The sequence below is a fragment of the Thermobia domestica genome, chromosome 17 (genome assembly GCF_964235325.1).
Source record: "Thermobia domestica chromosome 17, izTheDome1.hap1.1, whole genome shotgun sequence".
In the NCBI taxonomy this organism is placed as follows: Eukaryota; Metazoa; Arthropoda; class Insecta; order Zygentoma; family Lepismatidae; genus Thermobia; species Thermobia domestica.
This window is the reverse complement of record NC_137470.1, coordinates 112997443-113141621: the sequence shown is the minus strand read 5'-3', so window position 1 is coordinate 113141621 and position 144179 is coordinate 112997443. Positions and strand designations below refer to the sequence as shown.

At 35.8% G+C, this 144179-nt stretch overlaps 2 protein-coding genes and 1 pseudogene across 2 annotated transcripts in view; 2 read left to right on the top strand and 1 right to left on the bottom strand.

Annotated features, from left to right (window-relative positions):
- Positions 1 to 23993: 23993 nt before the first annotated feature.
- alpha-Man-Ib (alpha-Mannosidase class I b) lies at positions 23994 to 95731 on the top strand. The gene is made up of 11 exons (XM_081744149.1): positions 23994 to 24383; positions 35169 to 35333; positions 43051 to 43198; positions 47159 to 47344; positions 50210 to 50358; positions 52838 to 53026; positions 61534 to 61721; positions 63280 to 63406; positions 72447 to 72611; positions 81105 to 81245; positions 83573 to 95731. The coding sequence occupies exons 1-11, from the start codon at positions 24300 to 24302 to the stop codon at positions 83792 to 83794; spliced, it is 1764 nt and encodes a 587-aa protein (XP_081600275.1). The 5' UTR covers positions 23994 to 24299; the 3' UTR covers positions 83795 to 95731.
- A 10827-nt stretch (positions 95732 to 106558) lies between these two features.
- LOC145674130 (ras-related protein Rab-24 pseudogene) lies at positions 106559 to 107170 on the top strand (annotated as a pseudogene).
- Positions 107171 to 135836: 28666 nt separating this feature from the next.
- Positions 135837 to 144179, bottom strand: part of LOC145674649 (uncharacterized) — a 22618-nt gene continuing 14275 nt past the window's right edge. Inside the window, exons 3-4 of the mRNA XM_081744869.1 lie at positions 141226 to 141330; positions 135837 to 136202 (exon numbers count right to left, since the gene is read on the bottom strand). Of these exons, the coding sequence (XP_081600995.1) occupies positions 136005 to 136202; positions 141226 to 141330 (303 nt within the window). The 3' untranslated portion in view covers positions 135837 to 136004. The remainder of the gene's footprint in view (positions 136203 to 141225; positions 141331 to 144179) is intronic.

The window sequence follows — 144179 nt, the reverse complement described above, 5'->3', positions numbered from 1 at the left end:
TGGAGGTTCTTCTACAACAAACGTAGGGTCCTTCGAAGTACTTGATTCAGGAGCTTCAACTTCTTGATCATCATCAGAAAAAAGATCGTATTCTTTAGGCGGGTCAGGAACAGGTAGTCCTTCTCCATGTGGAACAGGGCGCATTGCAGAAGGAATGTTAGGATAGATCAAGGCCTGCTTCTTCTTCGTGGAAATTCCCTTCTTGACGGAAGGAACCATACAAAAATAGTCTCTGATGTGGTCGCTTGGCTCCCTCAAAATCATGGGCACTGCAAATGGCATTGAGCGCCCCTTCCCATTAATCCAATTTCTTAGATTGCTGGCACAAGTGTTACACGCAATGTGGGGTGCCCAAGATTTATCTTGGTCTCCAATTTTACAACCAAAGTAATATTTATAGGCTTTTCTTATTAGTGGTGTTATAGTCTGCTTTTGTGAGGAAAATGTCACTTCCCCACACACGTAGCAGAAGGTATCCGCACTGTTTACACAATTTCGCGGCATTTTTGTTTATTGAAATCCTCAAAATGTCACTTGAAATAGTTCCGACAACTATTAAAAAATATACATTCGAAATACCAGTATTTTTGCGTACTTGTAGTTATATTTTTATGCCCTGCACTACGCAAACGTCACACCCAAAACGCTGATAACTGCACTAAACCTGTCTTTTCTAACAATAGCAGAGCACTACTGAGATAAGGAACACAATGAAACCAAGCGTTCATATAGTGTCTCCAGTGTTGCCGGATCAGTGTAACATTTTACCCCAAACGAAGCGAATGTATTTTTTAAAGCATTATTATTAGACATGCCTGTAAAACGAAAAGTAGAGCTAATATTCGAAAATAACTTTCAAATTCGTGATCACCACCACAAAATCAATACGAATTAGCTGATTTTGTTCAATTTACATTTTCGTTGTTGAACAGTGTAATAGAAGAATTGGTGAAATGAAATGTGAGAGGAAGCGAGAGTACTCTGACAAACACACGGATACGATCTTGTGAAACACAAAATTAATTAGTCCAAAAGAGGAAACTCCTTACCATTGAGCCACCGCGCCCAATGATTATAGCAAGTCAATGATAATAGAGGAATTGGTGGAATGAAAAGTGGGAAGAAGCGGGAGTACCCTCAGAATAACCACGGTTACGATCTTGTCCAGTTCAAATTTACTTGGGTGGGGATCGAAAGAATAAGGACCCCATGCACCAGAGGAAGCGCTCTACCACTGAGCCACCGCGCCCAATGATTAAAGTAAGGCAGTGATAATAGAAAAATGAAATATTTAAGTTTTACGTCCCACGGTTATGCCGGTTAGGTTAAAGGAGACGGTGATATTGAATAATGAATGAAAATGGTGGAATGAAGAAAATGGGACTAAACGGGAGAACCCCGAGGAAACCCACGCACACGGTGTTTGTCCACAACAAAGTTCACTTGGTGGGGGCTGGGATCGAACCCAGAACCCCAAACACCAGAGGTGAACGCTCTACCACTGAGCCACGGCGGCCCCTCAGTGATAATAGAGGAATTGATGGAATGAAAAGCGGGAGTACCCTGAGAAAAACCACGGAAACGATCCTGTGCACCACACAACTTACTTGGCTGAGGTTCGAAAAAATAAGGACCCACGCACGAGAGGAAGCGCTCTACCAGAGAGCCTCCACGCCCAATGATTAAAGCAAGTCAATAATAATAGAAGAATTGATGCAGTGAAAAGTGGAAAGAAACGGGAGTACTTTGAGAGAACCTACGGATACGATCTTGTCCACCGCAAACTTACTTGCCGGAGATCGAAACAATATGCACCCCACACTCAAGCGGTCTGCCATTGATCCACCGCACCCCACAAGAACAAGAAAATAGAAAATTACTAGGAAACATTTTAAGAAGCAATATCTTTCCATGGTAAAGACTAGTGCCCGATGATCGTCTTTTAATAACTCCATGAGCATAAAAGACTGATACGTCCCTCTCTTATTATGCCTTTTTAAAACAATATGCGTAATCTGGTTATTATCCTTTATCCGTCATCTGGATGTAATCAGTTATGCGAATGTTCCATTATCCAGATATTATCCGTTATCTTAATTTTATAAATTATCCGGATAAATCCATTATCTGGATATTATCCAACATCCGGATATCATCCGTTATCCGGATCTTATCCGTCATCCATTATCCGGATATTACCCGTCAGTCGGATATTATCCGTTTTCTGTCGTTCGTTTTTTTATCCGTCAACCGGATATTGCAAATCCGGATAAGTTTCTATCCGATATCAGAATAAAAAATTATCCAGATGCGGCCATCCCCAATTAGCATTGTCAGAAGCATACACGAACTAAATGTCTTCAAAGTCTGCTACACAAGAGCAGAGGCGGATCCAAGGGGCGATCATGGCGATTGCCCCTATGGTGATTGCCCACCATTTCAGAGTTTGGAGCTCTAGGTAGGAGTAGCTCTAAGTAGGAGTATTATCAACCACCGAGCCCCCAGAAGTCCATCGTAGATCCGCCTCTGGACAAGAGAATGGGATACACTGATTATTCACATTCAGTTTGCACATCTCAACAAATAAACAATATTTTCATTCACTTCCATCTACTACTGCATAATCCACTGAACTCTAACGACTTTTTATGTTTAAAAATAATTATTCATTTTTCAATAATTGTAAATGCTTATAAGTTCGGTAATTTACCATGAATAGAGTCAACTAGAAGTGTTTTTGTAACGAAGAAATAACAACATGAACTGTGAAATATCTTCTCACAAAGTGTCGAGAGTTTGAGTCGACAAACTTTATGTTTTCGTTTACCGATTACCTCGAAACCGCGGTAGTCAGAATTAGCCCAGAATAGGGGACTTATATTAAGAAAATGAAAACCTCAGGAAAACGCAGAAGTGTTTTAGTCTGAGAAAAAAAGGAATGAAATCTCTAATTTCTAGTTCTGTTAGTCTTGTAACTCTTAGTCCGTACCAAAGTACTGATAGAAATATGGCTAATGAATTTTGACTATTTTGTAGAACATTCCACTTTAATATCACAGGAAATTCATCTTCCGGCTTGCTTGGTTGTGAAAAATTATAGAGTGTATTGGTATACTATGTAAATTATGTGTACTGTCGCTGATTTGTGATAACAATCAGAAACAGAAGTAAAAGGTAAATTACAGTAGTAGTTTTCTGTTAATTTTTGTATTCAAGGGGAGACGGAAAACCTACTTTTATCTTAACATTTGTTTTTCTTAAAATTTCTATTCGGGTTCACACCCTTCCCCCTCAACATTGAATACGGAAATGGAGAACTTATTTAGAATTTGATTGTTGATTCCAGTATATTTCAAACATCACTTCTTGGACTTGGGCCTGTGATATGTCGATACATCGCTATCGTAGATATCTATATTATCATATATGAACATTCGATATCGCGAATATATGAACATGAATATATCATTCTAAATTTTCGATATCGATATTCGGGGGGCAGCGAGGTATAAAGGACACCTAAGACTTGCGATGGATCAAGAAAGTAAACTTAATTTTTACAATATTATTTTTTAATCATAATATCTTTATTACCACAAATTGCAATGTACATACATCCACTTGCAAATTTGCAATATTATATGGTGTAATTTCTTAGGCACCAGAACTTTTCTGTTCCCTGAAAAAAGAAACAAAAAATCAGGTGCAAAATCAAGTGCTTCGAACTTTGAACTAGAATTTACCATAAGAAAGTTTTTTTTTATTTCTCTCTCTTGGAGATTTCCACCCCTTTTAGCCTTTGGGACCGCTCGTTGATAAAACGTACATACATGATCGCTATATGCATTCATGCTCTTAGGCAGAGTCAGAGATTTTGAAAAGAAAACGAATTTTAATAATAATAATAATAATAATAATAATAATTATTATTATTATTATTATTATTATTATTGTTATTATTATTATAACAATGGGGTTTACAACTAGGGTCCCATTTCTTTATCTTGTATGGGAGGGCCGCAAGCCTGCTACGCCACTGGTGTCCCCTATTCTGTGTTTGTCTCTTTTTCGTTTCGTTTAGCTATTTGTTTTTTGTGCTGTTAGGCTTTTGTATGAAACCTTTATATTATATAACTCCCTTTTTATGAGTTTCTTTTTTTGGGTGGGGAGGGGGAAAGAGAGAAATGCTTTCTTGTTATATCTGTTTCTTACCATTCATCTTGTTTGAACTGCTTAAGTAAGTCATTTTGTAACTTTTGATGTCATCCAACTCCGTCACAATAATAAAATTGTCATTCTTAACAATTTGTTTTATTCTCTTATTTGCAGTTTGCCCCACTGATATATTTGTGACAAAATTGAGGTTTAGTCCAACGCCTTTCGAATTTGCAACCAACCCAACAGCCGGGCTTTTTGGGTTGCCTGCTATTTCAGGAAAAGGAGAATTGCAGGTGGTAATGCACTTTTGGAGTCGTGTATACATGCGGTTGTGGCCAGGGAGTGTCTTTAGCTATTCACTTTGACGGTAGACCTTAGGGGAGGGAGAGTTATAAAAATAAAAAACTTAATAACTCTTCACCAAAGACCAATCTCGATACATTTTCGACATAGAAGAGGTTCGGGACTAGGATGTCTTTTGTCATTTCACTTTGACGCACCAACGAAGGGGAGAGGGAAGAGGAAAGTCATACAAAAATCTATAAAAATTGAAGTGATTATGTGCGTTAATAACTCATGAATCGCCCGACCGATCTCGATCAAATTTTCAACATAGATGAGGTTTGAAGCTCGGAAGTTTTTATCATTTTAGTTTGATTGTAGAACTTAAGGGGAGAAAGATATATATATATATATATATATATATATATATATATATATATATATATATATATATATATATATATACAGGGTGGTAGGTAACTCCACCGACAAACTTTGGGAGGCGATTCCTTATACGAAATAAAGGAAAAAAGTTCTAATAAACATGGGCCGAAAAATACCTCCTTTCAGAGTTGTGATCCATTGAAAATTCGAAAAATCATTTTTCAAAACTCCCTAACTTAAGAACTATAGGACCTATCCCAAGCGGTTTAAGGAATTACACAGGAACTAGTATGTTTTCTCTCTAAATATCCATGTTTTGCCATCTTCCGTTATCGGTGAAGGGAAGTGTGAAAAGGAAGTTGAAGTATAGGGATACTCCTTTAAGTAATAGTGGCGCGTTCGTTTCGCTGGTACCGGTGAATACTAAAACATGGATATTTAGATAGATAACATACTAGTTAGTGTGTAATTCCTTAAACCGCTTGGAATAGGTCCTATAGTTTCTATGTTAGGGAGTTTTGAAAAGTAATTTTTCGAATTTTCAATGGATCATAACTCTGAAAGGAGGCATATTTCGGCCCATGTTTATTAGAACTTTTTTCTTTCATTTCGTATAAGAAATCGCCTAGCAAAGTTTGTCGGTGGAGTTACCTACCACCCTGTATATATATATATATATATATATATATATATATATATATATATATATATGTGTGTGTGTGTGTGTGTGTGTGTGTGTGTGTGTGTGCGTGTGTGTGTGTGTGTGTGATGTGTTTTGAATCTGTACAAAGATACACTATTCTAGTTTGTGGTGTTTGATTCATCAACTCTCCAAGTTCGGCTTCCCTGCAGTTGACAGGTCTGCTTAACCTTGAGACGGCACCAGTACTGTTATTTCCCTATTTCCTCAGTTCAGTCGAGGCAAGAGTGCAGTGCAGAGCAACTCAGCAACAAGGTGTACTCCGCAACAGAAAGCGCAGTGTGTTATTTGGCTTGTGAAAACTGAATCAGTTATGACAGTGCAACATAATTTTATACGTCAGTATGGTAGTGAAACACCTACAGCAAAAAATAACGGTGGTTGGAACAGTTACACCTGAAATGTTGATGAATACGTGGGGAGAAGTGGAATATCGTCTCGACGTGTGCAGAGCCACAAATGGATCCCACGTTGAAGTCTACTAGCATTAAACAAAACTTGAAGGAATTCCCTTTCATGATATAATTGACTGTCTTTGTGACTTCCTTATAGTTAAACCATCCAAAGAATTTCCATCAAATTTTCAAGATAAGTTTCCTACCTGCCATGTTTTTTATCATATCACTTTGACGCTACAACTTAGGGGAGGGGTGGAGAGATATTTAAAAATGTTCCAAAACGATAGATATTATTGTCGAATATATAGTTTTTCCCGGTCGTTGAGAACAAACAGTGTTAGTTTCGATATCGCTTAAATCCAAATTCAAACCCGCAACTTTAGGGATATATATATTTACGGTGCGTTCCATGAATAACACTAAGGCCCATCTCCTGAAAGACCAAGGCAGATAAAAACATGAAACCTTTTGCAACCTTCAAAGGACAAAAAGACAACATTATGCTGATAAGGAGAACTCCATGAGGTGGGCCCAAGGGGGTTACGAGGGGTAAGTACAGAATTTTAAATAGCAAACCCCATTGTGTTGTACCTCGCTTGAGAGGTAATCACTTGCAGAGACCAGTTCTGGAAACTTCATGTTGCTAGCGTGTCCCTTTCCAACATGGCGGCCATTCGTAAAGTACGGTCGAAGTACGTTCCACGCATAAGACTAAGGCCCTCTGCAGAAGAAAGCAAGGCAGATAGAAACGTGGAACCTTTTGCAACCCTCAAGGGACAAAAATACAACATTATGCTGATAAGGAGAATCCCCCAGGAAGTGGCCTAATGGGGTTAGAGGGTAATTATAAAATTTTAAATAGCAACAACCATGGTGTGGTACCTCGTTTGAAAAGTAATCACATATAGAGACCAGACCGTGTTCACATCCAACTCTAAAGTCTAACGTGGGCCTAGTTCGAAACGATCGCACAATGCACGTACCACACGTTTAGGACTGTAACAGTTTTGCAAATACAAAACATGCAAATTGAACTGAAACAGATAGGAAAGAGAGTACCATAATATTAACAAAAAGATCAATCCTCCGATTCTCGAACTCCGGACCGCATGTATAGTAAACGCACGTTTACCACTGCACTACTCTTGACCTGCTACCTTTGGGGGCGAGGATATGTAGTTCATGAGGACTAGTTGCCCGTGGTGGTGCTTTAGTGTTGGGTACACGTACTTGAGCAAAGTCACTCTGCTTACTCGTACAGCACTATCAGATGTGGTTTTCCCACAAACAGTGCGCTACATTACAACCCGAGCAGTAGGCATGAAGGCTATACACGTGTGTCTATACTGGTGCGTTTGACCTTCCTACATTGCAAACATAATGTGGTCTGTTGAACAGACAATTGAAATTATGTTACTCTAAGATACGAATCGTTCTTACAACGCAGGTGTACCGTTGTGCAATTAACAAAACGTGCGCAACCCGATTACTGTTTCTTCTGTACGCCATTTATTACTCAAATTCTCTACGACAGGCAGTTTGACCCATACCCGAAAGCCTCGAAACCCTAGCGTTGCTACTGGGGAGATATAGATACAAGTGTTTGCGGAACTGTGTGTGTGTGTGTGTGTGCATCCTCAATAGTCGATAACAACGTTGGCTCACACGTGTGGTGTGTCACGCACAAGACACAGAATTTTGAAAAAAACAGAACAGTACAATACAAAAATCACTACGAGGACACCATTCCGACCCCTCACTGACTATAACGCTCCTATAACTTCTAGCACACCCGTCACTAGCCAATATTATTTACCGCAGTATTTTACTTAAAATATACAGCATCGCTATTTGTATTAAATACGAGAAGGACATGACAAACCTCACTACCCAATACTTTTACCGCAGTACTTTACTTCCACTGACATTGCCCAATACGCCACAGATATCTCTAATGCAAAAATAAATTGCTCCAACATCTTTTTATTTAGTATGCCACTGCCTCGCTAATGTCCTTTTATTAAATACACCACTATGTATAAATTTGTAGCAGTTTTCTCTAATGCATTACAGGTTCCCTATATATAGCTTTTTTGGTATAACCATAAAAAGTTACTTCCTAAATAGTATGTATTATATGTTTACATGATTACAAGTTCGAATACAAATAGCGGAATCTCCTGCTTATCTCGTTCTCTATGGGAAACAATGATTTCTTAAACTCACTCCATTGGTCATAATTTAAAGAAAATAAGCAGCAATTCATCTCAGACATGATTTCAGTATGGTGCTGAACGCTTTTGATGATTATGTTAAATGTGTTGGTAATAATAAATTTCTCCTGGGGTTTCACGCTAACAACTCACTTCTTTCTAGCAAAACTTGGAAATTTCATTTTTGTCTATAATAGTCTCGAAGTTCTTCTTACCAATCATAACAGCAAATCGTTTTATCTGGAACATCACTTTCAAAATTAACAGTCAATTTCAAATTAGATCTATCACTTACAGTTACTGATTCCTGTTTGCTTGTAATAATTACAAACATTAGTCTATTTTCTAGAAACTCTTTTGGATAGTAATACATCTCAGTGTTTCCAATTGTAACTCTCTTATATACTGTATACTTTTCGTAAGCTTTTATATATTTGTTTTTCGAAATCCAAGTTCAAAGACTATAAAAAATTCATTTCTAGTATTACGAAAATGGATATTCCGGACATTATCATGATCAGAAAGCTTGAATCTCTTTCTTGATTATCATTCGTATCAGTTTGGAAAAAGGAAATTACAAAATTAGGCATATCAAATTCAGTTGTGTTAAATTGTGTGGTTAAATCGAATTTTAAATATTTGAATCTGCTTTGTTTAAACATTGATATATGTTGAACTAAATAGGAATCGTACCCTCTTTTAACATGTTAGATTTTGCAAGGTAGCATAGTTAGGTTCATAATTAAAATAGGCATTCTCAACTCCATATTTGTAATGTTATCTTCAGCTGGATGTGGTTGATCATTCTCACATGTTCCATCTTCTTCCTTTGTTTTCAAAATAGCAAAGGCATTATCATCAGAACCATTTCTTTTAAATGTATATTTTAATCCTGCTTTCCATATAATATCTTTATAATCAGAACAAAATCATGGCAAAAGTCTTAGCGAAAACACTATTTCTTCATCTGTTCTTCTCCAAGTAATTCCTTCCCATCCAGGTTTATCATAATAGTTTGCTTCTGGTTTTGAAATCGTACATGTATTTACAGCTGTCGAAGCTAAACTAGGATAATCTATAATATCCTATATGTGCCCATGTTCAATAACTTATATTTGAGACAATAAATGTGGAATGAAATTATTAATAACTCTAATATTTTGACCTGAAATGTACTCTCCCTAACCGTCTCTCCCCTTATTTCAAATGTTAATACATATCAGCATAATAAGGATGTATAAAACCACCACCTACATCAATATCAAACTCAATAAACCAGTTTGTTTTATTTAAATTTTCGATTGTCTTTTAATTAGTCTTAAACGATTGTAATTCTATGATAGTTTTATCCATATTTATTATAAAGAAAAAATATTTTATGAATTAAACTACAACTTAAATATACTTCCTTCAACCATCTTTGTTTCTATTTAGTTCGCTAATAATTTCTGGAAAGCTATATACATCTGTAAACATTTTAACATTGTAATACATAATTGTCCACAGATTACCTCGTTAAAGTGTTGTATACGATTACAACTGTACTCTATATTAATATGATCAAGATATTTTATGAGCGTTTTTGGTGGATTACCTCCGAATGAATCAAACACACACTTTCTATTTCCTTCTTTCCAATAACAAATCCAACGTGTTCCTACATTTTCAGATATATAAAAATTAACAATACCACACTCATTCTTCTTTGGCTCTTTAGGTAATCCATCACTCATAAATACACCTCTAAAGTTTCTTATCTTAAGTTGCTTAACAAGATGTATTAGATACAAGTTACTGAAAGGTTTAATTTCTTCTTTTTCTTTACTACTCTTTTGGGCTTTACGTTTTTTGGAAGCTTACCACCTTGTTTTTCTTCCGTTGCTTAGTTATGTCTCTTTTGTTTTTCTAATTCCTTTTTATTCTTTTTCACATCATCTACCGTTTTGGCTGCAGCAGTAACTCCAGTAGCAGCAGAACCTAGAGCACCTATTAAAGCTAAAATAACAAATGTAAAACATCCGTAATATTCATTTGTCTTTATTTCTTTGTTTAGTTTCTTAACTTGCGGTATAGAAAGAAATAAAGACATACTTTGCCCTTTACTTAGTTTCGCTTCTTTCTGTTTGATTTGCTTCTTGGTTAAAATATAATCAATATTTAATTGTTTAAGTTCCTCCTGAGGAATTATCAATGTTAAACCTTTCAATTTCATACTTATGTTCATTATAAAATTAAAAAATCCATAAAAGTTAAACACAATACATATTTGAAAACCCAAAATACTCTTAAACCTAAACCAAACCTTAATTTTGTATTCATAGCCAAAGCAGTTCTTAAAGCTGGTAAACGTTCTGTTATCAAGTTTGCATCCTTAGCAAGAGCTCTTTCCCATGTTTTACTTTCTAATTCTTTGTCCACAATATGTCTAGAAGCTGTATCATTATTATCTCTGTAGTAGATATGATGTTCCTTACAAGCTTCGTCTAAATTTATTTAAACCCTTATCCCTGCTTTCTAATCTTTCTTGTAGCTTCGTTCCTGGAATGCAGGAATTATATCCTGGAATATGCATCTCAAATGGAAGTTTTTTATTCCAATCATTTAGTAATCCTTTTCCAAATTTCTCATTATTCTAAAATTTTGGTATCACCGTGTTCAATATCTTTATCAAATAACCTATACCCTTTGAATCATTATGAATAAATTGTGAGAGTTTAGAATTGATCAAATCCATAATACCTACTTTCTTATTATAAAAGCTATTATTTCCAGCTTCTTTCTCCGTCGATAACAATCAATCGATCAATTATTTTTCTCACATTATACATCCATATATATTCTTTTGGTAATTCGTTATATATCCTGATTCTCTCTCCTGTTTTCTTTCTTGTTGGTGTTGGAGGAAAAGTTGGTTTTATATTTTTATTTTAAATAGGTTTGGTATTTTCTTTATGTTATCCGCTTTTACTAGATCGCGGTTTTCTTGTATCTAGATCATTGTTATGAAATGCAACATTAGAATCAATTACTATTTGTGTATATTTTTAAGTCATCATCATTATAGTTTGTTCGATTATGTTTTGTCCTCAATTTCCTTAAACCTTCTGTCCCTGTGTAATGCCTATTATTAATGTCTAAATCATCACCATGAATTTTAACTTCCGTATGCCCTACCATATGTATGATTTTCCCATCTTTATCATATGGTTGTATTCGAAAACTTTTATTATCTCTAGTTGTTAATATCCTGAGGAAATCTTACTAAAATGAGTAGTTTGTAAAAACTATTCAATCTACTTTATACTTAATTTGTTTTCTCATATTTTCTATTTCTTCTGTTATAGGTCTATTACTTTCACTTATTGAACTATCATACATAGGAGGTGTCACTAATAAGCTTGAATCTACTCTCCCAGTTTTACGTACAACTGGAACTAACTCCTCACTTAGATTCTTATTTTCTTCTGCTAATTTTGATATATCTTGTCCTAAATCTTTAATTGCATCAATAACAGGCTGACCTTCTTTTTTATATTTCTCATATTTACTTCGATAAGCCTGTTTAATTTCCTTAAATCTCTTAACATGTTCTTCTCTTAACTTTATAAATTTCTGAGCTCTATTAATAGCCATTTATTATATAAAGAAAAATAAAAACACAATGTAACACAACATCCACGCTCATTACGTTCTCCTACGTTAATCCACGTTCTTCCACGCTAACGTACATTAATTTACCTTCGCCTACGTTTATCCACGTTCATCTAAATTTAACTTACAGTTTTAGAAATCCTTTAATTTTATTTCTATATTTACCATTATTCACTTTCCTAGTCACTTCTATTGTTAAGAAACCATACTCTTCACTCCAACACTTATTGCATAAATATTCTAATTTTTCGAACGACATATCTGATCCAACAAATTCATCATATATGTGTTTTAAAATTAACATTGTCCTGCCTAAAGATACAAAAGTAAGTTTAAATTATCTCTGATTAATTGTTTTGGTACTTTATAATATATTTGTCCGACATACAAACAGCTTAAACTTTTATGACGACCTCGAGTAAAATATTCTCCTAGGTTGTGTTTTCTTCTATAATGAAATCATAAAACACTACCACAGAATCATTCTCACATTCATCTAGTAGAATAATCTCTTTCTTGTTTCCTTTTACTATTGCTATTTTGTCTTTAATATCACGTTCTATATCTCGAAAAATTTGCATTAGTTGTTGGTATTTAAGTTGATTTTAGAATAGATGTAAAAATTTTCATATTTTAAACAGTCAGGTGCCAACAAGAAATTATCAATCATTAACGCCGTTTTTCCGCACCCATGGGTCCCACTATTAAACATCTTATATCATCAGGAAGTGATACATCATTCTTCTTTCCCTTTGTTCTGTTAACCTTACTTTAATATCCCAATTATCCATTTCATTTTATTATATAATAAATGAAAGTATTCAAATGGTTGTTCGTCTGTACTAAGCATGTCTCTACCCTATCCATTTGGAAACAACTTAGAAATAGCTTTTGCAGGATTTTATACAACGTACTTGATACCAAATGTTACAGAAAAAGTAATAAATTAACAGTTAGTATACTGTACGGAGATACTATTAGTAGCGAAGTGGTACCTTTTTCACAGCACATCGCAGTCCCACCTTGTCAATATAATTTAAGAAAATTAGAAGAATATGTTAGATCAATTAATATGCGTTTCATTAATATTTTAGGAGATTAAATTTACCGAAGACAGAAATAAAAATAGAGTTAAAGTATTCAGTAAAAGTTGTGACATAACCTTAGATACCATTAATACTGTATTAGGTTTTAGTGAGAAGACTTTACCTCAGAAAACAGAACATGTTAGAGATAAGCCTCCAAAGTTTCATCCATTAGATAATATAAATATTCACTGTGATTTAACAGAAGGTATGATTTTAACACACAATGACATAACACACAACGATACAGATTTAATCGCAACACTTAGAACAAATGCAGGGTTTAAAGAACCAAACGTATATTAGCCCAAAGAAAAGATATTTCTCCTAATACATCGATATAGATTTAACAGTGTCAAAGTTTCAATTCGAAATAAGAATTCTGATTTGATTCATTTTTGGTGCAGCTCGTATCACTGCTCTTCTTGCTGTTAAATAATTAGATTTTTTATGTATAATAAATATGGATATATTTGGTAATATTAAAAGTATGGCTCCCATTAGTGAAGAGCAATTAGAACTATTAAAAATTTTAGTACGAAAGAAGAGCTTAGAAATCTTAGTGTTTCAGATAGTTTTACATCAAACAATACGACTTCGGTTGATTTTAAAAACAAAAGACTAGTTAATCTAGCTAATGTGATTGATCAAGAAGATGTAGTAACTTTGTAACAACTTGAGCCAATAAATGATCAATTAGAAAGTGATAGAAAGAAGTTTGAAGGTGTATTAAAACGTTACAAGACACATACTTAAAGAAAGATGAATTAGATGTAGGATCAGAATTATCAAAAAAGAAAAAAATAAATAAAATATTTTGTTAGAAGATGCATTTCTACACATAGCAAGTAGACGATTCGTTCTTTTGCGTGATCCAATTGCAGATTCTGATACTGTAGCATTACGTCAACTTAACTCAGAGTAGGATAAATTCGTTACAAAAGATTTCGAACCATCAAACTAAGAAGAAAATATGTTTATTATGAAGAAGAAAACTATACATTTATTATGTAGATTGAGAACGAAAGGTGTTAAGTATTCAATCTTTAGAATATTTAATTTATCGAGTGGTTATAAGTTTCTCTATAATGGAAAAGTAATGCATATGGAATGAAGTCTCGATAGATACGTTCTACATATATTTTTGAACGATACTCTAGTTGAAACTTTTCATTTAGATATTAAAAATGATGATATAATAATATTTCAAGCAGATAAAAATTCAGCTTTCGAAGAAGGACAATTGTTATTTGTTATTATGTACATAGAAAGAGAATTTTCATTATTTTTCTTCATAATAAAAAGTATTTATCATGATGTATTGTTTTAAGTGTAAGAGGTCAACAGATACAAAGAAATATACCATTAGAATAGAGCGAACAAAGAATAAAAGATATATCAAGAAAGGTGTTTGTTCTGTATATGGTGTTACTAAATCTCAATTCGTTAAAAAGAAAGATTGACTAGAAGAAGGTAAAGGTGCTAGAGAAAACATTATAGAAGAAATTCACAAAACTGCATGAAAAAACTGTCCTTGGCTAGGTGTTAATGCAAAAGGTATTGATAATCTTTGTCAGGTTGATCTTGTAGAAATGGATAGTGGATTATTAAAATGTGTTTCCGAATTAAACAAAAGCTATAAGTATTTACTAACTATAAGTTATGTGTTCTCGAAATATGCATTTTTTGTTACTGTTAAAGATAAGGGCGGTAAGAATGTAATAGAAGTGTTTGTATGAATAATAAAAATTAGGAAACCTAGTAACTTATAAAGTGATCAAGGTAAAGAATTTTATAAATATCTAGATATATATAAATATTATAGAGCCGATAGCCGATAGTTGATCAATTAAAGAGCGAAAGCGAAGAATAATAAAATTTTTTAAAAATTCTTCCACTATCAACTCTCCTAAATGGTTAAACAATTTTCCATTCGAAAGTTTGGATACCTATCGACTATACCTATAGTTCCGTAAAGTCGGAAATATAATAATAGGAAAGTTTTCCATATTATTTTGGGTAATTTATTTTTATACTTTGATTACAGAAAACAAGCGATCACACATGAGGTAGTCTATATTATTAGTAGACTTCGGATTTTTGCATATTTGCATGTTTTTTTCCTGATGAGATATTGATATGCTCTTTAAACAGAAATTCGTTTCAGCTGCTTTGGGGTAAAATAGTAGAGTTTTATAGTGCATATATTTGCATATTTCGGAGATTAGTGCATGTTTATGTCGTTATTGCATATAAATGCATATTTAAAGAAACGACCAAATTGATATTTTTTAATGTACAATAACTTTCGTCATAAATTGAACTCAAAATTTATAATGTAAATAGACTCAAGACCTTGAAATGGTTCATTGTTGTCGGTTTCGAATATCTTCCAAGGTCATAGAAAAAGAAAGGGGTGAGTGATTCATCCTCCCGGCAACGATGCATGATTGACATATTTTTTAAGAAAATAGAAGATATAAATAACGGTGTCAAATCACCTACAATAACATTTCTACGTCACCCATCTCGGAAGTTAAAGTTGCTACCGTTGTGTGTGTGTGTGGATTTGAAATTGTGTGGTCCTGTGGCAGGTCAAAAATACCGAAAGAAAAATCTTCTAGAAATTATCTCCTGAAACAGGGTCCATTTAGTTGTAGTGCGACATCATCAAATCTGAAATTTAACTATGTCAGAATTTTGTTCATTTTTGTCCACTCAAGATTTTCCTTTGTAAAATTAGAGTAAACGAGGGACGGCCATCTAAAAATTTGGCCATTTTGATGACCTGTAATGCGAGATCTTCAAATTCGAAATTTAACTAGCTCACAATTTTGTCCAATTTTCGTTCATTTTTGTCCACTCAAACAAATTTGGAAATTCAAATAAACGAGGAGGGCCATTTTTAAATTCGGCCACTTTGATGACCTGTAGTGCGACATCTTCAAATCTTAAATTTAACTACCACAGAATTTTGTCCAATTTTTGTCCACCTAAGATAAAAATTTGTAAAATTCAAGTAAAAGAGGGAGGACCATTTCAAAATTAGGCCACTTCGATCACCTGTAGTGAGAGTTCTTTAAATTTGAAATTTAACTAGCTCACAATTTTGTCCAATTCTCGTCTAGTTTTGTTCACCCCCCAAAATTTTGTAAAATTCAAGTAAAAGAGGGAGGCCCACTTCAAGATTTGGCCACCTCAATCACCTGTAGTGCGAGATGTTCAAAATCTGAATTTTAAATAGTTCATAACTTTGTCAGTTTTTAGTACATTTTTGTACCACCAAGAAAAATTATGTAAAATTGAAATAAACGAGAAAGGGCTATGCGAAATTTTAGCCACATCGATCAGTGTGACATGCTCAAATACGCATTTTAACAAGGTTAGAATTTTGTCCAATCCTTGTACCACAAACAAAATATTTCGTACCAACCAAGTAAACGAGGAAGGTCATTTCAAAATTTGGCTACTTCCATCACCTGTAGTGTGACATTTTCAAATTCGAATTTTAATTAGCTCAGAATTTTGTCAATTTTTGTATATTTTTGTACCACCAAGAAAAATTTTGAACGCTCAAATTAACAAAGGAATTGAGAATTGTTCCATCTTATTTTATTTAACAACAGCTTTCATACAATATGCTACTTGACCCCCGGTTCCATTTGCAAATTTTGAGTTGGACCCCGCCTGGGACCCTGCGATTGCCCCGGGAACACAAATTTTTCATTCAAAAGATTCTGGACTCCCCACACTAATTTGATATGTATTCGCTGAGTTTCCTTACCCTACCGTTTTCGAAAAATCTGACCCAGAATCTGACTTTGTAATGTATAGTATGGAGCTCAATTTCTAACTTTTCACGCTTATATCTTCGCAACGGTTGCGATTGAGGATGTATCCCTTTTCGTGTTATGTTCTTTTGGGACAAGGTATCTAACGGCCATAGTCTCGACTCGAAGTCAGAGTTACACTTGGATAGGTTCCCTCGTAAGTCTTCTGTTATGTTTTCGATAACTTTACCTTCTTCCCATTCATGCTCCATGTCTCGCTCAAATCAGTTTATTCCATTTAAAGTATCAATATTTTACATTGTAAATTCGTACTGTTTTAAACGGACAATGTTACGCTAGAAGAAAATATTCTAGGATTAATACATAATTGGATACAAAAAGTAATTTGAAGTGGATTTATTTTCTTTTAAACAAGAACATATGGTTTTGAATGGAGGCTTGTAATTCAGTAAAAAGGCCCCTTAATAAACGGAAATATTTCACGGTCCCATGAATTTAAAGGTATAAAAAGTGTTAAATTTTCTTGATTAGTCGGAACCTGTGTTGCGAACAACGGATGTTAAAATATACTTTTTAATGGAAATTTTCAAGTCCCGGAATGCAACGTTTAGAAAAATTTTAGACATTCTGTAAGAGGTTAGGTATATGAACTACGTTGTCTGTAAAGGTCGTTGTTTACTTGTTACCCTACACGTTTAACCTATTGTCTAGCGCCATAGAAGGCTCTAGATACCGTGCAACTTTTTGAACGAAGTGCAATTTATATAGTAATTTCCAAACCAATAACTATTTCTCTAGCTGGTCTAGAGACATGGAACAAGGAGCATAATATACACAATAGATCAAAGGGAGCCAAAAGTAGAGGGAGGAGCGCTGAAAAGGACATAGCATCTACTTTTTGTCTTGGCCTTGGAAAATGTATGTAGGTTTCTCCACTGTAAATTTTGTGTGTATGAATTTGTAGCATAACTAAATACTGTAATTTAATAGGGTATGTATAACATTTTATTTTATTTTATCCATTATTTATTTTTTTGCATAGATCTATCTCCGTTAACTTTAAAACCTTTAAGGGAAATTTTTACGAGTCCTGTAGGGATGCATTCGAGTCGAGTCGAGTCGAGATTTAAGCCTGTCTCGACTCGTCTCGAGAAAATGTTGTCTCGACTCGTGTCTCGACTCGAAAATATGTTTCTGTCTCGACTCGTGTCTCGACTCGACAGTCTCTGTCTCGACTCGACTCGAATTCGAGTCGAGACGTCTCGAAATTCGAGTCGAGACAAAATGTACGAGTTAAAATATACGCACACATCAGCCAGACCATCATGACTAGGGCCTACCTACCTAATTGTCAGTATGTCGACTTTTGGCATGGATAAAAACGGCGACACGTCTTGGCATACACGCAATGATCCTTGATAGGTCGCTGGAGAGAGCTGGCACCACATGTGCTCACTCAGGTCACCTAATTCCCGTAAATTCCGGGAAGGAGGGCGATGTGTTCTGACGTCACGTTCAATCACATCCCACAAGGGACATCACTCAAATGTCCGGCTCCAATTTCAATGAAACTTTTTTTGCTGATAGAAGGCATGCATGCATCATTACTTGTGATGACAAATTTTTGCCATGGTGCATGTTTTCTATTTTTTTTAAATAACTTTTAAGAGTTGTGATGTGGTTATTAGAGATTACTACAGAAGTTCCTTACTACCCTTTGTAAACGGAGCGTTAATGAAGAAAAGTGAAGAAAAACCATGTGGATACATATAAGTCCTGGGGGGAAGTCGTATGGTAGATATGACCTTGATGGCAGCCATCTTGAAATCCGCCATTTTGAATTAAGGTCAAGTTTTCAAAATGGGAATAGGGTAATATGATACATAATTTCGGGCTAGAATTTAATTAGAAAAATAATGGCGAGGTTAATTTTAAGATACACCCATTTGGGGGAAAGTTACAGGCATATTAATTGTTTTTACTTACTGTGTGCGTAAGTCCCTTCTTACTTTCGTCTCAAGACCTGTAAATCGATCGCAACGGCAGAGCCCGGTTTCGCACTAGTGTTTAGAAATCTTTAAACTCACTTGAGGCAATATTTGTGGATTAATGCCTCACACACACACACACACAGAATCAGAGTCCTCACACACCAAGGGTGAGAGCTGTGCCACTGAGTCACAGCGGCCACGGGGCTAGGTCGAGTCCACTTTACGTTCATAGTTTCTTAGTACATAAATGTTAAGATTATGAAATAGATTTTCCTTAATGAGCTGCATAAAAACAAAAGCTTTCGAAATGCATTAAACAATTAGCTCGATTTGAGTGTGAACTTAAAGTTATATCATAGTGTAAATACGGATACGCACCAAAGCTCGAAAACTTAATACACTATTTCTCCTATATAGTCAGCATGTATCAAGCAATCGTTTAACTTTCATTTGAGAGGATGGAAATCGAAGGCCCCTGAACAACTATGTTACTAATGTGCGGAATGTATTTGGTCTAGGAATTAATTCGTGCGGGTGGACAAGAGATGGCGCAACGAACGGAGCGTCCCACAGTTCCGTGTATCCACACATGTGTTGCAAACCCCTGTCATCGCGTATCGTTCGTAGTATAGGGCAGTGGATTAAAGCGTCAACAACACCAGTTTGTAGTTAAGTGAACATGGTGCAATTTGTGCCTGATAAAGTGTTTTTGCGGGGTGTCCTGCTGCATTACTTTAACATGCAGAAAAGTGCGACTGAAAGTCATCGTATTTTGGTGGAAGTGTATGGTGACCATGCTCTAGCTGAGCGAACGTGTCAGAAGTGGTTTGCACGGTTTAGAAGTGGTGATTTCGGCTTGGCAGACCAAGAGCGAGCTGGACAGCCAAAAAAATTTCAAGACGAAGAATTGACAGCATTGCTCGAGCAGGATTCGTGTCAAACGCAGGAACAACTTGCAGCAGCATTAGGAGTTGATCAAACAACAGTCTCCAAACGCTTGAAAGCCATGGGAATGATTCAAAAGATGTCACATTGGGTTCCACATGAATTGAAAGACAGAGACGTAGAAAGACGAAAAACCATTTGCGAATTGCTGCTTCAACGACAGAGCAGAAAGGGGTTTCTGCATCGAATTATTACGGGTGATGAGAAGTGGATCCATTACGAGAACCCTAAACGAAAAAAGGCCTGGGTGAAACCAGGTGAACCAGGTCCATCACAACCAAAACGAGATATTCACTGTGCAAAGGTTATGCTGTGCATATGGTGGGATATGAAAGGTGTGGTGTACTATGAGCTGCTGCAACCGGGTGAAACTATGAATGGAGAACGTTATCGACGACAATTAATGCGTTTGAAGCAAGCTCTGGCCAGAACACGACCAGAATGGGAGAACAGACATGATAAACTTATTGTTCAACATGATAACGCTCACCCACATGTCGCAAAACCGGTCAAAACCTATTTAGAAAATGTCGGATGGGAAGTTTTACCCCACCCGCCGTATTCACCAGACGTTGCTCCTTCGGACTACTACTTGTTCGATTGCATGAACAACGATTTGATTGGACAGCGGTTTACTTCTTCAGAAGATATCGAAACATGGGTCTCTGACTGGATCGCTTCCAAGGATGAGGACTTCTTTCGCCACGGAATCCGTACATTGCCTGACAGATGGGCGAAAGTGGTGGATAGCGATGGACAATATTTTTCTTAAGGTATTTATGTATTTTGTGTTTGTACTACAGCTTCAATGTGTGCGTACCAACCGCACGAATTAATTCCTAGACCAAATATTTATCTTACAGTGAACTGCTTTGATGCCAAGTGGCCTAACTCCAAAATTGAAATTTTCCAGGAGTGAAAGTTGAAGTTCAATATCTCATGAACAATACATATTTCTTTTATGTTGGGAACCAAAACCATAACTACTGTATGTAGTTCATTGTTTTATAACTTAGTGTTTACAAAAATCCTTTTAAAAAATACCTATTCATGGAAGTGAATGGTACTTATCTGTACTAGTTAGTCCATTTATTGTAATACTAGCTTAATATACCCATTCTTCGCAGGCTGTATTTGGAAGTCAACACCTGTGGAAGTATCAGCATTCATTTCAGTGACCGCGAAAACTATGGATTTGACACTAGTATCAATCAATATGGGCTATTTATACATGTCTCGGTATTCCTCACCCGCTGACACCCGGCCCGCATACAGTAGTAGCTGAATTTGCAAGTCATCGCTGATGGAAGTGTCACCATTGATCTCAGCGACCGTGAAAACTATGGATTTGACACTAATGTCGATCAATTTGGATTACTTTTACTACATGTCTCGCTAAACGCCCCCCTGAGATCCCCTGGTTCCAATTTTGACAAAAACGCTTCGCCTTAGACTGGGACCTGGACCAAGGTATCCGTGACCAAAATTTGGTAACTCTCGGTCAACTTGTCTGGTCCCCAGGTCGGTCCCAGTAAACGTCCCCCCCGAGACCACCCTGGTTCAAAATTTAAAAAAAAAACGCTTCGTCTTGATCTGGGGCCTGGACTAAGGTACCCGTGACCAAATTTTGGGAACTCTCGGTCCACTCGTCTGGTCCCCAGGTCGCACACAGACAGACAGACAAACACACAAACAAACTCTTTATTTTATTTATATTAGATAAGACATACTATGTAAAATAGTCTCGTATCATAATATGTGATGTACAACAAATGTTACATTATATATTATCCGTAGCTCGTGATATGCTGCAACATATTAAAGCCTCATAATAGTTGGGCAAGCGAGTAATCCAGAAGTTACGTAACCCTATTGCGTTCATGGGAACGAAAACACAATAATTATAACTATGCTAAATTACTATAGACTACCAACTGCTCATTCAGAGAATTTATGAAGTTCACTTTATCGCAATAGTTTTATACAAACTAGATTTAGACTACGGATAATAGTTTTATACAAACTAGATAATCAATTATTATTATCATTATCATTATATTTGCAGTACAACCAAATACAACGACATTAACTATTAGTTCTAATTAACTGAATTGAGCTGAAAATTAAATCTTGATCTTTAAAGATTAACTATTAATTTTATGCGTTCTGTACCTTTCTGAAGGAATAAAAGCTGGAATTGGTTTCAATGCTGTTTCTGAGTGAATACTTTCTTCAAAATAATATTAAAAATTATAGAAAGATTTTCGAGACATTCGAGTCGAGTCGAGATTTTTAAAAGCCGTCTCGACTCGACTCGTGTCTCGACTCGAATTTTCGTTTGTCTACGTTTGTCTCGACTCGTCTCGAATTTTACAAAGTGTGTCTCGACTCGAATATCGACTCGAATTCGAGTCGAGTCGAGTCGAGATTCGAGACATGTCTCGACTCGAGCGCATCCCTAGAGTCCTGTTCAATTTTGCTAGTCGGGTTTTACTACATGCCTATGCCAGAAATGTTTATTTACTTCTCTGAGTATTTTATTCTTTATTTACAAATACTTGGCGCATTCTATTTTTTATTTGTAAATATATATATATATATATATATATATATATATATATATATATATATATATATATATATATATATATATGAGATAGATGTATTTAAATTTTACATACTGAGCTGTTTGAACCCGAAGAAACCAAATGTACTCAAGAAGCCGAGGATAATGAAAACATTAAAAGCGAACTTGCGTTTATCAATACACATTTCAGTTCAATTTCAAAGATCATAAGGAGATGAGAAGAGCGATGATTAGGACTTTGTAGTGCATTTGAGCTGTTTGATTCAATAACGAAACAGGCTCCGCCAAGACCAATCGGACAAACATTTTTTCGAAAAGCACAGTCAATAAACGCAAAAAAACCTAGCATAAAATTATTGTCTAATGCAAATAAAGTGTTCCTGGGAACAACGACGCAGGAATTACAGATTTACCGTCAAGTAACATTGCTTCTTTAAAATACTGTCCTTTAACGACCCGTGACACGGAAGAAACATTTTCGATGTACAGTAATGTTTTGACTGACAATTGTAGGCTTTTGCCAAAAAATACCGAAAACGATATAGTTGTCTATTGTAGCATGAATACACCATAGTTGTACACCAAGTATATGTAGTTCAAGTAATACAACTTTTTTTCCTCTAAAGATGATAGAATTTCTCGCTAAATTTAGCTTTTCATTGGTGCATATTTATTCTTTTTAGTGCATATTTGCATATTTTCAATGCATATTTTGGTGATTTTTAGGGCATATTTGCATGCATATTTTGCCGTTTTTTAGTGCATATCGATCCGAAGTCTAATTATTAGTAACTTTTTCTACCTGATATTAAATACAATGAAAACTGTAATACACGGGAAATGCACAAAGAGTAGTTTATCTTTATAATTACAAATGGAAGGGGTTGATTGGTACAGAGCAGTGGGGGCACATTGGTCCCTACCAATCCATTCGGTTGTGGTAATAATCTGCCCCAACCGAACTTCAGGATCATTAATTCTTATAACTGGAAAATTACTCCACGTAGGGCAATTGAATATAAATCAAATTATTTGTAAAGAATTACACTTCCATGCAACATACATAAGTTTTCAAAAATCCAGTGCTTATTACAAATATAAGCTTACAAAGACATTAGTGAAACCTTACTTTTGGTCTAAGAAATCATTTTTTTTTTCTGCACAAAGAAATGAACGCTCCGTCTATCCATCAACTGTGCCTCACCGATGTTCGTTTGTCACCAATGTTGCCAACACCAAACTGTTGTCCATTTACCTCTTCACAGTGGAAAAATTTCTACCTTGTACCTATGTGCCCCGTGTACCAATGTCCCCCCCTCTCCCCTACTAAGAATAAAGTAGATGATAACCCTCATTCTGCATTGGTCTTCGCAAAGTTTGCGGATTTTACGGACCCGTTAATTAGAAATACCTATATGCAGCAACTAATTGAAAACATTACATTGCGTTTGGAATGAGGTCAGGGTACCGTTTGGAAGCAGTTTCCATCAACGCAAAGCAAACTTTACCCTTTAGTTTACGATAAGCACCGTAGCAGCTTGAATTATTTGCCTTGCGAGGCGATCCACGTATTTTCCAAAGACCGTTAAGGAATGAGACCTTAACAACATTGTTTTGGAATGTTGTATATTTTATCTAGATTCAGTTTGCAAAGGATAGAAGTCAATTGAGAGCTTTTGTGAACGCGGCATTGAACCTCCAGGTTCCATAAGCCATAGGGTTAGTTCTATCTTTAAGGAGAAACTTTACCATAGATTTACTTTACAGAAGGAATTGGCAATCCTGATCTTTAGTTGGACACACTGATTGCAACGCAGCAAGTGGTACGACGAAGAGAGGAACGAAGTAGTTTAATGTTTAGGAAATATTTTGAAAAAAATTCGTACTATGAAAAATATACATTGCTTTTGTGTTTGGTTGATATTATGAAATTTACGAAATAGTCTGTTGAAGTTGAAAAGTGATGTGTATGTGAGTGTTAGTGCCTTTGAAAGATAATTGTAACACGTTTATCATACATGTTGGAACAATCTCATAACGTTAAAGCTCTTCTAAAACAATAAAACGAATTAGAATATATAGTTCTAAATTCTGTGGATAATAGGGAATAGAAGATGGACACCTTCTCGAAGAGAGATCATCTTCCTTTGTACCTGACGCGTTCGATTCCCGGAAGACAACGGAAGAGTTTGTGGAGGGTAAGACGGTTGATCATAAAGAATATATTTTGCTGTTAACGAAGCCGGTTGAAAACATCAGAAATATTTAGGATTTTGAAAAATTAAAATTACTATCACAAATTCACAATGCAGCCTGCTCTAGTTTTATATAGTTTTGGGTCGACCTAGTTTTGATTTCACTAAAATCTGAAAATACATAAAATAGTGCAAGGGTATGAAACGCATCGTTCCAAGTGTGTCAACAGGAGATTCGGAAGAAGGAGGGGGGGGGGGGGGCGAATTGACCAAGTAAAAATAATATTGATTCTAACCGCTTGTTGATCTTTACCATCAAGGATGCAGTTCGTTACAATCGTATGTATTTCAAGGACATTGATGAAACAGGTAATTTTTCTGGTTCGTGCTTCAATATGTGCCTGTCAAAATTAATTGTCTGGTAGCAGAAATATCCAAATAAATTATAAATAATGATAAAGAAATTTGAAATTTAAGAATACTGTGGGTAGATACTTTCTAGTATTAGGATAGTTTGTTCGTTGAAGTCTGTAATACTTCATAGCGCTGGAAAATTTATGATCTTTTTTTTTTTAACATATCATTACTGTATTATTTGATTTCTAATTCCACTTTTTAAAAGCTAAAAGAAATCCATTCTGTTCCAAACTGCACCCAAATCAGTTACCAATATCTTCCCATCTTCGATTATAGTATCTGTGGTGAGCAACATATCGAGTGTCCCATCTTTATGTTATGCTTCATGAATATTCTTACAAATGTCTGGAAAATGTTTTGTAATATTTGGTCATTCGTTAATGAAAACATGCAGCAGTAGATTATTTTTTTCAACGCATTATCTAATAATGGAAAAACTTAGAAAATTAAATAGAAGTATAAGTAATAATGATAAGTATAATAAATTGCCAGCGGTGAACGAGTTTTCTCACCTTCACACAACGACAGAAATTGTAAGTTTATGTTCTCTCACATGATCAGTATTTGTTTTGCATTGATTCCGTTTGCCTTTGTTAGATTGTAAAAGGCTGCTGGTTATACCTGAATCTTTTGGCGTTAACTCCAAAACTATCCTTATCTAATTCCGTCCAGGTTAAATTTGAAGACACCGCTTGAAATAATTGTTGAAAGATAACAATTTCACTTATCTCTATATACATTTGCAAGACATATGCAATGGGCGATATAACAATACTCCGTTCGGCAAAGATGAAGTTGAGTGTGGTCACCAGAAGTAATTCTTTAAAAGATTAAATTATTTTATGAATTATTTTTTTATAGTCTTTTAGGAAATAGGGTAACTGCCGCAGGCGACGGTCCTGAAATACGAAATTTACGGAGAAATGAACAGAATCAGACGAAATATCAGCGTGAAAATAACAAAAAAGGCAATAGAACTCATCAGTGTAGCGCGATCAATTAGGAGGGAAACCAAGTTAAGTTCTGCGTTATATGATCTTCCGTATTGATGCTATATTAGGTAACCAGGCAATAGAACATAATATGGCACTCTTTCAGAGCAACTGCGGTGCTAACTTATCTAGGACGCGTATGTTGCAGTAATGGAGAGAAATAGAGAAATGTAGAGCAAAACCTAATAAGAGGGGAGTTGCAAGTGAAATAGAGCAAAATTTTGGGTGCTATCCCATTTGACAAGGTCATAAATTTGTAAAAGCCACAAAAGAAATATGTTACGTGATTTCACAATATAATTCTACAACTAATCAAAATATATCGGGTCTTAACTCTTACATGTATACAAAGGTAGAAATATGAAATGGAAAGTGTGCTCTTACCACGTAATACTCGATAAGACAAGATGATGAAGTGTTGTGAAGCCAGTGTACAAATTGATTATAGAAGTGTCACCTAACTCTGACACAGACAAGTCATGTGTTTTATGCCATATAAGCTGTTTTTTCACTTCTCGTTTATTGTATGCCCACCGTTGCTGACGCGCCTGCTCCCCGCTTAACTCCTGCTTTTACTCGACTAGGTATTATTCGTGCTTTTTAGTGGCCACCTTGCACGAATGGTTTTGTGTTTTATGCACTGCAGTTTTCATGCCATACGTGCACACACTTAATTATACTAGGACTCCCAAAGTCAATGTGCTCCCATTATGCAACTATTCCCCTAAGATACGCTTTCTAAGGCAGTAAGAGTGAATTTCTTGCTAAGAAAGGTTCAGATTTCGTGAATATTTCTATATGCATAACCTTGTGTGGCTACCTAGTACACGAAAGAAGTATTCGTTTCATAATTTTTGATATCCCAGGGACGTATTTGAGGGGTGCTTCACCTCTCAAGCACCTTCTAAAGGTTTATTCGCATAATTTTAGTGGGATGTTCTTTTATATTGCTGGTTAGAAACATGCGAAGGTTTTGTTCATTTTTGTCGTTATTTCTGAATAGTGCGTAGTTTGCAATACTTAACAGTTGGGAGATACAGATAAATGTTATCTAGTGAAGAGAAAAAAAAGTGAAAATAAGAAATGTTTGTGATTAACAGTTACGAGTGAACAATGGAAGTGGAATAGTATTAATTCTAGGTAAGCTATATTAAACTAATAACCAGAAACTTTAGACGTTTTTTCAAGTGAATATACTTTCAGATGATCTATAAATAAGCTATTTTTGTAATGTCGTTGTTGTGTTGGACCATCTTGACCTCAAATTGTTATTGAATTGTTATGTTATCAAATTGTTAAAATGTGTCAGTGCAAAATGGCCTCGTGCTGTATCTGAAACCTGTTATAAATAAATAACAAATAAGCAATAACACAACGTTGAAAACTAGTTCATATGGATCTAATACGGGGCCATCATCTGCGGAAGATTAGCCTGGAAGATGGGCGGCATGACGATACTACACTTAGCTCATGTAAAGTTCATGGGGACGACTAGATATAATTGGTGAAAAGTTTTTTTTTCACGAATTATCTTCTTATACTTCTAGAAGTTATTTGCAGTGAGGACAAATTCATTCCTCCGTATGTACAGGTGAAATTGAGGGTAGACAGCGATTGTAAATATATGTCTAGAAAGAGGCAAGTGAGGAATTCACGCAGCAGTCTATGCTAGGTGGTCACTACAAACTAATTTGTATCTGTTCTGGTTGAGTGCATTGCGAAGCTGGACGGCCTGCGCGCAGATATATCTGTAGAAGCAGGCGCCTTAGCGCCGGTATATATTGGCACAAAGGAAGACTAATGCGAAAAACACAACGTCAGTACAATCTAACTTTCCCTTTGCAAAGTGCTAATGAACTACTTATGGATGGGCTACATATTCTCTGGCTACATAAGAAGTTTATACATTACTCTTCCTTTATGAATTAATAAATTTTATCTGTCAATATTCCAAATAACTAACTCTGCATTCTTAATCTGTACAAAACCTATATATATATATATTTAGCTTATGCGAAACTTGCTACATTTACCGTCCAAAGCATTACAATTAATATGTCAAGCATGGCGCATTCCGCCAGGACTTCGGCATCACTTGTTTCCATTGGGTTTCAAAGAAACGAACTGTGTGGACCTGACAACCTGTTTTGGGTTGATTTATAAATGTAATGAAAGAGCAAACGGGTCACAAACATGGAAGATAAGGAAACGTATATGCAAAAGTTTATTTCTGGCAAATATGTCTTTTCATGCAGCAGTGTTAAATTTTGCAAAATTGAAATTCTTTACACAACCAGACACTCTAATTTACGTAATTCTGTCCTTAAATGAGACTAAAGTCATATCGTAGAGAGTTCGTACAGAATATCTGCTGCAAAAGCAAGTAGTAACTGTCTGAAAGTTTAGACACAATAAACACCTGAACTATTTGTGGCGAGCAAATAAATTGAACTTTAAGGTAGTGAAAGCTGTGACTGGATTTCAGTAAGGAAAATGTAGTAGACGAATCAGTTTTTCTGAAACAACTTAACCTGACTTAATGAAAATCACAGAATAATTTAAAACATTGTGGTAAATGGCGTTATTGTTTACCAAACACTTATTCACAAATGACTGAACTAACTATTTTTGATTTTTAACTTAAAATTATGAAGATGTACACTTGGTTTATAAGAAAAATATTTCTTGAATCACGTGATATAGAATAGATATCGTTCTCATGTGTGATATTTTTATCCCTCGCCTCAAGCCGTCTTCAGGTTGAATTATTTCTTTTTTACTATTTTAGTATAGTTTGAAGTTTTGTACAAGTGTTATATTTAAACCCTAGACTTTGAGTAAGATCGAACTTTGCGAAATTCAGTCCTCTAGGGATAAATGTTTTTTCTCAGTTGACCAGATCTTTGAAACTTAACTATTGGCATGTGAAATTTTGCACAAATGTTCTTCTTGTACCGCAAACTGTTGGACAGGATTGTATTTTGTAAAATGTAACCCGTGGCGAGGACAAAGTAGATTTATCCCCGCTTTTTACCACCTTTTCGAAACCGTTGAGTGGAGTTTAAAGTTTGGACAAATGTTATTGAAGTTTATCCTACAAATGAAACAAGGCTTAACGAAGTGTAAGGTCTTTCAACTTTTCCCCGTCGTACTTTAGGTTTACGAAACCTTTCTGGTTGGAACCTGGATTTTTTTTTATAAATGTTTTTCATGAACTCTACGCTCTGTCGATAATACGAGGATTTACAAAAAGCGATACCTGAAGAGGTAAGGGACTTGACCATATTTTCCCTGTTCACCAGATCCCCAAAGCTGGACGCTGAAACTCGAAATATTGTACAAATGTTTTCTTTTAACGTTGGACGTAGAGAAGACGAGATTTTGCCAAATGTATCCTCTAAGAAGAAAGGGTTTTGAAATTAGTGCATATATGCCTCTTAAGCCTTAGGTTATTGATAATGTGTTCCGCCAGCCTAGGACATTACTTACATGGTTGCTTCTAAAAAAATCAAATTTGGAAGAAGTCATCTATATGTGGAAAAGCTATTTTAAGTCAACAACTCTTCAATGTTACGAGAAAGTTCGTCAGCTCCTAAAATCAGTTAAAAAAATCCACCCCAACACGTGATGCTAAAATTGTGCAATTTCAAAAGTTTGCAAGAGAATCCTTGTTTGTTTGGTGTAAATTTGCTGATCCAAAGACGAATGCCAAAGTTAGAAGTGTCATTTCTTCTTAATCAAAGAACAAAAAGGGAAATGATCATAGGAGGAATAGACAAAAGTGAATCAAAACGACTTATAAAGCGGTATAAAAGAACCAAAATACGTGGAAATGAACATTTAAAACAAGTTGAACAAACTTTAAACGAGGACAAAGGAAATCTACACCAGGCAAGAGGGGTAACAAGTGCTAATGGAATTTTGCGCTTTTACATCGGAACGGAAAATCCGTCAATAGAGTTCAAGATTATGGTTTCCTATATAATGGATATTTATGCTTCTGTATGGTTCTATATTAAAAGTGAACCATCGTGCACATAAGGAGCTGAACATTTATGGAAACTTGTGTCATTTTCTAGATTTATGAATTCAAATACTAAATCAATCATAGATCCAGGGATAATACGAAATGCATGGTTTAGTCATCCAGAGAATTTACTTCTGGCAATGATATCGGACACAGATGCGAACATAAGAAGGCTCGGTTGGAGAAGAATTTTGAAAGTAAGAACATTATCCTTACCTGTCAATGTGAGAGAATTTAAAGTTCCTGAGATCAAATTAGACGCGAAAACCTACATTGATATGATGAACTTGTCTGAGTGTGTCTTGACGGAGCCACTACTAACACAACACCTAAGCAAAGATGAGCTCCAACATAACATAAAAATTGCCACAGTTGCAAGTGAATAGCTAACAAATATTTCTTGCTACTCAATCAGTAGAGCACATGATAAAATTAGTGACAGAAAAGGTTAGCTCTGTGTGGGGTACAGACGCTCACCATAGAATTATTTTGGCAACTTCAAAATCTCGGAAGCGGATACCACAGTTCACAAAGAAATCAGAATGCAAATTAAGAATGAGTAGCTGAACGTAAATATTAGACAACATTTGAGAACCAGTAATCAGCAACTACAAAATTAAAGATAAGCCCAGGAGCGGGAGGGAGGGAGGAACTCGAACTGCATCGTGATGAGTTCTAGGTTATTTTTAATGTAATAAATTTACTTGGAAGTGAGCTAAGTGCTGCAGGAACTACAATGTTGTATCTCAGCGAGTTTTCTGCAAGTTTAAAAAAATGTACATTTGCCAAATGTATGAAAACTTGAATACATTTCATTTTATTGATTTTTGACTCCATTGTCTCTGATACTTGACAGAAAAATAACTAACATGTGTAATGTTTTTTTTTTAAAAAAAAAATTACAAATATACATTAATACACAAGGTCATTGACTTTTCCCCCCACAGTTCAGAGGGATGGTGGCAACTCAAAAAATTAAAATAGAGTCTTGAGATCTTTTTACATTATATTGGGACTATCTGGAGAACAATTATTACTACGAAAGTGGAACATAGTGTATAGTAATATTTCATTTAGTATCTTTAAAAAAAGTGATTTCATCATTTTTTAAAAAAGTTTTAAACCGATGGCGGCACCTCAAAAAATTGAGGTAGCGATTTGAAATTTTTTCTGTTTTATTAATCACATTTGGCCAAAATCGGCAACTAAGCGTAACAAGATTTCAGGGCTCATAGCGAGTCACTTTTTTAACAAGTTGGTCACTAAAAGTTACTTTTTTGGGAGGTAAAGTTACTTTTTCGCGTAACTTATGCTTTGCATTGGCAGTTTTCTAAAAAAAAAATATATATATATATATATATATATATAAAAATAAATGGAAAAAGGCAGAAACTTGTTACTCATTACTGTTCTGAAAGCTTCAGTACTTGCTGCCACATGTGAAACAGTCAGTTTTATTCTCACTTCAGCTTTTATTCTTTCTAAAGCACAGTGGATGGTTGGTAGATGGTTAAGCTCACAAGGTGGGGTTGAGAACCCTTCTGTCATAATCGTCTTTTAGTTTCTCTCGTAATAGTTAACGTTCCGCTCAATGTTGTGTGTGTGTGTGTTTGTGTGGTTCATCATGTTCGTCTTGTGTTATGCTTCTTGTATATTCTTGAGAGTAGGTGATGAATTTGAATATTTCATGGCTTTGAGAACTCTCAATGCAAGTTAAATATAATGTCTGGCATGAAGAAATTCGGAAATAGGCCAGAACTGGTTCCACTTACTCAGAAGCTTCTTACATATGCTAAGTCTGATTACCGTATCTACAAAGCATACTTAGAAAACATAAGAAAGGAGGAGCTCAAAAAGAAGAAGTAAAGAAGAAAAGATGGAACAAAACAACAAACAAAGAGAGAGATGATGGAGAAATTGACAAAGGAAAAAAGGGGCATGATGAGATTTTGGTCACTTTTCAACTATTTACAAGAGACCAGACCACTATGAACCCTGAGATTTCGAAAATAACGTTTTTTCGATAGTCCCTATTATACATGTTACTCTGGTATTTGTAGTTAATTCGTCTTGTTGGCCTTGAACTTAACAGTGTTCCTGTACCAAGTCTAATTCAGATATAATATACAAGGTGTCTCAGAAGTCCCCTGACATAGGGTAACTGTCATTATCCGAGTTACAACAAAATGTACGAGGGAAGACCGTCTCCAAATATGACGTTTTCAATCTATAGTGAAGGAATTTTTTAAATCGGATGAGCCGTTCGGGCGGCCAATGCTATATAAAAATGCAACGTTGCCATTTACCTGGATCCACAACATAAGTGAATGAAGTTACTGTCTGTTATGCTAATGTGTCGATGGCAGCCCCCATTTCAAACATGCCCCTGTTCATACTCTTACAAAATTTGTCCACCTCCTGTCCCATCTTTTCATCCTCCCCAACGGTACTAACGGTGGCTGAACATGGATTTGAACGGCATCGGAAGTATCGCTATCAGGGTTTGAAAAAAAGACTTCCCAACTTTCCAAAAGACTTCCCAACACAGCAGATCCCATATGGGTTTTTTCGGGCTTTTTTTTTCTCGAAATATTTCAATGTCTTTGGGGTAAAAGTGTTAAAATGTGACTTATACTTCAAGATTGTGATTGTCACAACTTCATCAATTTTGTACTCATTGCTGTTTTGAAAAAGTGGCCGCCGTTTTAAACTTTTACATTCGATAACCGAGAAAATCTATACGCATATTTAGAATTTCTAGTGCTTCTACCCTCAAAATTTCAACTTAAAAGTATGAGCTCCCTCGTGGCTAAGCGGTTAGCGTACGCGCCTTTGGCGTGGGAGACCCGGGTTCGATTCCCGGCGGGAGCTCATGTGGTTCGGATTCCACGTTAATCAGTAGGTCCACGTCTCATATAGCCTCGCTGCTGAAAGGGACGCTAAACTAAAATCAACTCAACTCAACTTAAGTCCGAAAACTACACCTTGTAGCGTTGATAGACTCAATATTGAAAAAGGAAAAAAAAAGGAATAGAAAAAGAAAGAGCCGCGGTGGCTTAGTGGTAGAGCGTTCACCCCCCGTTGCATGGGGTCCCTGTTTCGATCTCAGCTCGCGCCAAATAATCTTTGTGGTGGACAAACACCGTGTGCGTGGGTTTTTTCGGGATTCTTCCACTTTCTTCATTCCACCATTTCTTTCATTCATCATCATCACCGTCTCCTTTAGCTTAACCGGCATAATCGTTGGACGTAAAACTTGAAGATTTCATTTTCTATTTTGAAAAATGTTTGCCATTTTGAAATTTTAAGTTGGATCACCGCCAAAATATATACAGCTAATTTAGTGTCTTGTTCTTCTACTCTGAAAATTTAAACTTGAAAGACCTAAAGTTGTACTCTGTAGTTTGTGTGGTACAAGCAGACAAGCAAACAAATGTAGATCGGATCATACCAGGAGCCTCTGTTACGTTTGCCAAATACGAATACAAAATATATTGATTTGAAACAAAGATATAGTTCATGTTTTATAACATAAATGTTTCAAAATGTCTTATGTGAGTCATCGAGCTCTAAAACGGCTCTTGTCAACTTACAGAAAATCCCAGAAAACCGAGAAAAACTGTAGGATCGATGCATTTTGTAGAACTAGAAATATTTGAGAATGTTCAGGTTTATCACATGAACACATAGAAGTATTCCCAGTTCTATAAAATATGAAATATCCTACGTTTTTTTTTTTTTTTTATCTCACTTAAAGGAGTTCGCGATCTTCGTTTGCTTTGATTTCATTGTTTCTACACGGTCAACAAAATCTTCAATTTCATTTATTGCGTAAAAATATGTCATTAATAATATTTGGTTGATATTAAGTATATCGTCTTGGATTTCCAGCTATTTCGGAAGCTTAAGATGAGTTTGGCCAGAAGTTGCATTAACCAATATTTTGATATCACAAAAAGTTCATAACTGTCAAATACTTATTCATAGATTTTATTCCCGTGATACCTGTTAATATGATGCAAATTGGGATCGTTGGTATTGGTTGAGCAGATTGCTTTTGGGCATTCAACCTTTACGGTTACAGTATGGATAAGTGTACGGTACATGGAAGTTGGGGACCGTACACTTCATTGGGTACAACTGTAAGAAATTCTAATGGAATAGTGCCCGATGTTTTTATGTTATTTTCATGTACTTACATATTTTCTTTTTATAGGTGATGCTTTTTGGTGAGGCATTTACTTGTTATGGTATACATTCATAGATAAATCAGAATCTAGAATTTTGTCGCAGGCGCGGGGCTCAGTGGTAGAGCGTTCACCTCCAGTGCTTGGGGTCTCTGGGTCGATCCCAGCTCGCGCCGTGTGGATTGTGTGGTGGACAAACACCATGCTCGTTGGTTTTCTCGGGGTTCTCCCATTTCCTCCCACTTTCTTCATTCCACCATTTCATTCATTTATCATTATCACCGTCTCCTTTAGCCTAACCAGCATAATCGTGGGACGTTAAACTTAAGGATTTCATTTCATTTTTTTTTTCTAGAATTTTGTCTAATTGTTATGCTGTCGATGCCAGTATGACTGGATATTAGAAAGACTAGTTCTTGTTTCCAAGCCTTCGTTCCTCTGTACACTATAGATGAAAATCATCCTTAATTAAAATCTGGGCCTCCCACGCCAAAGACGCGTACGCAAACCGCTTAGACACAAAGGAGCTCTCCATCAAATTCAAAAGGCTATTTTTCCACGTAATGAATTAATCAGAAAGCAGCAGATATTCCTGCAACACGAACTACCTGGGAATTGAATTACAGAAGCATTCAATAACTTGAATATATCAAAGAGGCCGCAGTGGCTCAGTGGCAGTGCACCTCTGGTGCATGGGGTCCTTGGTTTGATCCCAGCTCGCTCCAAGTGAACTTTGTGGTGGACAAACACCGTGCGCGTAGGTTTTCTCGGGGTTCTCCTATTTTCTCGCGTTTCCTCCTATTTTCTTCATTCATCGTTTCATTCATTTTTCATCATCACCGTCTTCTTTAGCCTAGCCGGCACGTAAAACTTAAATACATCATTTCATTTTCGAATATATGAACAGGTAGAAAATTGGGAAACCTGTTTAATACCATTCATACCTTGTATTCACAATTTCGGATGAGGCGAGTTTTGTATTTGCCGAACGCTCTTCAGGTAAATTATTTCAAGAGTGTATATTCTTCCTTTGTTCTAAGCCAATGTATTGAATACATATATGCCGAAGTATGGAATACATTTTTTATTTTTATATATACACACTGTACATTCTTGTTAACAAGTAGAAGGATTTTAACTTCATATAATCTGTATTTCGTTTCAGTGGTGGTTACAGCTCTCTCGATTCCAGCGGACGTTAATTTACGTGGGTACCTTGTTGATGTTTCTAACAGCTGCGTACTTTCTGCCTGGTTACAGAATAAATGTTGCTCCCCGTGCACAGAATAAGGTAGATGAAGTGCCGTTTGTTCAACCAACGTCATCTGAGGTAAGTGCAACAGCAATTTTTGAATTATTAAACTTTCTTACACATAAGGCTTTTTTTTTTTTTTTGCGGTATTTAGTACCGCAGCTTTTTTTCTGAAGCCTTAAAAAATTGCATTTTGTGGCTGTTTCTTTTTATTTGTATTTATGAAATGTATTTATCAATTTAAATCGGTTTGGAGATGAATAAGAGTACCGTACATTACATGGATTTAAAAAAGTAATAGATGTATTATATATCTGGCAATAAAACCTTCCATTTGTTTATATTGTGACACTTGTCTGAATAACAAACGAGAATTTGTAGAGGACTGGCGCATTTATGGTGAATACGGGTACCTATTTCTCTAATAGCTCAGTGATAGAGTGCTCACCTCTTGTGCGAGGAATCCATGGTTTGATCCCTGTCCACTCGAGTTTGTGGTGGACATCATGTCCTTGGGTTTTCTCGAGGCTCTGTCGTTTCCTCCCACATTCACTTTCCAGAAAAATAGTGCTGCTTACACTTGTTTTTAAGCCTTTTTTGCTAAATTTATGATATAGCTTAAATGCTTGGTACAAAATGTTGATTATGTCTCCTTGAGCTGACCATGGGACTTTAAACTGAAAAATTATTATTAATATTATTATCATTATTATTATTTAGCAAAATGGATCAGAGGAAGTACCGTTTAACTTTTTATTTAAAATGACTGTGAAGGTATACCATGTGCATTAGACGACATTGATTCTTTTGGTATGTTTCCGGTGATTTCTGAGGGAACATGATTATCGGTAGAGTTAGGAATTTTAGGTGAAAATTTTGGTTAAAGAGATGCAAAATTTTGGAAAAATGGTGTAAATTTCAAATATTAATATTCATACAAACAGTACCAAAACAAATTACGTTATATGTAAGAACTCAAAATTCACTGATATGTTAAAACTATCTCTAAAACAAGTCCCAGAATATAATGTTGTTTAAGTCACAAGTGCAGAAAACTATTAAAACAGATAACATTTAACATTTCAATGTTTATTACTGTAAGACTGCATTTCCAGTCACTAAGTAAGGCTCGGGGCTATATAGTTTGCGTATGTGCCTCCGGCATGGGAGACCTATGTTCGATTTTCGGTTGGAGTTCATGTGGTTTGGATCACAAAAACGTGATTATATACAGAGTGTTTTAAAACAACACGGACAACATTTAGGAGATGGTTACTGACACCAAGAGAAGAAGTAGAGACCAACCTGGGTGCAGAAATCCGTCATTTCAGAATTATAGGCTGCCGGAAACATGATAAAGTTTGCAACACTGTTGAAAATAGCGTATTTGTGGAAAAAAGTTAAAATGATTGTAGTTTTCCTTCTCTTTTATAGCATTAAGCAAGGTGTCTATCGATCGTGAAAGTCAAGAAATTTAGCTTTTGGATCTTTTTTAATATCTGTACAAATATAAATATAGACTGGGAAATGTTGTTCTATAAAACGTCAGAATTCACCACAAGAAATGTCTATGGTCGGTTTTAGGTGCTACCAAATTGCACGCGAAGCACGCTCCTATCGAATGCATGAAAATTCGGCCCAATCCACACCCAAATTCGCTCTTGAGCATGTTACTAAATGTTATGGTTTGGGAAAGAAAAGATCACGAAATTTCATTTTGGAATTTTGGTAGACAGCCTGCTAAAGCAATAGCTGTTAGTAGCTGTAATTACAAGAAGTTCTCGCAATTTCATGATTTAAGCAGTGTTGCAAACTTCGACAGTGTTTATCATATCTCCGGAATGGTTTCAGATATCGAAATGCTGTAAGTGGTAAAATAATTTACACATACATTACAAACCATACAGGTAACTAGATGTAATACTTATCTAAGCATTTGTTCGAAATAAAGCCTTTCAAAACATAAATAAAACTAGCTGAACCTGCGCTCTTTACACAGCGCATCATTCTTATATGAACATGAATCTCCTTGGTATTCCTCACATCGGTACATGTCCCTTTGCAGACACAAATGAAAGAAGTCTTGGTAAAAGTCGGCACGAGATACTGTAAAGCGGAGATTTTTTTCGATTACTTTTTCAATATCTCGTACTGTTTGCAAGATTTGAGCCTACTTCCGGTTGCAGTTTTTAATTTATGTATTATCTGTGTTTTCTTTCTTCTTGCATATAGTATGTAATAAGCAAATACATAAACTAAGTAACTCTATGGCGTATGGAACCGGGAGGTTCAATGCCGCGTTCACAATAGATCTCCACTGACTTCTATCCTTAACCAATTGGATCCAGTTTCTACTTTGTATTCCTATCTCTGCGAGACCCATCTTAATATTGTCCTCCCATCTGCGCCTACATCTTCCTAATGGTCGTTTTCCGGCTGGTCTTCCAGTTAAGATTTTGAAAGCGTTCGTTCTTTCTTCCATCCTGGCTACATGACCTGCCCACCTGAGCCTCCTAGATTTGATGACCCTAACAATGTTGGATAAACCGTTAAAGATTATGTAGTTCCTCGTTATGAAGATCCCGCCATTCCCTATTCCGGTTTCTCTTGGGTCCGAATATTCGTCTCAGGATCTTGTTCTCAAATACTTTCAATCTATGTTCTTCGTTCCGATTAAGAGACCATATTTCGCAACCATACAGAACAACAGGCATGATTATCGTTTTATACATTTTAAAATAAGCTAATACATTACACATACAATCAATTATAATGTCAGTGATATATGGTGGTCATTGAGCAAAACACTCCAAACAATAAAGATTCAACTTAGACTGGAGAAATGGTTATCTTTCCTTTTTCATTATAATTTGGCCATGAAACAAACATCTGAGAGATATGCAGCCCCTATATACAATTATATGGTGTTGGAATGTGTAATAGGTAGGATATGATGCTTCAGTTTTTTATAATTTCAACGCTTCCAGTGTACCCGTAAAAATGTAATAAATAAGTGATGGCCATGTTCTTTTAAATATTGAGTTAGAACTGGACAATCTACACAGAACTTGCAATCGATCAGTGAAAACGTCATCTTTCTAGAGCCTGTAGTTTCCGAGATCTCACTGTCGAAAGGATTGGCCACAAACATATAAACGTCCACAAACGTATAGTTTAAAAGAACTCCAAAGATGGCAGCACAGTTCAGTTGCATTTATTTCGGAGAAGGCTTATTAAAATGCAAAGGTTTTGAATAATAATTTAAAAGGATAAACTTTGTGAAAAAGATCTCTTTAAGTAATTTATTTAAATACCCTTTTTAAAAATATTTGTCTTTGTTATAAACATGAAATCACAAATAACCGTAATTCAAAGGTTTGAAAGTTAAAGTTATAGGTTAGAGCTCAGTCGCTGTTAATTGCTATTGTAGCATTTTAATAGATAGATTTTCAAGCCCTTGTAACTTCGTTCGTATTCATTCGAAATAAGTCATACCATGACCATATCCAGCGCTAAGGTACTTTAGATGTACATTATCTCGTCCATTTTGGATTTTCTTGATACTGCAACATCCTTAGTTTGCAGCAGTGAATAATAAAAGTGGTATTTTAAGTTTTCGTTTGACATGTTCATTTGAAATATATATAGTAATCTGACGTAGTGTCCTTAAAAATATATAAGTTTATATTGGGTTGGCAACACTGCATGTTGTGTGTTTCTGTTCAATATATGCGAAGATGCCCCCTCGTTGTGATTGCTTCATGCAAAGTTTCGCTTTTCTTTCTCCGTTATAGCGGATGATAAAGATAAATTGTATTGTGCACGGTTAACAATGCTTGGGAGGTGAATCTACTAATAGAAACAAGAAAAAAATGACAGTACACATTTCCTCGAAATCTCTTGAGAATTATAGGCTGCCGAAAGCGTGGGAGAATTAACTTTAGAGGTGAATATGTCCAAAACTAATAGCCATTGAGCTGAAGCGGCATGTTATTGTTTTAGACTTGTGGTGTTCTCTATCCAAAAATACATGGTTCAGAAACTTTTAGCGGCAATGCAAAGGATTCTTCCACAGAAAATGAGGGATTCCCGGATATTTCGTTAGGATAAGTGGGTCCTATTCATGACGTATGGAACGGCGTCCCAGCAAATAACAAAAATTCGTTGATAGAACATCGATATCGTGATCAGAATCAAGATGATGAAGGTTTTTGGTGTGTTGTGCGTGGTTGCATAATGACAGAAGGGAATGATTGTAGTTGATAAAATTAAATTAAACGAAATCTTCAGATGAATGTCTCACGATCATACCCTGTGGGCTAAAGCAGAAAGTTATTTACGATATTTAATGATTCTGAAAGAATTAGCGCAATGACGATGTGCGAGAAAATGGGAGTACTCTCTCCCCCCCCAAAAAATAAAATACGGACACGGTATTCTCCTATCATAATCCTGCTTGAGCTGGGTTTGAAAGTGGGACCTCTTGCACACTTCTACCACTTTCTCACCATACACTCCTTCCCCTTCTTCTCCGTAGCGGACAAAAGATTGTTGACAACGCATGGGAAGTGATGATTGTTATTATTCTGACTGTTGGCAGGTCCCTGGACTATTTTTTTCTTTCATTCTTTTTTTAAGGTTCGGGCTTGAAATGTTTCTTCCACGTTTCTCAGTCTTGAGCTATACTCTTTTAACTCCCAATATCATCTTCTATTTTTCAAATCTTCAATGAGTTGTGTTCTTCTGTGTTAGGTGATGACACGTGAAAACTGAACTGATTGTGTAACAAAAAGTTGAAGAGGGTGTGTGAAGGAAGTAGAGTTCTCGAAAAGCGTGGGCAAATGAACTTTCCAGATAGATAATGGCAGAGATGACAATACAGCAAAATAGCAGTAACAGGCGGCCCACAAAGGAACTAACGTGGCGATAGATTAAGCTCAGAACCCCTGGGATTTACTCTTGGTACGTCCCTGACTTGTATTTTCAAGTTACGTATCTCCTTGAGTTTTTAAAATTAACATCTTTAGGCTAAAGGAGCGGATGATTGAAGAATGGTTGAAAGAGTTAATGGAACGAGAGTTTGGTAGGAAATAGGAGAACTCCGAGAAAACCCACAAATAAGAGTTTACCAATACCCGCCTATAGAAATATCCAGTGGTTAGCACTACGTAGTATATGGATACGGGCAAATCAAATGTACAGGACGATGAGAGCACTGGTGTTACGAATTTACTAGCGTTAACCAATGAGGAGGTTGATCTGGATAAAACAATAAGAAATAGGGAAAGGATTGACGATTGCGTTTATTTTTACCATTGTACAGAAGGCACATAGACCATTCACTAGTGACACTTTTCAGTGTAGGTCGAGGATGGTTCACCAACGATTCCTCTACTGAGTAAAATGGTAAAAGATGCACCCTACCTGTCTCATGGCAGTGCAGACAATGAAAGAAGATTCTCTGCATCAAAAAATGCTCTTCCAGAGGAAAAGACACAGATGTCTTGTAGAACCTTAAACAGTATTCTGATATTCTCCATTGTACAAGCTTTGCATTCAGCAGACTTGAATCTGATTTAAACTACTCGCTGAGCAAAACAGTACTTTTATTGTAAGTATATACGTATTAACATGAAACAGTGTCGGCAACAGTTTAGATAGATCTAGATAAATAGATGGATTTTAGGTAGTGTCTGATGAGGCCAGGATGAATACTTGGCGAAACTGCTACATATTAATATTTTTTTACACTAAACTTTATGTTTTGCTCAGCGAGAAGTTTGAATCAAATTTAAGTATTCTGATGGTGAAAGATGCTTTGAAATTTTATAACAACATGCCCAATCTCTTCCAGTTTCCAAGAAAATGATGACCTTGGGTCAGAATACTCATAAGCATTACAAACGTTTCTGGAGAAACAGCGACTAACTCAGAAAAGAAGTTTCACACTTAGAGAAGAGAAAATGAAGTTTAAAAATGCAACAGAAAAAAGGTTGGAAAACGCTAGAGGTGCTAAGAACATAGAAGAAATTGAAAGCGAGCTTAACGAAAGAATGGAAAAGTACAGTGACACACAAGAACCTACCAATTCCCTGCTTATTGAAGCCACAGGTCAACTTCGGAAGGCTCTTAAAAAAGAGGGACTTGAATGAGACACAAATTGCTTTAGAGATGTTGGAAGGTGTCATGTCTTTGAAAGAAAAGGAATGCAAAGAGCACAAGGACATTCAGGCTCTTCCGAAAAGTGTTGAAAGAAAGATAAATTCTCTCATAACATCGTTCTTGAGTATACAGTTTTTTTAAAAAAAAAGAAGTAGTAAAATATCGCTAAGTGAAAATATTTTGTCTGTTTTTTGTTTCTGAGATGTATGTCCAATTACAGATGATGTAAATATATATTTGAGAAAACCAATCCCATCCAGTTCAGTAATCAACTGTACAGCGGAGTTGTCATTCAGCTTTTACAGATGTGTTGAAAAATCAAAAACACCTGTAAACGTTTGTCAAAATTGTAAGATTTGCGGGCTCCTTTATGAACTCGGGAAAACCGTAAGGGGCCGCCGCATGAGTTGACCCCATCTCAGGCCTAGAGAGAAGTGAATAATGTGCTGACAACTGCTACAAAATCCACGTAATGTGTTTCCTGAAACAGATTGTTACATGCGACGGAAAGTGGGTGTCTTTTCGAAATCTAAATGTGCAAAAACTGGTTGAGCAGCCTCCAGCTTCCAGCACCGGACGTTACACAGGGTTATTCAAGTAGAAGGTCACGCTTTTTGCGTGGTAGAACTATGAGGAAGTAATTCGCTTGAAATTCGTTCCTAACGATCGTATCATCAATGCCGACCTTTATTCCGAACAGTTGGAAGGAATGTATACTATCTATGTCAAAAATATCCTATATTTGTGAAGCGAAGGCGCGCTATGCTCCAACAGGACAACGCAAAACCACACTCGAAAAACGCAACTAAACATTCAAAAACTTGATGCCTTCGACCTGATGTCACACCTGGCATATAGTCCTGACCTTGCTCCGTTGGATTATTACCTGTTTCGGTTCGTGACGCACTTCCTGAAATCCATGACGCTTCACCAACGAGTGGGAGGTGAAAACATCAGTGACTTGACTTCTTTGCCTCTAGGGACATGACATGGGGTTGACATGGAGTTGAACTGAGAGGAAGGTGGTCCAACACGAGGGGCTATACTTGAAATGTTAACCTGTTTTCATTGTACTGTAATAAATATAGGTATATTGTCAGGGTGTTTATCGGTCACGAAATCAGAAAACTGTCATGAAAGTCAAGAAAAAGTCACGAAATGTAGCTTTTGGGTCACGATTTTATTTATTTGTACAAATAGAAGTACAGACTGGAAGATTTTGTTGTATAAAACGTCAAAATTCACCACCAAAATGTCTGTGGTCGGCTTTAGACGCTACCTGATAGCAAGCAAAATACACGCTTCTATCGCATAAATGAAAATTCGGCCTATTTCGTACCCAAATTCGCTCTTGAGAATGTTAAGAAATTTTATGGTTTGGTATTTAAAAAAAAAAAAAAAGTCACGAAATTATGTCCCTGATTGTGTACCAGAATATTGCAAGACTTACGACTAACCCTTGTAGATAAACACGGAATGGAGTTCATTCTTATTTCTTTAGAATAAAATATTTCCAACACTACGTATGGCTTGCTTTTTCTCTTAATGTTTATTAAATAGTATTCTGAAAAAATATATTAAAACTGTGATTAGTGGTATTACCTGCTTGACGAAGTAATATCTTGATTTTCAGGTTATAGCTATGCGAAGGGATGGCAGCAAGAAAGAATATCAAAAGAATGAAATTGAAGATACTATCAACGAACCACCTGATGTTCCCGAGATTCCGGCGAAGCAAGTCAATCTGCCTCCCAAGAAGGAGCTGTCTTTCAATTTTACAGGTAAGATGTTTTTTGTCACTTGCAAGAATATAATTTGTAAAGATAGTTGGAAAATCTGATCAAAGTAATTTATTAGAATATCATCCTTCTTAAGGTAAGATAAAACCATCCTAATGTCAGATTTGAGTTCGTCATAGGGTGCCTGACCTATCGAAAGAAGATATTAGGTACTACAAAGTCTATCATTTTTTTTTTATTGTTTACAATGCTAAAGATCAACAAAGAAGTGTGTTCAGCATCAGCTTTTATTTTTTCGTTATTTTTGTATTTTTGAAAAAGTAAACTAATATTTCGAGAGAGTAAATATTAAGGGAAGTTGCGTCATTGATGACTTCAAGCAATGTAAATAGATTAGGAGAGTGCATATCATTATGGGAAGTAAGGAAATTGAGTAACACTAAGCTTATTTATTTTGTCGTAGTGTATTAAGGTTCAGATTGAGAATACAACCTCAACTAGATTGGTAATAGAGGCATTCTGACTAATAAGGGTAAACTCAAGAATAGCTTGTTTCCTGAAAATGCGTCAGAACGGTCAAAATAATTCTCCATTTCTTTTGAAACTCTTTTCTATCGGAAAGGATAACGATTTCCACAAATTGGACGAGTCACGAGAACTGTCTGCCACAGAGCAGTTTGATATTGCTACTCGTGAAAACCTCAAATGTAATCTAGAAGCATTTAGATGGTACGTAACTTTGAGTTCATCAATTGTACCCGAATGCCTCATATATACCTTGTATTTTTTCACTTAACCGACTTAAAAGTCGTATTTTGTAGACGAAATCGTATTCCTTCGTGTAAGGTTAACTTCAGGAGGCATAAATATTATAGCATAAATATAGCGTTTTCGTGGGAAACTTGGGCAGGCCGCTTAAGAACTGTTACTTTTTTATTTTATTTTATTTATTTATTTATTTATTTTACTAAGATGTCACGCCTAATACAGATTTATAATATGCAGGTTTACCTAGTACAGATTTATAATATTCACCAATATGATTGTGTGCCTGAAAAACGAGTACTAATCTGTGCTAGGGTGGTCATTAGGCTGCAAGTATTCTGATTCAGTTTAGGACGAAGCTGCTAAAACTTCGCGGGAGTACGTCCATACGAATCAGGCACATTAGTGACGATGGATATGCTCGTAAGGGAAGACACAGGTGCAGAAGATATGCATCAAATTCGGCTAGGTGGTTACTACAAATCTAACATTGTGTCTATACCAATTCATGACTGAGCGAAGCTGGTGGGCCAGTGCTGAGTACATCGGCAGAGAGCAGGCACGTTAACCATGATGGATGTGGAAGAAGAAGAAAAGTGTGCAGAAACGTGCATCGTCTTCTTCTAGGTTGCTACTAAAAGTTATCTTTAGAGTAGAATTGTACCTTTTAACGCTATTTGTGTTTACGAATGACTTACGTATTTGTTGCGTACATAAATAACTTCCTTGAACATTATTATTAACACAATATTCTTTGGAAACTTAAATATGAAAACACTTGTGAAGAGTAATAAATAAAGTGGGGGATTATGTAGGCTTTCCTTATGTAGGATTTTACGTATACATTGTTTTTTTCTTCTTTTTTTACTTTACTTTAGTATTACTAACTCTACATGTATGTTGTCTGTATAAATTAACTTATGAAATATGCTTCCGTTGTCATATTACACATTTTAGTTGTAAATTGTGTAGGTGAAAAATTTCTAAGTCATCTGCAAACATACAAATAGCGTTAAACAGTACAATTTTGCTCTAAAGCTAGCTCACCTAACTCAAGTTGATGTATCTGTTTATAACTTGTCTCTGCCTTCACACATACCTACTATCGTTAACGCACTTGTGCCTGCCTCCGCTCTGACGTGCAGTCAACAGCATTGCCTTGCCATAAACCGGAAGATATACCTATAATATACTGTATATATATATATATATATATATATATATATATATATATATATATACAGGGTGTTAATGAACTATACCGACAAACTGTAAGAAGTGATTCCTTACATCAAAATAAGAGAAAAAGTTCATGTGGACTTATTGTCAAAAGTGCATAGTTTCAGAGCTGGGGCTGTCCAAAATCGCGAAAATGCCAAATTTCAGTAGGCCCTATTTCGAATTCCAGAAACTGTGGATAGTGGTCCTTATCAGTGTAAAGGAAGTCACGCATGCGCAATCCAAAAGTACATATTTTATTAATTTTCAGTGGGTGTGCAGACTATTCCATACAGGTTGAAATTCCCAGACATTCCATCACCCGAATTTTGAGATATGCTCTGACTTCATGATTGATCCAAAGTAGGCAAACGATAAGCCTTGATAACAGTGAACACAGAATCCTCTTGTGCGATGTCGGAAGTGTTAAGGATCGTCAGCAGCACAGTTTCTCGTACTCGGGAAAACGCATGCTGCAATATTTTCTTTCACGCTTATAAGTGAAGAAAACGTGAAATATACCGTGACGAAATACATCACATCACACATTATTCCGAACACCAAAAACATGGAGCTGCCCGTTCCTAACACTCCCGACTTACCTCCGAAGCATTAGATGTCAATTGTCAAGGCTTACCTTCTGCCTACTTTGGACCCTCCTTGAAATCAGGGTATATCTGAAAACTCTATTGAGAGCATATCTGAGAATTACATCCTGTAGGAAATACCCTGTATACCTATTGAAAATTGACGAAATATACACTTTTGGATTGTGTATGCGTAGCTTCCGTTACGCTGATAAGGACCACCATCTACAGTCTTTAGAATTCGAAATAGGGCCTACTGAAATTTGACTTTTTCGCGATTTTGGACAGCCCTAGCTCTAATAGTATGCGCTTTTCGCACTTTTCTCTTATTTTTATGTGATGAATCACCTCTTACAGTTTCTCGGTACAGTTCATTAACACCCTGTGTGTATATATATGTATGTATGTATGTATGTATGTATGTACCACTTAGCATAGGCTTGCGGTGCGACTGTTTGCACTTGTTTGCGTGCGTTCTTTCCGTCGCCAACGCGTTTGCTTCCTACAGTCACATTCCAGCTGCGCTCTTGAACCAAAATAGATGCAATGCTAGCTTGTAGTGACTACCTAGCATGAGGACAGGTTTCGTGCGTGGTTTGGGCATAAGTAATCGTTTTTGGAGCATCTCATTTTGTACACATTTTATAAATCTGTACGTACTTTATTATTACAAAACGTTTGTCTAGCATCGCATCATACATTGTACCGTACGAAATGTTGAACATGTACTACAGTGTTCGAAGATGGATTTGCTGGGTATTAAAAAATGCTCCTTCAACGACCGTGACATATTCGCTTGAATCTGTTACTTTGCGTCCAACACGTGGCAAATTTACAATGTTCACACGGCCCCTTTATAAAGTTAGCATCACCTGAAGATGTTGCTACGGCCCATACAGTCTTCCTCGTACACCGCAACATTTCCCTATGAATTTCACGTGGGTTTTCTCATTTGCCTACAAAAAACAACTACACCTCTCTGCTCTTCACAAGTAGACAATATAACACACCTGTTTGAATAACTGTCGACTGCAGTGTGAACTTTTTAAATTGTCTCCCTTTCAATTTTCACTTTCTAGAGCAGTATAATGTCGCGTAAAAAAAAAAAAATGTCCATTATATAGTAATCCAGCTTCTAAATTAAGTATAAGTGTACTTTTTTCATTCCTTTATCATTGTTCTTTGATCCTAGAAAAATTTTGGATGTATAATTTCTGGCATTTCTTGATAGTGAGTTTTGATTGATGTTAAATTGTTCAACATAATTTTAGAAATTTAAAATTCCAACTGCAGTAGAATTGAACAATACAGCTTTACGTCAAATCAGAAATATCATGTCATGAGACAATTAGATTTCTTGTATTTTTCTTTATTATTCGTATATTAATTAATTTGTTTGTACTTACTTATTTTCCTTTGTTTTGTCATTTAGGACCAACAAATACGAGGCAAGCAGCTGTAGTGGAAGCATTCAAACATGCGTGGAAAGGATACCAACAATTTGCGTGGGGTCATGACCATCTAAAGCCTATAAGCAAGACGTACCATGATTGGTTTGGTTTAGGATTAACTTTAGTGGATTCCCTTGACACGATGTACATCATGGGATTAAATAAAGGTAAACTTGATGTCATTTCATTGAACAGTTTTAGTTTGAATTTGTTGCTTTCTTAACGTAAGTTTTAGTTCAGTGTTAATTTATGCAAACATATAGTACTTTGGAATCCATATCATTTCGTCCCTGCAAGTTCCCAGTTTATAATTATGAAATCATTTTCTTCGAAGAAGATATTAACGTGTAAATTTCTAACCATGTTTGGTGAGATATGTCAAATTTGAGTGAGAACTTCATTGGTCAAACTCACTTCGTAAGGTAGGAAACAAACATTCGGGATTTTTTGGTATTTGCTTCGTGCAATTAGAACGACAGCATGAATTATTCTTTACCTGCACCATTTAGATATTTTAACCAAAGGTGTTATAAACTAGCCAACTATTTAATTATTTTATATAGGTTAGAAGAAGAAGTTATATACTTTTAAAAAATATAATTATATAAAAATGTTTTGTATCTTAGAATGTTGATTCTGTAACGATAGCAACGAGAGAATACATTGTGGTATGATAGCTGTAAACAGCCTAGATTTAACTATACAATAAATACATTCGAATAAGCAACATTTGCAGTTTTTGTGTTAATTTAATACGTGTGCAACTCACTTATTTGAACTAGGGCTCAACGATTACGTTGTACAATTAATAATAATTGAGAGAGAGCGGTTGTCCTTGGAGATTGAAACTAGAACTTTCATTTTATAGGCCTTTTGTTGGTAGATTGGTTTGTAAATATAACGTGAACGAACGGAGACTTGCAAAGAAGAGACAGAAAAAATACCCATTTTTTTGGAACACTTGCTTTTGATCTGATTCATTTGTGGACTTACTCAATGTTTATGGTTAAAGCTTAAAGAGTAGCCTGTTGCGGAAAGTCCGGAATTACACTTCAAAGTAAATGCATTAGTGGAGCTTAAGTGACTGATGATAGACATATACGTATGTTAGATACTCGGGGTGAGATTTAGTATCTCTTCCAAATCCATCGACGGATTCGGAGCAGGTACTATGTCTTATAGTGAGCCGTTGTAAATTACCTCGTTTATGCATATACCCACCGTCGCTGACGCGTCTGGTCCCTATGGACGCACACCTTCGCTAGTGCTCGGGACTCCCTGCTGCACTCCTGCTCTAATTCGGTTAGATAGCATTCGTGGGTTTTAGTGGCCGCTTAGCACAGGTTGATTCGTGTTTTATGCACCGTAGTTTTTATGCCGTACTTTCACACTGTATTTGTGTTCATGATTACATCACAGTTACAAATGAACTGTAATCACTTCCAAGAGAGCCATAGTCACTACCAAATGATTGGGGAAGAAGCTAAATAATACTCTATACTCGTAATGCTAATATGCTAATAAATTTCAGAACATTTAAGAGTTGCGGTTGCATGAACATAGGCAAACACATTTAGTTATTTTTAATCCTTATTATAAACGCAATCCCATTCATCCTTAAATATACATTCCGCGTAATCCTCTTTGTTGTCTTTAGCAGATTTTATTGGACTTCTTTCTGTAGTATCATGTTAACCCCTTGAATCCCAGCCGTAGCGGAGAACATTAGGCAACAAATAGTGCTAACAAATCATGAATCACATTGGTTGCTAATATCATAATTGTTTTAAAATTATTGCAATTAACATTTGGATCTCCCGTAATCTAATGGTCAGAGCGTTGTACTCATTGGATCTTAATCTGATGAACCATAACCTCCTCTTCCTCCATATTCTAGTTCTTTTGTTATACAAAGTACACAGGAGAAAAACACACGTCTCATAAATAGCAGGGGTTCGTACTCTCAGCAACAGATGGCATAATGATCGTGGTTTGCTCATTGCTTGCAAAGGTCACGTGCTCTAATGTCGTCACAGTAATACGTAGACTTCTTCCCAACCAGAATCATTCATACCTTTTCGTGGCCATTACCATGCAAGAATATTTCCACTTCAGCCGTTGGAACCAGCTGCGTATGGGCCGTACATAGTGGTAGTAATGCGGTTAAAAACATGTTTGCAGTAAAATGTTTCGAAATATGAATTTTATCAAAGCAAGAATCAAAGTAACATTTGATACCAGTTCTTCGGACGTTGTTCCTTGAACTGATTGTCCTCACGACGTGTATTATCTCGTCAATGTACGTTAGAGAAATCTATGAAGGTACGACTGCTGTCCCGAATGTCTTTCAGTTTAATATAATTTGTTTCTGTTCCTATGCGTCTGTTTCTCTCTACTATAGAGACTGTTTGACTTGCTAAATCTAATTAAAATAAATACCGTGTAACTTATATATTCACAATGGCTTCACCAAAATTCACCATTCGTTTTTGGAAACCCTGAAGTAATTGTAAATTCACAAGAAGAGAGAAAATCGATACAGGACAAAAACAGAAGTTATGTGAAATTCGATTTTTCTTTCAATCATATTATGTGGTACCCATAATGAATCTTCAATAATACATACAATATAACTTGCAATATCTAAACTTCAGTCATCCGAATCCATATCGTTACTTTTTTTAAAAAAGAAAAGCACAATAAACAACTTAACTGAAGTACAAACTGCTTGTATACGTCCGTAAAAATATAATTTTCTTGAAGTTCCTATTGAAATGAACGTTGATTTTATATTTGACTTTTTAAATGTTTTTAGTAAAAATGGTCTTATATTCAACATGCATTAGACCTTTTTTTCTTTTTAATCTCACAGCATAAACTTTTGACGATTTCCTCAATTATGGGGATTTCGTCTACAAGTTTAGTCCGGATAATTGGAGTTCCACTGTATGTCCAGTTAACATTTATTTGTATTAATATTCAAATCAGCCTTCCTTAAGTGAAATTATTGAATTATAATTTGGCTTTTACAGAGTACGAAGAAGCCAGGCAGTGGGTGGCAGAAAATCTTAATTTTAACATCAATCAAGATGTCAATTTCTTCGAAGTGACAATTCGTGTTCTGGGTGGCATTTTAAGTATATATCATCTTTCTGGAGATAAAATGTATTTGGATAAAGCGGTAAGCGATATTCAATAGCTTCATATAAATTTAGTCTTCTTCTTCTTCTTCTTCTTCTTATTATTATTATTATTATTATTATTATTATTATTATTATTATTATTATTATTATTATTATTATTATTATTAATTTATTTATTGTTTTTGAGCAAGTCTGATTATAAATGGCATGAAGTTTTGAAATATATACGTAAAAATTTTAAAGATTGGTATAAACATGTTCATTAACCGCATTTATATTGAAGGCAATGTCAGATTTATCATAACGCCTATTTAATTCATTTCCTAGGATTTTTTTTCCCTCTTTAAATGTGAGTTTTCACTAAATAAGGTTTTGTTAAAAAAGAAGTGCACATCATTAACGAAAGAGTTTCTCTAAGATGCATAATATGAGATTTTTTTTTGTATTTTAATACATTGTATATTTTCAAAACACTAAATTTAAAGATTTTGTACGACACAGAGAGTGAAGAACTGAATGACTGAACCTGGACTCGAACCCGGAATCTCCGACATACCGTGCCGATGCGTTAACCAAGAGGCCACCCAGTCCGCTTCCCAGAATTTCCTCGAGTTTTACCAGTTTAATAGTAACAAGAGCGCATCCATGGCATCCAGTAAAGTAGCATACCTCTTTATATATAAAAATATATATATATCAAGTCTTTCAGATAAAATGTCCAGTGCTTTTAAATTATAAACGGTTGATAAATCGATGGAACAAAAGTGAGATAGGAAAGTAGTCGAATCGAATGGAGTGCTTTCTTTGATCCATGGGGCCCCGGGGGTTATCCGAAAGTTTTAACTGGTAAGATATGTAGTTCTTGTGGGGCACACTTTCGAAATGGCTGCAATTTCATTTTGAATTCATGCAGTTTCAGATAATACAGTGAAATGGTGCGAGAATGAACTTTTTTTCCCCTTTCTTTCGTATATCGAGAATGTGAATTTTGTAATATCTGTATCTTATGCACTGGCAAAATGTGTTTCTGAAGATATAAAACTTTCGTAAGGTAGTACATATGTCAGAAAATACTTGGAAAACACTAGTAGTATTTCGTTTTCGATCTCGTGTAGAAATTTTCACTTTGACCTAAGCCCTTTATATATATTAGTGCAGCCATTTTCAAACGATGTGCTGCCGGAAAAAAATTAACGCTTTATAGATTTCTACAATACAATATGAGCCAAAGGTACCTTCTGATTTTAGAACAGCTAGAGGAAGTGACACCATATCTTGGATAGAGCTAATGAAGGTAGAACAGCATCTATTACTATATACCATCATGGCAGTCACCATGAACTCCTCTGTTTTGGATTCAGGTCCAAAATGTTTAATAGGAAGGGGTCTCGTGACATGTTTTGGGATACTTTTCACTACAAACACGCGCCTGATATTGCCTGCTTCTTTCTGAGCATTTAATAATTATTATATTCATAGTATCTGTTTATTAACTTAAAATTGTCTTTCCAAACGTACATGTAGCTTTAACTTAAATTGTATATGTAAATGTATTCAAACCTTAATGTCCGTTTGGGTATCATTTAATATTGTTCAGTGGAGATAATTCTCCTCATGGGTTACTTTGATCTGATATGAAGTCGTTTTAGAGGCGAGAGTATATATAAAATACTCAGAAGTCGAAAAATAAGGACCACCCTAATATATATCTTTCAAAAGTGCAGCGTTCGTTGTTTTTCGTCATTTGATAGTCAAGCAATTGTATCTCCGTAGGTACTGTTTCTCTATGATGAAAAATACGAAGTAAGTTTGCATTGGCTTTGGAAAGGAAGTTAAATTTCTATATGTGTGACGTAGTCAAGCAATTGTATCTCCGTAGGTACTGTTTCTTTATGATGAAAAATACGAAGTAAGTTTGCATTAGCTTTGGAAAGGAAGTTAAATTTCTATATGTGTGACGTAGTCAAGCAATTGTATCTCCGTAGGTACTGTTTCTTTATGATGAAAAATACGAAGTAAGTTTGCATTGGCTTTGGAAAGGAAGTTAAATTTCTATATGTGTGCCGTAGGATTCTTAATTACCGTACCCAGTTTGCCAAAATCTGAGAGAGTTTGAAAAATGCTGTATTAATTTTAAGAACTTCCCTTCGGTAAACACCTTTTTGATTGTTTAGTTAGAAAGTTAATGTAACAACGAACAACACATGTTCAAGATTAAAGATCGTGTTTCCATGAACCCTCTTACACCAAGAGGTGGTCATTTTCGAACCATGTATGTTTCTTGCAAGAAATTAGTTTTCTTTTCCAGAATAGGCGCCACTTACATCGAATGACTTACCAAACATATTGTATGTGTGTTGTGCAATCTAAAATATTGCAAGTGGTATAGTTGTTGCGTCTCCTGGAAAAGAATCTCATTTGTTTACGAGAAATAAACATGGTTAAAAAATGATCAGAACTCGGCGTTCCGAATGTAAAGTATGCATACTAATTAGTCTTATTTTCTCTTTTCTCCAGCTTGATTTGGGCAATCGCTTGATGCCTTGCTTCCAGTCACCTTCTGGTGTGCCATATTCGGATATCAATTTACTGACCCAGAAGGCACACTCGCCTAAATGGAGCCCCGACAGTAGCACTTCGGAGGTTACCACAGTTCAATTAGAGTTTCGAGATTTATCTATCGCCACTGGAGATCCAAAATTTGAGGTAATAATTTTTTACATCTTATTTAAGTTGGAAATTCAAAATAAAAACTATTTAAATGCTATATATAGTGCGTTAGAAATACTGTACAGAACATCAGAAGTGGAATCTTTATTGTAGGTAGGATAAAATGTGTCAACTGGGGTCCAGAGATGATTAGTTAGTGGGGGGAAATCGGATCATTAGGAAATTGTCTCTTCTGTTTATTTATTCGTATGTCCGGGTGTCTGTCGGCCACGAAAAGTTACGAAATCAGAAAGTGGTCGTGAAAGTCAAGAAAAAGTCACGAAATTTAGCTTTTGGGTCACAATTTTTATCTGTACAAATATAAGTAGGGACTGGAAAATTTTGTTCTATAAAACGTCAAAATTTACCGCCAAAAATGTCTATTGTCGGCTTTAGACTCTAGCAAATCGCAAGCAAAGCACGCGTCTTTCGCATTCATGAAAAAGTCAATGAGGAACACGAAAAACAAAACAAAATAAAGATGGAAGCAGAATATCTTAAAGTATTGAAGGAAAAGAAAAGGATATTGTTACAACAGACCGAAGAGGAAGTTGAATCACTTTAGAAGGAGATCGAAAAAGCTCAAAAAAGGATCGAACAATATTAGGCAACTTAAAAGAGAGATTGAATCCATCAGTTGAACTGTTTACAGTCACTGGCACATTTTAAAAGGATTGTTAAGGATATCTCAATTAGATATGTAATTTTAAGATTAGTGGATTTGTGATTGTTCGTTGTTGGTTACCAAATAAAACAGACTATATAGAGTAAATATACTGAAAGTGATGTGAGAGAACAGCAAGTTTTTATAGCTCCAGGGAACAGCCTTTGAAAGTAGAGATAAGTGCTAAAGAAAATCGGTACTTTTATTATTTTTCAAATGTTATGAAATTTTAGTTTTGGTAAAGAAAAAGTCATAAAATTTCATTGTGTAATTTTAGTAGACACCCTGAGCGTGCTTGTGCATCACCTATAAGCACACATGGAAACATGACAAATTATTTCTTTATTTCACTTGAATATTTTCCTTCAAGTCTAGTACTAGTGCACTTAAAAGGTAACGAACGTTTCAGAAATAAAGTGCCACATTGATTATCGATTAGAAATTGATTGGTTATTGTTTATTGATGGATACCATTTTTCACAGTATTGAGTTTTTTTAATACTTTGCTGAAGTTAAATCATCACCATTGCTATTCTGCCATTATTGGCAGGTTACTTGCCGCAGCTGAGAAGCTTCCATAATCCAGTCTTCCGCTAACCTCTTCGTCTTCACATACGATTTCTTTGTTTTGATGTCCATTATTTGTAGTCGCCTTCTCATCCTTCCCTCTCTTTCCTGCGACCATACCCTCTAAAACTTCCCTTATGATACAGTTCCTTCTTAGCCAATGTTCTAATCAGTTTTTCTTACAGGCCGCGGTGGCTCAGTGGTAGAGCGTTCACCTATGGTGCTTGGGGTCCCGGGTTCGATTCCAGCCCCCGCCAAGTGAACTTTGTGGTGGACAAACACCGTGTGCGTGGGTTTTCTCGGGGTTCTCCCGTTTCCTCCCACTTTCTTCATTCCACCATTTCATTCATTTCTCATTATCACCGTCTCCTTTAGCCTAACCGGCATAACCGTGGGACGTAAAACTCAAATATTTCATTTTTTTTCAGTTTTTCTTCCTTAATAATATCTAAAATTGTTCTATTTCCAACAAACATTTCTAAAACCCTCTCATTCGTTTTCCGCTCCATCAAGCTAATTGTCTCCATTCTTTGTCCATACCACATGTCAAAAGCTTTCAGTAGTTTTTCGTTATTTTTGCGTAATGTCCATGTTTCTGACCCATTCAGTAGAATACTCCACACGAAGCACTTTATGAATCTTTTTCTCACCTCTTTGTTAAAGTTCCCACAAAATAGTAAATAAAATAGTGATTTTTTTTTAACGAAAATTTGACTAAGTCTAAACTTCAACCTTGATGGCCAATAACTCGGGAACTGAAAATGTATGCACGAGAATATTTCACGTGTACATTAACAAAGGACGTATGCGAGCCATGAGAGCTGTATATTTATGAAAATTGATACCCTGAATAATTGTGGATCGCAAATCATCGTGGTGAAAGTCATTCGGTGCGGAAATGCCTTCTTTATCCGCTGACTGAGACACGTGACCAAGAACACGTCAGTACTGTCACACAAATAGTGTTGCAGTCTCAACACAATATTATAGTTTTCAAATAGAGCATATATCATTTTATGGCATTAAAACAATTGGCATAAAACGTAAAAGGAAATTAGCAAAAGGTGATTTATCAGTGTTGTCAAATAAGCGAGATATGAGCTGCACAGTTGAGAAATTATGGGGTCCGAACAGAGAAACGAACAAATGTGCAGCAACAACAAGACCGCAGAAGGAATAAATGCACAGTAGGAAGTAAATTATAGCATGCGAAACCTCCAGTGACTAACATTCTTCATACATGATTCACCCAAAAACAGCACGTGTTAGGGTAGCCGTATAAAGAAGTTCCATGTGACATAATGCGGAAATTTGAACAGCAACCTTCCTATAGCGCAGCAATCCCAATGGCGTTTGTGTGGAATCGATATCTCGAACCGTTCCCAGGAACTATATAACGGACTGTCTTGCAGTTCCAAGTCTGCATAAAGAATGTAGAAAGCTCTGGCACGAAAGGTAACAAATCTGTGATAAGAAAGTACGTCAGAATTGATTCGCAAAGATTAGTAACTTGTGACAAGTATCAATCGAGAGTATCGGAAACGTTAGCATGTGAAACAGCGATGAAGATAAAACAAACTGCATTCAGGTTACCAGCAATATAGAGGCGCAAAATATTTTAAGATAATACACTAATGCATACAACAGAAAAACCATAGGTAGCATGGCAAACCACGTACAATTCTCACCCTAGCCGCACACTCGATATGACATATCTAACCCGTTAGTCACTGGATGTTGTGCATGCTGTGGTATACTCCCTACTATACATTTGTTACTTCTGCAGTCTTGTTGTTGTACATTTGTTTGTTTCATTGTACGGACACCATAGTTTTCAACTTTACAGCTTCATATCTCCCTTATTTGACAAAACTGATAACCCACCTGTAGCTTATTTTCTTTCACGTTTTATGCCAATTGTTTTAATGCCATAGAAGGATATACGTTCTATTTGAAAAACTATAAGTTCGTGTTGGAATGGCAACACTGCTTGTGTGACAGTACTGCCGTGTTTTTTTTTCACGTGTCACCACTCCCGTAGGTATCACGTTACCTGCATATATTTTTCATTTTCTCCCATTCTTCGGCGTTTTGGGGATACAACTCGGCACAACCTCACCTGCCATTGCTTGCTATATGTATTATACTTAGCGGATGAACAAGGCATTTCCACACCAAATGACCTTCACCACGATGATTAGCGATCCACAACTAGTCAGGATACCATTTTTTATAAATATATATCTAGCTATCACTGTTCGCATACGTTCCTTGTAAGTAAATCAAAGTCTATCTCCTTGCTACGTTCAAAATTGAATGTGCTCTGTAAGTTGCGTACAATATGTATTTTTCTTGAGACTTATAAAAAACAGTCAGGTGAAGGTCAGATATTCATAAATTCAAACTGTGCTACTCACATGCTCGTTCCTATGTTTGGAAACGGTAATTAAAAAATTGCTATTTTTAAATTTTTATCGCTTTATATTATGTTGTGTTTTGCAATATTATTATTATTATTATTATTATTATTATTATTATTATTATTATTATTATTATTATTATTATTATTATTATTATCATCTAATTTGACATTCACTCCCTCATTCTTGACTGATCTTGAACCAAACAATGGTAGTGCTTCTAAAGCTTCCGAAATAATATGCGACATTTTGCTTCTAGTGACCACCTAGTTAGCATTCATTGGTGCAATTTTTTTTTTGCCTTGTCTTCCTTTACGCGCATACTCAGTGTGGCTTCGCGGATGCTCAGCACCTTCGCCGTGCCCTAAACAGGAATAGATAGAGGAGGAATCTTGCTTGTAAACAGCAGCTAGCACAGGTTAGTTTCTGCGCGTATTCCGCTTTTTTTCCCTCTCTCTCTCTCTCTTGCAGAAAAGTGTATTTATAGCCTTAATGGCTGTACCGAAGATTGCGTCATCGCCTACAAAATACAATTGTTAAAGATTGTAATATCCCATTTTATGAAATACGCAGCATGTGTGTGTAATGTTAACTATTCGGGGTCATAATCTCAAACTTCACCCTGGAAAATTATTTTGTATGTATTTATATATGCGGTCTGTATAGGTTTGTAAAATCAACTGAATATTATTACTATTCGTTGATTTCAATTCTAGTATTCCCATAACTAATGACTAGAAGCATTTCCATCACTACGAATTCCATTTCTTTTGTTTCCTCTTTATATTTAACTACGTATATAGCGCTACACAGTAAGTAATTATTTTCCAATCACAGTACACGTGCACAAACACGCAACATGGATTTCACCCTCTTATGCTTCATGGATTACAACCCCAAACAGTAGGGTATTTCCGCAACTTGAAGGTAAACATATATACCAAGTTTCATTAAAATTGGTTAAGTTTTTTCAGAATTACTGTGAAAAAGATGGACAGACACACACACACATACCTATCGAGTCAAACGGAAGAAGCTTCACTAACTCTCGGTTTAACAATGAAACTTCCATAAAGTGTGTATTGAAATTCCCTTGCCAAGTTGTTTCATTTGATAGCCCCCACAAAATATTCAACTTATTTAATGGTTTTGTTTTAACAATATGACGTTTAGTGTCTGACTTACTTAATGATTTAGTTACACCGTGTAATCAGTGCTACTTCTGATATTATAGCAAATACTTCTGATATACTTCTGATATATTAGCACTTCATTTATAAAGTTCTACCAAGCCTTTTCGTTTCTACGTGAGAGTAAAAAATTAACAAACCAAGGCTTCCCTTAATGTATACACTGACTCAGCTGATTGATCAAGTTCTTTACTCTTTGAAAAAAGTGCTACTTTCTTTTCTACATGGCAATAACCAATTTCGTATCAGATAATCAAGGTAATATGTATTGCATGTATTCTTATTAAAAAAGAAACTAAGATCGGCACGTATACACAATAATAGCTCTCACCTTTCCCTTGCATTCTTGTGTAACGTATACATTCGCTGTTTCAACATCTTCGACATTTCAGCGATTCAGAGCATTAGAGAACGTAAGGGGCTTTTTTCACTGTATTTTTTTTTTTTTCTGGACATAAACAGAACAAGTAGCAAACAGTTACGTAAAAGGACATTTATTTTCTTATTTCAAGCAAACAGTTGTATGTGAAGTATGCGTAGGGTACTGAACTATTAGTTTTTAAGATGTAAGGTGTACAAGAATTAATTTATATATTTACCCTATCTGTCCAGTGTGTCCGTCCGAGAGACACAGCATCTCAAGAACTACTTGATGGATCACCAGCAATTGTGTTCAGGATGTAGATCAGAAGTTAGAAACCGAGTTAATTGATTCAATTCGAGCCAATATTCAAACCGAGTGGTAGAAATCAACCATTTCCGGTTTTAACGTTGATCACTGTAGAGCAAAAACAGTCATAGATAGCTAGTAACGATTTCCTGCAATCGACTAAGTGTACCAAGAATACGTTTTATCTTCTTTCTTAGCTCTTTACTAAAACCAGAACTGATAGAAATCGGCTACAACCTAAACCCAATATTTATCTACAGAGAACAAAAACAAGAGTAATTGTGTGGAGTAACGAACTGCCGGACGTACAAGAGTACAATCTTGTAAGTCCCATTGCGGAATCCTAATAATGAGTTTCTTGGATAGGAGTTAAGCATCCCTTTCAGCACTGGTATATGACATGTCAACCTACAACGTAACGTGAGATCAGAACTACATGAGCTCCCACCGGGAATCGAATTCGGTTCTCCCGCATCTAGGGTGTATACTATAACCACATAGCCACGAGAGAGCTCCAGTTATAGTAAGTCAGTAAATAGTTGATTTTGTAAGGAGTCAGAAGTCGATACCCTAGAAGTACGTAGGATGGAACCGTACGCTCAACTGTAGGTGTAATTTTTCATATAGATTTAGTGCTGGAAAGTTATGTTAAACTTTAAATATTTCGTACAAATGATCCATAAATCGTGGACAATTTGATGTCTCTTAAGATAAGCCAGCGGACGAGCGTTTCTATGGCATCAGAAATCCATGAATCAAACGGTGATCATCTAAAATATTAAGGATCGCATTTTTACGCATATTGTACGTACACCGTATCGAAAAAGTACTCTACAGCTTCGCACAATATGACGGAACTTGTGATGAACATAGAGAGACAAAACGAGTTTTGTGTAATGCACAAACTCGAATTTTTTTTCCCTCTATACACTGTCCAATGGCGTGGGAGATCCGGGTTCGGTTCTCGACAGAAAGCTCACGTGGTTCGGATTCAACGTTAATCAGTAGGTCCACGTCTCATATAGCCTTGCTGCTGAACGAGACGTTAAACTCAAAATCAACTCAATCACAACACTGTCCAAATCCTTTATAGAATGTTAACATCAACTGTGGCACCAGCGTTTGTTATTCTGGGCCTCATATCAGTATCAAGCACAGGCGTTCTGTATACTATATCCTTTACATAACTCTATGAAACAAGTCCAGAAGTGTAATGTAACGGTATCTAGGTTGCCGGGCAATCTTATAATGTATCCCAATCCTGTCCAGGAAATGTTCGACTTTTTGCGAGGATTTTAAGTCGCGCATCTTGTAGTAGTTTTCTGATTATTTTACATATATATCTACATATATATACAGGGTGTTTCAAAATAGCACCGACAGCGTTTGGGAGGTGATTCCTGATACCAAGATAAGATGAAAAGTATAGACCAACCTGGGTGCACAAATGCTTCCTCTCGGAGTTATGAGCTGCCGAAAACATGAAAGAATGAACTTTAAAGGTCCTTAGCTGCAGTACTATGGGACCTACCGTAGTCGGGTCAAGACTTTATTTAGAAACTAGTATGTGCCTTATCCAAATATCCATGTTTCAGAATCCTGCCGTACTTCCGCAACAATTTTTATAGAGGTAGTTAGAGAGTACTTGAAATTATATGCCCGTACCCAAACTGCCTCTAAAAATTGTTGCTTGAGTACCGTAGAATTCCGAAACATGTACTTTGGATAGCGCACATATTAGTTCCTAAGTGAACTTTTGACCCGACTACGGTAGATCCCATAGTTTTGGAACTATAGATCTATAAATTCATGTTTTCGGCAGCCTATAACTCCAAAATAACGGATTTCTGCACCCAGGTTAGTCTATACTTTTCGTCTTATCTTGGTGTCAGGAATCACCTTCAAAACGTTGTCGGTGTTATGAAACACCCTATATATATATATATATATATATATATATATATATATATATATATATATATATATATATATATATATATATATATATATTATTGATATTTGAGAAGCTACGTTTTTGCTATATGTTTTGGTGGAACAGAATTTATACTTTGAAAGGAAGTTTAATAAAATAGTTCAGAAATATTTGGTCACGACTTGATTTTTAAATTTCTATCATCCTGTACAAAGACCATTTTTCCGTATTATGTTACTCGTGTAACCTGGGAAGACAAGGAATTTACTCATTACCAAACAGAAAAGAAAAAGTTGGTGCGTCACACGAAACTCACTTTGCCTCTATATAAATTACACGTCCCGCCATATCAGAGCAAAGTTGAAAAGTACACTTTGAAACACCGCATGTAATAAGAATATAATTTGCTCAGCATAGAATTGCATACTTTTTTAAAAAAAGAAAGACAATATTTCAGTTAATTACGCTTGAGCTTTCATCTTGTCAGTTTCTTCAAATGATAAATTAAAACAGGAAACAGTTAAATGAATTATTCCATTGTTTTCTTTAAAAATATACTTGCAGAGTGCTTGATCGTGGTACGAGAGCAGAAATACTAAAACATGTAAGGACGAGTTTCGTGGCAAAATAGCTGCTTTGAGCGTGCTGTTAAACGTAAAGCGTGAAAAGCTAAGAAGCATTAATCAGTTGCGTGCTAAAACTCGTGGCTACGTGGAAAGCGAACATGCTTTTCGCATGGGAGACCTGGATTCTGTTCACGGCAGGAACTCATGTGGTTCGGATCTCACGTTAGCTGTAGGCCCACATCTCATATAGCTTCGCTGCTGAGCGCGGCGGTAAATTCAAAATCAGACCAAATCAATTGCGTGCGAATTCTTCAATAATGGTGGTTTCATCGATGTGACATGATGCATGTTTGGCTTAGCATAAGTGTGCTTATGGCTTCTTTCTATTTGTACATATCTACTTCAAATGCATTGTAGTACGTGCTTGTACTAAGTCAGTTTGTTTCTAAGATTCACAATGAGAAAATCATCCGTGTGTGTACACTGTATTTCAGCGCCTGTCCGCTGCTGTGTCAGAACATGTTCATAAACTACCAAAGAAGAACGGACTAGTACCAATTTTTATTAACGCAAATACTGGAGTGTTCCGGGCACATTCTACAATCACTATGGGTGCAAGAGGTGATAGCTACTACGAATATCTGCTAAAGCAGTGGATCCAGACTGGTCGGAAAATCCAATAGTAAGTATTACCGAGTGTTTTCTGAACATATTCTCTGAAAATATTTGCAACGCTCTTATATGAGAAGTATGCAGACTGTATTGTCTATCTTGTTATTTTCACTTTAACACATCTCATTCCTTCATCTTCCTATTTTCACACTTTATACTGGACGTTTGATAAATTGCTAAAGTATGCTTACTTTGCAATGGATCTCAAAATTTCTATTAAACGTTGTTCGAAAGACGCGTCATTTCATAAATATGAAGTAACAAAAATATAATAAAACTATTGTTACATTGCTCTAGAGCTCTATAATCTAGCAAAAGCTGTTCATGACTAGAGAATATCCGAGTATGTTATACATAAGGAATATTACTAATTGGCTTGAGGAAGTGCCAAGATATGTGACGGAGCCGCTTTGAGGGAAAGAAATACAACGAATAGACTTTTAAATAGACATGTGTACATCCAAGAATTGTTCACTCTAACCATTTTGAATTCTCAATTTTTATCATGACAACGTCTATATAATTCAACCAGAAAAAAAGTAGAAACTTAGTCTTTTTATACACAAGAATAACACAAATTGTCAACGTTAATATTAACGTAAGAGTGAGCTTAAGGCACGAAATAGTTTCATTCTACAGATCAGTTCATTCTGGAAGTATTGATGGAAGATGGGATTTTGAAAAAAACATAACACTATAGAAAGTTATGCAAAGAAGTTGCAAATTTACAACAATATATTCGTCACTCTAGGACTACATGTGTCACTTTGACTAATGCGTCACTTTAGGACTATATATGTCACTCTAGGATTATATATGTCACTTTGACTAATGCGTCACTCTAGGACTATGTATGTCAGTCCAGGACTATGTACGTCAGTCTAGGACTATGTGTTACTGTAGGACTGTATACGTCATCTTGGACTATGTACGTCACTCTAGGACTATATGTATCACTGACTAATGCGTCATTCTAGGACTGTATACGTCATCTAGGACTATGTACGTCACTCTAAGACTATGTGTCACTTCATGACTATATGTGTAATTCTAGGACAGTATGTATCTCTAGGACTATAAGTACCGCTCTAGATCTAAGTGTCTGTTCATGATCTATCGTTGAATATATGTCTTGTCTTTGGGCAATATTTTAGTTCAAAATGAAAAGTTTGAGAGTTAATCATAATTTGAGTTATATCTCACCAAGTATCTGTATACTTTCACCTTTGATAGTATTATAATGAAAAGCATGATCAATGCATACTTCAGCTTTGGTTTCGTCGTAATACATGGCTTTGTTATCGTGCAGCATCAGGTTTTTTTGTATAACTAACCATGATAATTTACACTCGGCCATATGATTTTGATCACCATAGTGAGATCTGTCGATTGGTGTATGTGCAATCCTTTTTGTTCGTTAAGCGTTAATAATACTGTTGAATTTTGATTGTGCAGTACTTCGAGAGAAAGCGTACAAAAGGACTTAATGAACCTTTGGAAATTCTGCTTGGAGTACTATGGTCGTTTGTTACTGAAATTCTTAATTAGTAAATTTTTGTTGCTTTCAGCTTGGAGGACGATTACAGAGAAGCTGTGGACGGAATAATTAAGTATTTAGCGAAAAGAACATCTTTCAACAAACTGCTTTTCGTCGGAGAGCTGCTTGCTGGAGGCAGGGATTTTAAGCCCAAAATGGTAAATGTTTTTTTCTTCTTCCATTTTCGTTGTGAAATTTTCGTTTTTGTCATTATTGAACTTTTATTAATTTGCTTGGGCACTCTAGGTAAAATTTCAAATCACTTTTTCATTCACTTCGTTTTGTCCAATCAACTTGAAACTTTGCTTGCACGGAAATTATGTAATAAAGGGGGAATACTTGAATAGTGTTCATTCTACTTTTGGAATTATGTAAATTAAAACTACATCAAAGCACACAAACAGTCTGTGTTGCCTCCATCAGACACAAACACATCATGTATCTGATGAAGGTATTGATATCGCCAAAACTGTACGAATAAAAACAGTGCCCAAATAGATAGCGCTTGACAGTGTGTGTACGAAGAGTTCTTCGTCTCTATCTCTCTGCCGACGTTTCCTTTGCACCATCATTTAGTCTTTACGCTATTGATAAGTTCTATTGAATCAGATCATCGTGATATTTACTCTATAATCATTCTGAGATCTCAACCAAGATTTTATTGATGCATGAATTTCATCCGTGAACACAAAAATACTTACGTAAATACATAACGCACCCGTTAGGAGTTCTATGGTGATACGTTATTGTGAAAGATCTATTGCTTGTTGTAAATTTTAATATTGTACGAGGTTAATAATTTTCCACATTCGAAGCTCGGTAATTGTCGCTGATCGTTAGGAAGGAACTGTTATGTGATTTATCCACGCCAGTTAGCGTTAGTTGCCGGGGAACCATAAAGAGATTGGCGCATTGATGGTACATATACAATTTTGTTCACTTGTTACATTTTAAAAATCTTTACGAACGCTGGAAATACATTACACATTTAACATTCTGGTTACAAACAAAAATGAGTTGTATATTATTACCTTTTGTGCAACAGGTCCATGGCGGACGTTGTACTTTGCTCCTGTAGCATAGAAAACAAATATGAGGCAACAATAAAATATATATATAGGGTATTTCAAAACAACACCGACAACGTTTAGGAAGTGATTCCTGACACCAAGATAAGACAAATAGTATAGACCAACCTGGGTGCACAAATGCTTCCTTTCGGAGTTATAGTCTGCCGAAAACATGAAAAAATTAATTTAAAGGTCCATAGCTCCAAAACTAGGGAACCTACCGTAGTCAGGTCAAGACTTCACTTAGGAACTAATATATGCCTTATTAAAAAATCCGTGTTTCCTTATCCTAAGGTACTCACACAATTTTTATTGAGGGAGTTTGGCTACGGGCATATAATTTGAAGTACTCACTAACAACCTCTATAAAAATTGTTGCGGAAGTACCACAGGATTCTGAAACATGGATATTTGGATAGGGCACATACTAGTACTCACACACACACATATATATATATATATATATATATATATATATATATATATATATATATATAGAGAGAGAGAGAGAGAGAGAGAGAGAGAAAGGGGGGAGGATGAAAGAAGGAATCCCATTTTATCATAGACACACTCACTTTTCGTGTAAGTACACCAACGCACCCACATATCACTTGTCAGAATGACGGATTTTCTCATGTTTCTATTTTATTTGCCGCATTTGGAAACTTTATTAAACCACATTTGCTTTTTCCAGTTACGCTGATGATTAAAATGTGAACGTTGATCACCATATAAACTAGATTCTGCAGAATGAATCTTAGTTGTTCACATCGCTTTCCTATTTTACTTCCAGTACGACTGTTCCAATAAAACAGAGAAAGCGACTGCTCATACGAAACGCCTTTTTTGTCACATTTTATTATGGGAGAGTGATTTCAAACGGTGGCGATGTCACCTGGTTTGGTTGTGTTACATTAGACAGTACGCTACTCAGTTGCTGGCTAAACTGTAAAACGTAGACGCAATATAAAATCACTATTTACAATACGTATTACATTTATTGATCGCAAAATACTCTTAATTAACGCCTCATAAACTACATTGTTGAAAATGTTGTCATATAAGTAAAGCACATATAATTATCTTTTCTTTCAACCACTATGTAAACAGTATAACGAAATACTTTGGATAGATTATTAATTACCTGTACCTTGGGCAGAAAGTGCTCATACATGTGCACTATACTTAATAGAATGTTAATTTAATATTAACAAAAGAAGAATGTTTTTAATATCTGTAAGAGATATTGAGAGTGTTATGTAGTTAGTTGCTATGTAATTGTTTATGGATACCGAATCATCATGTCTGTGTGCATGACAGTTTGAATGAAAATACATAAAAGTGTATCAACTAATAAACCATTTGATACCGTTCATCGACTTTATAATTCTGGTAGAAAAGGTGAGAATAATAGTATATATAATTATTAAAGATATTTTTGCATGCAAACAATTGTTACCACTCGAGATTTATATATCAACGATCGAACCAGGTTGACGACTACCCTTGGTGAGTCGTTATAAAAATTTTGGTTTACCTCACCCGGGACTTGCTGTAAATTCATATCCCGAAGCAAAGTAAGGGTGAATTTACTTTTGTAATAAAGTTAATGAATACAAATTTCACAAGACTGAGAAGTGGTAAAATAATTATAAGAAAAATGAACGGTGAGGCAATAGAAAATGAATCCAATGATGGTGATAACGGTGAACATAGTGTAGCACCAGGAATGACATTCGAAGAACGAATCTTGCTAACCTTACAGCGGCAAGAACAATGTCGAAAGGACGATTTTGAAGCCATGAAACAAAATTTGGTCGAATTGAAGCAGACGATAGAACAGAAGATAGAACAGAAGTCCGAAGAATCTAACCAGCAATACGAGGAGTTAAAGCAGACGATAGAACAGAAGATAGAACAGAAGTCAGATGAAACGAAACAGTCAATTGTCCAGGCGATGAATGACATCACCTCGCAGTTCGAGGAAAAATTAAAAAGAATATCCGAGGATTGTCAGGATAAGCATAACCACCAAATCCAAGAAATCAGTGGTGTAAAAAAGGATTTAGAAGTAATAGAATCTTCTGTTCAACAGCAAAAGATTCAGGTCATCAATAATTCTAACAACATACGTGCAAATATGCAATTGATAGCTACTCTACAGGAAGAAATTAGAACGCTACAGGTTAAGGACAACACATACCACAATAATATGGGTAGTGATCGCTTGGATTTTCCCCACTCACCAGAGATGACTTCGCCTTCACCCGTGTCTGATGAGGATATTATTTTGGAAGAAATTCATCCGAAGAGGACAGATGGGCGGAAAAGGGATGGTGCAACGACACATCACGTCATGGATAGGAATTGTCACCCAATAAGTACATGGAATGATAAAAGGAAGGTAAAGTTAAGTGTTAAGATGAGTGAAATATGGGCTATGAGTAAATTCAGTGGTAAATGTAATGAGAACGCTACTTCTTTCCTAGAAAAATTTCAGGACGAATACAATATAATGTGTATAGATAGATCACAATATATGAAATTAATCCCTCATGTATTACTCCCACCATGTTCTTTATGGTTTAAAGCCGTACGTGATCACATCAATACTTATGAGGAATTCAAAGCAGCGCTAATTGCGAATTATGAAAATGACTTTTTGCTTGCAAATCGAGATGCCACCATTAGAAATCAACATTTCAATCCTCGTTTGCACAAATCTGTTGTTGAATTTGTTGTAAATACATACAACGAATTGAAAGTCGTTAATCCCTTGCAATCGGAATCTAGAATAATAGCATCGATTCGAAATTTGCTCCCATTTAAGTTACAACAGATCTTGTTTTCTACACAGTGTATGAGTTTCAACCATTTATTAATGCTTGTCCAATGCTATGAAACTCAATACCATGCTATGAGTCAACAAGCAGGAGTAGGTAAAAATAAGAATAATTCAGATCATTTTGTACCTGTTCGGAATCTAAATATCAGAAGTGTGAACGATACGGAACACAACCTAAGCCGAGTAAATTCTAGCAATCAAAACGAGCAAAATAGGCAAAGTTATGTAGGGAATCAGCCTAACCTAATCAATCGTGGTAATCCTGATGTCAGATCACCCAACAGAAGTAGACTTACAAACAATCGGAATATAGGGCGAAATTACAGGAATACAACAAGCTACATGGATAGACGTAATTGGAGGTCAAGAGATGGCACTTCGTACCAAAATCAGAATCACGATGAAATACATGTACAACATATTGTGGAACCTAATCATGATTGTGCAGTACAATGTACTTTATTAGAATCATATGTAAGTATGAATGTAAGCTGATTACCGTTAATGAAATTAGGTTAAACCCATATCAGTTATAGATTCTTGTGAACTTTTATTTTTAAGTTTATGTGTTAATATCGATAATGAAAACAATTCTTATAACTTCGCTATACAGGCAATATGAGGAATTATAATTCGATTCATAATTGATTAAAAACAAAGGTTATTTATATTAGATTGACTTGTGTTGAAAACCTAACTGTCAAAGATTATGTTAAGTATAAAATTCATTCTATTAAGTTAATTATTCAACGACTGTCTTGAATGAGATTCTTCTATATTTTGATGCCTTATTGATCCAATGTTTATTTTAAAATATCACCTAATATAATTATTGTATAAAGCGCCCTGGATAATGGTAACTCATGTTTTAACTGCAATTGCTTCTTACGATTTTGATTTCGCACCCTTCAAAGATTAAATAAATAGGCGACGACATTTTAATAATTAAATAAATATAATTAATGTAATAAAAAATAAGTATTAATGAAATGAAAGATTTGTTATAAATGTGTATATATCTATGATATGTAATGAAGATACATACGAGGGGCGATCAAAATGTGATGAACATATGTAATGTAAGACCATTATTGTAAACGGACCAGTGGTTCTTGAAGATAAAAACCAAGCTCGCTTATGACTTTTATATTCAGTCCAATTGTCGGGCGACATTTTATATAACGAAATACTTTGAATAGATTATTAATTACCTGTACCTTGGGCAGAAAGTGCTCATACATGTGCACTATACTTAATAGAATGTTAATTTAATATTAACAAAAGAAGAATGTTTTTAATAACAGGTGTATTTATTTTAAACACGTATGTCCTAACAACCTCCTCCGTGTACGATTGAGTCAGGCTTAATATTTATTAGAGTCATATGCTGCTTTCCTGTCGGACCGGAGACCTTCGTACTCTCGTAGAAACATTTTCCCCATCGTTGTCACCACCTTTTCTTCTTTGCGCCTACCCATCATTGGTTATCCCTTCATTGTTTTGTTTATTTTCTCCGTGACTGTTATCTTCTTGTAGAGGAGACTATCGTGTTGCCGTAGGTTTTTCCTCTTCTGTCTGTCCCAGGATCATTACTATTGGGACCGTATTTGTCCGAAGGTACAATTGAACGAGATAGTTTTGCATGTAAGCTGTTATCGCTTCCCTTCTGTATATTCCATAACAATTTATCTCTGTGTACGATTCTACGTTCTCCACTAGACTGCAAGGAACATCCAGTCGCTGATTCTTCTTTATAAAATGTCTTTTACAAATCTCTGCAACGTACTCTTCTTCTTTTTTATTCACACCTGTTGTCCTTCCTTTAACGGTGCAGGTTGCTTTCTCGACTTACCCATCTGTGAAAATACCGAAGTTTAAGAACATCATCTCTGCTATATTACTACCTGATTACACAATAAAAAGCTATTATCATTTTTCTGTGTTCAAAACCTGAGTGACTGGGACACGTGAATATTTTTTCACAGTAATGTGAAAACAAGCTTTTTTCTGTAATCTTTGGTATAATATTGTAATTATATTAAAATCGTGTGTGTTATAAAATGGCATTTCTTTCCTGGATATCTTGGTATGTATTTGAACGGTTTCTTTCTTCACCGTAATTGTTTTCTAATAAGTAGATATTATGTTTTACCCTATATTCTTATGTATGAACGATTTCTTTTTCTCACTTCCAAACCATGCCATGCATAAGTATCGGAAGTCTTATACATAAAACGACTTTGGCCGTTCGTCTGTTGACAGGTATCAGAGCCAAAACGATAAGAGGTGCCAAGAAGCGCATTTACGGAATCGATTTAACCTCCCAGGATAGGATTCGTCTCCTCCGTTAACCCTTTAATCAAACAGAAAGTGGTAGAAATCAACCTTTCCGATTTTATGTCTGACCAAAAACTGTAATAAACCGAGAGAAGCTGTTTTCTGCAATCGTTTAAAGCATCCTAAGAGTAGATTTGATCTCCACCCGAATATCTCTACTAGAATTGAAAGTAGTAAGTATCCACTATCGCTTCTGGTTTCAATATTAATCTTCATTAGAGCATAAATGGTAAAAGATACCGAGAAATAACTTTCTCAAATGGCTTCAGCGTCCCGAGAATAAGTTCCTTATTTGGATTATGCTTCTATTACAACCAGAGCTGGCTATACCATATGTGCAACACGTGCATTTGCAAGGGTCAGCAAAATCTGTCATAACTATATTATTTAAAATAAAAATTTCTTGTTGGAAACAGATTTTATGGTGATGGTAGTTAAATTTATTAAGCTGACCTATTTGAATACTACATTCATAAATCATGTTTAGGTCGCATTAGTTTAAGGTTGCATGGACAATGCTAAAGCAAATGGTCAAACAAATCCTAGCATGAATTGCTTGATTGTTGTCAAATACAACTCAATTTTCGATCAGTAGCGAACAGCTGTCCCATTTGGTTAGTTATCATAGTTTTGATATGAAAACTAGTCTTGCTTTTGTCACAAATAATTTCCTTATCATGGAAGGTGGAAGTGTTTTTTAATTTAACAGATATAGAAGGAAAATTAAGAAATAAATATGAAAGAGCTAGTTGCACTGGAATTGCAAACTGATATATTCAGATTGAAGCTCGATATTGAATTGTATGAAAAAGATCACAATCTTTCCTCTGCAGGTGTGTTTGCTTTATCTTTCACTAACATAATAGATTAGTATTTAAACAGAAAACACACAACACGTTTGTATTTGTAGTGTTTAGTCCTTTTTGAATGCGAGTGATCTTTCCCTTTCCTTCGTTGTTCATGATGGGGTAGCATACCTAAAATTGTAGTACAGGATGAGTCAAGAGTCCTTGGACACCTGCATAAGTTTAAAAATCTACGGGAAAAGTAAAAAAGTGATGATAGGAACAGAGGTTTGATGAGAGGCCGCAACTTTTGAAGTGTATGTCATTCATGGCCGCCATTTTGGATTCAAGTCACTTTTTTTAATGGGAAGGGAGGTGTATGACACATCAAATATCACTAAGCTAGAGCTCAGGAATTTAGTGGTGTAATTTGTTTTTTATCTTGTACAGTTTAGAAGTTATTAATGTTCAAATGTGGGAAATTACCTTCAACTGAATGCTACAGCACATGTTCTACGTGTTGTCCATCCCGTGCAATGCACAACTGTAGTCGCCGCAACCACTCTGACTGCACACGGAGGAGAATGTCTCCTGAAATTTGGTCACAGGCTTGTTGGATGCGTTCCTCCAGGTGTCTCAAATCACGGATTGTCTTAGCATACACTATCTGCTTAAGATGTCCCCATAGATAAAAAATCAAGGGGCGTTAAGTCAGGGGATCTGAGCGGCCACTCCACGGGACCACTGCGACCAATCCACTTCCGTGGCAGTTGTTCATCCAACCATTCACGGACACCAAGTCCATAGTGTGGAGGGGCTCCATCGTGCTGAAAATAAGATGGGAAAATGCCGTCAGCGTTCAGTGTGGCAGGGAACACAAGGTCCTGCAGCAGCATCATTTACTGTGGTGCAGTTAAGGTGTTGTAAATGAAAAATGGCCCAATGATGCGGGTGTCCGATATGCCACACCACACCATCACCTTCGCTGGACTATGTTCCCGACTCGAGTCAACCCAGTTCGGATTTGTGTCACACCAGTATCGACAATTATGTCGATTAACCTCCCCGTTCAAAGTGAAATACGCCTCGTCACTGAACAGTATGCCTTCGGCAAACGCAGGATCCAGTTCGTGTTGTTCAGTAGCCCACATGCAGAACTCCAACCGGCGATCAGGGTCATCCTCGTTCAGTTTATGTTGCATGTGCAGCTCGTAAGGATGCCACTGATTGGCGTGCAATATCCAGACAACGGAGGATTGGCTTATTGCATGCTAGGGACACACGACGGGTACTTCGTTTAGGACTTCTCTCAAACGACGCAACAACCGCCGTTCCAGTTTCTTCATTGGTGGCAGTCTTTGGTCGCCCAGTACGTGCCCTATCTTGAACAGAGCCCGTCTCCCGGAATTTGTGATCACGTGCTGTGCGATACCGGTTGTCTGTCTGGGTGCCGCCTGTTGTAGTCAGCTGCTATTGTTCGGTAGCTGCGTTCCCTTGATATAAGGATGATTTCGATCTTCTGTTCACGTGTCAGACCCATTTTAGATCACCTGGAACAAAGAGAGAACTGGGTCAGTATCAAGGTAATTTCCCACCTTTGAACATTAATAACTTCTAAACTGTACAAGATAGAAAAAAACAAATTACACCACTAAATTCCTGAGCTCAAGCTAGTGTTATTTGATGTGCCATACACCATCTTCCCATTTAAAAAAGTTACTTGAATCCAAAATGGCGGATTTCAAGATGGTGGCCATGAATGACATACACTCCAAAAGTTGCGGCCTCTCATCAAACCTCTGTTCCCATCATCACTTTTTACTTTTCCCGTCGAGTTTCAAACTTATGCAGGTGTCCAAGGACTTTTGACTCACCCTTATTTAAGATATGTTCTTTCTAGAGAATTGGGGGGGGGGGTGCGGCACTAATAACTGCCGTAGAAATTTGATTTTTTAAATTACTTTTTATTGATGTCGTTTTATAAATTAGTGCCATTGTGATGAGAGTGTAGTAAAGTTCTGTTACCGCAAAAATTTTCAACCAACTTACCGTTATTATGTAAGTAGAATACATTGTTAAGTAATACAGATGTAAAACTTTGTACTGTAGTATCTGTATGTAGTTGAGCATAGGAGTTGAAGTCTTTTGTTTGTCGTTCCAGGACCATCTAGCGTGCTTTTTACCAGGTACCCTTGCTCTTGGCGTGCATTATGGCATGCCAGAAGAACACATGAAATTCGCCGAAGAGCTTATTTACACTTGCTATTTGACATACGCTCAGCAGCCCACGTTTCTAGCTCCTGAAATAACATATTTTTATATAAAGGTAAGTGAAGAAGGTAATACGAAATGTCGGCCCTAGCTCTGAAACAATGTATTTTTCCCAACAGGTCTATTTAAACTTTCTTTTCCCTTATTTTGAAGTGAGGAATTTCTTCGAACAGTTTGTCAATATAGTTAATTAACACCTAGTTCCTTCGTGGCTAAGCGCTACACGCCTTTGGCGTGGGAGACCCGGGTTCAATTCCGGGCGGGAGCTCATGTGGTCCGGATTCCACGTTAATCAGTAGGTCCACGTCTCATATAGCCTCGCTGCTGAAAGAGACGTTAAACTCAAAATCAACTCAAGTTCAAACACACTGTATATTTCAGGAAATCAGAGTAGTGACTTCTAACAACCAATATTTCCATTTTACAATTTATATATATATTAATTAGGTAGATAACTCAATTGTTAATGATTAAAATTTTCATTTCTAATGATCTTAATCTCATTAAATTGGAGTGTGTCTTCGCTGATTTGAACAAAATAAATGAAGAAAATCGCACCAGATGGTAGAACTATGCCAGGCATAGATTCAAAAGATTACGTCTGTAGACTCATTATCCGAGAACGGAGGATTTTTCAATTTTTATTTTATTTTATTTTATTTTATTTTATTTTATTTTAAATTTTATTCTATTATCCTCTCCGTAGACACTTTCCCCGTTCAGCGTCGTTTGAACCTTATCAAAAGTTGAAGTCTTTACTAATTGAAAATTTATAGTGTGAGAAAGTAAGGCAAGGTAACGCAGGGGTATGCCTAACTAAATATTTAGATTTTAAAAAGTGAATGTTTCAATCATTATAAGTTGAGATCTGTATCTAATTAAAAATATATATATATGTAGAATTGAGGAAAATAAATATTGGTTGTTAGATGTGACCTCTCATTTCGGAAATATATAAATTACAGCCTTAAATTGTACTTTCATAATGTGTGTGACGAAGACAGTTATTGTCTCAAAAGTCTCCTGGCATAGGGTAACTCTGTTATTATCAATACACCGTGCTCGTGGGTTTTCTCGGGGTTCTCCCGTTTCCTCCCACTTTCTTCATTCCACCATTTCACTCATCTCTCATTATCACCGTCTCCTTTAGCCTAACCGGCATAACCGTGGGACGTAAAACTTAAAGATTTCTGTTATTATCAAAGTTACAACAAAATGTAAGAGAAAAAATCGTCTCCAAATATGATGTTTTCAATCTAAAATGAAGGAATTTTTTTAAATCGGACGAGCCGTTTGGGATTCACGCTCCGAAACACCATAAAACGTGAATAAAATAGAAAGCTATGATGTGATTGTTTTGAGACGTGGTGTAGGTGTAAAAGGTAGCTGAATATTTATCTGACATCAAATGTTTACAAATCAAAATGGCGGTTCCAACATGGCGGACATAAATTACAAAAAACAAACAAATAAACAAAAAAAAAAAAAGCTATGGATCTGAAATTGGGTATGTAGAGATATTGGACGTCACTATATATGGATCGGATACCAAAAGTGTAAATTCAAAATGCCGGATCCAAGATGCCGGACAAATGCAAAACACTGCTGTGGAACTAAAAGCTTGTAGGTAGAGGCTTTCGTGGTCGCAGAGTACAAATTCAGTGTTAAAAGTGCAAAATGTAATATGACGGAACCAATATGGCGGACAAAAAATGCAGAAAATATGTATATGATTCTTACACATATAGTAGAAAAATACGTATAGTACATAACGGTGGAAGTAGGGGCAGGTGACGTTTTACAATAAACAGTGAGTGTGTTTTGCTATACAATCATGCCAACATTTAGGCACGGAATGCAGGGAAGGTTTTGTACCACACACGGAAGTTTTGTAATACAAACATTGCAATCATAGACAAGTATTATTTCACTACCTACTCCCTCCTCCGCCCTAAAAGAGATACGTGGTGATCAGCATGTGCTATATATCGTTGGAAAGCTCGCTTGAATGGCGCCTGTAGGATACGTTGCGATTATTTAAAGATACCATCCGAAGATCCGAATAATGACAGTGAAAAGTGTGCGTTGGAGTTCAAAACATCGTTATGCTTCCACAACTGTCTTTCCGGTTTCACATTATGTCGTGTTCACTTGTGAGTATATATATGACAAATGTCCACTCTCATGAGTAGGGATGGTACCGACACCGAGACTAGTCCCGATCTTGTCTCGAACTCGAGACGAAGACCGAGATGTGCTTTTCCAAATTGAGGCGAGACCAAGACGGAGCCCTGGTCGTCTTGATACACATATATATATATGTCCTTTCTGTACATATTTTTTGCACTTTTTTCCGCCATATTGGATCCGTAATATTGCATTTGGCACTTTTACCATTGAGTTCGTGCTTCGCGACCATGAAAACCTCTACCCACCCGTTTTTAGCTCCATAGCAGAGTTTTGCATTTTGTCTGCCATCTTGGATCCTCCATATTTAATTTTACACGTTTGGTATCCGTTTCTTACATAGCGACGTAGAATATCTCTATATATCCAATTTCAGATCCATAGCTTGATTTTTGTAATTTGTGTGCGCCATGTTGGATCCGCCAATTTGATTTGTAAACATTTGATGTCAGATCCGTATTCAGCTACCTTTTACACCTATATATATACCACGTCTCAAAACAAATACACCATAGCTTCCTATTTTGTTCACGTTCTCTAGTGTTTCGGAGCATGCCTTGTTCTGATCTTCAAATGGTCGCCACGCCCCTTATAGGACCAATTCAAGCGAGATATTTCACATGTGAGGTACTCGGTGTGACCTTCCTTTCCAATGATATGTAACACATCCTGTGAACATTTACCATCTAGTGATAGCTATACACTTGTTTCTTGTGACATCACCACCCATATTTGAGCTAATTGTCGCTCGGATTGTGAGTTCGTTTTGTTTATTTTGTTATTAGCTCCCATTGTAAGCTCCCATATAAGAGTTTAAGACGTTTGCTGCCATGTGTTTGGAATGTCATACACACGTCTCTCTCAAGCAGCGCCACGTGTATGGTTTTCAATACACAAACAATATATTTCATTTCTGACGAGTTTGCTTTATAGGTGTGTATGCTTATAAGTCAAAATTTAATGTCCACGCTGCATGTATGCAAAACCATACATAGAGTGAAGTACTTATAGATGTGCCTAAAATAAATGTGAAAAACTATTATTGGTGAACTGTTGCTGGTGAGACACAGGTGATAAAGGTTAGTATATACAGGATGTTCCAAAAGTAATGGTAAACAATCAAACCACAGAATCCTGGCACCAAAACAAGAAAAAAATGTTTATATGACATATAGTCTGGAAGTGGACAGGGGCGGAGCTAGACAGCTTCGAATGTAGGGCGAGAGGAATTACACACGTAGGGAAAGGAATTTGCCGACTTACAAAACCGCATTGGATACATGTGAACAGTTACACAACACACAGGAAGTAATGAAATGCATTCGAAACTCACGATTAGCACGTTACATAGGTGTGGAAGAACAGCACATTGAACATCTTCTGTAGGTACGTTTATTGTTAGCACGTACAACCTAGTAGTTTGTAGTGCTACTCTCTGTAAGGTACTACGTTACCAATACAGTACGTCGTTGTGTATGCTACCTGTTATTTCATTACTTTACACGACTAGTTACACTTGTTTTTTATTTCCACCTTCTCTCTGCAAGTTTCTATCGGGTATACTATTTTCCATTGCTCCTTGAGATTATGCAATCATGCTCAGTGGTCTTTACTTTGACTCTCATTGTGCATGAGCGTGTAATCGTGCCACGAATAACAACTTCTTTCTGCATCGTTTCCATCTTTACTGCGCTGTTTCATTACCTTTACCATACAGACATTCGGTGAATCCCTCAATGTTGTACGGGGAATCTCTGGCGCATTTATGTAACATGCGTAAAACATGCCAACCCAATATGATTTTTATGTATTTAGGAAGCCCCTTTCTAGCCACATTCAGAGCTGTCTAGCTCCGCCCTTGTACATTTCCGGGATATATGTCATACAAACTTTTTTCTTGTTTGGGTGCCAAGAATTTGTGGTTTCATTGTTTACCATTACTTTTAGGACACCTTGTGTATATATGGTGGCAGTCAAGGTGTTGAAGTTCCAGATACGTATGTAGTACTTTGTTTATCGATAACTACCGGTCGGATCTAAACCAGATTTGTTGGGTAAATAGTCTATCGTCTAAAAAGAAAATAAAGATAACTGTATTTGGTAGCCGAATTTGGTCAGGAACAGGCTCAGCTTGGCTTGTATGTGATACTTTAGTTTTCGGTAACTATTGGCCAAATCTGAACGGAATTTGGTGGACAAGTAGCCCGCCAAGAGAGACTGTGTTCCACGTACTACAGATGGTGATCAGAAAAATGGAAACACCTGAACGAAATTGCAACTTACCAGATTAATATGGTGTCGGGCCACCTTTCGCCTTCAGAACAGCCTTGATGCGACGTGGGAGGAAGGCATAGAGGTCGTGAATGGTAGCAAGTGGAATTTTACACCATTCCTCGTCCAGGGCATCGGCCAGTTCTGTGAGAGAGGATGGAGGTGGAAATCGTCGCCGGAGTCGTGTTTCCAAGACGGACCACAGATGTTCAATTATATTGAGATCTGGGGATTGTGCGGGCCAGGGGATGTGTTGAACTTCATCCCAATGTTCCTCAAACCACGCTGCAACAACGCCAGCTGTGTGAATGGGTGCATTATCATCCTGGAAGATGGCGTCGTTGTTCGGGAACAACACCCGGACCATAGGATGCAAGTGGTCTCCTAAAATTGCGACATAATCGTTGGCAGTGATTCGTCCGCTAAGTGTGACCACAGGACCCAATGAAAACCATGATATTGCGGCCCACAGCATCACCGAGTCGCCGCCATGTTTCACAGTTGGGCGGAGACACTGCAGATCATAAGCTTCTTTGGGCGTTCTCCACACATAAACACGGCCCGTGGTTGGGAATAGGGTGAAGGATGACTTATCCGACCATATCACACGTTTCCAGTCCTCAACGGTCCAAGTTACATGGTCGCGGCACCATTTGCGGCGTGCGAAAGCGTTATGGTCCCTGATGAGCGGTTTGGCCTGTGCAACACGAACCCGTAAGTTCATGTCATGTAATTCGCGGCGGACTGTGATTGTCGAAACAGGGTGGGGGAGGTGCTGATTGAGTTCCTCCGTCACTTCCTCCGCAGTGGCACGACGGTTCTGCGTGACAATGCGCTTTAATACCTGCCGTGACCTGTCACTCATGATTTTCTTCCGCCCACTGTTCCGCTTCCCAGATGTGGTTTTCCCGTGTGTTGTGTAGGCCGTCATCACCTTCGACACTGTCCCACGCGACACACTTAACACAGTAGCAACTGCCGTCACACACACTCCACATAACCGCGCACCAACAATTTGCCCTCTGAAAATCTGAGAGGTCTTCCATTTTACACTACCTCCGTCTGCTGCAGCCACTGGACACTGCTGTTCCACTGCGCCTGACGTAGTATGGAGACCGACCTAACACACCACCACCAGCGGTCCGGCGCTGCGGGCGCCACGACACCACTGCCAACCCAACATCTGACGTGTTGCCAACTACAGGTGTTTCCATTTTTCTTGTTGAAATGAAGTAACTAAATGGAGCAAGCAGTTTCAGAAACTTCTAAAGCAGGGTTTCTCAACCTGTGGTACGCGTACCATTGGTGGTACGTGAGCCGCTTCTGGTGGTACAAACGGCTTATGGTGGTATCAGTAGTTAATATGTCTTGGTGGTACGTCCGTAGAAAAGGTTGAGAACCCCTGGTCTAAAGAGTAGGAATCTAATATACGTTGAGTGGTAAAAAGTGAACTGAGTATCGATGACTATAAAAATCGTTTTGGAATTCTGGTGACGAAGAAGGAAAACTATCTACGCATACTTACGTAATGAAAGTTATCTGTAACTTAAGTGTTTGCTATTAGCGCATAACAAATCCTGCACACAAAAGTTACATCTAAATGTTACAAAATTTAGGTTGAATTCTCAGACGTAAAGTACTTGTTTGCTTTTTTAATAACAATCAGAAAAATGATTAATAAAATATCATTCGTCAATATATTTCAATCGAAGGGTGTCAGAGTGCAACTATTTGCTAAATTTTGTCAAGGTTGGTTGAGTTCCTGAAGTGCGAGTATGATTGATTGATTGATTTTTTATCGATGTATTCTTTCCTTTTTGATCGTCCCCTATTGATTTATTTTTACTGTTAAAAACGAACAAAGGAAAATCATTGATTCATAATCTTATCTGACATAAAAGCAACTCTGATAAAAAAAAAAAAAAAAAAAAAAAAAAAAAGAATTCATTAGTGATCTTATTGATTAAACGTCCAGACATTTGTTCTTCCAGTAAAACGATGCCGTATACCCGCTAGTAGGACGGATGTATTATTATACATTACGATCATAATACAGTGGGACCTCTATAACTCGAAGCTGAAGGGAATAGATAAAAATTCGAGTTGTGAAGGTGGACACAACAAAAGTTCGAGATATCGAGGGTCCGTATTCCTCATGAAAAGTGACTATATAAGCTCTATAACTTGAAGATTTATTCGTTCAACCTTTACAATGAACGTTTTAAAATATAATTGTAGAACACGTAAAATTCTACTTATCAAGGTTGTAATTTTTAAACATTCGACTTATAGAGGTTATTTTAATATTGAGTGTTATGAAGAGTTCAAAGGAATGAGAAATTCGAGTTACCGAGGTCCCTCTGTATTTTGTTATGATATTGTTATTTTTCGAATGTATTTATTAGTTATAATAATACAATTAGTCAAGTCAATAAAGAATTTTAAGTTTGCAAAATTCGGTACTACGAACATCTTTGCAAAGAACATAAATTGCATTTGAGTAAGAATAGATTGTATTCCACATGTATTTAACTATACTGTACTAATTCAATAAATAAATATAGTAAAGCACACATACTTACGTGTTCTACAACTGACCTGGCTTCAAAGCTGCGCAGTTACATCCTGCTGGCAGTACGAGAAATAGTTCTTATTAACAATTTCTGTGCGTTTTACCGGTAGGACGCGTGGTAGGTTGCTTGAATATGTTTTCATTAACCTTTACAGGACGAACAGCTCAAGGGTTGAGCCAGCGGTTAAAACCTCCGTAGCTTGGCTCCTAATTAACCTAGAGAGATGATTTAAGTGTCTACCTCTTCAGGAAGGACGAAATTTTCTAATGGTGTGCATTTCATCTACATCGGGGATACAGCAGCAGAAGGGAAAGGGGGAAATTTGGAAGTTTTAGTTCCCCCTCTCCCCCTCAGCATTTGGGACAGGAAAACTCTCCTCCCAAAAAAAGCTACAAGCATAAAATGTTGTATAAATAAACATCCTAACTAATGATACCCTGTGTATGGCCATTCTTGCGCACGACAAATAACAGTGTTGCCAACTTCGAGAAAATGTGTATATTTTTTCAAAAAAATTTCTTCTTCTTCCTTTACGAGTTGGGCACGGGGGCACAAAAGTTACCTCGTTAGAATCTGTATCCTATAAGCTTTCCAACGAGGTATGGCTTATATCTCTGTGCCAATTAGGGGCGTCAGGGTACACGAAAATACTTCAAAAAATATGTACAGGGTGATTCTCGCAAGAAACACATTCGAAATTCTTTCTCACTTGGTCTTGAACTTTCGCCCTCCACTTTTTTACATGAATGTACCCAATGTCTGGCGTACACGTGAAAATATTTTTTCCTGTGTACGACAAGTAATAGTGTTATCAGTTTTTCACAAATTTTTGAAAACAAAGAAATATACTTTTTTTTTTACAAAAACTTCTTCTTCTACGGATTTGTCACGGGGGGAACAAATGTTATCTCTTTCGAATGTGTGTTCCGTAACCGTTACAACGAGGTATCGTTCGTGTCCCTGTGACAGTTAGAAGGGGTACTAGGGCCGCCGACGTAAAGGTTTAAGTTTTTTTTTTTTTTTTTTTTTTTTTTTTTTAAATCCCTATCCGTCTTGTAAAGTTTGAAGATAGGTGTGAAAGGGGGAATGGCGGAAACTTCATAACGAGGAACTACATAATTTATACGGTTTACCAAACATTGTTAGGCTCATCAAATCTAGGAGGCTCAGTTGTGAAGGCCATGTAGCCAGAATGGAAGAAAGTAGGAACGCTTTCAAAGTTTTAACTGGAAATCCAGTCGGAAAACGTACATTAGGAAGATCTAGGCGCATATGGGTGAATAATATTAAGATGGATTTCGCAGAAATAGTAATACAAAGTAGGAACTGGATGCAGTTGACTAAGGATAGAAATCATTAGAATGCTTTTGTGAACGCGGCATTGAACCTCCGGATTCCGTACGCTATAGAATGAGTTAGTTAAAGATATATGTGTGTTTGTGTTTTGTAATGTACTCTTTGTAGTGTGTGTATTTCTGAAAAGCTCGCTAATTACAAACTGATTTCATGTGTTTCAGCCTGGAGTGTCTTCCGACTTATACGTGAAACCAAATGACGCACATAATCTTCTACGTCCAGAGACTGTAGAAAGTTTATGGTACCTATACCAACTAACTGGCAATAAAACTTACCAAGAATGGGGCTGGAATATCTTTATGGTAAGAAAACATTAATTACTAGAAGCAGAATTTGTGTGGAGAACAATATGTCCCGCTATGTTGAAGAAACTGGTTACCTACATCCGCCCAATAAGCGGTCTGTTCTTATTCATAAGCGGAATTAAGTTATACAAATACAAATCTTCTCGCCTTGTTCAGCTCTGTATTTCAAGTTAACGTATTGCGAAATTATTGTACGTACGGTTGTAAAGAGGTCTTTAACATTAGGAGCAACGGAAATTTTAAGCTCTGAGAAACACTAATCGGTTTTCCTTGGACTACTCATGGAAATTCTTAGTTTTAAATAATGAATCTTGTTAAATTCACACTATCAATTTTACGCCAGTAGTTAAACTCCCTGTATAAAAATTGTCGCGTGAGTACCTTAGGATTCTGAAACATATATTTTTGGATAGCGCATATACTAGTTCCTAAGTGAAGTGTTGACCGGATTAGGGTAGATCCCAAAGTTTTGGAGCGTTTACCTTTAAAGTTTTTTTTTTTTTTTTTTTTTTTTTTTTTTTTTTTTTTTTTTTTACGACAGCTTATAACTCCGAAAGAAAGCATTTGTGCACCCAGGTTGCAGAACCCATTATGGTCAAAATTTTAGTCCCTAGCTGAGTGAATGCCACATCAAGTGCAATTATAGATCAAAGCCATTATTATTTTAAATATGGTGATTTTTTTTTAGAATCACTTTTTGTACTAAGTAAGATAACTTGTTTATTTCACCCTATACGTACCTTTTTCTAGTAAATACAGCTAAGACTAATAATAACAATAATTACATGAGAATATACCACTACAACTGTTGAATATACATAGGTAAAGCCCATGCGCAAATTGGTTGCTGCGGACATAATCCAGTACACGCACAACATATAGATAAGATTCTTCGGTTTATATTCGATCGATTTTCAAAGTATATTTACCCTATGAAAATTTGTGCTGGCGCTATCTATCGGACCATCAACATCATCGACTACCGCCCGACATCGCAATTTTCACTACAAGAAACTATGTTGAAACAGAATGATAGGAATCCCATCCCATTCCTCCTTGCAAGTTCTGCATATGCAGTGAGAGCGATGTTATAGATGTCGTTTCAGCAGTCCAAGTGTACGGAATAGGCAGTGAGAGCGATGTTATAGATGTCTTTTCAGCAGTCCAGGTGTACGGAAATCCATTGGCTTGGCTTCAGGGATTTTTACAGGAATTTCAATAATTCTTATTTCCTGCTTCATGTTATGATAAAACAGAAAGGGGTGTGTGGACGCCTTATCCATGTGGATCCGCATCTAGTTCTTGTTGGCTCAGTACAAATGAGGGAAGTCTTTCCGATACGGTATGGTCATGATGGATTACTGAAAGTAGGCGGCATTCATATTCGCATGCCTATCCATCTTACATACCTCCAACTTTCCCTGGTAACCCTATCCGGTGACAGTCACGATTCTCTTGAGAGAAATTTTCTCTGCACTGGTGCTAACACTCGGCACGTCCCTTGCCAAAGATGTTACGATACGAAATCGCCCGAATGATTCCATTACACTTGAGAACACGTAGTAGACCTCATCTAATGTGACAACTGACTTCCATTTTGATCCTCTCCTTTTCTCCAAGGATCGTTCCTACAGTTTGTTTTATGTTCACCAGTGTGACAATAGGAGGTTGCGGCTGGCAATGGAGTGGGTCAGTGTTCTTTATGTCAAATATAATCTTTGAGCCATGTCACGTTGAGGTAGTTTCTTTCCCGCCATTCGATGAATGTCACGAACCACTTCAGGCGACACTTTCGCTTGTAACCTCGAAAGGGTTCCTTTCGTTATTCATCGTTTCTGCGTGGATCCTTTTCTGTTCTGGTTGTCCAAAATCTCATTAGCTGTGGTTACTCTGATGGTTAAACATTTTCGTGGCACTGTTTCAGTATTCGGTTGTACAAAAATGTGCGTGGAGTAAAATCCCGATGTTACCTTTCCAAATAACGGTTTACTTTCGGCTAAATTTCTCTAGCACCGACACGATACTCAGGCACCTGCACAGGTGACAGCAGCGATGCAAATTCGGTCGGATATAAACTGAACAATCTTCTGATCTTCTTTCCAGAGAACACTTTGGAGCTGATAGTCAACATAACCAGTCATTGAAGATGATAGGTCAAGGTAGTATTAACTTTTTGCCTGCATGGCTATCAGTATTGAGTTAGAGCTGTCAAGATTTAAAGGTCTTTTGCAAGAATTTTATTTCTATTTGTAAAATAGTTATAAGATACTCTTGGTAACATCCAACTTGTATGTTCAAAGATTAAGTAGATTTTTCTTTTGCAGGCATTTGAAAAACATACAAAAGTTCGTAATGGATACACTTCCATCGGTAATGTGCGTAATGTTTTGGATACAAGACCGAGGGATATGATGGAATCTTTCTTCCTAGGAGAGACATTAAAATATTTATATTTATTGTTTAGTGACGACCAGCAACTCATGAGTGTGGATAATTTCGTAATGAATACGGAAGGACATCCGCTGCCTCTCCCCAAATTGTTATAGCGCTTAGATTAAAAGTTAAAGTAATTAATTTACATCTCTAGTCTTCCTAAGGGAGGTGGTGTAACCACTGAGTGGACACTTTGAAATCATTCCTATTCAAAGAGAAACAACTAAATTGTCTGGAAAAGAATTTGCTGAGAAAGAAATTGTTAAGTGTTGTGGTGACGTAGTGGTATTTGTGTGATACTGCTACAGCTAGTGTTCTGTGATGATAGTTGAATTCATGTTGTTGTCGGACAGCTGGAGCTTTAAGATTAAGACTGAACTTCGTGAAAGAACAGGTGCATATCATAATACGAAGTTAAATAGAGATTAATAAGTATTACATATGAAAGTTTAAATGTAAATAAAGTCGTTAAAATTTGGGTAAGTGTGGTGTGTGAAGAAGAATGCTGGGATTCATTTTAACGTGTGTGAAGAAAGTTGAAAATGATTTAAGGTAGGACAAACTTCTTAGTTATTTATTTTGAAATCAGTCGCTTTCTTTATGGTAGGGCGTCAAGATTCAAGTGCCAAATAATGTTAAATTGTATGATTTTTAAATGCTTGTTGTAGTCAGAGAAACCGACAGTTTTTTATACAATCTTGTAACAGAAGGTCACTATAGTTAACTTGTTCTAGTTATGAATATTTCCTATATTTCATGTAACAATTCTTGTGTTCTTACTATTCTAAGACAAGTATTGGGCTTCAGGTTTTCGTTTCGTTATTTTGATCGATAACTTTTGAGGAAGAATACATAAATTTCGTTGTTAAATCTATATTGGCCCTTTGTAACAACTGAAGTAATAACTTTGCACCATAGTTAGTAGATAAAACAGAATATATACAGGGTTGTAAGTCAGTACACATTAAGTTGATCTATTATTTCAAATTCAAGTCGTTCTCAAGATTTTAATTAATTGAATTTGTTTTAATTAAATGTGTTGATTTCCCCAACATCAAATTCTTTAGTATGTTGCTATGACAGTAGTTAATATAGCACAAATCAATCAGAAGGAATAGATCAATATAATACCAAATTATAGTGTTCTATAATGTTTACATGTACTATTCTGAAAATTGTAAGTTGAAATGAGTTTAATTCTAAATCACTATGTGTAGAATCTTTTCATGCTGCAAAAAAATTTTGATGTTACGATTTAGGGATACAGATTTTTTTAAACTGTTTTCGTAAATGACTGTTGGCTTTAGGGGACTGCTGAAATCTTTAACACTTTCCGTGCCGGAAGTTCACAATAAAATCCTTCCTTCAGAATACCAGAGGTATTTTGCCAAAGATATTCATTCGTACTTGCTCATTTCTCTGCACAAGAGCAAACGAAACAAAGGGCATTCACATTCAGGTCATCACACTGTAGGATGAGCACTGTAGAGACAACAAATTCTTTCAAAATGTTAAGAACTAAATAATATTTCTTTATTAAAGATTAATATTGTTTTCAAGATAGAAGTTACCAAAAATATTTTTTTATATACCAAGTAGTGTACAAAATTCTTTCTTTCCTTCCAAAATGTCTGCACATCATTACGAATCGAATCCTAATGATAAAAGGGAAACGTCTCAGTTTGTGAGTAACGCTAATTCGTCATAGTTAACAGTCGCCGCTTCGCTACGTGCACTGCTTGCCTGACGCCAACAGGAGACACTAGCGTGCGGGTAATTTGCCGCTTTAAAATTATTGTGACGATGAATTGCAACGTAAACTGTACTGTTTCAATTTAATTATTTCAAAATTATAATACTGAACATTAACGTCCTATGTTGTTTATTATGAAGATACGAACCGTATTAGATGTACGAGGGATGATCGAAAAGGAAAAGGCTACAAAGCCTACTATGGTTATGTGTGAAACAGCTGCAAGATCAACACGCCTGATGATAAAAGGCTCTCAGCAGTAGTCCTCGATGTAATCAGTTTTTGTTCAGGCACTTATCACAACGGCAGGATAAAGTTTTCTGTACCATTTGCATAGATGGGCCGCAGTGGCTCAGTGGTAGAGCGTTCACCTCTGGTGCATCGGATCCTTGTTTCGATCTCACCTCTCGCCGGTGAACAAACACCATGTGCGTGGGTTTTCTCGGGGTTCTCCCGTTTCCTTCCACCATTTCATACATTTCTCATCGTGACCGTCATCTTTAGCCTAGTCGGCATAATTGAGGGACGAAAAACTTACAGATTTCACTTCATTTTTACCCTTTGCACAGAAATCCGCGACAAGTTCTCATAGCCACCTTGAGGCAGTGGTTTTGACATAATAACAGCAATTTTTTGCTTTAGGAAAGGGAAAAGGTGAGAGTCACTGGGGTTAGGTCAAGACTGTAGAAGAAGTGCTCTACTCGTACCAAGCGTAACGTCAGTGGTTGAAGTACTGGGTCTATCGCTGTGTGCAAGGTTGTCATTAACAGTATTAGTCTTTCTTTAAAGAACGACATCACTTCCCTATATATTACCAGTAGTTTGAAATTTGGCCCTCCCCATACATCTCTACAATCTGCCTATGAATATCAGTAGATTTAGTGTTTTTGGCCCACAGGAACCGCAGAACTGACCTCATTTCTACTCTCGACCAATTTTCCAGACGAGTCATCATTTTTAATGTCCGCTTCTCGGGTATACATGATCAGAATCCAAAGTCTTCAAACCTGCGCCAAGACAGACATTTATTAATCTACAAATAAATTTTCATTAAGTTACAGTGAATAACATAAAAGTCTTATGCTTTGTAGCTTTTTTTCAATCATCTGTCGTGAATAAGGTTCCAGTTACTTACTTAAAATCTACAGGTATTTATTCCATGCTAAACACAATATAATTTAGCATGACACGCAATATAAATTATAGACAATTTTACAGTTTACCTTTACGATGTTGCAGTAGTTAACAATTTTTACCGCTAACTCGCCTGAAGTATTACATTAACAGGCTGTAATCGTATTTGAATTTTAATTAAAACGAGCGAATACACTCGATCAGCTAGCACAAAGAAAAGGAAAGAGAACGTATGGCGCTCGTTTGACGCATTTGAGATCATTGTGACTTAAAATGCTTCAGAGAAGTGCGTATAAGGTGTTAGAAAGTTTAGAAGGAATGTTAGTGTTTCTCTTGGATAAGATTATATGATAACGCTGTTTATATTATTTATGCTTTTCTCCCTTACATGTTTCGCGTTGCGGTATGCTCCGCAATTTTTGCAAAGGCAGGTATAGAATGAGCCCCACGATCAGAAATTACGTTATCCGTACGAAAATTGTGGTGCGGTTGGCAGCTTCGTCTTTTTATTTTATTTATTTATTTATTTATTGATCTATTTTGCCCTCTAACTACGAGGAGTAATCGGAAAGTAAGGTTCAAAGCCTGCAGTGAGACGTGTGTATATTATTACATATAGCCAACAGATAGTGCATACTTAGGTTATTTTTCGACTGTCTCCATATCAGTTGAGGCACCTGTCGTATCGTGGAATGAGTTTGAAAATTCCCTCCTGGTAAAAATCTTGCCCTTGCGTGTTCACCCACGTTGTTACGAAATATTTCACTTCCTCGTGTGAAGCGGAGCGACGGCCTCCTAGATGTTTCTTCAAGTGCGGCAACAGGTGGAAGTCGCGTGGAGCGAGGTCCGGGCTGTATAGAGGGTGGTCGATGCGGTGTTGGATGATGCCGTGTTAGGTCGGCCACTGCGCTCCTCGTTGGTGACGTTTTCTCTACCAGCCGCAAACGTTCGACACCATTCTGCGACATGCTGATGAGACATTACAGAGTCCCCGTAAACTAGGGTGACCAAATCGTAAATTAGAAAAAACGGGACACCTTTTATTTCTGGATAGGTTGCTCCCCTAAACACATTGTTTAGCCTCTCCGTTCTCTCTCTCTCTTTGTATTTCACAAAAATGGCAAATTTACACTTTTCCTTTTAAAACCTATTGAAAACGTTGTGGAATTAATTATATAATAAGTAACTATCAGCAGCTACCAAAAAAAAAAAAAAAAAAAAAAAAAAAGTGAAATATTTGAAAACATTACTAAAAATATATGAGCTCTCAAATCTATCACCGACAGGATTTATAATTACTCTCAGCATCGGATTCTAACTCCTTTTATTTGCATTGTCTTACTTTTAGACATTATTTCATTTACAGCTAGTTTTCTTTTTACTTTCACTTTTATAGTTCTATACTTCTGGTCACCTTTCGTAAATGGAAGTATGTTACATCTTAGTCAAATCATAGAAATACTGTATTGTACTGATGACAGCGCCTCAATCTTCCACCGCCCGAAACAGAGTAAAAACAGGTGACATTTGTTCTTCATAAGACTTTCAGCCCCTTGCACTGCCGTCTGCGGAGTGGGGAGGCCTAGGAGGGAAAACAGTGCAGCCACCAAATCCAATATTGCAAACGTCGTAATGACGTTGCTCAGTAATTAGACATATTCTAATATAATCACATAGCTTAGAAAATAATATAAATTAGGAAATTTTAGCGATTCGAAAGGTTTTTTTGTACCTAATGTACGTAAATACGGGACATTTTGGCGTCCCGGGAGAAGTTTTCGGGACACCGGGAATGGTAGTGAAAAAACGGGACAATCCCGTTTTTACGGGACGGTTGGTCACCCTACCGTAAACCTCTAGCAGCTATTGGTGAATTTCGTCTGCTCACAGAAATCGAATAACAGCAGATTTCTTCACGAGACCAGTTTTCATAACGAGTCGCCATTTGCGTTTACATACAACTTGCGCCGTAGGTGGTGGGTGGCTGAAACTCTGCACAGTTGCCAACTCCTTGTATTAAAATACCCACAATTCTCATTCTTCTATAACAGACGAAACTCCAAAAATATCGGCCTGGCCTTGTAACCTTAGTTTCTGATCCTCCCTTGTAACATGGGCATCATTTCGTTCATTTTTTAGTCGGCTCAGGCTGCTTATGCAATACCTAATGTATATACTAAATCTATGCTTCATGTGGGTTGGCGGTAAAGCTTTCAAATATAGTACTTTCTCAGTTATTTGTTGAACAAACTTTTAAAAAATAAAATTAAAAAAATAAGACCTTTCAGTTAAGCACGATTGTAACCTATACAGTACAGTGCCCCAAAGGCTTGGGGGGGGGGGGGGAGGAAAAAACTAGTTTTCTTCAACCGTTTTCGGACTGTCTGGACTTCTAAGTCCCATTTTCTTTGCTCATTCATTATTCCTGTGTGCGTTATAATGTCGAAGCTTATCCGTGTGAGAGACTCTTGACTCTCCTTTCCCCTCAGCATTGTTAAGCAACAGTGGAAACAAAATGTATTTTCATATAGTCTAATATAAACTCAATTTACTATGAGTTACTATCATATGAAGTTATAGTAAGAAAAATATAATTCAGTTGGAAAGGGGTTAATGCAAAATGCAATAATTGGAAACTTCAAAAGTCTAGGTTAAAAAATAATAATAATAATAAAAAAAAAAAAAAGTAAGTAAATGAAAATATGAGAAACAGCTTCACTACTGTTTCCACATTTAAACCTCGGGTCAGAAGTTTTCCGATTGTTTACAATTGAAATCGCGATCAGAAACCTATAAAATCTTCTTAATACAAACAAAATTCTAGTTCGTAACTCAGTTTCAAAATTCTGGATTACAATAAACATTGGATTTGTGCGATATGTTTCGTGTTATTTGCGTATTGTATGGTAAAAGACCTCTGATTTTCGAACTTAAATTTTGTCAGAGTGGAAATTTCAGTACTATATTATGTTGCTATGTATATATACACAATTATTTTGCAGGGAATACTGTTTTTGTATTACCACGATTGCTTAACGTGTAGGTCCCTCGAAAATATTTACAAAGTCGTAACAACAATTACTGACGGAAGGTGTTAAAGTGCAGACTTGATTTTTGATTGTATTTAGATCTTGTATAGAGTACCACGTTTAAGGGGTGAACTTTTGTTGAATATCCTTTAAATCAATGACTCTCAACCAGTGTGTCGCAAAATTTAAAAATTTAGAGATCATGAAGCACTTAAGATTGAGTTACAATCAGTTCTGGGACAGACTGTACAGGTGAACACCTCCAGCGGCAAAAATAATGCTCAGTACTACATAAGAGTCACAACTTTATAGAAACATATGGACTTACACTGTTAGTATTTAATTAATTATTATTAATAGAAATCAAACAAGCGTGTCACGATATGGTGGACGTTCTGTAAAGTGTGTCGTCAGTCAAAAAAGGTTGGAAACCATAGCTTTAAGTATTAATTATCATGTAATTTATAAACGTTTAAAACTTCGTGCGTCATTTTTTTTTTTTTTATAAATGGTTTATTTAGAAATGTGTTTCTTTAACTATAAATAGACTAACAGTGCAGCTATGAGCTCTTTTTCGATTTTATTTTAGTCTATGTGCACCAACAGCAGATCTACATACAAGATCTAAAAGTAAAAAGAAAAAAAAAAGAAAGAAAGAATTGCAGCTCATTAGTCAGAAAATTATTTTCTTTACAATAATGTACGTACTTCGTACTTTGTAGTATTGTTTTCATCCTACCTTCAAACAAGTATAGAAGTTTGTTAAAGAGTACTTACCCCAAAAGCACCTGAAATTATCTACGTACTTGTGAAGGTTTCAGTAAAATGTTATTGCCTTCCTCAACACATATCCTTCCAGAAAACTAGCGTTTTCTGTGGAATTACATTCTTTTAGTTATCTTCCTCCTAATAGCATTATATTTCATACTTCAGTAGTTCTCCCTTGCATCTAGATATCCTTTTTCATGATCATTAACAAGTATCTTATGTAGCTGATTATTTCGTTTCTCGTCTGACTTGTTTTACGTATGGTTTTATTTGATTTTCAGCAGACATAAGTTTACCGAAGCTTCTCCCATTACATCGATACTTAGTACTAGTGTAAATTTCATAGGTGTCGTCAACATATCTGTAAAATATGGAAGTGGGAAGAAGTAGTGTGAATTACGTCAAAGAAAGAGTTTCAGTCTTTTACTTGTATGCGGTTTCTTCAAGTCCCAGTACGTTCCTAGTAAATAAAGAGGAATACAGTTCTTTAAAATGTTGATTTTTGAAGACTGTTGGAAGATATTCAAATTTGTGTAGTGTTGACACTCTTTGACCGATTACGTTATTAGTGTAGTGAAATAAAACAGGTGAAACAAGTGAGACTGAGAAACAATATATCGTTAATTATAATTAATCAGCTAGATAAGATACCGGTTAGTGCTCATGAAAAGAAACATTTAGGCAAGAGGACTAGTGGAAGTATAAAAATAATGCTATTCGGAATGACATAATTGACGGGATCAGGCCGCTCATAGATTTCATGGGCCTCATTACAATTGAATGGAGCAAACTTCAAAGATTTTTCCATTGACCCCTGGCCACCTATGAACGATCCTGATGGGACATGTGCTGAGGAAGAGACATACATACAAAAAAAAAAAAAGTTACAAGACTTTTGGGTTGTACTGTATGTAGTTTGAAATATTCCACACCTAGGTGTGTTCCTACATTATTTCTGTGAACACTAATTCCACATGATTTCGGACAGGCAACTGAAATATTTAAACATTTCACAATATCTTCGTGTAGTAATCGAACTACTGTTTCTGCCTTACGATGTTCACATAGTGCATTCTTTTCACAACTTTTGATTTAAACGTTTTATTACAACTTTTTTGTGAATCGTCACCTTTAGTACCAAGGCTGTATGAGACTCGGGCCTACTTCTCCAAGTAGAAGTCGAAATTGCAGGACCATTTACCGCGAATCGAATCCGTGCAGAGTCGTTCAGGTAACTACGAGGGGGAGTCCGAAAATAAGTTTCCCCAGGCGACTGTGGACAGAGGTGGGAATGCAAGGCAAAAAATAAATGTGACATTAAAGATTAAAGGTACTTTTATTTTCCCACAGAAGTACCGCGTACATTGAGGCATTTGTGATAGCGGTCTATAAGCCTCAAAAACTCTTCCAAGAAAAATTCAAGGCTCTGCACACGAAAGAAGCGTCGAACAGCTTCTGTGACGTAGCATTGCTTCCAGAGCGCCTGGTTTGCTTTAATCATGTCATCCACCATCCTGACATTTTCGTCTGTAGTGGCCGTGCACGTTCTTCCATGTCTCGGTGTGTCCAGCACTTGCTTCCGCCACTCACTGAATTGGCAACACCATCTTCGCACCATTTGTTTCAACATCACATCAGGCCCATAGACTTCCAAGAGGCGTTTATAAATTTCTGCTTCCGATGCGCCACGTGCCCATTCATAGCGGACAGCCGCTCGCACTTCCTCCTTTGACCACGACGTCAAAACGCGCCTTCTCTTCATAGCTACCAGGCTCAGACTGAGAGACTTGTTTCCGCTTTGCGCAGGAGCTACGACGGCGCCATCTGCAGGATCACGGAGGAACGATACCCACTAGTGTCTGGATGTGTTGCGCGTGCAACCGCTGTCTTGTTTCCCCCAGTGCTGTTCGCTATCTTGGGGAGAACGAGAGAGAAAAGTTATTTTCAAACTTCCCCTCGTATATAGCCGCAGAATAGCTCTTAAAATTAATTTGTCAGAAATTCGGACGAGATAATTGTAATTCGTTCGGATGACGAACTAACTAACTTGCCGTATTTATTTTTATTAACTGTGGAGTTCTAGTGTAGTAACGAGTGTAGTAGTGTAGTAGTAAATCATATCCTACGAGTTATCCATTCCAACACCACCCAATTGTATATAGGGGTTGTATATCCCTCAGGCGTTTGTTTCATACCCTAATGATAATGAAAGCCGAAGGATAACCATTTCTCCAGTCTAAGATGAATCTTTATTGTTTGGAGTGCCCAATGAACACCATATATAACTGACATTATAATTAATTGAGTATGCAATGTATTTGCTTATTACATACTGCATGCAAGAAGAAAGAAAACAGGCGTGGGAGACCTGGGTTCGATTCCCGGCGGGAGCTCATGTGGTTCGGATTCCACGTCATCAGTGGGGGGCGCGGTGGCTCAGTGGTAGAGCGTTCACCTCTGGTGCTTGGGGTCCCGGGTTCGATCCCAGCCCCCGCCAAGTGAACTTTGTGGTGGACAAACACCGTGCTCGTGGGTTTTCTCGGGGTTCTCCCGTTTCCTCCCACTTTCTTCATTCCACCATTTTCACTCATCTCTCATAATCACCGTCTCCTTTAGCCTAACCGGCATAACCGTGGGACGTAAAACTCAGAGATTTCATTTCATTTTTCCACGTCATCAGTAGGTCCCGTCTCATATAGCCTCGCTGCTGAAATGGATGTTAAAGTCAAAATCAACTCAACTCAAGAAAGAAAACACTGATGATACATGAATTAAAAACTCCAAAAGGAAGTAGGCTCAAATCTTGCAAACGATGCGAGATACTGAAAAAAATAATCGAAAAAATCTCACCTTTAAGGTACCTCTTGCCGATTTTTATCAAGACGTCTTTCACTTGTCTCTGTAAAGGGACATGTATAGATGTTGTGAGGAATAATAAGGATATTTACGCTCATATGTGAATGACGGGCTATGTAGAGAGCGCAGGTTCAGCTAGTGTTTATTTAAAGGAATATATTAACATAGCTCACTTATAGAACACTACATACAGATATATCACAACTTTATAAGAATATAAATTTGAAGTAAATTACTGATTTTAATTTTACTAGTTTCTGATTTCAATGAGCAGCGCTATTTGCAAGATTATTTTCTTGCTTTAAATGAACAGTATACTTACTCTGAAAGTAGTGTGTCACTGTTAAAATAAATACATTCAGTTGACAGAAACTGGTTATTCTGTGTGTAAGGATTAAGAAAGATGGATAAATTGTCAGTTATTATGCTAAACTTATAGTACACTTGTTGAAACATCTCAAGTTTTAAACATTATTATGTATTTGAATGAATATTTTAACTAACATATCTCACTTATAGAACACTACATACTGCACAAATACACGGTGTATCGAAAAGGAGGTTACAACTTTGAAAACTCATATTTATTTAGCTTACAACATGGTTTTTGGTGTCATTTTGTAGAAAAATACTGTACATCAAGTTTTCTTCCTTATACCTAAAGAGGTTCAATGTAGCTTCCACTGGTGATGTGACACACATCCCATCTGAGGTCTCACTTGCTCTACAACGTTTTCAGACCTGAAGACTTGTTGTGTCTTACCGAACATCCAATTTCAATGAAACACACGCTACTGATAAATAGTAGGCCTACTGGGAGGATTTTTACCATACTTTGTACGAAAATGATGTTGCACAGTTGTCGCAGACCGGGATTTTTCAAACCAAAGGCCACAGCTAGCACGCTCGGGAGCAGTAAGGGCAGCCATTTTTGCTGCAACTGCCGCTAGCGCTTGCGGTGGCTTGTTTCTGAACTAGTGTACTACGTGAGTCAAAACTTGATGTATTTTGCTACAAAATGACACCAAAACATGTCTGTAAGCTAAATAGATGAATCAATATGAGTTTTCAAAGCTGTAAAGTACTTTTTGATGCACCCTGTATATCACAACCTTATAAGAATGTAAATTTCAAGTAAATTACTGGTTTAGTTTTGCCAGTTCCTAATATCAGTGAGCAGCGTTATTTGAAAAAAAAAAATTTTTTTTTTCTTGCTTTGAATAGACAGTATGCTTACTCTCAAAGTAGTATATTGCTGTTAAAATAAATACATTCTGTTGCGAGAAAATGGTTATTGTATGTGTAAGAATTAAAAAAAAGAACTTATTTAATTGTTGGTGACCAGTGAAAAGAAAGTTAGGAAACAGATTGCAAGTGTGAGTGGTACAGAGTTCATTTCAAACTTTATATATATACAATGTTTTACATTCCATGTTAATTGTGCAATTCTTGTTTAACATCCATATACTGATATTGTAGAAGACAATTAAAAGACAGGTTGATAAGTGAATTATATATACTAACGTGTGCATTTTGCAGCTAAGCCTCAATGTCAAACTGACAATCGTAGTTGCGTAGTTTCATTGTCTGTACAATATTTCCACAAAATTCTCGTGACTTTTACACGCATAAATGTGCAAGTAAGTTATAAGTAATGTATTTTTACTAATATCGTCAGTCCTGTTTAAAGGATTGCATTGTTTTTCAGCTGTTATTAATGTATAAATAAAATTCCTTGGTGCAATATTCAAGTGAAAAGCTTCCTGCAAGCACAAAATAGTCAATTTATATGGACGATCAACCCCTTAAAGTAATAATTTTCGCATTTCTTCCTGGTTTCACTAAAATATCGCCAGATTAATTAGCTCAAAAGAAAGTAGATTAACGTACCTTAATGGGCCAAATTTTAAGGTAATAATAATTATGTATTTCTTCCTGCCTCTAGATCAGTGGTCGCCAAACTTATGAAGCTTGTAAGGTACCATACCGTTTGTAAATCCTACTGTAAGCTACCAACCGAAAGAACTACAAACTTTTTTTAAAAAAATCGTACATTTCTTTATGAAGGAATCAGTGGAGAAATCAAGGTTAGCCAACCGGAGCGTTAACGCGAGCTACTAGTAGGTCACGATCGACGGTTTGGCGATCACTGCTCCAGATAAATATGCCAAAAATAACCAGGTATTTAAATAAGTAAAGCTAATAGAAATTAATAACAACTTGTTAGGAGTGGTTTAATAAATAATTTTTTTGTCAGAGCATGTGGATCGGGTATAATTTTAAGCGTAGTTGTTGACTTTGTCTGGTATATTTTCATTAATTATAAATGTATATTTGCTTCCTTATAATTGAAGTTGTGTTCTTCCCCGAATGGTTTTTAGCTTTCGATTTTATTGTGTAATGCAAGCGTGATATAGTTACGTAAGTGTAATGTGTGATATTACATACGCATGAGTGTAAGCGTCACAAGGGTGAAAATACTTACTATATCTAGTGTTTTAGTTTTTTTTTTTTTTAAAAAAAAAAAAAAGTCTTATTTAGTCTTACCATATGTTAAATATCTGCGTTTATACTGTTACATTTGTAAAAATAGACATATATGGATATATGAGACGTATGTAATATATTTTTAGCTCTGATATCTTGTATGTGATATGTTGGAAATGCACCTTATACACCAATTGAAATATGCATTAACAATCGAATTAGTTCTTGTTAATTCCTTTTAGTCATGAGCTGTAAGTGATATTGATTTGTACCAAAGAGTGTAGATTGAGAAATCTTTAGTGTTGAAACTTAAACGATTTGAAATGTAAAGAGAAAAAAAAGTTTCCTTTGTTAAATATATATTTTTTCTACACGAATAAACTTTGTTTTTGTGTGTTCTTCAGGAAGTTTATGTTCCTTTTTACTGTATTTGTTCCATTACATTTTTCGTTTTTGAAATTTGCGTATTTCTCCGAGAGCAAACTTAATCCAAGTGAATATTTTGTTCTTCTTCTTTATAGACGTAATCTCGCAAATTATTGATAATACCATTTAAAGTGGCTAGTAAAAACAAAAATAATTGTCGATTCTACGTGTGAAATTAAACAAATGTCCTCGTCTTATTACATGCATGTCCTATGGAATTGTCTCTCACATTTTTTTTTTTTTTCAAGTGGGGACCACAATTATTAGTCAGAATGTTCTACGAAGCATCGTACCTTCGTTTCGTTCGAAAGCAGCTTTTTGTTGTTCTGAGCATACACCAGCATAATTATATTTCTCAAAATCTGTATAAATAAGAATAAAAATGACTATGTTTTTGACTTAAATTTTGAAGGACCCAACCGATCTCGATCAAATTTTCAACATGTTTTTTATTATTTTACTTTGACACTGCAACTTAGGGAAGGGGGAGAGGGAGACATATATAAAAATATAAATAAAAATTAAATTGACTATGTTTGTGACTTAGTAACTCTTGAATCACCAGACCGATCTCGATCAAATTTTCAGCATAGATGAGGTTCGGGCGTGGAATGTTTTTACTATTCCACTTTGACGGTGCAATTTAGAGGAAGGGGAAATTTATAAAAATGATCAAAAATGACCGATATTATTGTCGAATCCATAATTTTCGGGGTCATTGAGATGAACAGTGACACTTCCAATGCCGTTTAAATCCAAATTCAGCTCATAATAGTAACATTTAATTATTATTTATATTCTTATTTTCTGTTTTTTCATTACATTTTCTTTGTTTCTATCGATTTGAGAGCGCATCGGTAATAGCAAAAGGTGATTGACTAACGGAACATATTTGGGTCGATACATAAGTTCGTGCGGTTTTATTTTGGGTTGGCAACAATGCGGCGTGAAGCAATTGCTTATCGTTATTCCGTTGTTTTACCGTAGTTTGGAGATTGTGTATGTGAAACGCAGGTTCTCTTGGTTGTGAACGTATTATTATACATATTTCAGGGAAACTAATATGGAATGTCAAGTTGAGAAAAATGATCATTTCCGTCCCATTTTACTCTTCGAGTTTGACCGAGGATCCAGTGCAGCAGAAGCTGCAAGAAGAATTTGTGCAGTGTACGGTAATGAAGCAATTGCTGAAAAAACAGCACAGAAAAGCTTCTCTTGACCAATGGCTAACAGATTTCTTCCAGCCAAAACCAAAACAGTCCTACAAGCGAGGCATTGAACTGCTACCTCAACATTAGCAGAAGGTCATAGATAGTGGAGGTGAATACATCACTGGGGGATTGTGAGTTAATGTGAATAACAGTAAAACGTATGCAATGTATTATTACACTCGTAGAATGTGTCAATGTTATGTCTAGGTTGTATTTGTATTTGAATTAATAGAACAGCAGAATAAAAATAATGTATAAAAACCGCACGAACTTATGCATGGACCCAATATTACTAATTTATTATTATTATTTAACAATCACCAGATACAACTCAGAGGCCATTTTATACTGGATATCTAACAACAACGATAACAGTAGAAAGGATTTGGGAAGGTATCGGCCAGGGCCTGTTTACTAAGTACCATCCCGGCATTTGCCTATTAGGACTGAGGAAAATCCCAGTCAGAATGGTCGGTAGCGGGAATCGAACCCACGATTTCCCGAATGCGAAACCAACGCTCTACCACTTGACCTACTTTAACCCAGCGAAGCGGATAATTGACGCTAGTAATATATAATAAAATTTCCTTAACTTTATATTGGTATTAACAGATGAAAATAATCATATTTTTTTTACTGTAAGCTATAAGGAATACTTTAGCAATACACTTACATAAGCTATTAGAATTTGTACAGTCTTTCCTTAATAGATTATAAAATCTGTTATTTTTATACCATAACCCTGTTTGAGATTGTCAGCTGTAGTGTGTGATACGCAATTCACTTAAAGTTTATTACTAGTTGAAAATACCCATTTTTCGCACGGGTCGGGGCCGCGGTGGCTCAGTGGTAGAGCGTTCACCTCTGTTGCTTGGGGTCCCGGGTTCGATCCCAGCCCCCGCCAAGTGAACTTTGTGGTGGACAAACACCGTGTGCGTGGGTTTCCTCGGGGTTTTCTCGTTTCCTCCCACTTTCCTCATTCCACCATTTCATTCATTATTCATCATCACCGTCTCCTTTAGTCTAACCGGCATAACCGTGGGAGGTAAAACTCAAAGATTTCATTTCATTTTCGCATGGGTCAGATAAAATACCTATGTAAGCAAACTGAACAATGAAAAAAATATCGATCATTTCTACTACTTTTACATAATCCGGTAAACACTCCGTGAGAACCCCCTAGTTCGAATTAAAAAAAAAATACTTCTGTCCCCCAGCCGGTGCGGGCTGTATTTGGAAGTCAGCGCCTGTGGGAGTGTCACCATTCATCTCAACCACCACGAAAACTATGAATTTGACACTAATATTAGTCATTTTAGATTATTTTTACATGTCTCGATGACCCCTCTATTATGGTCCCCTTTCCTTAGCTAATGAGGGCTAAATTTAAAAGTAAACTTGATCTTGAGTTTCACCATTGATCTCAGCGTAACAATTCATGGAAGAGAAAGAAAAAAACACGAGGTGCAAGTTCCACAGAGAATGTTGGTTAGAACAAGAGGAGGAGGGACAAGGTAAGCAAGGTAGATATGGACAAAAACTTTCGCAGTTAAGTTTAGTAACAACGTACACAATGTAGACTGAAGTGGTGAATCAAAATCGGTGGCGGCTCTTGAGGAAAGACATATTGGTAAAACTTACAGTCGTATCTGTAACAAGCCAAGCGAAGAAAAATTACATATCATAATTTGTATAAGTTAAGTCTAGGTAAGTTTCCTACCTTTTCTTGTACAAATATAATTGTAATTTTTATTGATGTGACTTGCCTTACGAATCACAACTGGTCAAAGTAGGAAAGTCCTGAAAATCGTATGTACAAAGGGCGTTCAATAACATCTGCACAGATGGGTATAATATTTTTATTAGTTGCAATAGGGTAAAATTTTAGTGAATATACTATGATCCTTTGGCTTCAAAGTGGTAATAATTGTTATTTCCTAATATTCACAAGTGAACCAGAATGGACATCAGGATGCAACAATGGTTGGTGATGGAATTCTTGTTCAGAACTAGTGATGAACCAACCACATCAATTCATATTAAGTTGCTTCCAGTTTATGAGGATCACACATTGGACCGCGCCAGTATCCAACATTGGTTGGAACGGTTTTAAAAAACCTAGACTTTCCAGATGAGACAAGAAAATTATGGCCTCCGTTTCCTAGGATCAGTGCGATGTCATTTTCATAGATTTCTTGGAAGATGACTCCATAATCAAAAAGGAGAGTTATTGTTCTCACTGGATAAGGTACGACCTACTCTCAGACCGGAGCTGCAAGGTAAGGTCATCAAAGTCCATCATGAAAATGCCAAGCTTCACACAGCCATGATGACAGAGCAGAAAATTATTAAAATGTGATTGGAAGTCGTCCCTCAGCCTTCCTATAGTCCGGACTTGGCTCCTTCGGATTTCTTCTTGTTTGGTCGCCTGAAGGCCCATCTGCGAGGAAAAGCATTTGACAGTGACAAGGTCTTCATTTCTCGTGTGAAACAATGGTGTAAAAGTCAGCCTCCTGAATTTTACCGAAGTACATTCAAGGCGTGGAAAGAACGTTGGATGAAATGCGTCACAGCAGATGGAGGTTACATTGAGGAATATGGTCTTGTAGCCAAAAGATCAAAGTATGTTCAACTAAAATTTCATCATCATATTGCAACCAAGAACAATATTATAGCCACGAGGGAGCAGTACAGATGGTTAAGTGGTTAGAGTACACATCTTTGGCATGGGAGACCCCGGTTCAGTTTCCGGTGGGAGCTCGTGTAGTTCAGATTCCACGTTAAACTGTAGGTCCATGTCTTGTATAGTCACGCTGCTGAGAAGGGCGCTAAATTAAAAATCATCAAATCAAAATAACTACAGTATCTGTGCAAAACTTACTGAATGCTCCTTGTAACAACAAAAATTTAGTATTCTCATTATTACCACTACTGGTAACAGCTTCTTTAATTACTATTTTGATTAGAAAATAAGAAGTTAAAATGAATAACAGGAAATGGAAGCAAAAATAATAAACATACACAGTGTGACAATTAGAGAACGAGACTGGGTTTGTAAATAAATAAACAAATATCAAGTTAAATCAATTTACCTAGGTTTATTTCAAGTAGGAACCTTTGTCCAAACACACAGCTTTGTAGTTTGCACAATCATAGAATAACTTCTGGAAGTCTTGGACTGTAATGGTGTTCAAGGTCATTGTCAGTGCTTTCTGGACGGAAACATTTTGTGAAAAAGCAACTCTGCAGTGGTATTTTTAATTTGAAGAGAACAAAGTAATCACAGGGAACACGTGTGGCGAATATGGGGAGTGGGTAACACACAAACACATTTTTAGGCAAAAAAGGGGGAAAAAACTTAACAGTTAGGCTACTGTTCCTACGTTATGGAACTCTCCATAAAAAGTACAAAAAGCTTCCATTTCTTTAAATCCTTTTTGGATCAAAAGATCCAATATGTTTCAGACAAAAATTTTCTTGTAGGCCTTATATCTCGAGAACTACATATAGTGTGGCCAAACCAAAACTACCAATTTATTCAGTATAATATGCTTATTCCGCAAAAAATACGGAAACTCGATTTAAGGACCGTTCAAAAATTTTGTGGCCCCTAATCCAAAAAATACAATATATTTCATAGGATCAAACATTTTCTTCTACGCTTCATATTTTGAGAACTACATATAGCGTAGCCAAAACAAAACTAACAATTTACTCAGTATGATGTGCTTATTCCGTAAAAAAACATGAAAACTCCATTTAGGTGCCCTTCAAAAATTTTGTGGCCCCTGATCCAAAAATTCAATATATTTCATTCAATCAAACATTTTCTTGTACGCCTTATATCTGGAGAATTACATATAGTGTAGCCAAACCCAAGCTATCACTTAACTCAGTATGATGTGCTTATTCCATAGAAAATACGGAAACCCGATTTAGGAGCCGTTCCTAACTTTTGCGGCCCCTGATTCAAAAACTTATTATTGGCCAAGATCGCTATCTTTTGATGCATTTTTTGGATCATTCCGAAAATTCTTGGCCAAGATCGCAATCTTTTGATCCATTTTTTGGGATTATTCGTAAAATCTTGTTATTATTTGGCAAACAGTTCCCTTATTCACTCCATTACCCGATATTAGAAATTAATTATAGCATATTGATTCATTATTGTACCAATTTATAATATAAAATGGGAGTAGTTGTATGTCGATTAAAGAATTTTAAAATCTGCTCTGCTGTCGAATGAAGGCATCACTCCTCAAGAAGTCAATTTTGCTTTCGTCATCTCGTCCCGGTTTTGAAGTTCTCGTACTTGAGCGGCAGTTTCAGTAACTAGTTTATTGTATCTTTCTATTGCCTGTGTGTGATAGGAAAATTGACAGCATTTTAAATCTTTAATTGAAGCAATGTATCTAGTGGTCCTGCCACATCACGTTCCTATCAGTTGATTAAATCGATACAGTCTCTGGGGTCAGAATTTAGGTGTGGAGTAGTGAATATCCAAATTTCATTTCTCCAATGCAGGATTTCTCACTTTGGTAATACTCTTAACGGCTAGGGACCTGCCGTAGTCGGGTCAAGACTATCCAAAAATACATGTTTCATAATTCTACAGTACTTCCGCAACTAATTCTATAAAGGTAATTGGTGAGTACTTCAAATTATATGCCCGTGGTCAAACTCTCTCTATAAAAATTGTTGCATGAGTACCGCAGGATTCTGAAACATGTATTTTTGGATAGCACACATATTAATTCCTAAGTGAAGTTTGACGCGACTACGATAGGTCCCATAGTTTTGGGTCTATGGAAATATAAAGTTCATTTTTTTATGTTTTTGGCCGGCCTATAACTCCGAAAGGAAGCATTATTATCAGAGTTACACCCAAATGTAAGAAGGACAACTGTATCCAAATATGATGTTTGCAATCTAAAGTGAATTAATTTTTTTTAAAATCGGACGAATCGTTTGCACTGTACGCTCTTTATGTGCCCATTGTTAAATGAAAATGCAACGTTGCCATGTAACTGGATCCCCAACATAAGTGAATAAAGTTACTGTCTTTTACGCTAACGTGTTGATGGCCAGCCCCTATTTCAAACAGTAACTTCATTCACTTATGTGGTGGGTCCAGGTAAATGGCAACGTTGCATTTTCATTTAACATCGGGGGCATAAAGAGTGTATAGCCCAAACGGCTCATCCGATTTTTTAAAAAAATCCTTCACTTCAGATTGAAAGCATCATATTTGGAGAAGGTTTCCCCTCTTACATTTTGTTGTAGCTCTCATAATAACAGTTACCTATGTCAGTTGACTTTTTGAGACGTCATATATATATATATAGGGTAACCAGGGCAAGAGTGAACACTGGGGCGAGAGTGAAAATGCTATTGACGAAGAAGTGGCAACGTCGGTAAACAAACGAATGTTGAAAATTAGTTCGGCATGACACATGTAAGAACGGAAAAGGAGGGGAGCGGTGTTCGTGCAGTGTGAAGAGCAACAGAGTAGAAAGTTTGTTGCAAAAGGAAAGAAGTAAAAGATTTGTAGGCAAGTGTCACAGTTTATAACGTAGTTTAAGCTGAAGGTGCAGGATTGGATATATTTCCTGGAAAAGCTGTATAAGTTCGTATTTCTTATCAGTAGTACGCGAAAGAAAAAATTGCTCTGGCGGGAGATGGTAGGCAATTATTGGAAGATACCTGAAGCGGGGCAAGAGTGTACGGGACAAGTGTGAACGTTCACACTTGCCGCTTGTTTTAAAGTTGGGTAAAGAAAATGTAGAAGCCAACACGTAACATTGAGTAAAAAATATTTGCAGAGGTAAGACAGAAGTTAGCGGCTATAGACTACTAACAAAACGTTTACATTATCGTTTAGAATTTCGCAGCTCGAGTTGTTGAGCATATGTAATGTCGCACGGGAACACAAAAGAAGCCAGAAATTCGCATCAAAGTCATCCACACTCATGGGTACGCCCAGCCAATTCAGTGGGAAATTGTTTTCAGATACACCAAACGGTGAAATGAGAATTTTCTGTATCATATGCGAGTGGTCTCACGAATAATGTTCCAATCTTATTCAAAGGAAGTCTGTGTACGTGTGTGGCCACTGTGTGCACCGCAAGTAACATTTTTGTGCTTCGTGATGAATGTTGAACTCATTTCTCCTATTTTCATATTTTGTAATTATAACATGTGTGATATGCAGTACTGTAACATTTGTTGGCAGTTCCATTTGACACTAATCTTTTTGGTATTTTATAACTCCCTTAGTTCCATGTAACCAGTTAATATATATCTATGATTCAATGTATTTTTTGGTGTTTATGCCTACGTTTCTATGTTTTGATTCGACTGTACATCGTTGCCCCAACCATTGTTTACTCTTACACCAACATATGGGGCAAGAGTACAAACTTTTTCCTTCGTCAAAACTGTTATTCCTCTGTATCCTCTGCTTGATTTGCCGCAATTAAACTGTATATATTATTAGAGATAACAGGCTTTCACATAGAGAATATATTGCGTTTTTCTCTGTCACAATTCCACCGCAATTATTTGATTTAGAAAAAGTGTTCACTCTTGCCCTGGTTGCCCATATATCACAATTTTATGATATGCAAACAGTACACTTCACTCTCCTGTGGTCTCAGTTAGAAGATGGTTCAAACTTAGTTCCAACGTATTTCAAGCTGGTGTTCCCGCGTAATGTAGTCGCTAACGCTCTCGCCTTCAGTGCGAAGGGTCCCAGATTTGATTCCCGGTGCGAGCTCTCGGTCAAAAAAGTGTAAAAAGCTTTTCAGGCCAGCCATCCTGAATGAGATTTTCCTGGTTTTTCCAATCACACCAGGCAAATGCCGGGATGGTACCTAACATATAGGTCCCAGGTCGCTTTCTTCCTTCCCTTTCTCCGGATACTGTGCTCGCCGAGGGACGTCATCTCTCAAAATGTGACGGGCTAACACGGCCATAGATGCCGAAAGCTAAAAAAAATCGAAATCCTAAATATTTCAAATTACAAAACACCCTAGAACTCAATCAATCGGCAGGATCCTCACGAAAACTTACAGGTACTGTTGGACAACAAATTTGGTGAACTACTCTCTTGTTTTCCTGTTGCCAACTAAACAGTAAATTCATGTGTCCTCTATTTTATATGCTAGGCCAGACACACTGAATTGTCTGGGTGGTTCCTGATTGTTCTAGAGAAGGTTCTGTTACATTCTGAAATAATCTAGGTGGTTCCACATTGTTTCAGAAGACCATTCATGATTTGGAAGGTACTCTGTGAAGAAAATCCAGAAGAATAAAGACATTTCACTTGTTCCCATTTATTTTAATTTATCGTTTTCATTCCATCACATTGAGGACATTCATCCGAAAGTGGATATTTTACAAAACTATTATGAAAAATTTCAGTACCAAATTGGCGTATTCTCCTTTTAAGAATATGTAGTATTCTTAGAGGTACAACTCTTGGACAATTCTCAGAATTTTTGGGATTATTGTTTCTGAGACAAAAAGAATTAAAAATTCACTGCAATCAAAACATTAGCCACAGAAGGTAAAACATGAACATTGTTTATAAAACCTGTTAAACTTAAAATTGGAAGTTCTTCTCAGGACATGTAGAATTGTATGGTGCTGATCAACATTATTATTATTATTATTATTATTATTATTATTATTATTATTATTATTATTATTATTATTATTATTATTATTATTATTATTATTGGGATTGTGGTTTTCATTTTTTTATTATTTTTCAAAAAAAAATCGGAAGTCTTTAGCACGAGAACTTGAATACATATTTCCAAAGGAAAGATATCATTTCAATCAGTAAACTATTATCTTTCAAATAAAACAAAAGGCAACAAAATATCTTGAACCGTTCCAGAGATTGAACATCTTGATATTTTGCCGAAATTTGCACGTGAGAAATAGAATCTGAGACATTATCATTGTCGGCTAGTGTCTCAGGCCAGGAATTTCTTTGATCAAAACAAGAAAACACGGATTTCTCACTTTGTCCTGAATTTTAACATCTATTACATTCAATAACATACTGATACCACATGACCAAAGAAGCACATTGCGCTGTGAGAACTATTAATTAATTAATTAGTGTAAAATTAATTTTTTGATTTAAAAATTTAACATTGCAATTTAGTAAAGATGCTTACGTGTTTTGTGTATGAATTCAAACATTTTGAGAAATATAGTGTAAAAGATCTAACAGATCTAAAAAGATTTGACAAACGAACCATTTATGTATTTCGTTTAGACAGAATGTAACTTTATTTTTTAGTTTTGCCTATATAAACTGTATCAAAGAACGTACATCACCTAAATATTTTGGACCTTCAAATCTTCATTATATGCATTTTATGTTCTATTCATATTCGAGTACACTGTTTGATTATCCCTACTTGTTTGCTATTATTTACTATTTTAATCACACATTGCTGAAGGCCATAGTTTATGCAATTTGAATAAGTTGTATACGTCACCTTCTTCAACTAATCACTGAGGCTTATGACGCTATAACTCCAGAAACTCTTTTCAATGTTCATGGGAGAATCCATTACAGATGTGTTACGGGAACATGTCGAGCACATTAAGCACATTTTGTAGAGCAATAATTTTGCACAGATTAAAATATCTCAAAACCAACTTCATATCCGCGTTTCTGGTGACATTCTAGCCCAAAATTATGTGACACACATATACCTTACCATTATAAAAATAAACTCAATTCAATATGGTGGATACCAAAATGGCTGCCGCCATAATCACCCACAGCAATCGAGTTCCTCCTGCCTATATAGTATTATTATATCGTCAAATCATGGCAATTTCTGAATTACACGTTTCTAGGACAGTTTGTAAGGGACTTTTGGGACACCCTGTACATCATTATTTCACTTATTTTATTATTCGTTTTAGATCATTGTCTTCTTTAACATTTGAGTTTTGTATCTCAGATTTTGGTTTCGGATCTTTTCTGATAATTTATTTGTTTGTATTTATTATTGAACAGCTACTTTGAACAATTATATACAACAATAGTTAAATTGAATGTCATTGTTGTGATTAGTATCCATGAAATTTTGCATAAAAGTATTAGCACATTTTCTTGTAATCTATTCTTACTAAAATTCAAAATATTTCAGTTTAAAATTTCACACATCAGAAACAGGAGACAATATGGGCCGAGTAGACTTAAAAGTGATTATCTTAGGAAGATATAAAGCAGGCAAAAGCAGTCTTTTCTACAGATATACCATGAGGCGTTTCGTTGATGCTACCTACTACAGCACCATAGGTGGAGAGTTAAAAAGACGTACTTTCGAAGCAAAAGGCAGAAGCGTCATCATGGGAGTTTGGGACACAGCTGGAACAGAACGATACAACGCGTTGTGTCATACATTCTTTACTGGAGCCCACGCTGCCATTGTTTGTTTTGATATTACCTGCAGAAGATCATGGATTAAAGCTAAATATTGGGTGAGTGAACTACAGAAGTTAACTGATGGATGTCGTATTTATTTATGTGGAACAAAGCTTGACTTGGTACAGGAGCAGCTAGCTGAAAGAAGACTAGAAAAGAGCGGAGTACAAAGTTTTGCAGAAGCTGTGGGAGCAAAGTATATGGAAACGTCGAGCAAGACTGGTGAAAATGTGGACGAATTATTTCAGATGGTTTTTGATGACTTCATGGCTGACCCAAATAGTTTGAAAATGATAGATTATAATATCGAACTTGAACAATTCGATAGAAAACAGCTCTCATTCTTCCAAAAACATTGTGGTGTATAAACATTTAACTGAAACATCGGGACGATGTTAAAAGATTAAATTTTAATTATTAATATCCGAAATAAGCTAAATTGTTTACGAAGAATCATTTACATATCTCATTCTTTTAAAATTCAAATTACAGCTTCTGTAATTAAAATTGCTACAAGTTTACTAAAGCTTCATGGTTTGTAAAGTTTATTCACTAGTCACAGACTTTAACAAAATCCATCTCTAAATTGGAAAAAGTGATAATTGATACACTGTAATAAGTGGATTTCTCCCATATTTCTGTAAAATTAATGTTGAAACACAAATCGTATGTGACAACTGAACTTCAGATACAAATAAATCGGAAAGTAATACTGGCTATGTTTTATTATTTGAAAATTTTTACTCCACTGAAAGTGTCAATGTCAGTTTGGCTATTACAACCATTAAATGAACCTGAAATTATAAATTTAGATAATCTTATAATATTTGTAGCTTTGAGATTTGTTATAAGGCAGAAGAAAATAATAGCTTTGATTATATTCATTCAATTTCTTCAATCTACAATTCTTGTTGAACATTTAATAAGAAAAATATTATTATAATAATGAAAGATATGAAAACTTTGATAGTATCCTGTATATTAATCTCTCTCTCTCTTTCTCTGTGTCTATCTATCTATCTATCTATCTATCTATCTATCTATCTATCTATCTATCTATCTATCTATCTATATCTATATATATATATATATATATATATATATATATATATATATATATATATATATATATATATATATATATGTACAGGGTGTTTCGAAACAACACTGACAACGTATATATATTGCAAGAAATGGGGGAAAGGAAAATGTGGGAATAGATTGAATAGATTGATACAGAAAATGGTAGAAAAATGTACAGGAAGTTAAATAACGATTTACGAAGGGAAACAGACAGAACAAGAGAAGAGTTTTACAAAAGAAAATGTGAAAACATAGAAGAATTAGAAAGATTCGGGACATATGAGGAAATGTACAAGAAGGTGAAGCCTATGGAGAAAACAAGCAGAGAAACAGCACGTTTGAGACACAATAAGGAGAAGAACCAAATGATAAAGTGTCTGATGAAAGTAATATTAAATTTCCGAAACTATTACACAAGAATTATTAATCTATATTTGGTGTTTTGGTCAATTTTGTTTTATTAATGGTGAGGATGTTTTCAAAGCTATAGTGAGCAAGATACAAGTAAAGCTTCTTTCACTATACTTCGGAGATCAGAACAAGGGCAAGCGGTAGTATACGTCCATCAACAGAATATGGGAAAAACAGTTAAAAGCACGTCGTGAAAATCACATTAAAATGTATAAGAACACCAAAGAATAACTATCTACAAACAATGCTGTCAAAATTAACTATAATCTAATTTCTTTGATGCCAAACTAGAATGTTCCTTGAAAAGTAATTATGATAAATTCTGTTATTCTCTTTCATTTATAACTAATTTTAATACGTTGGGGTTTTGTGAAGACAATTATTTGTATCTATGAGGTAGAGAATTATTATTATTTTTTTTTTTACTATTTTCACTGGTATCTAAATTATCCCTCTACCTCTGCTATTTCTTTGCTCTATACCGAAACTTATTTTTTCTTTTTTCTTCCCTTCCTTCAAAATTTTTTTAGCTGAGTATGTTTCCGTGCGAGCCACTTGTCTCGTACAACTTGCAAGACTCAAAGTAACTATCTATGTTATTTTATATGTTTGGTAACAAGTACAAAATTCTTTGGTACGATGGATTTTCTTTTCCCAATTACTTCCAGACGGATAGGTGGATTTTGATACAGCCTCTTGCATAACTGAAGGGAAGTTATCTAATTTGGAACAGAAAACGCACTACTGTTATTCTTTATTATGTTCAAAAATTATTGACGAAACAATATTTTTCTGAAGGAACTAATTTTTGAACGTGATTCGCAGAGTTCTTCGAAAATTGAAGTCTTCTACAGGTGTTATCCAATAAGTAAACATAAGTGCAAAATGGAGAAAAAAAATTCCTGAAAAAAATCGTTCAATAATTGTATTTTGTAATATAATCTAATAGTAAAGCTGGAAGATAGTTAGGAATCTTAGAATACTCAAGGTACCTCTACAGAGAATCGTAGTTATATTTTCCATTCTACCTTTTATTCCTTTATTAGCTGTTCTGCGTTCGATTCCCGGTGGGGTCACTCGGTCGAAAAAGTGTAACACGCTTTTTCAGGCCAGCCACCCTGAATGAGGTTATCCTGGGTTTTCCTAATTCACACCAGGCAAATTCCGGGGTGGTGCCTCCCTTATAGGTACCAAGCCGCTTCCTTCCTTCCCTTTCTTCGGATAGTGTGCTAGCCGAGGGACGTCATCCCTCAACTCGTGACGGGCTAAATGGTCTTAGATGTCGAAAGCCCAGAAATCTAAATCCTAAATCTTAATTCCTTTACTAGCTGTAAGCATCCGTTGTTACTGGGTTCTTATTCAGAATTTGGATAAAAAGAGTAAGCACCTATCCTTCCTGGTCTTAATTCAGAACCTAGGAAAGGAGGAATAGTGTCTCTAAAGAATTTTTCCACAAGCATTCCATTGCCGGGTATTTAGCCTACGCTGTTACGTAAGCCCGCATAATCATTAGGCAATGTTAGTTGCATACATATCAGGCGTTCTTAGAAAAAGCGAAAAACGTTCATATGTTTTGGCATACATTTTGAGCCCCCGCAAACCATCCCAAGAGGTGAAAATTGAAGAAAAAACGGCTTTGTACGCGGTTAGATCTGGGTACAAAATTTGGTGAATCTAGGTGAATCTCTTCTATGCGAAAAAAGTGATGGCACACACACACACATCCACACACACAGAGAGAGAGACGGACACACATTATGTTATTATTAGTTGTTTCATTTTATTCGATAATGAAATGCTGTCTATAGCTACGGCGCTACTACTGAACACGAGGACAAACTGCCTAAACTGAAGACTGCTGAAAACTAAAAGTTCTATTGGCTGCCAAAGCGGGTGGTCTCTCTCCTTCACACACAAGAACTCCTCATATTACCGTTTCACTTGGATTCTAGGCACTTGACCAGACTAGCTCTTGAGATAACCTTTCTAAGAAAGACACCTTGAAATAACGAGTTAACAATGTTATCGCAAAACAGAAAACAAGACAAATGGAGTTGATCTTCCAAAAGATAAAAAATAATAAGCTACCATCTTTAGAGTACCCACTTGATGAGTTTTACTTCTCTCTACTGAGTTTTGTAAAGAAATTTCAAAATCCCTGAATGGTGATCAACCCCATCTAGTATTTTGATACTTAAATCTCAGGAACTTGCAGATCCCAAGAATTTAGTGGAAATAATCAAGAACTTATAATTTAGAAAAGAACTTAAGATTATCAATTCGTTAAGTACTTTAATTGCGCCTCATATTTCACTTGTTATGGCCAAGCATCCTTCAAGGAGTAGAAAAAGAAATGAAAATTAGTGTAAGTAAATAAAAAAGTAACACTGAATAATCTGTTATACTGTATAACTAAAATTACAGCTACTTACAATCATAAGACCCTGTGGAAATCGTCCCTTCAATACCTGTTTCAAGGCTTTTATACTAGAGGATGCGAACATATACGACCATCTGATCCAAATCGGTAGAAATGTATTCCGATTAAATAATATTTTTATTGAATATGGAAATTACAGATAACAATCATATTACAATTTCCTCAGTACATAAAATACACACACACACACACACACATATATATATATATATATATATATATATATATGTTTGTGACTATGTTTGTGACTTCGTACCTCTTGAACCACGAGACCGATCTCTATCAAATTTTCAACATAGATGAGATTCGAGCCTGAGATGATTCTTATTATTTCAGTTTGACGGTGCAATTTAGGGAAGGAGGAGATATTTTAAAATGATTCGAAAATGACCAATATTAGTGTCGAATCCATAGTTTTTGGCGTCGCTGAGATGAACAGCGACAATTCTGATGCCGCTTAAATCCAAATTGAGCTCTTTATGTCCAAAATGAAACGTATTCTTTCCATACGAACAACGGGTATTCTGCTAGTATTAAATAAATATATATACAATAGAATGCTAAGTACAAGAACAAACTAAAACAATATACAAATACTAAAACAATACATGCTTTAGAAAAGCTAAAGACATGCAAAATCATATATTAACATGCAGAGATTTCCGATCTATACTACTAATTCCTTGTATTACTTCTTGGAACATAAACATTTAAAATATGAGACAAATATAATTTATCTACTAAAATATGTAACATTTTAAATTTAAATAATTCCCTTCTCTTGGCTAATCTTAATAAATCTAATGTCAGTATAGCTTCCTGAGTCGATTTTCACTCATGTTCCTTAAAATGTTTCTTAAATTTCCATATTAACCAGGCAAGAAATAAATTTTGAATAGAATCTAGATTATTGGAAGAATATTGAGTATATCTGTTCCACACATTTTAATAATTTTCTAGATGATTTCTTACAATTACAAAATATAACAGTGAACATATTTTTGGACTAAACTCAGGTATCTTCATGTTTTACAATCAATACTTTCAATGTGTTTATTGAATAATAATTTATTATCAAAGACAGTACCTAAATCTTTCATGAAGGTAACATTAGTAATGACTGTATCACCAACCTTGTAACATTAAGAATAAAGAGTTCAATGATTTATTAATAGTCCATCAAAATATACAATTAGTTAGGAAAAAACTAATTGATCTAGAAGTTATGTTAGCGATATATGATATAGATGGATTGTCTATCAGAACAATGGCTTGAGTTAAATGAACAAATAATTATTCCAGTTATAGTATGGTTTCTAAATATTGTAGAAATACAATGAAGTGTGGGGGTGTTTGTATATTAATGAAAAACATGCTAAGAAGTTCACGCTCCAAAGTAATTGATAAGACAGAAAACATTTATTGATACTTTGAATATATAGCAATAGTATTACCAAGTAAAACAACTAACCAAATTATTATTGTAGTATATCACCCCTGGTTTCTATTCTTTAAAAAAAATTAAGTGAAGTTATCAATACATATGATACAGTTGTGCTATGCGGTGATTTTAATATAGATACAAAAGAATCAATTACAATGCGCGATACATTCTTCAATGTGTTACCAAGTTTCAACTATCACAATATTTGAACCAACTCATTTCCCTGGATCTTCCTGCAGTTCAATTGGTAAATAATACACATAACAAACCGTGGATTAAAAATAGCATTAGAATTCTGGTATGAAACTAAAAGAACAATTCAATCTTAGCAAACGAGCAAATAATACAAAAAGTCTTGATTACTATAAAAAGTATGAATCCCTGTACAAAAAAGTCATTAATAAAGCCAAAAAGAACTATTACAGTAATATAATTAACAGTGCATACAATAATAGCAAAGAATCGTGGAACATAATAAAGTGTGAATTAAGAAAGGTGAAAGAAAAACACAAAAATATAGAGTTACTTTTAAAAGACAGTAACTTAACAGTAAATGACCCAAAATTGGTTTCCGAGCACTCAAATAATCACTTTTGTATCGTTGTGGAGAAAGCTATTCGTGATATATCTACCATAAGTGGTACAAGTAGACTGCAGTCGCTTAAGTATATTAATAAGTCATTTTCCTTCCCCAACTTCCCCACAAGAGATTATGGAAGCAGTACGTAAATTTGATAATAAAAGGTCTGCAGGAATGGACGACATTCCACAGTTTCATTTGAAGAAGTGTATCCATATTTTTCGCGCCTGTATTAGCGGATATCATTAATGAGTTATTTTGTCAACTCATGCATCAAAACTCAGTCGTCAAACCCTTGTTCAGAAAAGGATGTAGAAAATAAATAGAAAATTACCGTCCCATTTCACTTTCTTCTATTTTTTCAAAACCTGCTGAAAAACTAGTATGTAAGCGACTGCTAAGTTTCGTTAATTAATAAGACTTAATCTCGAAAACGTAACACGGATTTATAAACGGCAAATCCACAGTTAATACCATATATGAACATATCAAAGTAGCTATAACATCTGTTAATCGAAAAGCCAACCACGTAGGCATATATTGTGATCGTTCAAAGGCTTTTGATTGTGTAGATCATGATGTAACTTTTTGTAAATTAGAAAAATATTATATTAGAGGTATTGCTTTATAGTGGTTCAAATCGTACTTGTGTGATCATAAACTAATCGTACAAATTCTTCATATGGACGAAACATCTGAAACTCTTGGCAAAATAAAATCAAATGAACAAATAAATAGAAAAGGTGTTCCACAAGGGTCAGTTCTAGAATTTATACTCTTTCTTCTGTATCTTAATGATTTATTCTTAAATATATAAAAGGGTAATATACTCGTGTTTACTGATGATACAACAGTAATTGTAACTGAAAAAGACAGAGATACCTTGCAAGAAGCCATTGATCTTACAACATCCCAGCTTACGCAATGGTTCTCTGCAAATAATTTAAAACTCAATGCAGATAAAACAAAGTGTGTTTTCTACCTTTTATCTCTCAGAACATAACACCAACTACCGCAGGTAATCATGTATCATAAAGTACGTACATTTACTAATACCGTACAAATTTTAGGTATGTATCTAGATAATAAATTTTCACATCTAGATAATAATTTGCAAGAACACATAGACAAAGTAAGCCAAAACTTAGTCCAGGCTATGTACAAAATACGAACTCTAGTCCCAATACTGAATCTACAATCAATTATGTCCTTGTACTATACCATATTATATTCTCATATTAAATATAGAATTGCCTTCTGTTGGTCTTCGCCACAACTTTAGAATACTGCAAACAACAACAGTGTGTCATAAGAATCATTACAAAATCAACAAAACGTACCAGTTGTAAGAAACTATTTGAATCATTGAATATGATGACAGTTCCATCTTTGTACATATTATTTGAACTTCTCAAAATCACTTGAGATCATTTGGATAATGTTAAAAGAGATGGTGACACCACAACTGTCTTACGCGTGGAAAAGGAAGCTTGTCTACTGTGCATCATGGAATATCTGCATAAGGAAGATCATAAATATTGGGTGTAAAATTGAATAATAAGCTACCTGTGTGTATATAAAAAATACTCATAAAAAGAGTTTCTTTGTCAACTCTGTGCAAGCTGCTATTAAATAACACATTTTATACAGTAGATGAATATCTAAGCAGCTCATTGTACAACTTCCAAATATAATTAAATCTCTATTGTATAATCACATTGTAATTATAATCACATCGTATACAGTAATTAAAAAAAAACAATTAAGTTTATATATAGGCATAACATTACAATCCTTGAAGATCAATACGATGTTTGCACTCGAAACGTCGGATGTAAATATCTTCACCTACTGATAGCCCGACAAGAATTATTATTATTATTATTTAAGGTTTTCAATTAACCTGTAATTTGTTTTCGCTGTCCCTGAAATAATCTCGTATGTTCATACATCAAGGAGAGAAGGGGGAGGTGAAGGGAGGAGGATTACTTTCAGTGTAGATTGTTCCCAGACATGTCCGTGTGCTCCTGATCCATCAATGACATTCTCACCATTGTTACTGTCTAGCAATATTGTGCCATATTTCGTATTACTAACTACACATGATTCACATGGACAGGAAATTTTTCATCTTGGTCATCGCAATTAGCAGGGTCTTTCCAGAAGTGTCCATGGGTTTCCTCGCGGTTCTCCTGTTGTATAGCATATATTCATTCCCTTAACTCTTTTCATATTTCTTTAATTATCCGCCTCCTTTAGCCTAAGAGGCAACACTATGGAATGTTAATTTGTTTCAAATAAATCTGAAAGGATAAGCTATTAACTCTTCCCTTGATATCTACCTTCTTAACACTACCTATCCCTCTTTTTGTTACATATCCAGAATTGTTGTTTTTATGTGTCATCAGCTCCCATACGTTGTAAACAATCTGTTGTTCGCTTAGTGGGAGGGGGAAAATGAAATGAAATTTTTGAGTTTTACGTCCCACGGTTATGCCGGTTAGGCTAAGGGAGACGGTGATTATGAGAAATGAATGAAATGAAGAAAGTGGGAGGAAACGGGAGAACCCCGAGAAAACCCACGCACACGGTGTTTGTCCACCACGAAGTTCACTTGGCGGGAGCAGGGTTTGAACCCGGGACCCCATAGTGGGAGGGGGAGAAAGGGTACATGGTAACTCAGTGTTAGTGTGCACTCATATGACAAGGGTTCCACTTTAGATCTACGACCAAGTGAGTTCGTGATGAAGAACATTGTATCTATTGTTCCTATTTTCGGTTTTTTTTTTAGATACCCCTATTTTCTCGCAAATTCTCATTAGATCAATTCTTCTAAAATCATTACGTATGAATAATGTCTGTCTCCTTAAGCACACAAATCATGATTGTGGCTCATGAACCTGCAGATGTAACAATTTTGCTTAATTTCATTTTATCTACTAAATTCAGTCCCAACTGTAATTCTACAACCAAGCACAACACACCAAAAATCCTTCGCCATCTTGATTTTGTTCAAAACATTGATGGTCTTTCAATGATTTTCTGTTACTTGGTGGTACGTTGTTCTATCTGTCATGAATCGGACCCATCTGTTCTAACAGAATATCCAGGATCCCCAACTTCCTGTGGGGGACTCCCTTGCGCCGCCACTGAACGATTCAGAATCATGCATTTTTGGATAGAGCAGATTACAAGTCTAAGACAATAACATGCCATCCCAGCCTCAGTCTCCACAACCATCTGTATTCCTGTCAACAATTGTCTTCGGAACTTCAAGATTATTTTATGATGTACACTCATGTCCAAAATGATTGTTGCATATCTATAACTGTCTTCTTGTAAGAATATAATTTGATAATGATTTTGGAGGGTACTTTTAATACTGATACTATGTGTATAATCGGAAAATGTATATTTGTGCTAAATTTCATAGAAAAAGAATTATAAATACGAAAATTAGAATGAGCAAAACAAAAATGTTGTTAAATGGACAAGAAAGTTTTATTTTTGTTTTATTGTTATTATTTACTTCTCTTTTGAAATTTGCCACATACATGTCTTTGCCGATTATGCACGTACTAACATTATAAGAAATACCGGGCGAATTCGTTATCAAATTATATTCCTACAACAACATATTTATAGATATGCGACAATAATTTTGGACATGAGTGTACAGTACATTTGAAAAATACCGTACTGTGAGTTTTATCATTTTTTAAATTTTATTTCTGTATTTTATTTTTTTCTTTTTTCAACTTAAACTAGAATAATTGAAAGTACTGTACAGCAATTCATATAGACTATTTAGTTCTGTACCTCACAGTATTGTATTTACTACTGTATGTACAGCATTGCCTTCCATTTTGCAGGAAGTCTGTATTATCAAAGGTTAGTCACATTCACATTATCTCGGATATTTGCGGCTCTACTGAAATAGTTAACAACAATATCAAATAAAAAATAAGAAGTCATAGAGTGCACCTTAAAGGTGTCAACTTGTTTTCCTTTCTGTAACTCCAAGTAGAATTTTTATTTAATATAATTTTTTATTTTTTATTAATAGTTTATATCTTTGAAACATATAGCTAGAAATCGAGTTAGAAATCGACAATGCATTACAGTAGCAATAATACAAAGAATGTTGTAATAAATATAAATTGAAAATTAAATGCATAATAATCTAAAACTAGATCAACAGCAAAACCTAACTATTACTCCGTATTGCTTCGTGTTGAAATTATCTCAATAAATTTCTACAAGTATTCTATCCAAAACCAGTAATTACGTTATCAAAAGCAAATATATTTGGCGACGATACGATTACGAAAGTTACATGCTTCAGTTTAGTGAGTTGCTACCAAATAGCGTAATAAATACTAATATCCAAATGAATTCTTCTTTCTGAATACCACTCATTTTGTACTTCTTGTGAACTTCTTGTATACAATAAAATACACATTCTGACCAAAGTATATGTTTACTAATAAATAATAGCGTTACAGTTTTGGCAAATTAACTTTGCCTTCATCAGACACAATATGAATTACAATTTCTAAGATTACAGCTTATATACTTCTTAAAATGAGAAGAGATCATATCTATGAACCAATCAGATTCATCCTTTCATTTTTGAAAAATTTTAATTAATTACATATGGAACTTTTAATGATCTAACTTTCACTTGAGAGCTAAACTTTTAATTGGTACAGCTTTGTATTCTAAATGATAACTTTCACTTTTGAGAAACATAAACTTTTAATTGGCTATCTGCTATTCAATACACCTGTTTCTACCTCTTCTTTCTTCTCTGCTTTATCCAATATCTTTCTCCATACATCATGTATATTTAGTCCATACTCCAGTTCATAAGTTCCTCACTTTCTTCCTTCCGTATCCATTCAGCCTCTTTCCATTTTCTTACAATGCTTCTTCTCTCCCTTTGCAGCCCCTCTACGCCTTCCCAGTCTATTTCATGTCCTGTCTTCTTCACATGTTTATATATAGCATTATTAACTCTCTTCGATCTCACATTGTCCTTGTGCTGTTTAATCCTTTCCTCTAACTTCTTTCCTGTTTCTCCTCTATAACTCATAGCACATTCTTTGCATTTAATTCTACATACAATCCCTTCATCGCTTAGTTGAATCTCTGTTACTTTCCCTTTCCTCCTTTCCAATTCTTCTTTTATTTTCTTCCTCACACTTCTATGGGAGTAAAGTATCGATGTTGGGAATCACTATTTAAAAGAAAAAAGTGGTAAGGCGAACTGTACATAGGTTTCCTTGTAACTTTTGATTTATTTTGTATTCATTTTTTAAATCTTTGTATGTATTATATGTATGTTAGGAAGGAATTGAAGTAACAGGTTCGATGAAAGTTTACTTATTAGTTAATTATTCATTCTTCGCTTGATATTTCTTAAAAATATCAGCGTAGGAAGTACATTATACAGCAAAAATTCAATCGGCCTGATAGAATCTCCTGTTAGTTCAGAAAGGTATTGGATATGTTCGCTGATGTGCTTTTAGAAAATGATGACACTTTTCGATTGACTGTTTTTTTTTTTTTTAAATTGTAAATATCGTCTAAAATTTTACTTGAACATCTAGAATTTGACCTCTGTATATTAGATAATTTTGCTTTCCTGAAGAGTAGAACTGGTTTCATACAACTAAAGCATTATATCGATCTTAAAAGTCGGAGGAAAACTACTAAAGTAATTAACACTTTTCTATTTTATTTTTTATTTAATTTTATTATTTTTTAAATATTCCTTTATTATTTTATTTACTTTATCGTCTGCCCGGCCAACTCCATGGCTTAAGAGGTCCGAAGATTTAAAACCGAGAAATGAAAGCTCACCAATTTATTTTATGGTGTTCAATCCTATTCAATCACCTCAAACATGTTCTAACCCATCCTTTAAATTTCCATAAACTTCGCAGTCTTTAAAGATTCCTCAACGAAATCTAGACATGCTTCGAATATTTCCGTTGCAAGAGACATGTTCTTCCCATGTTAGAAATTCTTATAGAACTAGCTTCATAATACTCGATGAATGTTACAAATCATGGAGTTCTCTTTCTGTATTCCCGCGTTTGTATAGCTCTAAATATTTTTACCAGTGCTTTTTATTTAATTTTGTCTTAAAAGAAACTCTTAGACTGTTTTTATTCGTGACTAGTTTTCACCCAGCTTTCATACTCATGGAGGTTTTTTTTTTTTTTCGCAATGATTTTCATATCCATCATACATTTGCAAGCCGTAGAAGTTAAGCTAATGCCTCCTTATATGGACAGTGAGACAGTATATTGGTGGTCGTTGGAATGTGACATGGTTGTCAGGCTGCAATTTATGGTTGGAAAGTAGGGTACAATGATAAATGAATATTCTAAGTTGTTGTTTGACTGATATATATAGATATATATCAGGGCGCAAAATTTCCGGTCGCCAGGTCGCCATTGGCAGGAATGTGCAGCAGGAATGATTTCTGCCTAAACTCATAGGGCTGCGCAGTTTATGTTTCACACAAAAATAATTGTCACTGAGTGGGAGAAAACACGGAGTGTGAAGTCTTCACAACGGACATAGAAGGCAAAGTCTTCACAACGTTGTAATTCGCCCCTCCTTTCCCACCCTCAATTGAAATGGTCACATTTTGTGCAGTTTTACCTGTGAGTACTGCTTCATGTGAGAGAGGCTTCAGTAGTCTCAACAGAGTTAACACTGCCTACAGCAATCCACTTAGGACTGACACACTGGATGATTTGCTCACAATTTCCATCAGGGGCCCTTCACTTACGGACTTTGATCCGAAAACTGCAATCGACAACTGGTACTTCTGCGCAGAGACAGAGAGTTACACAAACGTTAAATCTTAAGGTAAGATATATTTTTTAACATGTATATGAGTTGTCCAATTCAAATTGATTATCCTGAATTTAATTGTCTGGTTTTGAAATTTTATGCCCTGATGTAATCTCCTTCTTTGTCAAAGCAAAGGCCGGGGGGAAAGGGGGCTCTTATAATTTGTATGTGAGAGATATTGGCGACCATGATTTTTTAATTGGCGAGTGCGTCTGACTTTGAAATCAACAGAGGTTAGTCAACAGAGGTTTATGCAAAAGTGAAATCATGAAAGATCAATATATGGATAAAGTAAATAGATGCACAATTAGGATTGTAGTTCTGAAAAGGGTTTTGCTGTTCACAGATTGACATTCATTCATTCATTCATTCATTGTTTATTCATCCATGTCGTACATTATTGGTCAGAGACCAGTACATAGGACTTGTCAAATAATAAGAAGACATTTCAATATAATTGATTTACATTATTTTACAAACTATCACCCAAGTATTCATTAATATGATAATACATTTTGTTACACAAAAAATTAAATAGTTCATTTTTGAAATTTCGTATGTTTTTGATATTGGCATTTTTGACAGATGTTCGATTGGCAGATATGCGTACCGTGCTATAATAGGATCTTGTTCCAAAAGTTTATGAATAAGAGTATCAGCGGTAGTGATTCGGTTGACTATGTAGTGAGAGTGGAGACGAAGAAGATTAAGAATAACGATAAACCTCCAGGATAGAAGTTCGTTGTGGCAGAGAATACGGAACCCGAAGTGCGTAGCGTTCTAGTACTTCTAAGAGTTGAGAACTTTTTTTTTTCTTAAGTGCAGTTTCATTCCCATCCTAAGATAGGCGGGCCGCAGAAGGTTAAACCTTCCCTCTCGGGCCAGTGACATCAAATTAATAGTAAATAAGGAATTTGGAATGGGTTCAGAATTTGTTATATTTATTTATTTATTCATGCTTGTTATTCAGACATAATTATGTTATGAGAGCATATGATATGAATGATGGAGTGAAGTGCAGTAAACAAAACACAAGGATATGTGTTAGTTTGAACGAGGGCGTTAATATTCTGCTCCGGGGCTACTCACAGAAGGTGTAGACAATTAGAGCCCGGTTAAAGTAAACGAAGGAGTGCAGTATTGAAATCATGCGTTATAGATATATGGATAATAGTTATAAATGCATATTCACGAAGAAATTAAATGTCGACTAAAAGCAGGGAATTCGTGTTACTATTCGGTTCAAAATCTCTTGTCGTCGCGAATTCTGTCGAGGAATTTGAAGCTTAAAATATATAAAACGATAATCATGCCTGTTGTTCTATATGGTTGCGAAACATGGTCACTTACTCTGAGGGAAGAACATAGACTGAAAGTATTTGAGAACAAGATCCTGAGAAGAATATTCGGACCCAAGAGGAACGAGAATGGGGAATGGCGGAAACTTCATAACGAGGAACTACATAGTTTATACGGTTTACCCAACATTGTTAGGGTCGTCAAGTCTAGGAGGCTTAGGTGGGCAGGCCATGTAGCTAGAATGGAAGAAAGTAGAAACGCTTTCAAAGTCTTGACTGGAAGACCCATAGGAAAACGACCATTAGGAAGACCTAGGCGCAGATGGGAGGATAATATTAAGATGGATCTCGTAGAGATAGGAATACAAAGTAGAAACTGGATGCAGTTAGCTAAGGATAGAAGTCAGTGGAGAGCTTTTGTGAACGCGGCACTGAACCTCCGGGTTCCATAGGCCATAGAGTTAGTTAGTTTAGTTAGTTAGTTATAAATGCAACGGTGAGGGTTATAGAAGTCTGACACTGTTCACATTCACGAATTGCAAGTTGATGGTGGACTGGCGAATAAGCGTAACGTGGAAAGAACTTTAATTCAGTTTCATTATTTAATTGACATCGTTATCGATGCTTTTCTGTGATTTTAATGTAATCGTAAAACCTTCTGTGTTCACTGCAGGACATTTACCGCAAATTGAGATGTTAACCATGTATTTCATTTCCCTGTCATTTCTTCGTCTTGGTATAGAAATTTACTCAATTTTAACATTAGTTGCAATGATAGAAGTATTTCTGTAGAATAGGACTCCATCTATTACCACTAATACATATATTAATATACAGGGTGCAAGGTAACTTCACCGAAACATTTCGGGAGATCATTTCTTATATCAAGTGAAAGAAAAAAGTTCTAATGAACCTGAGTCAATAATCGTCTCCTTTCAGAGTTATAAACTGTCGAAATTGCAAAATGACATTAATACGCTCAAGCTGGAAAACTATGGGATCTATCGCAAGCGGTTCAATGAATTACACAGAAACTAGTACACACTCTATCCAAATATAGAACTAAGTTTTAATATATTTCTGCATGCTCCGAAGTCTGAAACGAGGTCGAGCAATAGCAGTGCTCTGTACTGTAAGAAAGCACGTACTGACATCCAATATACATCCCTTTATGAAGAATAAGATCTTACTATAATAATATTGAAGGAAAGTGTGAAGTGATAGATGTATTCAAAATGTCTGAAAGAGTGTTTAGAAATACAATTTGTAACCTGATAAGCTGAATTAGTGAAACAGTAAAAATTTCTGTATTTTTTCTGTACAAAATAATGTCGTTTATCATATATACAAACAAACACTGCAAATGTGTAGAATGCCTGTTGTGTTGTTACAGTAAATACGTAAATAAATAAATAAATAAATAAGTTATATTCAGTACCTACCCGTGCTGGAATGATATATTTTTTTCTTTTTTGGAAACTATATTAATAAAGGGAAAGAAAATGACTCTTTAAAAAATTCACCCCTAGAGATTTTGTTTGCAATACACAAAAGGGGAGGAAAAATCAATCCAGTTAAAAAGAATATATTTAAATTTGACATATAAAATAATGAATTTTCTCCAATATTCTCACCTGCTTCTACGGACTTGATGAAGTGCTATACTTGAAAAGTCTGCGTGTGTCCTTAATCCTAACGACTATCTCTAAAATTGAAACACTGACAATAAAGAGACTAGCAAACCCACACGTCCTGCGCAAGACACTATTGTTATCTGAATGATTGAATATGATACAAAATTAAAAATATTTATGGCTACCAAAGTAGTTTTAATAACTCGTTAATAATATCTTTAATTAAGAATTTCTAGAGAATTACTCGAATTTAAGACGTCCTCGAATCTAAGACGCACCCCGATTTCGCTAAGTTAAATTAAGGAAAAATAGTAATATGTTCGTTTTTACTATTACTAAAGCGCTCTTTGATATTGGTCATTTTCAGCGATTTTTATATATCCCTCTCCTCTCCCCATGTTGCGGGGCACGGCATCGGAAGTATCATTGTTCATCTCAGCGGCCCCAAAAACAGAAGTGTCACTGTTCATCTCAGCGACACCAAAAGCTATAGATTTGACACTAATATCGATCATTTTCGATCATTTTCAAGTGTCTCTCCCCCTCCTTTCAAATGTCTCTCCTCCTCCCTTAAAGTGATATGACAAAAACTATCTCAGATTCGAACTTCATCTAGGTTGATGAAAATTTGATCGAGATCGGTTAGGTGGTTGAAACTTTGATTATCTCCTTCTCCCCCTCCCCTACGTTGCATCGTCAAAGTTAAATAATAAAAATTATACCAGGTCCGAATGTCATATATGTTGAAAATTTGATCGAGATCAGTTAAATAATAAAAATTATCCAAGGCCCGAATATCATTTTTTTTTTTTTTTACATATATATGTCACCTTCCCCTCTCCTACATTGTGCCGTCAAAGTTAAATGCAAAACATTCCAGGTCCAAACCTTATCTATGTTGAAAGTTTGATCGAGATCGATCGAGTGGTTCAAGAGTTATTAAGTTTTATTTATTTTTTTTTTATAATTACCCCTTTTCCCCCTCTCCCTAAGTTTTACCTTCAAAGTGAATAGCTAAAAACACTCCTAGGCCAGTGCTGAGTCTACTTCAAATATTTGATCAAGATCAGTAGGGTGGTTCAAGAGATTAAGAGTCACAAACATAGTCACTTTCAATTTGGATCTGTTTTTTTTTTTTTTTTTTTTTTTTTTTTTGTGTGTGTGTGTGTGTGTGTCTTTTTGTTTTTGTCTTTTTTTTTTGTTCACACACACTGCTATTAATATATAGATTAATTTCTTAACAATGGTAACGCTAATAATTACTGTTATTAATAGTTACATGGTTAAAATGAACAGTTCTAAAAGATAGCACATCTAGACGAAACTACTCGTAATGGGTTATCTGTAAAGCTAAAATTTTAAAATGAAGAAATAATAGCTAAAATATTGGAAAATACCATTGCTATTATTATGATGATGAATAAATATTCCGTCTACTTATCTCTTGGTAGCTCAGGATTCCGACGATTGCCAATCGTTGAATTCACTTTTGCTCTGGAACGCATGTAGGGGTAAAAGTTTTTATTTATTTATTTATTATTAGTTTTTATCGTACAAAGTTAGAAACACTGAGACTATACTGTTATATGAGGAACAAATACAATGTAAGAGAAATGCTTTATATATATATATATATATATATAGGACATGTGAAGATTTGTTAAAGAGAGTATTTGTTCCCTTCTAAATATCGATCCTTGATGAAACCTGTTTTCATTGACATGGATTCTTATGGAATACCTCGTGTCCAATTGGTTAGCGTACGCAACTTCGGATCGGGAAACTAAGGTTTGATTCCTGGTGGGAGCTCATTTGGTTCGGATCCCACGTTAACATGAGGATTCACGTCTTATACAGCCTCGCTGCTGTACGAGACTCTAAGCCTAAAGTCAACCAACCAATTTGACATAGAACAAAAGTTGAACATTAAGTTTTGGTGTAAATTAGGGAAATCAGCAACAGAGATTTACGAGAGACCACGAGATTGTTTACCGTGAGAGTGCCCTATCTTCTGCTCTTGTGTCTAAATGGTATGTCAGACTTCGAGATGTACGTGAAGATGTTTTCGATGACTCCAGAAGTGGACATCTATCAAACATCCATTCACAGGATAATGTGGAGCCTGTTCGCAAGCTGCTGCAATCAGAGTGTCATATGATCGTCCTCATGAAGGAGGATGTGCTGCTCATCAACCATGGACGAGAGAGGGCATTCTTCTGATCATCTCGTAAGTTTCTGTTCAGGACATTGTTCTGATCGTCTCGTAAATTTCTGTTGAGGGTACTGCTGTGATCATCTCCAAAGTTTCTGTTGAGGGCATTGTTCTGATCATCTCGTAAGTTTCTGTTCAGAGCATTTTCTGATCATCTCGTAAGTTTGAGTTGCTGATTTTCTTAATTTAGAGCAAAACTTAATGTTCACCCTTTATTCTATAACAATGAGAACAACATGTCTTCAAAGTATGAAGCCTAGAATTGCACAGATGCTTTCTTTAGCCAATCTTCACATGTTCCCTAAAAGAAGAATCACATACCATTAATCTCACACGATAAACAATATTTTGCCATTTATCAATTACAAAGTACTAGCAGCACTCCTGAGCTTTATTGTCAAATCTTGTATTTCACGTGAACAATCATGACTACGTGACATATTAATAATTTATTGTTTATATTCTAATGTTCATTAAAGAAGGGTGGAAGTCAGCCATAACACTTCTTATTTAATGAGTCATTTCGTTTATCTTGCAATTATTTAAGTTTATTTTTTGTCTTTTATGACAATACTAACATTTTTGTTTTCAATATTCTTTAATAATACTGTTGTTATATTGGGGAGCGTACTATGTGTCTGTACTTCTAGAATTTGAAATACTATTAATAGTGTACAAAAGTAGCATTGAACCAGTGTACAAGCGCCCTAATTAAGTAAAGTGAATAATCTACTGACTGAGGTAATACAAATTAAATAATAATGGGAATTGGATAAACCAAAAATCCCTTTATTTGCATTGTTTTTCATCCTTGTCTAAGGGAAATGGAAGTTCCAGATTTTCCACACTGTTCAACATACCCGGTATTCAAAGATGATAGGGCTTCGGATTTCCAGAAGTCCCATCTTCCGGTTCCGGGTAGTGTAACTCACAACATTAATTCAAATATTTGTATTTGTGTTTGAGAAAAATGCTTACATAAGCAGATGCTTGTGTGTGAGCCATTTTCTTTAAATTTGCTGATTAATGCATACATTTAAGTTGTATGTTACTTCTGTAATATTGTTTCAATTCGTTCATTTCTCATATTTTCTACCCATTGTGAAATTAAACGTTTGTAGATTTTCATATGACTCTTGTCTTGTATTCGAATCGGTAATTTATTGTAAGCTTGTGTTGCTATATAATGAGTCTGATATTGTATTATAGATCTAGGTGTTCTTATTGTAGATAAATGTTTTTGTGTTACACTTCTAGTTGAATGTACATGATTAATTGCTTACAATTCATTTATATTATTTCTCAGGTAAATTAAAATGGATTTCATGTACAATTTATTAATAAATAAAACTGAAAATTCTTTATATAGAGTTTCTAAGTTTACTCATTCACCTAGTCGTTTCTTAGACATTCTCAAAATATTATTTTGCTGTACAATTATTGGTTTTAAGTGTGCAGAATAAGCAACGTCCCCAACTTAGTATACCTTAATTTAATATGTTATATACTACAGCATGGTACACCATGCGCAATATTTTCAAATTAACAATATTTTTTCGGTCGGAAAAATTTATATGACAATTTTCTTAAAATTTTAGTAAGGTATTGAATATGGAAATTCCACTTTAAATGTTTATCAATGTTTATTCCTAATAAGATTTTTATATTGACACCTTACAGTACTTTCACAATAATGCAATTTTAATAATTTATTCGTTGGCTGTCGAATAAAAGTAGGTGAGAATATCAAGTACGTAGTTTCATCAGCATCTAGTACTAACAGATAATTAATGAGCCATGACCACATTTTCCTCAGCTCTAATTCGACTTTTAAGAATGTTTCATCCCATGTCTTGCCAGTAACAGTAAGGGAAGTATCATCAGCGAGAGATTGTGTATGCCTCTCATTTCTAGGTTACATAAATCATTAATGTATACTAAAATAGAACTGGCTCTAAGACTGTTTCTCGTGGCACCCCTACTGTATAGTTTTATATTCACTTCGAAAGTTTCCAATTTGGACAGTCTGTTTACTGTTACTTAAATAGCTACTAAAACAAGATAACGTTATTCCTTGTATTCCACATCTCTCAAGTTTGTATAGCAGAATTGTGTAATATTGTGTTACATCCTTTAGTTAGGTCTAAAAGTACTGTATTTACATTTTTGTTATTATCCCTATTTTTACTAATAAGTTATGTAGATTTATATATAGTATCATATGTATTTCTACCACTTCAGGAACCATACTGATTCGTTGAAAAACATTTTTTGTTCCATAAAAGCAACTGTTCTATGTTTATACTATTTTCCAATAGTTTGGCACAATTACTGAGTATTAAAATTCATCTGTAGTTATTTACTCAATTTTTGACTTTTATATATACAGCATGAGGCAGCTAAAAGTACCACCTGAAATAGCGAAGAAACTAGAAACATTAGAGACGTAAGGTTTGCGAGAAACAATAACAGCATTAGAGGCTCGTAAAATGGAGGTATGGGGTGATTCGAAAAAGAGCAACAAATGGAGCATCTGGAGCAAAGTTATATTTTGTTAAATGGAACGATATACATTAACATGCATAATATAAAAGAGCACATGCAGAGAAACACAACATCGTTGGTTCCATGTGTGTACTGCACATAAGAACGAAGATATGGCCATGTAAATAGGTGTAAACAAAATAACAAGGGCCCACTTGGCTGTGAGTACCACGGCATGTAAGACGTCTCAGGTGCCTGACAGAACTGTCTGACGCAGAGCAAGTTTTGATTGCAGAGCCACGAGATCGTGTTAGTTCATAGCAGGCAGTGGTAGTGGTAAGAGCGAAGATTATGGTGCTTACGAACATAGAAAAGGCGGACATGATCCTGATTTATGGGGAATGCCTCAGAAGCCAACCGTGTGTATGCAGAGAGATATCTGGCTCGTTCCCCAGATTTGACACCATTAGACTTCTTTCTGTGGGGAACGCTGAAGGACATTGTCTACCGGGATGTGCTAACAACATCAGAGGATATGCAACACCACATTACTGCCGCATGTAGGGACATTCCCACTGCGATCCAACATTATGTGCAACGATCTTTGCGTGGGCACTTTGATGCCTGTATCGCAGCTGACGGCCACCATTTTGAACATACACTTTGACAAGTTTTCGCTTATTACACAGTGGTTCTGCCACATACTGTAATGGCCATTGGCATTATGCTGTAACACTATCACATAAATGGTGCTGACGATTTCTCCTCTATTTTTTCTTCCCTGTTATCACGCCCTTTCTTCATCTTGCTCGATTTGTTTTGTCATGCCGTGGTACTGACGGTCAAGTGGGCCACTTGTTATTTTGTTTACACCTATTTACATGACCATATCTTCGTTCTTATGTGCAGTACACACATGGGACCAACGGCGTTTTGTTTCTCTGGGCGTGTTCTTTTATATTATCCATTTTAATGTATATCGTTCCATTTAACAAAATATAACTTTGCTCCAGATGCCCCATTTGTCGCTCTTTTTCGAACCACCCCATACCTCCATTTTACGAGCACCTATTGCTATTATTGTTTCTCGCAAACCTTACATAGCTAGTGTTTCTAGTTTCCTCGCTATTTCAGGTGGTACTTTTAGCTGCCTCAAGCTGTATATACAGGGATTTAACAAAAAAAAAAAAAAAAAAATCTAAAAAAAAAAAATCTGGCAAAAGTGTGAAAATCATACCTAGTATGGTGTGGGGCCTTCTTTTGCGTCCAAAACAGCTTGGATCCGACGTGGAATGGACGTATACAGCTCCTGAATCGTGGTGTGTGGAATTTCGTACCAAGGTTCCTCCAAAACATGCTCCAGTTCCGTAAGGGATGCTGGTGGAGGGTAATGAGACCGAACACACCTTTCTAACTCAGACCACAATGGCTCAATGATGTTCAGATCTGGTGATTGTGGGACCCAGGGGATGTGTAATAGCTCCTGGTCATGCTCCTCAAACCATGATTTCACCGTTTTTGCAGCGTGACAGGGTGCCAGATCATCTTGGTAGATGCCATCACCATCAGGGAATAATATTTGGGCCATGAGTAGAACCTGGTCCCCCAAAATGGCCTCATACGCCTTAGCATTCATCATTCCATGCAGGGCTATGATGGGACCTGCAGAAAACCACGATATCACTGCTCATACTGTAACAAAACCACCCCCATGCTTTATAGTTGGGAGCAGACAGTCTGTATCATAGTCCTAACGGTGTTCTCCATACGTAAACACGACCGGTTGTTGGAAACAAGGTAAAGGTCGATTCATCGGACCACATTACGTGTTCCCACTGCTCATGAGTCCACGCCTTGTGGTCCTTGCACCACTGGATACTCCTCTTCGCATTTACTGCTGTGACCAGGGGTTTGGCGATAGCGGCCCTGCCATGAATTTTCATTTTATGAAGTTCCCATGGCACTGTTTTCGATGAAACCGGGTTCTGTAGACCGGAATTGAGTTCAGACGTAATTTTCATTGCAGTGGTCTTCTTCTAACTGCTACAATTCGTTTTAATGCCCTCCGGTCCCTATCTGACAGGATTGTCTTTCGACCACTGTTGTGCTTTGCAGACGTCGTTTGCCCATGAATTGTGTATGCCCTCGTGACATTGGACACAGTGCCTTTCGATACCCCCACAATGTTCACCACTGCTGCCACTGAAGCTCCAACCAGACGGGCACCAACGATCATGCCTCTTTGGAAGTCTGTCAGGTCGCCCATTTTACCGCATCACTTTCACACCACGACACTCACAGGCGAACTGGTTACTGCTGACGGAAGAGGAACGTCCAAATGACACATTGAAAACAAAAAACGATCGGCAACCGCAACACGTGTTGTACCGTAGAGGGCCAAACTTATGTGTCCTGTATGAAGTGTTTTTAGATTTTTTTTTGTCTACCCCGTATATACCAAGCGAGTCAAAAGTCCCTTGCCATAGGCCAACTCGGTAACCACTGAAGATATGAAAAATGATAAGAGAGCATTTTGATTGCTAAGTGTAGGTTGTCAATCTAAAATGGTGGAATTTTCGTAATCGGGCCAACCGTTTAAGCTCGACACTGGTATAGCACCCAATAGTAAAGAGAAATGCAACGTTATCATGTCAATGGAGGACAAGATAGAATAAAATAATCTGGAGCGTGAAATACCCTGGGCCAAGGAGAACAGAAATCTAGCAAATTAAAGCCAAAGGAGCAGACCTATTTGCAGGGCCTACGACAGTGGCATCAGCACCACAAGGGTCTGACAGGTTTACTGTGAGAGATAAGCGTGCTGAAGCCAATATCCCAACTGAAGTCGCCTGTTTCTATGGCCGGATCCTATGCTTGATTTATTGATTAAGGTATGTGTGGAAGGAAAGGGCTAAGGGAATGGTTCGGGACGCAAACGCCAAGGTCACAGCGGCTCTGTTAGGTAGGATGAGGAGTGGGGAAGGCAGCAGCCCTGGGCAGTGTAGAGAGGGTAGCATCCCGGCATTCGTCTTGTGGGACTGCGGAAAACCATGGAAAACCGCAGTCGGGATGACTGGATCGTGTTATTCCTTGTGTCCATGTAATCGTCTATCACTAGTGTTTGCTTGTGTATATTTCTTTTCTATATGGTTATTATTATTATTATTATTATTATTATTATTATTATTATTATTATTATTATTATTATTATTATTATTATTATTAATAATAATAATAATAATAATAATAATAATAATAATAATAATAATAATAGTAGTAGTAGTAGTAGTAGTATGGTTATGTAAATTGTGATTCGGGTCTAGCCATTAGTTTATGCGTTGCCGTGCCGTGCCTTGGATGTACATTTCTTCTCACTAACATGTACAGTAAACCTGTCAGAAAACGACATGACTTATTTTCATTTGTTTGTCTTCCTCGTACACCTCCTCTCCCCCCCCCCCCCTTGTGGTGCTGACGCCACTGTCGTGGGCCCTGCAAATAGGTCTACTCCTTTGTTCTTTAATTTGCACCCCTTTCTATTCTCCTTGGCCTAGAGTATTTCACGCTCCAGATTACTTTATTCCATCTTGTCTCCACTGACGTGGTAACGTTGCATTTTTTCTTTATTATTGGGTGCTATACCAATGTCGAGCTTAAACAGTTGATCCAATTACGAAAATTACACCATTTTAGATTGACAACCCACACTTGGCAATCAAAATTTTCTCTTATCATTTTTTCATATCTTCAATAGTTACCGAGTTGGCCTATGGCAAGGGACTTTTGACTCGCTTGGTATATATAGGATAGAAGGGGGTAATTGGGCGGAAAACTTTTTAAAAATGTATATTTTGGATTTCAGTATATTTTTATGGAATTTAATTACATCCAAATGTCGGGTGGGTAGATGTTGATCAGTAAAAAAGCTTTAATGGATTTTGAGAGGGTGTAATAATGACAAAAAAAAAAAAAAAAAAATATTTGATTGAGGAATGACATATTTGAAACCGAGTTTCAGGTTTGTGTGGGTGTTGGTGTGAGTCACAATAAATCGCGCATCTGTTTATGTTTTGATCCTGATTTTTTACTGCTGCTTAAAAACATCATAAGGATGGTGTCGTGAAGAGCAGCAATCTTGAATCCTTATTGTAAGGCAGTTAAAATTTTGTAAAAATTTGTACCTCCCAATTACCCCAGGGAGTAATTGGGCACATAATGTAGGGGTAAATGGGTGGAAGCCTTAAGTGAACTTTTTTTTTTGGTTATAATTCATTTAAATGCTGTGCTATCTTTGTCTTTTGTGGTGTACAGTTTTGTTTCATAGTGCATTGTGCTTATTAAGCTATTTTATTCAACTTAGGCCTCCAGTGGCCGTTGCGTATGCCAATAGCGCTGATGCTGTAAATAGGACCTGTTTATCAATCCAGAGTTTCAACACATGTTCTATTGTAATAGTTTATAGTTATTTAGCGTTAGTCTTATTATCTTCTCCTACGTTTGTTTGAATATCAGGACCTGTTCTCTCGGTTTTTTTTTTTTTTTTTTTTTTTTTTTTTACATTTTCGGCCAAAGTTTTGACCGTTTATATTTTTTTCGTATGTGATACATTTTGGATTAAGTTCACAGGACAGTATATTATGCTATAAATAATAACTGGAAGGCTTGAAAAGACGTTCAAATATCTTTGAGATTTAGAAATAAGTTACTCCTTATTTTGCGTAAACAAAAGTATATTTTTTTTCTAGGCCACATAAAACTATTAGTTTTTAAGTGGAATACAAGTTATATACATCAAATTAAAGTTAGAGTTTTCTTCATTTATCCTCACAGGTTTATGTGCACCTACAATAGTTTTAATCATTTTGCACCTAAGGGGGGTAATTGGGTGGAAATCAAACCAAACTAAAAAATGTTACAGCATCAAAAGTAAAGATGCCGAAATATTACCACTATCACAGTAGGTGCAGAAGAACCTGCAACATATAATCAGTTCTTAAAAATTAGAAAAACACCTATAACCTGCGAGGGATAAAAAGGTTGAGAAAAACATACCTCCAAATACCCTATAGGTTTTATGACTGGAATTTTGAATTCATCCGGGAACGTTCCCGTTTCTATACTTAAGTTAAATATATATTGTAGTGATATACAAAAAGTGAAAAAATGGATGACCGGACCGGAACTCGAACCCAGGATCTTCGGCGTGACGTGCCGATGCGTTAACTAGTACATTATCCAGTCCGCTTCCCAGAACAGCCATATAGCTTCTTACTCTTGAAGTCCGTGCTCTTTACTTAGTTCACAAGGCTTGTACCACAACCTAGCAGTTGCACTTGGAAAATCTAGAGTCCGTATTCAGAACAGCTTTGACGGTGGTATTAACATAAGATATTAATGAAAGGAGGAAATGATCAGATTTTTTTTTACACACCAAAATCTAAGTAAAGAGGCATATATATTTTCAAGAACAGTTTTCTTTTTTTTATGGGAGTTATTTATGAAAACAAACTGCATATGCTTATATGATTGTCTGGACAGACTTTACTTATACTTCTCGCAAAAAATAGCAACTCCGTTGGAATAACCACAAGTAGCCACAATAGTATTGTCTACACATGGTATGGAAAAAGGTTGCCACATTTTTTCTTGAGAATATGTGGAGACTTTTGAAAAAACGCAATTGAAGAACTTAATAGTTTTTAGAACCGTAGTAGAAACATATACGCATGAATTGTGTAATGAAAAAACAAAGAAAAATGTTAAATGAAGCAGTGCTTATCAACATAATGAGTTATACATGAAAATATCAGAACTCAACACGAATCATTCATGGTTTATTATTACTATTATGATTATGATTATGATTATTATGATTATTATTATTATTATTATTATTATTATTATTATTATTATTATTATTATTATTATTATTATTATTATTATTATTATTATTATTATTTAGATTGGTGGTATGATCTCAGGTAGGCCTTCAATTTGCGAGGCAATTAAGAAAGGAATTTAAAATATTTCTTCATCTACAGTCATTAGCGAGAGCGAGTCGGAATCTATTGGGATATGTGGAGGACAATGTTTAGAAATCACCACTTCCTCAAGATGTGAACGATCAGATCACATTAGCGCTGTAGTGCAAACATTGATGAAAGCATGTTGAAACGTGTCTGATAGGGGTGAGATTATGATTTGACATTTGCAGTGTAACAGAGGGCGTTTACATTGAGCATTTGTGGTTCATTTCGAAATAACCATATTGGTAAATGAACTTGGACAGTTGCGTTACTTTGTGTGTTCACACTGTTAACCTGGTGGTATTGCAATGTATGTCAGTCGAGTTTCTTCTGTCAATATGTTCTTTGTACAAAATTGTAGCGTTTTTTTTTTTTTTTCACCAAAGTTCCAAGATAAATGTTTCACTCTATGTATTTGACTTCTCGAAATCTCGAAACGTAAGAAAGGGTTAGAAAAGGAATACAAGCAATGGTGTCATTCTAATTCTTTAACTCTCTCTCTCTCTCTCTCTCTCTCTATATATATATATATATATATATATATATATATATATATATATATATATATATAGAGAGAGAGAGAGAGAGAGAGAGAGAGATAGATAGATAGATAGATAGATAGATAGATAGATAGATAGATAGATAGATAGATAGAGAGAGAGAGAGAGAGAGAGAGAGAGAGAGAGAGAGAGAGAGAGTAGATGGATAGGTACATAGATAGATATAACTACCTTAGAAGACAAACCTCGTACAAGGTAGAATAAAAGCAAAGTTTTACTGGATACAAGTGCCAAGTATAGACCTACATAGCATCCTAATACAGGGTGGTGTGACGAAATTAGGTAGCACTGCTAATATCTTGGAAATGAATTATCCAAGATATTTGGTTGTCCAATGGATCGACAATTGTTGATAATGGCATGCATGGTTTTCAAATATAAATAACCCTCATCACTATGCTCATGTTATCCCAATTCTCATTCTTCTGAGCATTTGAGATCAAGAAATAAACGTTTATACCTTGTTCTGAGAGATCATATGTTTACCCCTGTGGCTGCAAGAATTTCTAAGAAACAAAGATAGTTAAACTAAAATTTACTGTTCCTGGGAATAACTAGGTAAAATTTACTGTTAAGTCTGGGTATAACAAGCGGTTCTGCGAACTCAAAATATTTTAGCAACCGATTCTTAGAGAACCGGTGCTAACCATTTGAATAGCACCACTGAATACAAGTGAAGTAAGCAATCGTAAAAAAAAAATCGCCCTTCATTTTATTTTCTTTCTTTTCTGTTCAATACTGGCCTTAAATTGCTATTTAAACAGTATTTATTTAGTTTTTATTATGTCGAATGAATTGATTTAGAACTTTGATTGTGCATAACTTAGGAAACAGAAGCCTTCCCACCATAATATTCAACACGCTTGTATAACAAGTCAAAGGTTAACACCATGCCAAGTTAGATCTTTTTTTTTTTTTTTTTTTAAATATTACTGAAATTCTGACTGCCATTACTCGGAAATCGAAAACCTGCATGACATAATGTCTCACATTCTTATACAACAAGTCAAGGTCTACCAACATGCTAAGTTAAATGTCTATCGAGTGAGTTTGGTTGAACTGGTATGATATACGTAATTGTATCCTTGATTTTACAGGGAAAGATCAAATGAAGAGTGAAAATGGATAAAACTGAATAACAGCTACACATTGTGAAATGAAATGAAATCTTTAAATTTTACGCCGGCTAGGCTAAAGGAAACGGTGATGGTGAGAAATGAATGAAATGAGGGAATGACGAAAGTGGGAGGAAACGGGAGAACGCCGAGAAAACCCATGCACCGTGTTTGACCACCACTAAGCTCACTTGGCGCGAGCTGGGATCGAAGCAAGGACCCCATGCACCAGAGGTGAACGCTCTACCACTGAGCTACCGTGGATCCTAGCTACACATTGTCTAATGGTAGTGCACGTAACCTTCGAATTCCACATGTGACATGAACTGATGATAGTCATAGTTTACAATAAGCTGTTAACACTGTTTGCAATCAACACATTTTATTTCTTCCTTTTCATCATCAAGAAACAATTTACTCCCGTTTTTCATCGAATAGACTTGTTTAGCATTTAGTTTCTTTTTTTCTGATGACCAATGCTTTTTTAGTTTGTTTTTCAGATTATTGACCAGAGTATTTTTTTTTTTTAATTTGAAAATGTTTGGATAAGCCTGACACCGTGCAACCTTTGTTATAACATATCTTAGTTTCTTAATCCTTAGTTTATAAAATATAAAGACCGCTTCTTCGTTAATACAGACGACACAAAGCAAAAATGTAAAAAGTGAGACTTTCGGTCATATTTGGATCGTGATCAAACCATAGAAAAGAAGATTAGACTCTCTGACCCTCTTTACATTCTTCTCTCTGTTTCTTATGTTCTGATAACGATCAAAAAACATTCAACATTTTTACATTTTATTGGCGTGTTACTCAAGTAATCGAGAAAATTTTTTTTGTAAAAATAATTTATTTGAAACTACAGTCAGAAGTACAGGTATCTGGTCTTTGGTAAAGGCTGAAGAAGAAATCTACTAAAAGACAATTTAATTTTTCGAACCTTACGTTAAAAAAACGGCTATCTCTTCAAAAGAACGCTTTATACAAAACATAACTTTATAAAATTATATTTAACATGCCTCCACTATTTTGTCATTACAATATTTTACAAATGGAAATATTTTCCTTGAAATTCAAAAGATCTTTCATGGATCCAGACCATCGCATTGCCTCGTCTGGCACTCTGCTTCTTTGAATCTTTCGATTGTCTCTTGTACACCCCCACTTTTCTTTCTTTTTTCCGTTTTGGTGATTTGCGTGGTTTCATCTTCCTATAACTTCCTTCCCCGTAGGATGTTGAGGCCTGAAATAGAAATAAAATTTCTAATTAGAAAATTAATTAACATATACTTTAAATTAGAAAGTACATATATATACGTGTGAGATATTATGGAATAAGAACACGAAGGACATTCTCAAATACCGGAATTTCCTTTCTTTCTTTCTTTTTAAGTTTAAAGAGAGAGAGAAATAGCTCTCAAAGAATAGTGTTGAATGTGAAGTACGTGAAGGACATCATACATATCACCTATTCATCTAAGTTTCAAGTGATGGAGTTGTGTTCTGTTAGTCGACTGAGAGAGTATTTTAGAGAAATTGTCAGGTCAACAAAGCCCTGAACCTTGTACTCACTCATCGCATAGATAAAAGTCCCTCTGATTTACTTCTCAATTAATAAGAGTTGTTAATTGTTTATCAAACTCCAACAAATTAGTAGTCTTCTCTATGCAGTAGTGTATGTAAATGAGTAGCATTGTATTTCGTGTTCATCATATTGAACAGTAGAAACTTGTGGTGTTGATGTGGACAAATTATTATTTTTTTGTAGATATGTTGATGATTATGTAGGAATATGGAAGGGGACACGAAGACAACTAGAGAAATTTGTGAAAGACATTGAAGCTAACGAAAAAGGTATAGTACTGGAATTGGAAGCGGAACATGAAGAGACATTGCTGCTCTTAGACATGAAGATAGGGAAGAAGGAAGGAAAGATGTATACGGAATGGTACCAGAGAAATTGTGCGTTAGGAAACTACTGCCATGCGAGGAATGATGTGGCTTATTCGACGAAAATAAGCTTCACTACTAACATGGAGGAAAGAATCAGGCAGGCGAACGATGAGAGAAGGAAAGCAGAGGAAAGAATAGAAACCTTTCATGAGCAGTTAGAGGGAAATGAATATGATAGAAGGAAATTAAGGTGAAAAAAGGAAGGGAAGAAGGAAAAAGAGTACGAAGACTGGAGAAAAAGAAGAAAGAAAAATGTGATGGGGATAGAGAGTATGGGGAAGAAACAGAGATCATCAAAAGAATACTGAAGAAGATTGGAGGTATTTCCACGTACAGAAAAGGAAGCAAGGGATTACTAGAGGTAACAAGGGAGAAGCGAAGAAAGAGGGAAGAACAAGAGGACTAAAGAATGATATAGAAAGAAGGAGTAATATATGAGATCCAGTGCAAATAAGTGCAATATGTGCTATATTGGGGAAACGGGAAAGAGGTTAAAAGAGCGAACAAAACAACACAAGGACGAAGTTACATTGGAGAGAGACAGAAATGCAGTTTATAAGCACATAAGAGACACGAGACATTCAATTAAATTGGAGTGAATTCTGGGCCAACAGGAGAGAAAGTTAGTTAGAAAATGGAAAGAACCAAGATTTATTGAAATAGAAGGTGATAGGATCATGAACTGGAATTCAGGACTTAAAATTGATGAACAGTGGAATAAATTGTTAAAGAGCCTTAAAGATTTAACATGCTAATTGTAGAGGTTACTTTTGTAAATTTCAATATTAATTATTTGTTTATTCTATATTATTTATTTATTCTTTACTATTTATTTAGTATTCATAGTTTTTTAATAGTTTTTTGTAAGGTTATGATGTAAATTAGATATGTATGTGTATGGTGTGAACGGGGGAGGGGGAGGGGGAGGGAATTATCGAATTTTGTTTGTTTTGTATTCTAGTTTTGTGATTAAAGGGGATTGGGTGAAGTAGCCTGTGGTAGCCAATCAACATAAACGAACTGTTTCGCTGTCTCTTATATGTGTAATCTGTCATTACCCGTGTATTTATAGTGTCTGATATGAAACCAAGTGGATAGGTGGCGGAAATGTTACACGTTATTATTTTTTACAATAAACGTATTGTTGTGCTCAGCAAGTAGTTTAAATTGTATTTAAGTCTAGTTTAAATTGTATTTAAGTCTAGTTTAAATTGTATTTAAGTCTAGTTTAAATTGTATTTAAGTCTAGTCTAAATTGTATTTAAGTCTAGTTTAAATTGTATTTAAGTCTAGTTTAAATTGTATTTAAGTCTAGTTTAAATTGTATTTATGCCTACTAAAGCAATGCTTTAGTAAGTATAAAGAATCAGCTCCTAACGTTCAGTTGTGTTGTTTTCCAAAGCCTCTCCTTCTGTATACTTGCATCTCTTCATACCTACACTGCGGTGTTTGAAAAAAAGATGAACAAATCCAAAATTCAATTCTGGGATGAAAACTTTAAAAGGTATTTACTAATTTTGTTAGTGGATTGCACTACGAAGTGGGTGAAAGTCTTTAAACGTTTTTATCTCAAAATTGAATTTTAGGCTTGTTGCTCATTTCAATAGCAAGAATATATATAGCAAGAACAAAATTACTCTGAAACGGGTGAGGCAAACAAATTACTTATCACGAAATGTTTATCAATAAACAAGTAAGAAAGAAAGAAACTAAACACTATACATATAATTGAATCAGCAGTTTTGAAAAGGTCATTAGTGAGAAAATGGCCAATTTGCTTTAGTCCAACTTTTTATTTATTTATTTTGGAACACACATGTTGTTCATTTCGTACAATGACAAGAAAACTCTATTCTTTCAAACAGAGGTCGATCATTTCATGTCTATCAGGATTTTCAAAAATTAAACATCTTTTTCTTCAATTATTTCATAACTTTACTTTTCTGACTCATGACCTTTTTAAAACTACTGATTCAATTTTTAAATTGCATCATAGAATGGATTTAATATATATACAAAGATAGCAGATTCTTTAAGAAAGGCATTGCAAGGTATCGATACTACGTCCTGGAGGACCGTAACGAATATGGTTCTCACCAACCATATTCTACATATGTTGGATGGGCAATATGTTAAACCACCGAAGTCCAGAGAAACAGAGGTATCTGTCGTTCCTGGATATAATTTGTAAAATAATTAGTCTAATCACAATTTCAATTTGAAAACCTTTAGGTTTTTCTGCCGGATCCTGTATGAGAAGCGGAGTAGTTTTTGTGGGGTGTAGAAGAAATATTATTAATCTTTTGTAATCATCCGTTGTAACACTAGTATTAACCTGAAGAAGGACTGAATTTTTAAAAAGTGGTAGTAAAACTAGTAAAATTACAAAGAACAATTATGAAAATACGGGTTGTCCGCAAAGTTACTGTATGCTTCTATACAAGTAACGTATGACCTGTAAACTAAATTGAATCGATTATACGCGTATCTTAATACTTTTGCTATACTAGCGTGCAGGAGTGTATGTAGACATATTTGCATGCTCGAGGAGATACGTTTTTAGCATCTTTTATAGAAAATATTCCAAAATTATGTTATTTTCAGTGTACAGAAAATATTCAGGTACTTTGTACTTCGTTCTGTATTGAGAAAGGGAATACATTCTCTTTACGAAGAAGGAATGTTATTCAATAGAAATCTTTTTAAAAAAGAATTTTTGAAATACGGTTGATAACTATTACATGATGTCACTATTTAGTAATAAAATGTGCAAGATCTATACTTGCTTACAAGTGAAAACGCTAAATGTAACTACATTTAAGAGAGATCTAGATGCAAATGGTCATTATATGATTGACAATTGGGAGCAAAATAACAAGAAGCGAAAGCAGTAAACATTAAGAGCCGTAGAAATCATAACAAAAAGTGAGGAATTAGTGACCATGGAGTTCTAGCAGTGCAAGATCAGATGAAAGTGCAAACGTAATAATGCCGTTATTCTATCTAGGTATAATGCTAAAATTATAAAATTTGAAGAACCAACTGTCTAAATAGAGTTAAATCTTATCTATCATGTAACCCAAAGGTCATTAGTACAATATGAAGTACTGCCTTCCTTTTTTATATTTTAGAAAGCTCTCTTGTGGCAATATGAATCGCGTACGCGTTATTGGCTTGGACGATCTGGGTTCGATTCCCTTTGGGAGCTCATGTGGCTCGAATTCCACGTTAACCTGTAGGTTTACGTTTCATATAGATTCGATGCTGAACGGAACGCTACACTTTTATCCAAATAACCAACTAACTAATATTTAAAAGAAAAAAGATATCCGAATTCATAGTCTCATTATTTTTCACTGATTTATGATTCTTATTCATATGGGAGAAAATCCATATCATTATAATTTCTAATTAAAGTGAATGAAAAATTCAATACATATTTTAAACGGGATTAGTAAAAGGATGTTTTTAACACTAGCTATTAAGAATATGCAGGGTGTTTCAAAACAACACCGACAGAGTTTGGGGGGTTATTCCTAACACGAAGATAAGTCAAAAAGTATAGACCAGCCTGGCTGCAGAAATCCATCATTTCGTCGGCTGCCGAAAACATGAAAAATGAACTTTAAAGGTTCATAGCTCCAATACTACGGGGCTTACCGTAGTCGGTTCAAGACTTCACTTAGGAACTAACATGTGCGCGCTATCCAAAAATACACGTTTCAGAATCCTGCGATACTCACGCAGCAACTTTTATAAAGGGAGTTTGCTACGGGCATATAATTTGAAGTACTCACCAACTACCTCTATAAAAATTGTTGAGGAAGTACCGCAGGATTCTGAAACTTCGATATTTGGATAGGGCACATACTAATTCTTGAGTGAAGTCTTGACCCGACTAGATAGGTCCCATAGTATTGGAACTATGGACCTTTAAAGTTTTTTTTTTTTTTTTTTTTTTTCATGTTTTCGGCAGCCTATAACTCCGAAATGATGGATTCCCACATCCAAGTTGGTCTATACTTTTTGTCTTATCTTGATGTCAGGAATCACTTCCCAAACGTTGTGGGTGTTGCTTTGAAACACCCTCTATATTTATTAGTTGGTTGGTTGAATTGGAGCGTGGTGTCATTTCAGCACGATGGCTATATGGGAAGTTGACCTGTAGCTTAACGTGATATTCGAACTACATGAGCTCCCACCGAGAATCGAATCCAGGTCTCCCACGCCGTATTGTATGTTTGTATTTGATGTTACTCAAATTTGTTTTTTATTACTTTCTGATACGCTATTGATAACATAGTCTTTCTTACCTCATCCTGGCTAGAGGTAGATGGCACAGCTACCACTGGATCTATTACATTTTCTGTCCGCTTTGGATCACCAACTTCAGCTTGCTGCTGATTGCTTTTGAAGATCTATAATATACATAAAGTTTAAAACTGAATTTGTTCCTAAAAAATATATCCATTTCTCTCCTAATTTATATACTTATTATTTAATATGGCCAGGATAATGTTTATTTAAATTACTTTTTTGTTATATTTGCAGTGGCGAGTCACAGTGCCGTACGCAGAATTACTTCAAGATGGGGTTCGAACTTCAAGTTCACATCGTTTTAAGAATTTTGCATAACACCTTGCTATAGTACAACACCTTAATATGGTTAATATGGTATTTCTCATACTACCTTGGTGAGGGAAGCTTAGAATCCAGAACTCCTTTTGCGTACGTCACTGGCGAGTCCTGTGTTACACAAGATGGAAGTCACATAAACACAAACTAAAATTTTATCGTTTTATGCTAATGAGGGAACCCTTAAATATAGCTGAATCAGTAGTTTTGAAAAGATCATGAGTCAGAAAAGTAAAGTTATGAAACAATCGAACAAAAACCTGTTTAATTTTTCAAACTCCTGCTACATATGAAATGATCGACCTTTGTTTGAAAAAATAGAGTTTTCTTGTCATTGTACGAAATGAACAACTTGTTTAGAGCAATTGGTAGCAACGAAAAGTGTACTCAATGCAAACTCGGTATTTTCTGACTGATGACCTTTTCAAAACGACTGATTCAATTCTTTATGGCAATTAAGAAAAGCTGACTAGCGCAATTTCTAGTACATTTATAATATTCATTAACTTGTAAAATAGGAGCACGCTAATATTGTTACGATACATTGAAATTCAAGTATGTATTCGATTTCGGTTGTTCCTAAAGCTAATGAGTGATTCATTCGATCATTCGTTTCTAGCACCAAGACGTAAACCTACAGCTTAAGGAAGAGTCTGAATCACATGTGCTCCTACCAGGAACTGAACCCTGTTATTTCATGCTGAACACGCGTTTGCTAACTAACTGTATATCCTCGAGGAGGCTCCAAAATATATGTGAAACTCCGCAAGTCTGGCATGGTCCGAACCTACTGAATCCTTCCTAAATGTTTCTCTGCCTTGAACCTACACTGCATGAATTGACAATTGACTCAAACCCACGACAATTCTTATCTTCAAGCTATTAAAAACAGTGAGAAATTCACGTTTATGTATTTTCTGTGCGTATGAACAACATAATTTGAAACTTTACATTTCGCGGTCTTGATTTTCTCTACTTATTGGTATTTTATAACTATTTACTAAATTTACAAACCAGAGTAACACTTACAACAGGTAGTCGATAAAGTAGTGAGCCACTTTCACACAAGATGGTATTAGTGTCCAACAACTCAAGATACATGAGTCACAGTGGATCAGACTTAAAGTCATTTGATAGCTGACACTTGAGACTAGCAGATGTGCAAAACAGTGTTGGGAATTGTGACAATCAGACGTAAGGTATTGCACCGTGAAGAAAAGAGAACTTTCCGCAAACCTACGCTGCTTTTTGCAATTTTATTTCCATAAAGACGCAAATGTTGCACAGGTCCATAAAGAAACTTGTGCTGTTTATGAGTAAGATACGTTATCAAGAGCAACTACTAAGCCATGGTTCAGTCGCTTTCGTTTAGGAAATGTTGATGTCCAAAATGCTTCTCGCAGTGGGTGACCAATTTCAGCAAATGTGGATGATATTCTGGCAAAAGTCAAGCAAGAGTGTCATGTATGCAGTCATGACATTGACAATTGAATTGAATTTTATTGCGTTCAATTACCATTTCCACTGGCTGATTGCCACATGGTATAGAACATGTCAATGATGTGATTATACAAATATATATTCATATTATACTTAAAACATAATTACTTTTACAATATTTTCTAGATAATAGAAAAACATGATAAAACATTGTAGTTTCCTTATAAGGATTTTTTTTTTTTTTTTTTTTTTTTACAATATAGAAAAATATAATATACACAAAAAATTACGTTTACGACTTAGAAGAACCTAGATTAGTTTGCAAGTATTCCCCCATACTGTAAAAGCAGTGATTTAGCAACAGAGAACGTACTAACTTTTTGAAACTTTCATGTTTGATAAGATACTTAATTTGATTAGGCAATGAGTTAAGGAGTTGTACACCTTTGTATGTAATTGTTTTCGAAAACAAAATGGTATTATGAAGAGGAACTTGGAGATGTGACTTCGTTCTCATATTATATCCATGTTTATCTGAGTTCTTTTTGTACAGTTCTTGCTTCTTGTGGACCAAAAGTAATGTTTCGTATATATACAATGAAGGAAGTAGAAGAATACTTAGGTCTTTCAATAGCGTTCTGCAAGAACTATAATTTGAAGTATTTGTGATTATTCTTATCACTTTGTTTTGTAGTATAAAAACTTTCCTAAATTCAGTGGATGAACCCCAAAAGGCTATTCCATATCTGATTTTGCTGTGGAACAGTGCATGGTAAGCTGTTAGTACGCTTTTGTGCTTAAAATGGGAACAAGTGGCCCTATTAGGAAAATTATAGAAGATAATTCATGAGATGATTTTGCAATATGTTGAGACCAGGACAAATGATTATCTATCAGAAGACTAAGAAACTGTTTCGGCTGGTTTCGTTATTTTTTCGTCTATTCGAATTGCTGAATATGATGTCAATTTAGCGTGGTTAGAAGTAGGATGTTTCATTGTAGTTTAGAAATAGTTTGCTGTTTGCAAGCCAGGAAACTATCTGTGACATACTGCTATCTGTTTTCTTTTGGATTTTGGGTGGTTCTGATTTTATAATGATTATACAGTAATTTTATAATGTTCTGATTTTTGGTGGTTTGTATCGTCTACATATAAAATAAGTTTAGTCTCTCTAAGGTGGTCTGGCATATC

Coding starts and splice junctions, on each gene's coding strand:
- alpha-Man-Ib (XM_081744149.1), top strand. CDS start 24,300: ATGGACACCTTCTCGAAGAGAGATCATCTTCCTTTGTACCTGACGCGT. Junction 50,359..52,837: donor AAATGTATTTGGATAAAGCG/GTAAGCGATATT, acceptor TCTTTTCTCCAG/CTTGATTTGGGCAATCGCTT. Junction 81,246..83,572: donor GGGGCTGGAATATCTTTATG/GTAAGAAAACAT, acceptor TTTCTTTTGCAG/GCATTTGAAAAACATACAAA.